Source organism: Quercus robur, chromosome 7 (assembly GCF_932294415.1).
Source record: "Quercus robur chromosome 7, dhQueRobu3.1, whole genome shotgun sequence".
NCBI classification, from domain to species: Eukaryota; Viridiplantae; Streptophyta; class Magnoliopsida; order Fagales; family Fagaceae; genus Quercus; species Quercus robur.
In genome coordinates, this window is record NC_065540.1 from 16,139,909 (window position 1) to 16,284,087 (window position 144,179).

Below are 144,179 nucleotides of genomic sequence, written 5' to 3' on the forward strand. Positions count from 1 at the left end.
GCTGAAAAGTTTTGCATTGTATTCATCAAGGAAGAAAAGGTGTGCATTGTATCTTTTTATCCTCTGCCAAAGTGCTGTCCAAAAGCAGCATGCTTTTTTTCTCAATATTGCTGTCTTTGCCGTAAACTGCACTTGTTTTCTGTTCAATTCACCATGTAGGCTTTTAATCTACAAATTGTGGCATGCACACCTATCCCAATTCCCAAGCAAACACTTTTCAATTGAAATATGGCAATGTATAAACCACCATTTATTTTTCTACCGTAAAGTTTTATTTTTTTTATTTTTTTACTTTTACACCTTTTATTTTCAAAACTTTCAACCAAAGACTAATCAATGTTCACAATAGATGAATAATGGGGTAAAATCTACTAGAAAGTATATATATTATGTAATGAATGTTACTTATATGTAACACTTTTTTTTACAGGTAAAGTAGTTTCTCAATGATTAAGAAATTATAAAAAAAAAAAAAAAAAAGTTTGAGTGTATGACAACTGTGGTCTTAGGATGCTCACCTTCAATTATTTCATTGGAAAAGTGTTATTTTCCTTTTTCGGGAAATAATATTCTCCGACACAGTTTGAAAAAGTGAGCAAATCATTAAAAGCACTTATACTTTGTGATTGTCATTAACCGACAATCTTAAATTGGATAACATGAAATAGTACTCCAAAAGATTGAAAATTCGCATTGTGATTATATCAAAGCAAGATTTGGATGCAAATTATGTCTATTTCTATGGACTTTGCCATTAAATTAATTAAAAAAAAAAAAGCAATTTACCACAGAAATGTCAGTCTTGTATTACACACGCTGTTAGCAATTAGGATTGGCAAGCATTCCTCTTTTGCTGGGGGACTGAAAGAACAAAGAAACAAGAAGAAGACAGAGACATGAAACAAGCCACATAAAAGAAAACATGTACTTCCGTTCCAGGAAAAAACCCAAAAGCTGTATAAGAAGTTTGGTAGTACTGACTTGGGTCCTAACGGAACAAGAAACTCAAGAAACAATTACTCTTTTTGGGGGACAAAATTTAGGTACAGTTTCTCAATTGCTGTGTTTTAGATTCTATGATTAAATTCAATTATGTGATTGTATTGGCGGACATAATTTTCGTTAAATTTCTTGGGTATTTTATCTTATATTCTCTAAATTTTTTCAAGAGATAAATTCTCTAATTAAAGATGTTTTCTTTGAGGAAACTTACTTCAACTATGTGGCTGATTGGTTTAAGTCACATAATTAAATTTAATTGAAAAGCCTAAATATAACTCCTAAAGAACTGTACATAAGTTTTGTTCTTTCATTAGAGGGTCGACTTATGGCAATCGGGGATTAGACTTCATATAATCATAGTTGGTATTACCCACAATTTGGCTTAACTCAAACGTGTACTGTTAATTTGTGTAAGTAAACCTCTTATATGCCTAGCACAGAAATCACATTGTCACCATAATACAATTGATACACAAAACAGCTTTGTGATTCAATCACCTTCAAGAATTATAAGCATTGGTCTGGATTAACAAACTATATGGGTTTAGATTCCGCCTTATATGCAGCCTGGATTACAATTCCAACTTACCTAGTCATATAAAAAATCTGCAGCAAACTGACTCCAACATATGATTGGACAATCAGAGAAGAGGGTATTTGGAATTTTGGATTCTTCAATGTGATGACAAATACTCCAGAAATACAACAACAGTCTCACCAGTACTTAGCAGAATCTCAAGCTAGGCATCTATAGAGAGGCAAAGTCTTTTTACAAATAAAATATTAGAGTTCAAACAATAAATACCCAAAACATAAAGCAAATAGACATCTATAGAGGTAAAGTCTTTATTGAAACGTTTTGATGAAAGATCAAAAAGCAAATAACTTGAAGTCTAGAGAGACAATCAACACATATCATATAGTTTATAAGAACCGAAAAGTTCCATTTATCTTAATTCAAAGAGGACATGGATGATAAGAACAGAAAGCAAAGACAGGCTATACATAAATATGAAAGGGAGGGAAGTGATTTTATTATATATTTAACGTGAAACTTGTTCTCAAATCACCTATGATCTTATACAAGATAGATCCCTCAGTAAAGGTGAACGGCAGCCTGATTAGTTTGAACCACATTTTTGTCTGCCTGCAGTTACCTCAATCAGTTGAACTCAAATCATTTGTGCCACCCACACAGGGAGAGAAATTATTGTGCAGATCTCGCAAAATAAGGCTGCCATATAGCTTGCTCTCTTGTTGTATTTTTTTATTCCCCCTAATTTTGTTAGAAGCCATGCCTTGAGGCTGATGCATGGGGTGTGACTTACCCCAGACTTGTTTGTACCGATGTTTAATCGGTGCTATTATGCTTACCATAAACCAAAAATAAAAGAATTGAACCACCAAAAAAGTAAAAGAAAAGAGAAATAACACATAAATGGGCGAGTTCATATTGGATTCATTATTCACCAAATTAAGGTTATTGTTCCAGCAACCTAAATTGATGAGTTTAAAATAGGTTCACCATTCACCAATTCAAGGCTACTGTTCTAGTAATCTAACTGGGAGAGTTTTTAACCACCCAAAATAGTCTCTGAAAAGCTAAGGTTAGATCCAGAGCTAAGAAACAGGGCTTCCCAGGCCATAGCCCCGGGAGCAACATTCTTTTCAATTATTTTCTGCATCAATTCCATTGCTTTACAAACCAATCCTTTTTGACACAACCCAAATATAACCTCATCAAATGTCTCATATAGAAGACAGAAAAACTTCTCCAACATTTCCTCAGACAAAGCACAATTTCCATAATTTCACCTTCACCAACAAACCTTTCAGCATAATCCTATATGTCCGAAAGTTGAATTCAACACCCTTGTCTATCATGTCCCTCACAAGCTCCCTCATCCTACTCAATCCTTACATTCATTTTCCATTCACTGTGTGGCTTATGTCCAAAATATCTTTAATATTGAATGGTTTCATAGCTAGCTTGCAATCTATGTAGAATTTCCTAAATGACACTTTTTTAACTAATAGGTAGATCGAGACTGTAACAAGAAGCTTATATATCTTATAATCTCATCAAACGTGCAAACACTATAGTCATTTAAATTTAGTAAAAACCCAATAACAAACTTAAGTATGGGTTGCAATAGTTCAAGAAACTTCTGAAGTTTCATTTACATTCAGCCACAAAGATGCCATGATTTTTCTTTTTCTCCTTCCTAATCCCCTCCACTTTTCCTTGAGAATATAATTCCAGAATCCTTAAATATATTTTAGACTTGTACCCATGTAACTTGCAGATTAGGTTGAAAAACATTGATAATACGTAGTTGCTAAAAGGATGGAAAGGTATCCATTGTATTCATCAAAGAAGAAAAGGTGTGAACTGTATCTTTTTATCCTCTGCCAAAGTGCTATCCAAAAGCAGCTGCCATTGTCCTTATGTTGTCTTGCCATTGTTTTCTGTGCAATTCACTATGTAGGCTTTCGATCTAGAAATTCCTTTTTCTTTTTTGCTTTAACAAGGGGAAAATTCCCAAATTAAAAACATGCTTTACTAAAAACTAGCATAATTGAAGGAAATGCCAAATGCGAATTAAATCTCCAAGCATTCTTCCTTGTACCATAGGAATAAAGTCGACATGGCAAAAACAGCAAATGAATTACGCAAACACGGACCTAATTACATATGCATATAGCCATACCACAAGATACCACAGCAAAGCATGTGGCATGTTGATCCAAGAGGAACGAACCAACATGCCACATCATTCGAAATATCCTTTGCCAAATGCAATTTGACAATTCTGAGAGCTCTTGTGAAACTTGCTCAATTCCTTGTGAAAATGAGGCCTATTCTTTAAGTTTGGAATTCTGTAAATGGTGATTTTCAATGTCTGTAGTACTCTTGCTGCCTTCAGGATTTGTCTAACAAGTTCCATCTCGTTCTCATACCCCCCAAATCCTTTATAAAGACAAGTAGTAAGGTGTGATGACATACAGTCAGGAACATCGAGTCGCTCCTCCAAGAAAGGGTTAGGTTTAGTAAGAGAGTGAAGCCTAAATGAATCTTCAATGATAAGTGTTTGTAGCTTTGGAGCCTGACAAAGCAAGAGTCATACTCCATGCCACGCATACCACTCAAACCAAATGCTACCACAAAACTTCAAGGAGGACAAATAATGAAATGTGGGAATATCTTCATGATTAGAACCATGGCAGAGGATCTGTGCAGTAATTGCGCTCAATTCCAGGGATATCACATTACAGAGTTTTCCCACAAAGTCCCATACTCTCTTTGCATAATCATTAATCCGATCACAATCCTCAATTTGAACAACAGATTCAACCATGTTTGGGAGGTTTTCCAACACATCATCCCCATTCAAATAACCACTGAAATGAAAGTACTGAAGAACTGGGGTGTTTATCTGGAATCTGTACTTCGATGAAGGCTGAACATTCCAACGTAAATGTAATCTTTTCAGCGTACCTACAAGTACAATGACATTGAACTCATTCAAAATTTTCAAGTATCTATCATCTACATGGAGGGTCAGATCTAGAAGAACCGGGCAGGCATTGAGGATGGTGGAGAGAGAGTCACGGTTTGCAAATGTAACACAATTTAGTAGTAGAATCCTGAGACAAGGGAGAACAAAAGCAGAAGGTGGATTGAGATGAATTGCAAACCCCAATTTCAGAACCACTAATGAGGTAGAAAAGTAGAGAGTACGGGGCAACTCCATAGGTTGATGAGGAGAAGTAAGTAGGTGGAGATCAAGCTCTTGCAAATCAGTGATATTGGTGGCACGGGGCCATGTGTCGACATAGAATGGATGACAACTGTAATACCAACAAATGCACAATTTGTGTAGAGGGGGGATGGGGTTGGAAATGGCGTTTCAAAGAGCCACGATTCTAGACACTATATCCACAAACTTAAATTTTTCATTCTTTTCCTCACTGCATCTTTCTACAAGTCCTACCTGATTCAAGTCAAGAACAGGGATGAGAGTCCAGAGAGGCCTCCACCTGCTCAACAAAATGCTGGTCGAGACAGAGTCTTGGATTGGGAGAAAGGAGAGGATGTGGGTGAGAAGAGAGTCCGGTAGACTACTAATTATGTCTTTGTAGTCATCAATGTTAGTTTGGGCATTTTGTCGAACAGGTGATAGGCAAGTCTCACTGCTTATATTTCTCCTTTTTGCTCTCTCTGCTCTTTCAATTCTCTGCCTCTCTCTCCACTCCCTCTCATCTGTTTCTATCCTCTGCCGCTTCATGCTGAGTGAGTGAAAAGGGTTTCAATTTTGGGATGAGATTAGAGAGTTGGTGGGTTTCTACTCACCGGGAATTAGGGCTGTCCACGGGTCGGTCCAGGTCGGATTTGTGCCCAACCCAGAACCGATCCATCGGAATCAGGTGGGAAAAAAATGCACCTGTCGCCGACTTGCAGGAGTAATCGGGTCGGGTGGTTCAGACCATCAATGGGTGGCGGGCGGGTTGGTTGGAGTCATAGATCTGAGAAGATGGTGAGAAAACGGTGAAAAAAACATAGATTCGGCGAAGAAACGCAGATTCCAGCGATAGTTTTCCAGATTTCGGCGATATTTCCCTTAGATCTGGTGAGATTTTCGCTGGAACGCCAGGTTCGGCGAAAATCTCACCAGATTTGATGAGATTTCGTCAGATCCAGTCAAAATCTCATCAGATCTAAGGGAAATATCGCCGGAATCTGGGTTTCTTCGCCGAATTCTGGAAATTATCGCCGAATTCTGGAATTTTGGTCGGGATTTGGAAATCTTTTGGTCGGTTCAGGTTTTTCTAGTGGGTCAGGTTATTAGATCAATCTGGACAGCCCTACTGGGAATGGGGGAGACATTGAGAGATATCATAGCATGTGATATGGGGGCAAAATCAAAGAATAGCAGATCTTCATTGTAAGCTACTAAACGTAGCGTTTCTTGAATGGGTGTCATTTATCTATACTATTATTTAAGGGTTTCTCCTGTTTGGACCAGATTTTTTTTAATTCCAAAATATCCCTATTTCCCTAAGTATATTACTATTTAAGGGACTTCTTCTGTTTGAATCGGCATTTTTTTTTTTTTTTTTTTTTTGTATTCCAAAATACCCCTATTTCCCTAGATTTAATGTCATTGAATCAATGAAGCTTTATAATGTTGATTCAAATATAATTTTGTTTTCTTCAAATTGATGAATACTCTAAGACATCAAATCCTTTCATTCCAAAGGCATTACTAGGATTCATAAGGCTATGAGGAGCATTGAATGAGGGAGAGAGTCAATTGGATAAGATAGAAGAAATTTCTTACCCATTGATAATTTTTGTTTGATTAACTATGTTTGTAATTTGTTACTCATCTATACTACTATGAGAAGTGCTACGACCACAACATTTTTACAACAAATCATGGGTAGTTAGTTATTAGAGAGATGCTACGTCTACAACATTTTTACAACAAATCACAACTGATTAGTTGTTGTTGGTTCAAATTTGAAACTAACACTACAATTACTTTTTTGCCCTAACAATAACAACCAGTAACAACGTGCCACTTAGAATTTGTTGTAAAAATGTTGTGAAAATATTGTGGACATATAATTTCTTTAGTTTTTATTGGTTTAAATTTGAATTTAGCATTGAGATTACTTTTTTAACCCAACAATAACAACTAGTAACAATTTGCCACTTAGAATTTATTGTAAAAATGTTGTGGACATATCATTCCTCATCTATACTACTATTTAAGGGATTTTTCTTATTTGGACCCAATTTTTTTATTATTCCAAAATACCCCTACAAAAAATACCCTTATTTCCCTACGTTTAAGTAGATACAAAACTAAAGGACAACAAAGTAAAAATACATCTTTAACTCTTACTAAAACATCATATACTATACAATAAAAGTTGGGCTTAGACGTCGTGGTTGCGCCAAGTGGCTTCACCAAATTGTAAAAATTTTATTAAATTTTTAGATTTTTAAAGAACTAAAAAAGAATAGTATACTACTAGGACTCTAATTCATTCTTATCATTAAATAAAATTATATTAACATTATTTTTTTTATTTGTTAAGATGTATTTCTTAAATTAAAGGATAATATTTAACATACAAAAATTTAATTTGGATAATATTTATCATCTAATTAACATTATTTTTTTATTTGTCAGGATATATTTTTTAAATTAGGGGATAATATTTAACATACAAAAATTTAATTTAGATAATATTTATCATCTAAATTTTCAAAATTTTAATATTATTAAATTAATATTATTTTATCATAATATCAAGCTACAAAACTTGATTATTAAGGGATAAGCATAATCCAAATTCTTCAAGAGATGATTAATATAAATCTATCCCAAGAAACAGTATATATCTCCAATAATTTGATAGTCTCTATCTATTCCAAAAAATAGTATATATCTCCATTAATTTGATAATTTATATGTTGATGAAATTAATATATATATATATATATATATCAAAATTCCTTATAGCTATCAACCACGTTTTCTTTCTCTCTCCTTTTTTTTTTTTTTTTTTTTATAATTTTTAATTTTTTATATATTACGTTATGTTGAATCAACTCTTTTTATTTTCATTCTATTCGTATGACTTTTTTTTTTTAATTCCAATTTTTATGGGATAAAAACAAACACATTGATTAGATATCTTTAATTTCAAATTTCAATAAGATTTAAATGAATTATATTTCAAATGGAACCCTACCAATATATATAACCTTATATATCCTTTTTGGAGTGAAGCTTATTTCAATATGTGAATGCCTAAATCCCAAGACAATGCAGGTATGCATTCTTTCTTCTTTTATTATTATTATTTTCATTTTTTTTTCTTTAGTGTTATTATTGGGTTTTTTGTCTTCATGTGATTTTAATTAATGAATTCAAAACATTCGAAAACATTGTCAAGTTTCTAAAGGCTCCTTCTTTGTTTTTGTATTTTGTTTTTATTAAATTGATTAGGTTTTGTGTATTAGTTGCCTTTTGTTTAAACTAATTTTCTTAGCTTTGATCTAATTTATATGCTTAGGGTTAGGGTCTTAAAATTAATGATTAAATATGGTTAGAATTAATAGATTAATTTTAACAATTTTCTTATTTGTTTTTTGTGTTACATCAAATTATCAAGATGTTCTATATGTGTATTCTTGAATTATCAACTTTAATTTTAATTTATAATTGTGGGGGCCAATTATCTAGAAAGTACTATTAAAACTGTATAAATTGGGCCTATGGCCCAATCCGAGGATATTAACCAATCCAAGGATGATTAAATAAGGTTATAATGGGAATGATATAAGAAGAAGAAATAAAGATTGTATGTGATAGTCCAAAATACGTCCGAGGAGAAAAGTCATCTCGGAAACGGAGATCCGAGGACAGTAAGAATGTCTTATCATCCTGGACATTCTTCAAGGTTGCATCACAACTAGGAGTCGGACATTGGATAAGGGATGAGCAAAGGGAGGCAACAAATATCTTCAAAAGCTGCTACCTCCACATTAAATGCCTCTCAACTAACTCTCTGGCCGCATTAATGTGGAGATGATATCTGAACAGTGGTTAAGCAGCCTTACAACTACTAGTTGATGGTTCTGGGAAGTGTTGGATGGGACAAGAAGGAGTTCCTAGAATCTAACCTACACGCGTATGGTAGAGATGATACCAAGATTGTAGTATATAGCATGGGAAGGTGGCCTAAAGGAGAGGGATTGAAAAAATCAAGAAATCTTTGTAATAATACTTTGAACTCTTGTAACTTTGTTCATCAATAAGATATTATAACATAGCTCCTCAGGCCGTGCTGAGGACAGATTCTCTTATCTTATTTGTGTTTAATGCTCTTAAATCAGCAACTATTAATGTCTTTCTTCTGGAATAGAACTAGTTCTTTCACCCACGCTCTACAAATTCATTGTTTGGGCTTGTTGGGCTAAAACTCAATCCTATACTGGGTCCAATCCAAATTCAGTCCTTACAATTGGCACCGTCTGTGGGAAAGACTTGATCTATTCTGAAAGAGATTCGGGTACAACGTTTAAGATGGAAGAAACAGGTCCACACCAAGCAGCGACAGGACCACACCAGGTGGATGCTAATCTACATTAAGCAGAATCAAGGGGTTCTCAAAATAGCAATCCACGTAGGAGCCTCGAACGGAGAGGAGATCATGAGGGAAGTGTGCGCACAGCTTATACTAGTAAAAGTCAGTCTCGAGGGAAGAGCCGTGTTTCCCATGCAAAGAATGATAGAGACATGCAACGTGAAATTGATGAATTGAAAAGGGAATTGCACCACGCACGGCGAAGAAATTCATCACCCAACTCCGAGCTGTCTTCTGAGGAGACAGATGGTGTTAGTTATAGACGAAGATCCAGAACTCCACCTAGCGAGACTTTCTCCTACGACGAGGAGTATCACCATAGACATAGATATAAGAGCCTGCATCGCAGAGGCTTAGGGAATGATGCCATGAACAAGGCGTTGAGTCAGGTTTCTAAGTCACCCTTCACGCGAAACATAGAAGGTGCGAGTCTTCCTCGGTGATTCCATCAACCCACGTTCACCATTTATAATGGTCGAATAGATCCAGTGGAACATGTCAATCATTTCAATCAAAGGATGGCCGTTTATTCTAAAGATGAGGCCTTGATGTGTAAGGTTTTTCCATCTAGCATGGGCCCAGTGACGATGAGGTGGTTTAAAGGTTTAAGAGCGAATTCTATTGACTCCTTTAAGAAACTCACTCGGGCCTTTAGTGCTCGCTTTATCACTTGTAGCAGAGTTCCTCGGCCTTTGGGATCCTTATTATTTATGTCCATGCGGGAGGAGGAAACTCTGAAGGCCTACTCAGATAGATATTGAGAGATGTTTAATGAAATAGACGGAGACTATGACGATGTGGCCATTAGTACTTTCAAGGCTGGCCTCCCATCCTTGTCTTGATACATCATCATCCTGTGATTGGCCATATGTACCTCTGCAGGTATGACTGCTTCGCTTCCATAGGCTAGCTTGAAAGGAGTCTCCCCCGTAGGGGTTCTCACTGTGGTCCTGTACGCCCATAGAACACCTGGTAACTCGTCTGACCATACTCCCTTTGCCCCCTCAAGCCGAGTCTTGATGATTTTCAACAAGGATCGGTTTGCAACTTCAGCTTGGTCGTTGGCTTGGGGGTGTGCAGGTGAGGAATAATGATTTTGAATTCCAAAGTATACACAGAAGTCCCTGAAGAGTGCATTGTCAAATTGTCGTCCGTTATCAGACACCAATACCTTGGGCACTCCAAATCTGCATACAATGTTCTTCCACACGAAATTTTTCACATTCTGTTGTGTGATATTTGCTAACGGTTCAGCTTCCACCTATTTGGTGAAATAATCGATGCCCACCACTAGAAACTTCATCTGCCTTGTGCCCAGAGGGAAGGGACCCAAAATGTCTAGTCCCCATTGTGCAAAGGGCCACAGTGCCATCATCGGGGTGAGGTACTCTGATGGTTGCCTGGGGACGTTACTAAACCGTTGGCATTAGTCGCAAACCTTGACGTATGCTTTAGCATCAGCTTGCATATTTGGCCAATAATACCTCGCACGGACGACCTTGTGGACAAGTGACTTGGCTCTTGAGTGATTGCCACATGCTCCTTCATGAACTTCTCTCAGTACGTAGTTAGCTTCGTCCGGAGCCAAGCATCTAAGATAAGGTTAAGAAAAACCTCTCTTGTATAGCACATCGTCCATAAGAACGTACCTAGCCGATCTCACCCTCAACTTCCTGGCTTCGTCCTTCTCTTCTGGTAGTCGTCCGTCTTTCAAGTATGATATAATCGGGGTCATCCAATTTCCTCTGGTCTCCACCTGTTGTACTTCTGGTATATCAATACTTGGCATATACTGAATTTCATCAAATTCTTCCATAGATTCATTTGCTGAGGCTTCTTTTGCTATGGTATCAGTTTCCACGTTCTTTTCCCTTGGGATTTGAAAAAAGTTAGCTTTTTCAAATCTTTTCATAAGGCGCATCACCCTACTAAGGTATTTCCTCATCCGTTCTTCCTTTGCTTCATACATCCCATTCACTTGCCCCTAAGACGAGTATAGACTTGGCTTCCACAGACTTAGCCAATTCTAACCCTTTGAGAAGGGCTTCATACTCGACTTTATTGTTAGTTGCTTGGTACTGCAGACGAACCTTATGTTTCAGTTTGTCTCCTTCTGGGGATTGTAGGACCACACCAATTCCACCTGCATGCCGTGTAGACGAACCATCCACATGGACGACCCATCTCTCACTGTCTTCTGCTTCATCATGACTTGGGGTAAATTCTGCAATGAAATCTGCTAAGGCTTGAGCTTTTATGGCATGCCTTGGCTGATATCTAATGTCAAACTCACTGAGTTTTACAGCCCACTAGATTAATCGTCCTGCAGCTTCCAGTCTATTCATTGCCTTCTTGAGCGGATGATCTGTCATGACATTAATGACATGTGCTTGGAAATAATGCCTCAGCTTCCTGGAAGCAGTTATCAATGCGAAGGCTAATTTCTCCATTTGTGGATACCGTCCTTCCACTCCCCTCAGTGCCTTACTTGTATAGTACATAGGTCTTTGCACTTTATCTTCTTCTCTTATCAATGCTGAACTCACAGCATGCAGGGTTACTGCTAAGTATAAATACAACTCCTCTCCCACCACGGATGGACTCAGTAAAGGAGCCATGGTAAGGTATGCCTTCAGGTCTTTGAAAGCTATCTGACACTCATCGGTCCATTCGAATACTTTTCTAAGAATCTTAAAAAATGGCAAACATTTGTCAGTGGCTTTAAAGACAAACCTATTAAGTGTAGCAACTCGTCCAGTGAGGGATTGGATTTTTTTGGTATTTTGCGGAGACTTCATGTCCAATATTGCTTGAATTTTATCAGGATTCGCTTCAATTCCCTTGTGGAAGACCATAAATCCAAGGAATTTCCATGATGATACTCCAAAAGCACATTTGCTAGGATTCAGCTTCATGTGATACTGTCTCAGTGTGTCAAATGTCTCCTGCAGGTCGACTAGATGCCTTCCCTCGTCCTGACTCTTCACCAGCATGTCATCTACGTAGACTTCCACATTCTGCCCAATCTGCGGACAAAACATGTGGTTGACCAATCTCTGATATGTTGCCCCTGCATTCTTTAAGTCAAAGGGCATCACCTTATAACAGAATAAGCCTTGACTGGTGACAAAGGATGTTTTCTCTTGGTCTGCCTTGTCCATCCTTATCTGATTGTATCCAGAGAAAGCATCCATGAAGCTAAGCAACTTGTGGCCCGCAGTGGAGTCTACCAACTGGTCAATGCGTAGCAGCTGGTAACTATCCTTGGGGTAAGCCTTGTTTAAGTCAGTGAAATCTACACACATTCTCCGTTTGCCGTTTGCCTTTTTGACCATTATTACATTGGCCAACCAATCCAGATAGTACACTTCTCGAATAAACTTCGCCACAATCAACTTTTGGACTTCGTCTTTGATAGCATCATCTCTCTCAAGGGCAAACACCCTCTTCTTTTGTCGCACTGGCTTGGAGGAAGGACATACATTCAGATGGTGGGTAATGACACTAGGGTCTATACCGGCATGTCCTCATAACTCCAAGCAAACACATCAATATTTTTCTTCAAAAACTGGACGAGATCCTTCTTAATCTTCTCTTCTAGATCTGCTCCAACCCTGATACACCTCTTAGGGTTATTTTCATCCAAGAAAATATCTTCCAATGCTTCGGTAGGCTTTGCTACAACTCTCTTTTCCTCAATATTCATGGATTGAACTTGTTCGTCCATGGCCAACATGGCCAGGTAACATTCTCTTGCTGCTAGTTGGTCTCCTTGTACCTGCCCTACTCCGTGTTCTGTTGGAAACTTGACTGATAGGTGATAAGTAGAGGTAACAGCCTTCCAACTATTTAAAGTTGGTCTTCCAATTATGGCGTTGTAGGAGGATGAACAATCTACCACAAGGAAGTTCACATTCTTAGTGATTTGTCGTAGGTATGCCCCCACTTCCACTGATAAGGAAATAGTACCCACGGGTTGTACCTTCATTCCACCAAAACCTACTAGGGGGAGTTTACTGGACGGAGCTGGTCTCGTCCTAACCTCATCTGCTGAAAAGCTAGATAATATAAAATGTCCGCCGAGCTTCCATTGTTTACTAGCACTCTTCTAGTTGTGTAGTCAGATTTAAGTAAGGTGATGACGATAGCATCATCATGTGGGTGATGAATTCTCTCAGCGTCTTCGTCCGTGAAAGTGATTGATTGTTCGTCCATGGACCTTGCTCTCGGTGACCATCCAGAAAGTTGGACGCTCTGCACTACCTTCAAGTATGCTTTTTTGGACTTGGACGACTGGCCTGTCGAACTTCCCCCTATAATGACTCTTATTTCTCTGAGCGGTGGTCGTGATGATTCTTCCATCTTCCCTTTCAGTTTCTCGTCCCTGTGGTCTCGTCCAAGGAAATTCCTCAACTTCCCTTGCCTTATGAGATTTTCAATTTGCTGCTTTAAATCGAAACACTCGTCTGTATCATGACCATGATCCCTATGGAAGCGACAATATTTGTTCCTATTGCGTTTATTGGGATCTCCCTTCATTTTCTCCGGCCACTTCAAGGAAGGATCATCCTTGATTTGCATAAGGACCTGCTCAAGTGGGATGTTCAAAGGGGTATATTGCTGGTTCCATGCTGAAGAGCCTGGCTTCTTATTATCTTGGTCTTTCCTTTCTTCCGTCCGTCCCTTCTTTGGACGAGAGCCTTGCTCGGGATGGTGACTGGGGTTTGCCTCTACTCTCTCAGATCTCTTCCTTTTCTTAGCAATGATCGCGTCTTCTGCATTCATAAAATTTTGGGCTGAATAGACGAGTTCAACCATGGACTAAGGCTCTTTTTCATAGAGTTTATGTGTAAACAAATCCGAATTCACCCCATTATGGAAGGCTGCCAATAGGAGCTTATCATCTACTTCGTCCACACTTAGGGCTTCTCTGTTAAAACGGGTGATGAACGATCGTAGGCTCTCGTTCTCTCCCTGCTCTATAGTTAACAAGCTGGACGAAGAACGCTTGTATCTTTATCCCCCTATGAAATTATTAATAAACAACTTGCTCAACTCTTTAAAAGAACTTACCGAATTCGGGGGTATTTTGCTGAACCAAACTCGTGCTGAGCCCTTGAGGGTAGTAGGAAAGGCTCTACACATTATTTCGTCAGGAACCCCTTGAAGATGCATGGTGGTCTTAAAGGTGGCAATGTGATCAAACGGGTCTCGTGTTCCATCATACGAATCTAGAGAAGGCAACTTGAACTTTGATGGTAGAGGGTAACTGTTGATGGAAGCCGTGAAGGGGGAATCAGTTCTGTGGACCAAATCTTCTATCGGATTCGCCCTTCTCATGTTCTCTTTCATTTCCTCCATGACTTTCTTCATTTGGTCCATCTCTTCTTTCAAGTGTGGTACCGTTCGTGAAGTGGTGCCTCTTAACTGACTTCCAATTTCAGTATTCTCTCTATCATCATGACTTTGTGTTTGTCCTCCTCCTTCACGTTCTTCACGTGTCTACCTTCTCAAATTAATCTCCATTCTTAACTCTTAGTTTTGGGGAGTCAACTAAGCCATTGCGATTGCCATAGATTGCACATGTTGGACAAATGATGTCTGCATGACCGGTGCAGATTGGCGATTGCGGTTAGGGTTGCTTGAAGCATCTCTGCTTCGCTGATGGCCTGGGCTAGTAGCCCTCGATCTAGTCCGAACCATCAACCTTTTGTCGCAAAAAGAAAACTGTGAAACAATTTCTCTTCCCATAGACGGCGCCAACTGATAATTCCTTGGAGATCAGTAGGTTGATAAGTCTCGGGCATTGATGATCTTAGGGCTGGATCCTGAAAACAAACACTAAATCAGAGGAAACCGGTGGGGACTGGCCAAAAGTCCTCCGATGATGAAGTTAGCGAATTTGGAATTCTTAGTAAGAAGGAAGTGACTTCTGAAAAATTAAAATGTCTGAATCCCTTACCTTCTCATCGAAGAATGCTTTTATAGCATGTGTGGAGCGGTTATCTGTTTAATAACCATTTCTAATGTCGAGGAGTCCAGAGAATTTGGAGTAACTTCCATAACCGCCATGGAAGTTACCTCAGTTGGATGGCTCGTTCCATAGTGGTTAATGGAGAATATGGGACTTAGTAGTTCAATCCAATGAACTAGTCCATCTTTCATTAAGGAAGGACGAGACTATCAAGGACGCTTGGGACGATCACCTCGTTTGCCTGGTTCGCCCTAGCTGGTCTTTCATTGGACGAGCCATATGGACGAGTTCAGGAGTTGTGTTTATTGTGACACCATCAAGTAGTACAGTGTTTGTGGTGATGGACTAGCACAAATACAATGAACTTTTTATTTTTTATTTTTTATAATAAGTAGTAAAATTTTCCATTCCATTTTTTTTATACACTCTTTTTAAGGAGTTTTCTCTCTCTCTCTCTCTCTCTCTCTCTCTCATGTCAAATAAAATTTTGTCTAATTATTTTAATATCTTTTTGCAACATCATCCGGGCTTATGTAAAGGAAGCAATTGTGGAGTTCAATGTCATTGAATCAATGAAACTTTATGATGTTGATTCAAATATAATTTTGTTTTCTTCAAATTGATGAATACTCCTAGACATCAAATCCTTTCATTCCAAAGGCATTACTAGGATTCACAAGGCTATGAGGAGCATTAAGAGAGAGAGTCAATTGGATAAGATAGAAGAAATTTCTTACCCATTGATAATTTTTGTTTGATTAACTATGTTTGCAATTTGTTACTCATCTCTTTTATGAGTCTTTTACATGTATAATTTCAATCATATACTAGCTTCTGAGCACGCGCTCATGCGTGTGTTCAATGGCTCTTTTATTTTTTTGGTAAGGATTAATTTAGAGCATTTATTATAATTTGGGATTACTACATTTTCCAATCACAAAAAAAAAAAAACCTAGGGGTGTGATGAGTATTATGTGTGGTGAAATAATTTTTCATCACACCCCTAGGTTTTTTTTGTAATTGGCAAATGTAGTAATCCCAAATTATAATAAATACTCTAAATTAATCCTTATTCAAAAAATAGAAGAGTCTCTAAACACGCGCGTGAGCACGTGCTCAGAGTCTAGTTTATTGGTTATTCCCCTTTCTTAGTGGGGTCGGTTAAGGTAATTAACTTTTTTTTTTTTTTTTTTTTGATAAAAGGTAGTTAAACATTTGATTTTTCTTTTTCTTTTTTTGAGGAAAAGTTAACATGTGAATAGGCATTAAACTTTTTTTCTAATAGTGAAATAGGTTCTAAAATTTGTTTTATTATTATTTTTTCATAAATTAAAAAAAAAAGAGAGTACATTTGCTTAGTATTTATCACCATGGGCTTTGATGATTAATTGCCCTCGAACAATGAGGTTAACCAATCTATTGGACAGTTAGATCTTTGCGAAATATATGTTGAACAATGACCCAAAAAAATGTTAGGCAACCATGGTGAAACAGACTATAGATGATGTTAACTCGCTCTCTCTTAGAGAGAATATAATCTGATTTCAAGGCTCTTTTATTTGGTTTTTTGATGTACATTGATAATAGATTAATTTTGCATATTTATATCATTGTTAGAAAGCATTATCATACTTATTTTGAGGTAATTCATGCATTTCATATTTGGTTTTGGAATAATGCTAAATAATCAATTTTGTGCTTAATTGGATTTTATTGCATGAATTTGTCTTTTGTAGGAGAATGGAATTAAACAAGTGGATTTGTGCAAAGAAGAAATCTAATGGACTTTAATTTTACAAGGGCCATGATGAAGTTAAAGAAGACCAACCCAATTAAATTTAAGTCCAATTGGAGCAAGAAATCAAAGGAAATTTGCACCAAATCCAAGTCCAATTTGGATTAGGATTCCAGACTGCACATCAGTTAGTATTTTTGGCATAACTTTCGGCTCAGAAGTCCAATTGAGGTAATTCAAGTTGGGCTGGAACTTTAACTTAAAGGGGTACAACTTTTTAGTTTGCCAAAAGTCCGAATTCAGAGATTAAATGGGCCAAAATCGTCGGTTAAGACCTAAAAATCTGAGATTTTCTCCAAACAGGAATTCAACTTATAATAGGATTCCTTGACCTATTTAAAAGCTCTTTAGGGCAAAATTCAAGGAGGCTAGTGCTAGGGCTGAGGGTTGAATGTATAGAGAGTGCGGCTACCTCTTTGGTTTTCTTCCATGACAATTAGTTTTATTTATTTGTCTAGTTTAATGTTTAGTATTTTATTTTTGTTTTTCTTTCAATTACTATGAGTAGCTAAATTTATAATTAGGGTTGAGGATGAAAACTTGTTAAGGATTATTAGTAATATTTATGTGATTTGATTTTTCCGACAATAATTGTTCTTTTAATGATTTAAATTGTTCTTGCTTCATATCAATTGACTAAGATGGGATTCTAGATATGAGTTCAATCATGTTTTTCTCATGATTTAGGATTTGTCTTAATTAATTGAATGCTTGGATTATTAATTCTTGATTATAAAATTGGATATCGTTTGTGATTTGTCTGTCAATGGATACAATTTATGATTTGATTTTTAGAATTGGATATATCTTGTGATTTGTTTGGCTATAGATACAATTGATGATTTGATTTTATACTTAAGAAGCGAAGAAGAACATGCTTTTGATTTTTAAAATAAGGATTTTAATGAGAATATTTTCCATGATAGCAAGATTGATTTCTAGATTATCATGTAGTGAGTTAGGAAAAATTAATGATCATAAATATATGCTGATATGAATTAACAAGGCGGATTCCAAAACCTTAATTCATTTCTCTAGATTGTTTACATCTCTTTACTATTTTATATTATATCTTTGCTTAGTTTAATTATTTGTTTAGTTTATTTAATTGCAAACAACCAATTTTTATTAAACTAGATTAGGATTAATTTGGTTAAGATTTGATTTAATTTTCCTATGTTCATTCAAGTCCCTGTGGGTTCGACCTCGTTCTTGTCAAACTATACTTCGGTACGGTTCGTACACTTGCAAATACTTTAAAATTTCACAACATTTTTAAAATCACCATTTTTGTAAATTGTAGTTAGAAAAGGTGTTCTTGAAACAGCCCAAGGTTTTCATATGGTGAGATTTTATATTATTCTTCAAATATAACTATATCCACATTACTTTCCCATATAAAGATTTTGGTAATATGCCTTGATCCATGGCATCTCTTTCACAAACATGTAAGGTTTAATTGTAATGTGCCTTACTGTATTCTAAAAGGTCATTGTTAAGGTCCAAAATATCACAATGATGTATCAAAGCCCAAAACAACACAAAGGACTGAAATCCAGAAAACATTTGGGCTTTCAATAAAAAAAAAAAGGAAGGCCCAAATCTATTAAGAATCCATAGGAAGGGACCCAAGCCCATGAATAGGCAAGCTTTGGACATCACGAAACAAAGGAAAAAAGAGGTCCAGCCCAGCTCTCAAAGGTAAGAAAATCGCTGAGGAGCCCAGGGAGAAAACTGAACCAGGATACCTGGGGATTCCCAGAGGCTTGGGATCCTCAGGATGTGCAACAAGGCCAGGTTAGGACTGAGACAGTTCAAGGGGGCATGCCCAGAAACATAAAGAACGAGGGTAGATATGTCCCATCAGCCACCCCATGATGCAGAAAAGGATTAGAAGACTTGGGAACCAACAACTCATAAATAGGGGTCTGGTACCTCGGGGAACCTAGGAAGATGGACCGTGAAAGAAGGAGGCTGAGGATCTTTCAACCTGATAGAAAGGAATTAGCCCATTTAGAAAAAATGACAAAAAGAAAAGCAACCAAAAGGTGGATTTGAAAAGGTGGAGTCTAGAACCCTTGGAAAAAGAAAAATCAAAGGTTAGCCCTCTAGAACCCCCCAGAACAGGAAAGTCAGCTAGGAGCTTTTGAAGAAGGAACCTCAAAAGAGGAAAATAGTGAAAGATGAGAAAGGGACCAGGCACCAATGTTGTTGACACAATATTGGTTCTGGTACCTAGAGCAACAAATGAAGGGAATCAATGGTACCCCAGAAACCTTAGGATGGCACTATAAAAGGAGGGTTAGCCAATAGTGAAGGGTATTCAACAATAGTGAATTAGAGAAAAAGATTTTTGAGAAAAGTCTGTTAGAATTCAAAAAGAGAAAAGAGAGGGAAAACAACGTCTGGGGTCCTGAAATAGCTACTAGAGAATACACTTGGATTTAAAGGGATTCAAACTTTGCAAGTGTTAGAGGCCTAAGGAGTCATCTAAGTCTATGATTTTTAAACTTATTAGGACCTTGTAACATATCCTAGTGAGCATAATGTATTAAAAACTTAAGAAAATAATGAAACATTTCATATTATCCTAAGGATCTCTAACGTTTATTCCATTTTTTCTCCTATATCACTTCTTTACTGTTTCCTTGCTGTACAATACATATATGTTTTTTATGTGTTAGTATGTATATGTTGTAGGATCCACGCTTTGTGAACAACTTGGTTTGAAATCAGCCTAACTTAATTGCAGTGAACCAAGTCCAATCCCTTAAACATTAGTATTGGGCCCAAGATCCTTACTTTCTACTTGGGCCTGTGTTGTTTTACCAAAAAAAAAAAAAAAGAACCCACACAGTCATTAATTATTATTCAAGATGGTGAAGCATTCAGTTAAGGCTCCTTTAAAAATAAAATAGTAATATGGTGAGGATGGACAAATGTAGGGCAATAATAATATAAGATAGCTTAGTTCCGTTGTGTATTTGAATGGAACATTTACTTGTTGGTAAAAGATTTACTTCCTACACAAAAAACGATTAAAAAAATTACTTGTAGATGGGAGGGAAAAAAAAGATAAAAACCTATTAAAATTGAAACTATCCATGAATTTCTTGCCCTGTAGAATTGTAGTTGCTAGCATGCATTGCTACGCAACTATGGTCTATAGTCTACAATTCACATGATTATGATATGGACACAAGCCACACCCTTATGATATTTATGTAATTTTGGTTTGAGTTGTTTGTGCTTCTTTTATTCTTTGTATTCTCTTTGTAATTTTTTTTAGACACGGCTTGTGTCTAGTGGAAATTTTCACTTTGTTTCACTTATTTCATAGATCAAATGCTCTTTGCATAATTATTTTACATAATTGGCTTTGAGGCACTTGTAAATCACTATTAAAAAGTGTCATAATATTGCTTGTATTTAATCATGTGATGTCTTCCTCCCATAAAAGTTAACTTTATCTAAATAACATGTGGACAATTTTTTTTTAAATAAAAAATAATTGAAGTATAAAATTTAGTCAAACGGATCTTAAAGGCAAATTCAATGGGGTCTACACCCTTTATTTATCAAATGATAGTGTCATGATATCACTATCAGGCTCCCAACTCAACTTGATTGTCCTAAATTCCAAGAAAAATGCAAATTGTGTGTAAGGTGTACCACAACAAAAGCAATTACAAGTAAACACAATTATCATTGGCATATTTTGTTTCGCTTATTTCATAGATCAAATGCTCTTTGCATAATTATTTTACATAATTGGCTTTGAGGCACGTGTAAATCACTATTAAAAAGTGTCATAATATTGCTTGTATTTAATCATGTGATGTCTTCCTCCAATAAAAGTTAACTTTATCTAAATAACATGTGGACAATTTTTTTTTAAATAAAAAATAATTGAAGTATAAAATTTAGTCAAACGGATCTTAAAGGCAAATTCAATGGGGTCTACACCCTTTATCTATCAAATGATAGTGTCATGATATCACTATCCGGCACCCAACTCAACTTGATTGTCCTAAATTCCCAGAAAAATGCAAATTGTGTGTAAGGTGTACCACAACAAAAGCAATTACAAGTAAACACAATTATCATTGGCATATTTTGTTTCGCTTATTTCATAGATCAAATGCTCTTTGCATAATTATTTTACATAATTGGCTTTGAGGCATTTGTAAATCACTATTAAAAAGTGTCATAATATTGCTTGTATTTAATCATGTGATGTCTTCCTCCCATAAAAGTTAACTTTATCTAAATAACATGTGGACGATTTTTTTTTTAAATAAAAAATAACTGAAGTATAAAACTTAGTCAAACGGATCTTAAAGGCAAATTCAATGGGGTCTACACCCTTTATCTATCAAATGATAGTGTCATGATATCACTATCAGGCACCCAAGTCAACTTGATTGTCCTAAATTCCAAGAAAAATGCAAATTGTGTGTAAGGTGTACCACAACAAAAGCAATTACAAGTAAACACAATTATCATTGGCACAAGAAAATATTTAAAAGTTAGTTAGACCAACATGGATAGATTACCTTCATTGTTGCAAAACTGATATCTGAAACATTTGCACAAATTTTACAATCTAGCATTCTAGAAACAAGGCACAACCTTAAAAGCTGAAACGTAACATTTATTTTTGCTACACTCTAAACCACATCAGCGTCACCATTGCGCATCTTTGGTATGGTAGTCACTCTACAAGTATAAATGTTTGTAGGGTGTGGGGGGCAAGGGCTGGGGTTCAAATCTCCAGGAGGGAGTTTCACACACATATACACTTTTTTTTTTTTAGAAATAATTACAACATGCTGCTAACCCCGCAGCTCGAACCCTTTCCCCCCTAGACCCCTAAACACTTTGTGCATGGGAAGACCTTTAGTCACACACATATACAGTTAGATTAGACTAGAGTGGAATTTTTTTCTTGTATAAAATAAATAAATAAATAAAATCAGCATATGTAGATATTTAATTCTTAGATTTTGCTAATAATTGTTGTAGGGATGAAAGGTCCAGATATAGGTATTGGGCCGTGGGCCGCGCCTGAGGATGTCAAGTAGCCTGAGGACAGATAGATACTAGCGAAGGCATACAGATTAATGGGCTGTGGAAGAAGTCTGGTCACAATGAGTAGGAGATGTTGTTCGAGGAGAAATACCTCCTCGGTTAAGCAAAGTAGAGGTCAAAGTTCTGACCATCCATCAAGAATAGGGCAACAGGCAATCTTGCTTGGAAGGATAAACATCAAAGAGGGATGAGACAAAAGAGAGTTGGGAAATATCTGAGAAAAAAGCTGCTACCACCGCATTGAATGCTCTGCATCTAACCCCCTGGCCGCATTAATATGGAAGTGATACCTGAACAGTAACTACAACTACCCCCAAAGACTTCATGAAGAAGCTAATGAGATAAGTATCAAGAAGATTAGCAATCTAATCTACACGTGAAAGGCTGAGATGAAAGAAAGGGAGGGAATATAAAAGAGAAGAACCCATTACAAAGAGAGGATGAGAAAATCTAGAGAGAAATTACTGTACACTCAAGAACTGTAATTTGGTATAAGTCTAAGAGAAATATATAAAAACAGACTTTCCTCGGACTTGGCCGAGGAGAACTTTTCTTGTTCAAAACTATTTGCTTTATTCTTTCCAGTAATAACTAACCTTCTGTGATCATTGTCCATTTAACTCATTGAAAGTTCAATTTCAAGCCCACTCTCTAACAAATTCATTGCTTTGGGCTCTTTGGGTCATGACCATAGTTTGGGCGATGGATTAAATCGTTCCCTTACAATTGTTTATTTGATAATATGATTTGGGTGGATGAAATTACAACAAATTGTTTTCCTAATTGATCCAATTAATCATTGTTAAATTTTATTAATTTTCTTAGTTACATTTTTCGGTGTTTTGGATTGTAGGCAGAAAAATAAAGTTTGATAAGTTATGTTTAAAACTAAAAGAATAATTTTCAAATTTTATATTCTTTTTAATGATTCAAAAAATGTTATAAATAACTTTTATTAAAAAACGAATATTTTTGTTAACTTGCCTTTTGAATTTCTAAGAAAAATTGTATTGTTTTCATTTTGGTTCAACAAAATTTATATTTATGATTTATGATTGTTCATATATTACATTTATGATTGTTCCTATAATAAATAAAAAAATGATTACGAAATACATTACTCTTTATTAAATTAGTTTAAATTGTAAAAAAAAAAAATAATAATAAAACCACCATTGCGTGGGTTCGCAACAAGTTATAGATTAATATTTGATTCCATAAGAAATTCCATAAGATGTAACATTTGGTTCCAATCAAACTTTAGAATAGTGCTGAAATTCCCACGAAGAGATAACACAATTATCAGGGTCAAATTTAAAGCGACTAAGATCAAGTGTATATGTTTGAAAACTTAAAACATGCAAGTCCAAGAGAAAGCACAAACAAATAACAACTACACACAAAAAAGATTTCAATTCACAACAACATGCAACCTTGATTTACACTTATTCCTTTACAAAGAAGTTGCTTTTGACTTACCCCTTTCTCCCTCGTCTCTTTCTTTCATGTTCCTACGCATCAAGCAATATTGTTATTCATCAATCAAGTACAAAAAATATAAACAGCTGAAACGCGAACAAATCATATTGCAATCAATTGACAGCATCGGTGTTGTTCGTTAGAGCCCCTGTAGAATTATAGTTGCTAGCATGCATTGCTATTGGAAGCATCTATGGTCCACAGTCCACACGATAATGATATTTATGTAATTTTGGTTTGGGATTCTGCTGTTGTCTGTTCTTCTGTTACTCTTAGCATTCTCTTCGTATTTTTTATTTTTTTACATATTTTGTTTCGCTTATTTCATAGTTCAATATGCTCTTTGCAAAATTATGTTACATTAATTTGGTTTTAAGATTTTTCATTTTTCCATAACATTGTTGTCGTGCTTCCTAATCTGAGTGATTTTAAAGTATCAAAGTTTTATAAGAGCTTATGTCTGCAAGGTAATAGGTGTTTTTGTGCCACTGGTCTATCATAATGGCTTGTTGTTTTGCAGGACCTGCTAGGTGCTATCTTCCTGATCAAAAACAAACCATTACCCCAAGGTTCTACTTATAGCAGCCGGGGCTAGATTGGACTTCATATAAATCATATTTGATATTACTCCATATCTGGCTCAACTCGAACTCACTGATAAAAGTACTATTAATTGGGGGAGGGAAATGGGGGAAATAAATACATTTCTGCAGGACATGTTAAAAGTTAGCAGGTGTCTCAAAGGATCATTTGTAATTGATGACCAGAAACAACTGATTCTGATTCTCCATATTACCAATAAAAATACAAATTTGTGTAAGTAAACCTCTCAAATACCTAGCACAACAATATATTGTCACCAAAATGAAATTGAGACACAAAAACAGCCTTGTGATTCAATCACCTTCAATAATAATAGTCATTGGTCTGGATTAACCTACTATATGGGTTTAGATTCCACTTTATACGCAGTCTGGATTACAATGCAACTTACCTAGTCGTACTAAAAAAAATCTGCAGCAAGTTTGATACTGCAACAAACTGACTACAATATATGATTGGACAATCAGAGAAAACTAAAGGGTATTTAGATTCCTCCAAGTGAAGATAAACACTCTGGAAACACATCAACCGTCACACCAGTGCTTAGAAGAATCTCAATCTAGACATCTATAGAGGAAAAGTCTAATCACAAGACAGAAAGCAAATAGTTTTCTACAGAGGTAAATTTTTTATTGAAAACCTTTCAATGACACAACTAAAAGCAAATAATTGCAAGTCTAGTGAGACAATCAACACATCATATGGTTTACAAGAACCAAAAAGTTCCATTTATTTTAATTCAAAGAGGACATCGATAATAAGAATAGACAATTGCGAAGACAGGCTATACATAAATGACAAAAGGAGGAAAGCTATTTTTCTTTATCTATTTAACATGAAAATTGTTCTCAAGTCACCTATGATCTAATTCAAGATACAGCCCTCAGTAGAGGTGAATGGCAGCCTGATCTAGAGTTAGTTTGAAGCATGTTTTCCTGCTGGCAGGTACCTTAGCCAGCTGGGACTCCCATCATTTGAGCCACTCACACAGAGGAGAAGGCACCGTGCAGAGCTTGCAAAATAAGGCTGCTCTCTAGCTTGCTCTTTTGTTGTATTTTCTGTTCCCCCTAATTTTGTTTGAAGCCACCTTGAGGCAGATGCACAGGGTGTATTACCACATACTCATTTGTACTGATGTATTGTTAATGCTATTATGGTTCCTTTACACCAAAAACAAACGAATTGAACCACCAAAAAAGTAAAAGAAAAGATAAAAAACACATAAACAGGTGAATTCATATTGGTTTCACCACTCACCAAATTAAGGTTACTGTTCCAGCAACCTAAATTGGTGAGTTTATAGTAGGTTCACCATTCACCAAATCAAGACTACCGTTCCAGCAACCTAACTGGGTGAGTTTACAGTGGATTTCGCCATTCACCAAACCAGTCAAAATAGTATCTGAAAAGCTAAGTTTAGATCCAAAGCCGAGGAACATGGCTTCCCAGACCATAGCACAAGAGTAACGTTCTTGCCAATTATTTTCTGCATCAATTCCATTGCATTACAAACCAACCCTTTTCGGCCCAGCCCAAACATTACCTAATCAAATGTCTCACATGACAGTAAAACTTGTCCAACATTTTCTCAGACAAGACACAAGCAACCATAGTTTCACCTTCACCAATTAAAACTTTCAGCATAATCCTATATGTCCGAAAGTTGAACTCAACACCCTTATTTCCCATGTCCCTAACAAGCTTCCTCGTCCTACCTAACTCCCCAGCCTTAGAAAATGCATCCAATAATGTATTGTAAGTAATCATATTGGGCTTGCACCCCAACTCCTCCATTGAACCAATCACCTTAATACCAGCTTCCATGCTATTTTGCTTACACAAGCCATAAATATACACATTATAAGTGAAAACATTAGGAACCAAACCCAACACAAGCAATTCATCAAACGTGTCATCTGCCTTCCCAAAATCCCCTTCCACAATAGCCCCTTTGAAAGCTGTAGTATAACAAACAATGTCAGGCTTAATCCCATCCACTTTCATCTGATTCAAAACCTACAAAGCATCAAAACCCTTCCTTTCTTTCACCAAAAACCTTATCACTTCAGAATAATCCATTATGCCAGGACAAAAACCAAACTTTTTCATTCTTTGCACAAACCCCATCACCTTAAAACCACACAAATCCTCTTGTTCACACTTTCACAATATCAAAGAACAAATCTTTGAACCAAAATTATACATTCATACCCATCATTTATCATACAGTTAAAAATCTCAATAGCATATCAAACCCTTCTAATTCTACATAGAGCTTTAGCCATTATCTTAAAAAAGTTAACTTTCAACCCTTGTTGTAAGGGCCCAAGGAAAAGCGCTAGCCACATTTGCGCTATACCTTAAAAGGACTTGTCACAATTGAGGTTTCTTGTAGTTGTTAATAAAACCTAGTTCAACCCAGTAATTACTCGATATGGGACTCAACACACACCCACACACATCACACAATCAATCAAATTGGAGCATCACACTTATATTCATTTTTTATTTACTGTATGGCTTATGTACAAAATATCTCTAATGGCTCCATAGCTAGCAAGCAAGCAATCAATATAGAATTACCTAAATGCCACTTTTTCAACTACTAATGTTGAGACTGTCACAAGAAGCTTATTTACCTTCTCATCAAATGTGTAAACATCAATTTGAATTTAGTAAAAAACCAATAACAAGCTTAAGTATGGGTTGCACTACTGCAAGAAACTTCTGAGGTTTCATTTACATTCAACCACATGAAGCCGAATTTATTTTTCTCCTTCCTATTCCCCTGCCCTTTCCTTGAAGATAATTCCAAAATGACTAAATATGTTTTAGACTTTTAGGGTGCATTTGTGTAGAGCGGCTGCATTTGCGTTTGCGTAGAGTGCATTTTTTTTTTGCTAGTCCATGGCACTGTTCATGAACCAGCCCAGTGATAAAAACACGTGAATAGTAATTTTAGCAATAAAAAATATTTTGTTATAGTATTTTCAATAATAAATTTTCAGTTTTAAGCAAAATAAGCGATATCTAAATACACACTTAGTCATGTAAGCAGACTAGGTTAAAAATTATTGACTATACATTGTTAAAAGGCTGAAAAGGTATGCATTGTATTCAGAAAAGGTGTGCATTGTATCTTTGTATCCTCTGCCAAAGTGCTGTCCAAAAGCAGCAGGCTGTTTCCTAATTTTGTTATCTTGCTTGTTTCTATGCAATTCACAATGTAGGGTTTTAATCTAGATTTTTTTTTTGGGGCGCTATATCAAGGGGGAAAATCCCAAATTAAAAACATGCTTACTAAAAAACTAGTATAATTGAAGGAGATGGCTAATACTAATGAAATCTTTAAGCATTTTTCCTGTACCAAAGGAATAAACTCGATATAGCAAAAACAGCAAATGAATTACACAAACATGGACCTAATTACATATGCATATAGCCATACTACAAAATATTGGAGCAAAGCAGTAGACAAGAAATATCCAAGAGAAACGAACCAACATGCCACATATTATGTGAAATGTCCTTTGTCAAATGCAATTTGACAGTTCCGAGAGCTCCTTTGAAACTTCCTCAATTTCTTGCGAACACTAGGCTTATTCCTTGGGTCTAGATCAATGTGACTAGTGATTTTCATTGTCTTTAGTACTCTAGCTGCCTTCAGGATTTGTCTAACAAGTTCCATCTCATTCTCAACCCCCTTAAATCCTTCATAAAGACAAGTTGTAACGTGTGATGACATACATTCAGGAACATCGAGTGGCCCCTCTAAGCAAGGGTTAGGATTATCAAGATTAGAGCCAAGAAAAATTGAACGTTCAAAGACAAGTGTTTGTAGCTCTGGAGCCCGACAAAGCAGGAGCCGTACTGCATGCCACGCATACCACTCATGCCAAATGTCACCACAAAACTTCAAGGAGGACAAATTACGAAATGTGGGACTATTTTCATGATTAGAACCATGACAGAGGATCTGTGCGGTAACTGTGCTCAATTCCATGGATATTACATTACAGAGTTTTCCCACGAAGTCCCACGCTCTCTTTGCATGGTCATTAATCCGATCACAATCCTTAATTTGAATAACAGATTCAACCACGTTTGGGAGGTTTTCCAACACATCATCGGCGTTCAAATAACCCCTGAAATGTAAGTACTCGAGAGCTGGGGTGTTTATCTGGAATCTGTACTTCGATGAAGGCTGAACACTCCAACATAAATGTAATCTTTTCAGCGTAGCTACAAGTACAATGACATTGAACTCATTCAAAATATTCAAGTATCTATCAACCACGCAGAGGGACAAATCTAGAAGGACCGGGCAGGCATTGAGGATGGTGGAGAGAGAGTCACGATTTGCAAATGTAACACAATTTAGTAGTAGAATCCTGAGACAAGGGAGAACAAAAGCAGAAGGTGGATTGAGATGAATTGCATACCCCAATTTCAGAACCACTAATGAGGTAGAAAAGTAGAGAGTACGGGGCAACTCCATAGGTTGATGAGGAGAAGTAAGTAGTTGGAGATCAAGATCTCGCAAATCACGGATATTGGTGGCACGGAGCCATGTATCGACATAGAATGGATGACAATTGTAATACCAACAAATGCACAATTTGTGTAGTGGGGGGATGGGGTTGGAAATGGCGTTTCGAAGAGCCACGATTCTAGACGCTATATCCACAAACTTAAATTTTTCATTCTTTTCCTCATTGCATCTTTCTACAAGTCCTGCCTGATTCAAGTCAAGAACAGGAACGAGAGTCCAGAGAGGCCTCCACCTGCTCGACAAAATGCTGGTTGAGACAGAGTCTCGGATTGGGAGAAAGAAGAGGATGTGGGTGAGAAGAGAGTCCGGTAGACTGCTAATTATGTCTTTGTAGTCATCAGTGTTAGTTTGGGCATTTTGCCGAACAGGTGATAGGCAAGTCTCACTGCTCACATTTCTCCTTTTTGCTATCTCTGCTCTTTCAATTCTCTGCCTCTCTCTACTCTCCCTCTCATCTGTTTCTATCCTCTGCCGCTTCATGCTGAGCGAGTGAAAAGGGTTTCAATTTTGTTTTTGGGATAAGATCAGAGAGTCGGTGGGTTTCTACTCACTGGGAATGTGGGAGACACTGAGAGATATCATACCGTGTGATATGGGGGCAAAATCAAAGAATAGCAGATCTCATTGTATTGCGCGTCCGCGTTTCAGGCATTTTTTTTTTTTTTTTTTACCTGCGTGTAATGCTCATTAGAGCATCCACAGCAGTGGAGCTAAAAATTTAGCTATTTAGCTTCACCAAAAGTTACTTTATCTATTTTACCTACATACATGCTACAGCAGTGGATCTATTTTAGCTTTCAACACAATAAAATAATATAAACATCACAATAAAATAATATAACTACTACAATAAAATAATCCATCCCACTACAATAAAATAATATATTCACTACCCACAATTATCAGAGCCACACACTCCATCAGCAACAACCTTCATGTGACAACCACAGCACATGGCAACAACCTTCATGTGACCACCACAGCCCACGGCCACAACCATAACCCAACATAGCCCACGGCAAGAAAAAAAAAAAAAAAAAAATCAAACCACCACCAACACAGCCACAACCACCAACATAGCCCACGGCAAACACAACCACAGCGACCAAACCACCACCAACACAGCCACCAAACCTCCATTTCAACCACAATCCACAATCACAACCAAACCCAACAAAAAATAAAAAAATCAAACACCCAAAAACCCACAAACCCAGCAATCCAAAACCCATGAACCCAGAATTCCTGTCGCCAATCATGGGTCCGTGGGTCCGTGGAGCGCTTGAGTTCGATGGGTCCGTGAACCCACAAACCCATGAACCCAAAAATATTGACCGAGCATAGAGCTTCGATGGGTCTGTGGCGCGCTTGAGTTCGATGATGGCGAGATGAGTCAGTGGCGTGGGACGGCAACAAGGCGACGACGATGAAGATCGGCGATGGCGAAGCAGAGAGTAGACGAGTCAGCGGCGTGGGACGGCAACTGGGCGACGACGATGAAGATCGATTATGAAGATCGGGGACGATGAAGATCAGCGATGGCGAAGCAGAGAGTAGACGAGGGAGAGAAAAAAAAAATGAGAAGGAAAGAGGAAGAAACAAGAGAAGCCGGAGAGAGAGAGAGAAAATAAAGAAAAAGGAAAAAATATTTTTTTAATAGAAGTGGAGAGAGAAATTAAATAAAATAATATTTTTTTATTTTAGATGATATGAACAGTGCACATCTATTTATAGATGTGCACTGTAGCAATGGAGCTAAATTTTTTAGATTTAGCTCCACTGCTGCAGCCAAGTTTTTGTGTTTGTGGAGCTAAATTTTAGCATTATAGCATTATAGCTCCACTGCTGCAAATGCTCTCATTAGCTATGAACAGTATTTTTAGGCAATAAAGTCATATTCAAACGCACGCTAAACTACTAAACGTAGCGTTTCTTATTCGGTTGTCATTTGTCTATACTATTTGACTTTTCTCTTTGAACCAAATTTTTTTTGTTCTAAAATATTCCTTCGTTCCTATATTTAAGTAAAGATAAAACTAAGTGATAATCTAGTAAAAATATAATCCTAACTCCTATATTACCTAAAAAATGAGGTTATTTTCCTGTTAATTTTCAAATTTCTTTTTCTACTTATAAATTATATTCTTAAAATAAAAATTATATATATAAAAAAACACAGATTTTTTTTTTGTGCTACGACCACTAAAATAACAAAGCCAGCCTCATCCCACAAGTAAATATTGCCTAAAAGATAGGATCACTCTCTCACTAACCCCTTTATTCAGAAGCAAACTTCACTTTTAAACTTTTCTCTTTCTTTATTTTTTTTAATTAGCCGAAGATATTTCTTTTTTTTTTTTAAAAACCCACGTTAAAAAATTTTAGAAACCCACATTGCCATCCACTTTTTTTTTTTTTTTTTTAAGAAATGCTATTTGTACAACATTTTCAAAATATTGCCTATAAAATAAGATAAATTAAAAAAAAAAATTTAGAAGAAAGTATTAAGTGATTCGAATTTCCTTCATAACTCCACATTTACACTTTTCTCTTCTTTTTTTTTTTTTTAATTGACCTTGATTTTTTTTTCGTTGTCTGTTTCAATTTTTTTTAAACCAACGTTTAACTTCCCCTAAGTTGGTTGTTTTCTTTTTTTTTCTTTTGTTTGAATTCACGTTTCTCTTACTCCTACTCCCTAATATGAGATCTCACATTTAATTTTTTTCAAATCAATTCTTCTTTATTTAATTTTTTTTATAACAATTCTTCTTCTTTTCTTTATAACAATTCTTCTTTATTTTGAAATTGAAGAGAGGAAAAAAAAAAAAAACACTCATACTATAAAATTATCACTATAACTTTTCATCCATATCCCTTAAATTTGGACACCACTACTCTCCTGTTGGTTTTCAAATTACTAACCGTATCATCACAATTTCGTTGGATCATTTTTCTAAATGAAAACTCCTACATCCATCACTCTCATATCTCTCTCCCTTTTTTGCTTATTCTAAACCCATTTGTTTTCGCACCCTCACATGCATTCTCCAACTTATATTTCAATCCATGTGAGTTTTTATTTTTATATTTTTCCACTATTAAACTTTCGTTGACAATGGGTTCTGTTTTTTTTTCCCCCCTTTTATGAATCTTTTTTTTTTTTTTTGAACACATGAATATTATTTTTGATAGTACGGTTGTAAATTTTGGGGGCAAAGTAGTATAGTGTTTGTCGTGAAGAACTAGCACAAATACAATGAACTTTTTTATTTTTTTATTTTATAATAAGTAGTAAAATTTTCTATTCCATTTTTTTTTTATACACTCTTTTTAAGGATTTTTTTTTTTTTTTTTTTTTTTTTCTCTCTCTCTCTCATGTCAAATAAAATTTTGTCTAATTATTTTAATATCTTTTTGCAGCATCATCCGGGCTTATGTAAAGGAAGCAATTGTGGAGTTCAATGTCATTGAATCAATGAAGCTTTATGATGTTGATTCAAATATAATTTTGTTTTCTTCAAATTGATGAATACTCCTGGACATCAAATCCTTTCATTCCAAAGGCATTAGTAGGATTCACAAGGTTATGAGGAGCATTGAGAGAGAGAGAGAGAGAGAGTCAATTGCATAAGATAGAAGAAATTTCTTACCCATTGATAATTTTTGTTTGATTAACTATGTTTGCAATTTGTTACTCATCTCTTTTATGATTCTTTTACATGTATAATTTCAATCATGTACTAGTCTTTGAGCACACGCTTACGTATGTGTTCAAAAGCTCTTCTATTTTTTGGGTAAGGATTAATTTAGAGCATTTATTATAATTTGAGATTATTGCATTTTCCAATCACAAAAAAAAAAAAAAAAAAAAAAAAAAAAACTAGGGGTGTGATAAGTATTATGTGTGGTGAAATAATTTTTCATCACACCTCTAGATTTTTTTTGTGATTGGCAAATGTAGTAATCCCAAATTATAATAAATACTCTAAATTAATCATTACCCAAAAAATATTCTAGTGTTTCTAAAAGCTGAATAATATTTATTATTGATATGCTCCAGTTAAACCACATTAGCGTTCACGACATTATCTTTTTATCTTTTTTTTTTTTTTTTTCAATTTTCCTATAATTGTTTTTAAAATTTATTTATTTTTTTTAATATTTACACTTCTCCAACCATTTTCGCTCACTTACCTTTTCATCTCCCCACTACTTCTCCAACCTTTCTCTCTTCCTTACCTTTTCATCTCCCCACTACCCTCTAAATTAGTATCATTCTTCCTCTTTCTCTTCATCTTCTTTTATTTTTGTTTTTTCTTATTCACATCCTCTTACTATAAATTTGTCACTATCTCTTCCATTCTATGCATAATTTTCCCTCACAACAAAACAGTTGTTTCTCTCTCTCTCTCTCTCTCTCTCTCTCTCTCTCTCAAATTTTTGGTGGATTTTTTTTAGTTTTCTTGCATATTTGCTTTAGATTGATAATTTTTTATATTCTTTAAAACTCTACTTTGGGTTAATGAGATTTAGTTTTATTTATTTATTTTTTTTTTTTGTTTTCTTTGATTGTTAAATGTTATCCTATTGCGGTATAAAGAATTAAATGTAGCATATAAAAATTGTGGGGCACAAGAATTCAAATAAAGTACCTATGCCACATGTCGTATCCATGGCCAAGGAGCCCATTATCGTGCCGAGGAGGCCATACGCTCGGACAGTAAGGCCATATCAGTGGCACGTTGCCAAAGGAAGTCCTTCTGTTAAGAAAAAGTTTCGGAGAAGGGGTTAGCCCTGACATTACTGGAGGGATGGTGGCTACCCCCACATTCAATGCATCCCACCGAACCTCCTTACTGCATTTATGTGGAGAAGACCCCTGAATAGTGCTGCCTTGCCCACTGCAACTCACAAGAGGTTTGGGGAGGTGTCTGATGGGAGAAGTACTCAAGTGGTGGACTGGACAATCAACAAATGGAGGGCCAAGATCGCATGAAATGAGATATATAATGTGAGAGGCCTCCAAGGAGAAGGGGAGAAAAATCTGAAGAGAAAACACCATAGCATTAAGAACAGCAATTGTAATCAAATCTAAGAAAAATATATTCAAGAACTACTCTCCTTGGACATAGCCGAGGAAGAATTTCTGTGCACCACATTTGTCTATTTACTGTTTTTCCTTGCTCTCTTATCCTCTTTAGCCCATTAAGGACGTTGTCCATTTTGTTGAAGCCTAACTTTTCAGCCCACTCTCTACAAATTTATTGTATTGGGCTCTTTGGGCCTTAATCCATTCATCCTTTGGACATAAGCCCCAAAGCCCGCCCCTACAATTGGCGTTGTCTGTGGAAAGAGCTTAAGCTTTAAAGAGTGCAATGTCCAACCATGGTAGGATTAGGGCAAGAACGAGAGGAGTCTGTTGGTTCCCAATGTTAGGATCAGTTCCTCAACTTTAAGCGGAGGAGTGACCATAAAGTTAGTGTGACACCACCCATACTAGTAGGAGCCAGTCTCAAGGCAGGAGTCACATCTCTCACGAGGAGAATACCAGAAGCTTGTAGTTGGAGATTGACCATCTTCGCCGAAGGCTATGCCACGAACGATGAAGAAGGACTCCCTCGGATTCTAACCCTTCTTCCGATGATGAGGGGGATGGCAGCTACAGGCCCAGGTCCAGGACTCCTCTCAATGAGTCTTTTTCGTAGGATGAAGACCGTCATTACAAACAGAGGAGTAACAGTCCACCCTGTAAAGGCTTGAGCAATGATGCTATGAGCAGAGCTCTTAACCAGATCTCTAAATCATCGTTTACGAGTAGAATTGAAGGAGGAAAGCTTCCTAGGTGTTTTACTCAGCTAACGTTCACCATGTATAATGGTAGAACGAACCATGTGGAGCACGTCAACCATTTCAACCAGAGAATGGCTGTTCATTCTAGAAATAAAGCCCTGATGTGCAAAGTGTTCCCATCTAGTTTGGGGCCCGTGACGATGAGATGGTTCTACGGTTTGAGGGAATGTTCTGCCAGCTCCTTTAAGGAACTCACCAGGGCCTTTGGGGCTCATTTTGTGACTTGTAGTAGAGTTTCTCGACCTTTAGACTCTTTGCTATCCATGGCAATGCAGGAGGGGGGAGACCTTGAAAACGTACTCCGACAGGTATTGGGAGATTTAATGAGATTGATGGAGATTTTGATGATGTGGCTATAAGGACTGTCAAGGTCAACTTACCCGCTAAGCATGATTTGAGGAAGTCTTTAACACGAAAACTGGTCAGGAGTGTGCATCGGCTCATGGACTGCATTGATAAGTATAAGTGGGTTAAGGAAGACCAGCAATAGGGGAAAGGGAAAGCTAAAGTGGTCCCTCAGGATAGAAGGGACTTCAGATCGGAGAGGTACAATAACAACCGACCTCGGAGAGACTTACGGGGCACTATGGACCCACTCCCATTCAGGTAGTCAGTATTGTGTTCCGAGAGCTAGCACACCAAATTCTAGAGAAAATTAAGAATGAGCCATACTTTTAATGGCCAAACAAGATGGGAGGAGATCCCACGAAGCGCAACCAAAGTCTTCATTGCCAATACCACCAGGAGCGGGGGCACACTACTGAAGATTGCAGGACTCTGTGGAACCACCTGGAGTAATTGGTCAAGGTGGGTAAGTTGAGGTAGTTCCTGTATCAACCCAACGGACAGAATGGACAAGTAGGGTCAGGGGCTCAGAGAGATGCTTCTACGAGACTGCCTTAAGGTACAATCAGCATCATCCTTGCTGCTCTAGGAAGGACTAGCTTTCAGCCACCTAGGGTGATGTCTGTAGCTCGGCCATCTGCAGATGACTTGTATCCTAATCTGAAGAGGAGTAGGACAAAAGTCTGACTGACTTTGAGCTTCTCGGATAAGGATAAGATCGGAACCTTACAACCACATGATGACGCTCTGGTAGTCACCCTTTTGATAGGTGGGTACGACGTGAAGAAAGTGTTGGTGGACTAGGACAATGGCATAGAGATCATGTACCCTAACCTATTTAAGGGACTGAAGCTGAGGTTTGAAGACCTAACCTGCTATGATTCCCCCTTAATAGTTCAACGAGAAGGCTATCTTTCCAAAAGGCCAAATCCGATTACTCGTTCATACAGGGACAGAGGTCGTAGAGGTGAACTTTATTGTGGTAGATGCCTACTCCCGCTACACTGCTATTGTGGCAAGGCCTTGACTTCACGTCATGAGAGCAGTACCATCCACCTTGCACCTAAAAGTGAAGTAGCCGTCTGGGAATCGGGTCGAGGAGCTGGTGGGGAGCCAGTTTATGGCCAAACAATGCATGGTGGTAGCCATTAGACATCAGACCGGGGGTGAATCCTTGGCCTCCATTGAGTAAGATTTATAGCAATCAAAGGTGCCAACGTTGTCTGCAGGGCAGTGGCAAAGGGGGCTAAATGCGAGCAATTGGAAAGAGTTGTCATTGGCGACGATTAGGAGAAATTCTTTCAAGCCGGGGTTCAACTGCCTCCTTGGGAGAAGGAAGAGCTGATAGATTTCCTTAGAAAAAATATCGATGTATTTGCGTGAAGTGCCTACGAGGCCCCCGAGGTGGATCCGGACTTCATCTATCACCATTTAAACATCAATCCATCCGCCATCCCCAGAAAGCAACCACCTTGGCGTTCCTCCAAGGAACATTTTGATGCTGTTAAGGATGAAGTACTTAAACTTAAGCGGGCTTGTGCCATAAATGAGGTGTTTTACCCCAAGTGGTTGGCCAACATGATGGTGGTAAAGAAGAAAAGCGGGAAATGGCAGGTGTGTGTAGACTTTACGGATTTAAATAGGGCTCCAAAGGATCCTTTCCCCCTGCCTTGGATAGATTAGTTAATGGATGCAACTGCGGGCCATCCTCGAATGAGCTTCTTGGATGCTTTCCAAGGATATCACCAGATACCACTGGCTCTGGGTGATCAAGAGAAGACTTCTTTTGTGCGCCCATCGGGAATTATCATTACAAAGTGATGCCCTTTGGGCTGAAGAATGTGGGGGTCTACTTATTAGAGAATGTTGACCAAGATGTTCGAACCACTGCTGGGCAAAAATATTGAGGTCTACATAGATGACATGGTAGTAAAGAGTAAGGTGGAATCTGAGCACGTAAATGATCTCGGAAATATCTTCGAGATACTAAAGAGACACAAACTACACCTCAACACTACTAAGTGTTCTTTTGGGGTAGGCTCGGGTAAGTTCTTGGGTTATATGGTTACCCACCGCGAAATTGAGGTTGACCCAGACCAGATTAGAGCAATCAACGACCTGCGGCCTCCTTAAAATCCCAAAGAAGTCCAGAAGTTGACAGGAATGACTGCCACTTTGAGTCGATTCATTTCTCGGTCAACAAACAGGTGTAGGCCCTTCTTCAAGTTGTTGCATAAATGGAAGGGATTTGAATGGACAGAAGGGTGTTCCTCGTCCTTCCAGCAATTGAAGGAATATCTTTCTCAGCCACCTATTATGTCTAAACCCGAGGAGGATTTATTCACTTACATTGCTGTAGCCTCACATGTGGTGAGTCTTATGCTGGTGCGGGATGAGAATGAAATGCAAAGGCCAATTTATTATGTGAGTAAATCGTTACAGGAGGTAGAGGTTCGCTATTTACCACTGGAGAGGGTCATCCTAGCAATAGTGTATGCTACATGGAAGCTCCCACATTACTTCTAGGCTCATGCTGTTATGGTTCTAACCCAACTCCCTTTCTGATCACTACTTCGGAAAGCTGACTACAAAGGGAGGGTTGCAAAATGAGCAACGATCCTAGAAGCCTTCAATATTAAATACATGCCTCACGCCTTTATAAAGGGTTAGGTCCTCGCCGATTTAACAACTGAGTTTGCTGAGCCTTCGTTTTCGAAGAAAACGGTAGGGGGCTAACTATGGATGGAAAATCAGTTGGAATAATCTCTTTACAGGAACCTCTACCTTGGAAGGTGTATGTTGATGGCGAGGCAAACTAGAAAGGATCAGGAGTGGGGCTAGTTATGGTATCTCCTGAAAGGACCATCATTGAGAAATCCTTAAAACTGGGCTTCTCAGCCACAAATAATGAGGCTGAGTACAAGGCTTTGTTGGTGGGAATGGCCATGGTTCAAAAAATGGGAGGAATAACAGTGAAGATGTTTTTAGATTTGAGGTTGGTCGTAGGCCAAGTGAAAGGAGAACTGGAAGCCAGGGGTGTGAGAATGTAGGAGTATCTAAACTAGGCTAGGCACTTGCTATTAGGATTTAACTCTTTTTCCTTACACCAAATCCCTAGAAGCAGAAACACACATGCCGATTCCCTTACCACTCTTGTGACCTCCTTAGAGTAAAGCCTACCTCAAGTTATCTTGGTTGAGGATTTATACAGCCCTGTCGAGACAAAGAGAGAGAAGGTCCAAATTCATCAACTAAGGGTGGGGCCTAGTTGGATGGATCCTATTGTCCTATTCCTTAACGATGACATTTTGCTCGAGGAGAAAGGGGAGGCTGACAAGGTACAGAGAAAGGCTCCTTGGTTTTGGTTGTTCGAGGACCAAAAACTATACAAGTGCTCTTTTTCAGGGCCATATTTGCTGTACATCCACCCCAAAGCAATGGAGTTGCTCTTGGAAGAGTTGCATGAAAGAATTTATAGGAGTCATATAGGAGGCAGATCCTTATCTCACTGAGCCCTTACTCAGAGATATTAGTGACCTAATATGCAAAGAGAGGCACAAAAGTACGTAAAGAAGTGTGACCAATGTCAGAAATTTGCTTCTAACATCTATAAGCTAGGGAGCGTTCTTAACCCTCTATCTAGCCCATGACCTTTTGCTCAGTGGGGCTTGGACATTGTAGGGCCCTTCCCCAAAGCAGCAAGAAATAGGAGATGACTTTTAGTCAGCACTGATTACTTTACCAAATGGGTTAAAGCTGAGCCACTGGCAAACATTAGGGACATGGATGCCAAAAGGTTTATGTGGAAAAATATTGTCATTCAGTTTGGGATCCCTCATACTCTCATCTCGGATAACGGACTTCAGTTTGATAGCAAGGCTTTCAAAAGGTACTGTTGTGATATGGGTATCACTAATAGGTATTCCACTCCAACTTACCCCTAGGGGAATGGGCAGGCTGAGGTTGTCAATAAGGTTAAAGTGAATGGACTTAAGAAGAAGTTGGACAACGCAAAGGGCAAATGGGTGGACAAGCTTCCACATGTCCTGTGGAACTACCCCTTATAGGTTGATGGCGGAGACGCCTTTTTCAATGATTTATGAGGTTGAAGCTTTGATTCCTTTGGAGATTGGATTCCCAACATTGAGGACTAGCTCATTCGCTCCAGACAGCAACAACCACCTATTGGAAATGAGGCTGGATCTAGTTGAAGAATAAAGAGAGAGTGTCATGGTTCAATTAGCATACTATCAATAGAAGCTCAAACAGGGGTATGATTCAAGTTTAAAGTTAAGACCATTGGCCCCTGGAGACTTGGTGTTGAGAAAGGTTGTGGGAACTGCAAAAGACCCAACATGGGGAAAGTTAGGGCCTAATTGGGAAGGGTCATACCGTATCACCTTGGTAGCGGGCATAGGTGCATACTTCCTAGAGGACCTAGACGCAAAAGTTGTGCCATGACCCTGGAATGTAAATAACTTGCGAAGGTACTATTATTAATGAAAGGCAGCTCTGCCAAGTTTTCAGTTATAACCTTATGTGTTGCATTAACTGTCTGTGTGAATATTAAACAGAATCTTGGCCATGCCTGACCCCTTGGACCACATGCTTTGGGTAAATTAATACTTCACATTACTTCTCTAAGTATTAAACAGAATTTTGGTTATGCCTGACTCCTCGGACCACATGCCTTGAGTAAATTAACACTCTTCATTATTTCTCTAAGTATTTAACAGAACATTGGCCATACCTGGCCCCTAGGACCACATACCTTAGGTAAATTAATACTTCATGTTATTTCTCTAAGTGTTAAACAGAATCTTGGTTATGTTTGACTCCTCGAACCACATGCCTTGGGTAAATTAACACTCTTCATTATTTCTCTAAGTATTAAACAAAACTTTGGCCATGCCTGGCCCCTCAGACCACATGCTTAGGTAAATTAATACTCTTCATTATTTCTCTAGGTATTAAACAGAACATTGGTCATGCCTGACTCTTTGGACCACATGCTTTGTGTAAATTAACACTCTTCATTATTTCTCTAAGTATTAAACAGAACATTGGTCATGTCTGGCCCCTCGGACCATATGCCTTAGGTAAATTAATACTTTAGATTATTTCTCTAAGTGAACAGAATCTTGGTTATGCTTGGTTTCTCGAACCATATGCCTTGGGTAAATTAACACTCTTCATTATTTCTCTAAGTATTAAATAGAATATTGGCCATGCTTGACCCTTCGAATCACATGCCTTGGGTAAATTAATACTTCACGTTATTTTTCTAAGTATTAAATAGAACCTTGGTTATGCTTGTTTTCTTGGACCACATGCTTTGGGTAAATTAATACTCTTCATTATTTCTCTAAGTATTAAACAAAACCTTAGCCATGCTTGGCTTTTCGGACCACATGCCTTGGGTAAATTAATACTCTTCATTATTTCTCTAGGTATTAAACAGAACCTTGGCCATGCCTGACTCTTTGGATTACATGCTTTGTGTAAATTAACACTCTTCATTATTTCTCTAAGTATTAAACAGAACATTGGTCATGTCTGGCCCTTCGGACCACATGCCTTGGGTAAATTAATACTTTACATTATTTCTCTAAGTGAACAGAATCTTGGTTATGCTTGGTTTCTCGGACCACATGCCTTGGATAAATTAACACTCTTCATTGTTTCTCTAAGTATTAAATAGAACATTGGCCATGCTTGGTCCTTCGGACTACATGCCTTCGGTAAATTAATATTTCACGTTATTTTTCTAAGTGTTAAATAGAACCTTGGTAATGCTTGTTTTCTTGGACCACATGCTTTGGGTAAATTAATACTCTTCATTATTTCTCTATGTATTAAACAGAATATTGGCCATGCTTGGCCCCTCGGACCACATGTCTTGGGTAAATTAATACTTCATGTTATTTCTCTAAGTGTTAAATAGAATTTTGGTTATGTCTAGCTCCTCGGACTACATGCCTTGGGTAAATTAACACTCTTCATTATTTCTCTAAGTATTAAACAGAACATTGGTCATACCTGACTCCTTAGACCACATGCCTTAGGTAAACTAATACTTCACATTATTTCTCTAAGTGTTAAATAGAACCTTGGTTATGCCTAACTCCTCGGACAACATGCCTTGGGTAAATTAACACTTCACGTTATTTCTCTAAGTATTAAACAGAACCTTGGGCATGCCTGGCTCCTCAGACCACATGCCATGGGTAAATTAATACTTCACATTATTTTTCTAAGTGTTAAACAGAATCTTGTTTATGTCTAGCTCCTCAGACTAAATGTCTTGGGTAAATTAACACTCTCCATTATTTCTATAAGTGTTTGTTTCTCTTTAAAGACCTAGACCCCCCTGTTGATTACACAGTTTTTAGTACCAACACATAGTCTTTTTCTTTTTTCTCTCACTGTTTATATGGGAGCAATTCATTTAAGTTAATAACCACTCATTGCCATTAAGCTTTTGTTAAGATATGGGTGTTCACCTTTAGAAACATCATCAATTTGAAATCTCAACAAAAGGTAAAATGATAACTACACCAACCGTAGATGAATATTGTAAGGAAAATAAAGATTCATAAAACAAAAAATGATATCTTTTCACTAAACAAAAAAAGGGGGGGGGGGGGGTGCATTATAAACAGTGGCAAACTGCCATAACAAAAAAAGAGAAAAGTACAAAAAAAAAAAAAAAAAGAAGAGAAAAGTAAAAGAAAAAGATCCTAAAACTATGCCTTGGCTCGGGGAGGGTAATCTTTGGGATTAACATCCTTGGCCTTGGAAGCAACATCCTTGATCTTAAGGGCAGCCTCTATACTCTTGGCTTCTGGCAGGGGCTTGACCTCCTTGCCTTTGCCCTTATCCTCTGATCGAGGACCAACATCCTTAGCCGCCTCAACACTCTAGCTTTGGTCCCTAGCCTTGCCAAGCCCTTTGGGGATTTCAGGAGGTGGAAGAGAGGCCTAGGTGGTGGAGGGCTACTCAAAGGAGCTTAGGGCGAGAGCAGCGGGAGGAGGGAGCGTAGTTGGAGCTTCAAGAATGTCCGCCAAGTAGAAGATGTTCTCAGCGTTCCTCCACTCGGAGGTAGTAGGAACTCCTACTCGATTTGGCACCTTCGCCCAAACTTCCTTGTAGTAGTCCTTGCAAACCTCTGCCACCTCCTTTGCCAGACGGATCTCCATCTCCTACACCCCAAGATCATAGGATGCTTGCTTTGCAGCCTTCGCAGCCTCCTTGGCCTTCTCTAAATCTGCCTTCAACTCCAGGACCTGCTATCTGGCTATGGCCAGCTCTATTTCGACATAGTGAAGCATTTTGCGCTGCTCCTTAGCTTGGTCCTGAGCAATCTTCAGGCCGGCCTTGGCGCTCTTCCGCTCCCTCTCCTCAACTATTAGCTTCACCGTAAGCTCTTTGTTCTTTTGCTCAGTGGCGCCCAAGGCCCTGCTGGTCTCGATGTGGTGGTTCACCTCAACCCTAGCCTCATTCCTGGCATCCTTGATCCACTTCTTAGCCACAAAAACCTCATGGATAGCCTGTACATAAACAACAGAGGAGTACGTTATTTAAATAAAATAAAATAAAAAACAATAACAACAACAAAAAAAAAAGAGGGGAAAGCGCCCTCAGTGAGGCATACTAAGGAACTTACAGGCCTAGATCCCTCTTCAGGGACAGGAAGAGGTCTGGCTGCCTCATATGCTTTAAGGCAGCCATGTCCTTGGGTAGAAGGAAAGGCTGCTCCAGGGCCTCGGCCAAGTAGCGGACGTGCCCTTTTTCGAACTCCTTGATGGTGAAGTTCCATGGAATGGCTGCCCCATCTAGCTAAGGGGCCCAGGTGGGATGTTGGTGGCGCACCTCGGCCACACTCTAGTCCTCCCTGCTCTCCACCAAGGAGGCCTGCCTCTTGTCTTTAGCCGTCTTTTGTTGCTTAGGCTCCTTTTGGGAGATCACCTTCCCTTCCTCAGCTACTTTCTTCTCATTCCTTTTCTTCTTCAAGTTGGGCATATTACATCGAAAACAAAAGAATTGAATAACCAAAAATGTAAAAGAAAAGAGAAAAAACACAAATGGGTTAGTTCATATTTGATTCACCATTCATCAATTCAAGGCTACTGTTCCAACAATTAACTGGGTGAGTTAAACTAGCCGAAATAGTCTCTGTAAAGTTCAGTATAGATCCAAAGCTAAGGAGCCAGGATTCCAGGTCATAGTCCTAGGAGCAACATTCTTGCCAATTATTTTTCTGCATCAATTCCATTGCATTACAAACCAATCCTTTTTGGCACAACCCAAATATTACCTCATAAAATATCTCACATCGAGGACAGTTCAAATTGTCCAACATTTTCTCAGACAAAACACAAGCTTCCATAATTTCACCTTCACCAATTAAACCTTTCAGCAGAATCCAAAACATCCAAAAGTTGAACTCAACACCCTTATTTCCCTGTCCCTAACAAGCTTCCTCATCCTAAATCCTAGTAAACTTCCCAGCCTTAGAAAATGTATCCAATATTATATTGTAAATAATCACATTGTATAACAGACAATGTCAAACCGAACAGAAGCAGTTTTCATATTGGGTTTGCACTTTGCACCCCAACTCCTCGATTGAACCAATTATCTTAATACCAGCTTCCACGCTATTTTGCTTACACAAGCCATAAACACACATTATAAGTACAAACATCAGGAACCAAACCCAACACAAGCAATTCATCAAACACCCCATCTGCTTTCCCAAAATCCCCATTCAAAACCATAGTATAACAAACAATGTCAGGCTTAATCCCATGTACTTTCATCTGATTCAAAACCACCAGAGCATCAAAACCCTTCCTTTCTTTTACCAAAAACCTTATAACATTAGAATAATCCATTATCCCAGAACAAAAACAAAACTTTTTCATTCTTTACACAAAAGTTTTCAAAAAAACACAAAACCTCTTGTTCAAGCAAAGTTCTCAATATCAAAGAACAAATCTTAGAATAAAAAAAACCCATCATTTATCATACAGTTCAAAATCTCAATTGCATATCCAACCCTCCTAATTATACATAGAATTTTAGTCATCATCTTAAAAGTTGACCCTTCAACCTTTATATTCATTATCCGTTCAGTGTATGGCTTATGTCCAGAATATCTATAACATTGAATGGTTGCATAGCTAGCATGCAATGAATATAGAATCACCCAAATGACACATTTTAACTAATAAGGTTGACACTGTCCCAAGAAGCTTATATGTTGTCTCATCAAACATGTAAACACAATAGTCCTTTGAAATTAGTAAAAACCCAATAACAAGCTTAAGTATCGGTTGCACTAGTGCAAGAAACTTCTGAAGTTTCATTTACATTCAGCCACAAAGAAGCCATGATTTTTCTTTTTCTCATTCCTAATCGCCTCCTCTTTCCTTGAGAATTTAATTCTAGAATGACTAAATATATTTGAGACTTATAGACATGTAACTTGCAGACTAGGTTGAAATAATTGATAATACGTTGTTGTTAAAAGGCTAAAAAGGTATGCATTGTGTTCATCAAAGAAGAAAAGGTGTGCATTTTATCTTTTTATCCTCTGCCAAAGTGCCATCCAAAAGCGGCAGGCTTTTTCCTTATGTTCTTGTCTTGCCATTGTTTTCTATGCAGTTCACCATGTAGGCTCTTAATCCAGAAATTGATTTTTTTTTTTTTTTGGGGGGATGGGGGGGGTGGGGGTGGTTGGTTTCTATATCAAGGGGAAAAATCCCAAATAAAAAACATGCTTACTAAAAACTAGAATAATTGAAGGAGAGAGCAAATACAAATTATATCTTCAAGCATTTTGCCCTGCAGCATAGGAATAACCTCACCATAGGAAAAACAGCAAATGAAGTACACAAACATGGACCTAATTACATATGCATATAGTCATACCAAAAAATATTAAAGCAAATCATGTGACATGCAATATCCAAGAGGAACGAACCAAAATGCCAGATCATGTGAAATGTCCATCGTCAAATGCAATTTGACAATTCAGAGAGCTCCTTTGAAACTTCCTCAATTCCTTGTGAATACAAAGCTTTCTCTTTGAGCCTAGATAACTGAGTAAGGTGATTTTCATTGTCTTTAATACTCTTGCTGCCTCCAGGATTTTTCTAATAAGTTCCATGTCTTTCGTAGTCCCTCTTAATCCTTTATAATGACACATTGTAAGGTGTGATGACATACATTCAGGAACATTAAGTGGCTCTTCCAAGCAAGGGTTAGGTTTATAAAGATTAAAGCCAAGCAAGATTGAATGTTCAAAGGTAAGTATTTGTAGCTTTGGAGCCCGACAAAGCAAGAGGTGTACCACATGCCACGCATAACAGTCAAACCAAATGTCACCACAAAACTTCAAGGAGGACAAATTATGAAATGTGGGACTATCTTCATGATTAGAACCATGGAAGAGGATCAGTGCGGTAATTATGCTCAATTCCATGGATATAACATTATAGAGTTTTCCCATGAAGTCCCATACTCTCTTTGCATAATCATCACTCTTCTCACAATCCTCAATTTGAATGACACATTCAAACACATTTGGGAGTTTTTCCAACACATCATCCTTGTTCAAATAACCTCTGAAATGAAAGTACTCGAGAGCTAGGATGTTTATCTGGAATAGGTACTTCAATGAAGGCTGAACATTCCAATGTAAATGTAATATTTTCAGTGTAGCTACAAGTACAATGACATTGAACTCGTCTAAATTATTCAAATATTTATCAACCACATGGAGGGACAAATCTAGAAGGACCGGGCAGGCATTGAGGATGGTGGAGAGAGAGTCGCGGTTTGCAAATGTAACACATTTTAGTAGTAGAATCCTGAGACAAGGGAACACACAAGCAGAAGGAGGATTGAGATGAATATCGGCCCCCAATTTCAGAACCACCAATAGGTTGATGAGAAAAAGCAGGTAAGAAGAGATCAAGCTCTCGCAAATCACACATATTGGTGGCATGGAGCCATGTGTCAACAGAAAATGGAGGAAAAAATTGCCAAACAGACTATTTCTAGGAAAAAATTAGGCACGTAGCACGTGTTTAAAGTTATTTAGTAAGTTAGACTATTTTTGAAAGTCGAGTTTGGCAAACTCGACTTTGGGCTGAAAAACGAACACTATAGTGGCGTTTTTTTAGTGGCTATAGCAGCGTTTATAGAAAACGCCACTATTGTGTCTGTATTCCAGCCCAAAGTCGAGTTTGCCAAACTCGACTTTCAAAAACAATCTAACTAACTAAATAAGTTTGAACGCGTGCTGTCGGGCTAAAATTTTTCAGAATTTTCACTGTTTGACAAATTTTGCCTAATGACAATTGTAACACCAACAAATGCACAATTTGTGTAGTGGGGGGATGGGGTTGGAAATGGCATTTTGAAGAGCCACGATTCTAGACACTACATCCATAAAATTAAATTTTGCATTCTTTTCCTCACGGCATCTTTCTACAATTTCTTCCTGGTTTAAGTAAAGAACAAGGACGAGAGTCCAGAGAGGCCTCCACCTACTCAACAAAATGCTTGTCGAGACAGAGTCTTAGATTGGGAGAAAGGAAAGGATGTGGGTGAGAAGAAAGTCCGGTAGACTGCTAATTATGTCTTTGTTGTCATCAGCGTTGGTTTGGGCATTTTGTTGAACAGGTGATAGGCAAGTCTCACTGCTTTGCTCTTTCAATTCTCTGTCTCTCTTTCCTCTCCCTCGCCTCTGTTTCTATCCTCTGCCGCTTCATGCTGAGTGAGTGAAAAAGGATTTCAATTTTGGGATGGTATCAGAAAGTCGGTGATAAGAGGTGGAGACGAGGGAAAAGTTGAAAAAATAAGTGGAGTCAGTAGGGATGAGGAAAATGATGAAACTGGTGAAGGAAGAAAAGGAGCTATTGGTAAATTTTTATTTTTATTTTTTTTTTTTTTTTTTTTTTTTTATGAATAAGAAATTTTATTCACAAGACAAACAGAACTACAAAGAGGAAACAAGAGCCTCTTCCTTAATGATAAGCTCAAAACAGGAAGGGCCAAAACCTACATCGAAAGAACCAAAAACATTATTCACAAATGACCACTTAGCTAGAGAATGAGCTACTTTATTTGCCCCCCCTAGGGATCTAAGTGACATGATAGCCAGGAATAAGTGACATCAAGTTGAGAATTTCATTGCATATACCTCTAATTCTCCAGGGAACCTGTTTACCAGAAGGAGCTAGAGCGTCTACATAGTCTTTGGAGTCATTCTCCACAATCATAGCAGCTACATCAATACTTTTAGCTAAACTTAAAGCCCATTTAATGGCTTCTGTTTTTGCCTGAAGAGGGAGGTTGGAATATACTCTCTTAGCACAAACAAAAACCACTTCACCTCTCCAATCTCTAGCGACCGCTGCAATGGAGGATTTATCATCTTTGAAAGCAGCATCAACATTTATCTTGATTGAATCTCTAGGTGGGTTCTTCCACCTTTGAACTGGTTTCAGCAATTAGAAGCCCAAATGGGTTGCTATGGACATTTTGTGCTCAACTATGGACTTATCAACTTTCTGGCATAGCTCAATTGGATTAGTTTCTTTGCCTTCAAAGATAGCTAGATTTCTAGCCCTCCAAATGGCTTCACAAATAACAGCCTCAAACAATAAGAATTCACCCCTTTTAACTCCCACAATATTAACTTCAGTGGGAGGGTTAAGGAAGACCCCAATAAGATGAGAAGGAGAGTTTAAGTTCAAATTTTCTAATCTTAGACCCCACTTGGAATTAAACCACATAGCTCTTGTAAAGGGGCAAGAGATAAAGAGATGGAGGCTAGATTCTTCAGCATCCTTGCAAAGAGGGCGAAGGACATCATCTAAATCACAGAATCTGGCTAAACAATCTTTAGTAGGTAAGCAATTTGCCGCAATACGCCACAGGTGCATTTTAAGCCTTTCATGGATTTTTGACTTCCAAATAAGGCCGTGAATCATGTCTTGGTTTATGGGAGGGCTAATGTTTCTACTTAACCAATAAGCAGACTTGACCGAAAACTCCCCTGAGTTATTGGAGATCCAAATCCAACAATCTTTTGGAGCAAGCCGTGAGAGGGGGATTTTTTGGATGAGCTGGGATATAGTCTCATCAAAAGTATTTCTTATTTTGGTAAGATCCCAACCTTCTTGGTTGACTAGTTGTGAAACAATAAGTGCCATTTCTGGACTAGACCCTCCCTTGGACTCGGAATGAAATTAGGAAGATCTGGAATCCAAGGGTCCTCCCATATTCTGATTGTGTTTCCATTTCCTATCAACATGCAAGCACTATGAGCAAGCAGAGATTTCGTGCCTTCTAAGCTTCTCCAAATCTTGGAGAGAGACCCCGCAGTCTTATGGTTTAGCCAGTTGCTCCTAATTTTGTATTTTGCTCTGAGCATTTTTACACACAGACAATCTTTCTCTGAAAGAATCCACCAGGTTAACTTGGAAAGTAGAGCTTGATTGAAGTCCCAGAATTTTCTAAAACCCAAACCTCCTTCCTTTAGAGGCCAACATAAAGACGACCAAGCAATGGGTGTCAAGAACGAGCCAAAATTAGATTTTGGGTTCCACTAGAATCGTCTAACAACAGCATCCAGGCGCTTGCAAAGCTCTCTAGGAAATTGAATGGCTATCATTGAATAGGCTGGAATGGCCTGTGCAACTGATTTGATGAGGGTTGCTTTACCTTGCCAGGATAAGTTTTTGCTCTTCCAACCCGAGAGTTTATTTTCTAACTTCTCTTTAATTGGGTTTAGATCCCTGGATCTACTTGCCGAGAAGAAAAGAGGCACACCCAAGTATTTTGAGTTTGGGGGAAGTTTGTTTATACCCCAGCAACTTTTAATTTGATTTAAAAATTGTTGGTTGACTCCCTTGGAAGGAAAAACCCTAGACTTTTCCACACTGATGACTTGTCCCGACCAGTAACAATATTTCTCCAAGCAATTTTTTAGAACATTAAGCTCAGACATTTTAGCTTTACAGAATAGCATTAAATCAACAGCATAAAAAAGTTTGGAAATAGAAGGGGCATTACTTGAGACTTTAACAGCAAACACCCACCCAAGAGAGATTTCTCTACTGATTAGCCTCATTAGCACTTCACTACCCAAGATGAAAAGATATGGGGATATGGGATCCCCCGTGATGGTATAAAGCTTGGGCATTGGCCACCATTGAGCAGAATTGAGAATTGGACAGTAGAGAGGCACCGATGGATCAAAATTGTGAATTTAGCACTAAACCCAAATGCTTTGAGCACAATGATTAAAAAGTTCAATTTCAAACAGTCATACGCTTTTTGAAAATCTAGCTTGACCCCCAAAAAACCTTTCTTTTTTTGTGTTTTTTTAAAACTATGCACAACTTCTTGAGCAAAAGCCATATTTTCTGTTATCCAACGATTTGGCACAAAAGCTACTTAAGCTGGATCCACCATTTTTGATAGGAGGGGTCTTAGCCTATTTACAATGATTTTGGAAATCACTTTATAGCACACATTGCACAGGCTAATAGGCCGAAATTGGTTAAAATTACATGCTCCCTTTTTCTTTTGAATTAGAGAGATGAAGGTCTAGTTAAACTCTTTAAGCAATCTTCCATCTCTAAAAAACCTTTGAGTGGCTGACACAATTTGATCCCCTACTGTCTCCCAATAGTGTTTGTAGAAAAGCGCTGGAAAACCATCTGGCCCTGAGGCTTTAAGAGATTTCATCTCAAATATAACTTTCCGTATTTCATCTCTCATTGGCACCTTGCATAGTTCTTCGTTTTCAAAATTTGAGATGCATGGCTCTATTAAGTTTTCCAAATTTTTCGGAATATTAGGAGAACCAGTTTGATAAAGAGCCTTGAAGTTCTTAATAAAATACTTTTGAATGTCTTCCCCATCATTTATCCAAGATCCATCCTCCAATTTGATTTCTTGAATACAATTTCTTCTTCTTCTGATCAAAGTTGAGAGATGGAAGAAACAAGTATTCTGATCACCCTCTCTTATCCAAATCTCTCTAGATTTTTGTTTCCATTTTAGATCCTCTCTTGCCAACCATTCATCCAATTCTAAACTCAACGAAGCTTCAAGCTCCAAATTTTCTTTTGTGGCCTCTAAACTCTGAATTTGTGCTATCTTCTGCTCCAGCTCTTTAATTCTCTCTCTTGAACTTCCAAAACAGCTCTTATTCCATCTTTTAAGATCTCTCCTAGTTGCATCCAGTTTTTTGGCCAGTTTAAGACTTTGTGGGTCGTCTACTCTCGTTTGCCAAGCACTTTCTATTACTTCTTTACTTGATTTATCCCTAGTCCACATAGCCTCAAAACGAAAAGGCTTTAGAAGATTTGTGTTCTCCATATGGGTATCTAAGAGGATTTGGTTGTGATCAAAATTCGCATTGACAAGATGCCGAATGCCTGCCTTAGGGAAGAGAGTCTACCATTCTTGATCACATAAACACTGATCTAACCTCTGCCTAATATTTGCGAGACCTTCACGTCTATTGGACCAGGTAAAGGACGGACCAATAAAATCTAGATCAATGGCACCCGTATTATTTACAAAATCCCCGAGACTGTTAACTGAGCTTTCCCCTACATGCCGTCCTCCTTTTTTCTCCTTTGAGCCCTTGATGCTATTGAAGTCACCCATTACTGCCTAAGGCCTTGAAAAAGATTTTGCCAAGTCTTCAACCTTTGCCCAAAATTTTTTCCTTTTGGCTCTCCTAGGAGGGCCATATACACAGAACAACATCCATGGAGATCTTTCTGGATCAAAATAGATTAGTGAAGCAATTACATTGCTGTCTGAATAGACTATCTCCAAATCAACACCCATTCTCCAAAACAAAGCTAAACCCCAGCCCATCCATTGGCTTCCACATAAAAACAGTCAAAGAAGTTTAAACAAGTTTTGATTCTATTAATTCTAGGTGACTGGATTTTTGTTTCAAATAAGAACACCAAATCGGGGTTTGAAGCTCTTATTAGCTCCTTAAGAGCTCTTACTTTTGAATCTTTACCTATACCTCTACAATTCCAGGCTAACAAACGCATGCTGAGATTGAAGGAAACCACAACTTGACAACTCAACCAGCCAAGAATAACCAAAGGACCATGACCCAGCACAATCATAGCAATAAGAAGGGGAAATATGAATCTTACCAATAAGGGCATCGATCCACTCACTAACCGATGAGATTGGGCGATTCCAACAACTAGGCCCCATGAACGGCAAAGGACCGTTGTACAGAGACTTCCAACCAAACCCACTGAGGTGCAAAGAAGGCCTCCTTCTTGATCAAACTCGTGAGATTTGGGAATAATAAGTGGGTATGAATTCTGAGATTTGGGGGAAGAAAGTTCGGAAGGATTAATGGGAAAGATTGATGGGTATGAATTCTGAGATTTGGGTATGAGATCTGAGTTTTGGGTATGAAAAAGACCCACACAATAGTAGGGAGAGGAAACCACACAGAGGTGGTGGAGAAAGAAAACATTGAGGTGGAGCAACCACACGGAGGTGGAAGGAAGGACCATACAGAGATGGTAGAGAGCACCACTCGGGGGTAAAAAAAGGGGGGGGGGGGAAGATAATTTAAAAAAAAAAAAAAAAAAAAACTGAATCTATCTATGAATTTCTTGTAGTAAATGCAGGTGTACTGGCTAACAAGCATTGCTACTGGAAGCATCTATGGTCTACACGATTATGATATTTATTTAAATTTAGTTTGGCTTGTTTGTGCTTCTTTTATTTCTTAGCATTATTTTGTATTTTTTTTTTTTTTTACAAATTCTATTTCTTTTATTTCATAATTCAAATACTCTTTGCATAATTATTTTGGGGAAAATGGGCATTTTCTCCTAATTTATAAACTATGCAGTAAAATGTCCATGTTTTTTAACAAAATTGAGTTATGTCTAAAACTCAATATCCTCAAAATTGAGTTATATGAATATTTTTAAGTGAAATTCGACATTAGTAATATCGAGTTTCACTTAAATTTTCAAAAAAATTTAAGTGGTAATATATACATAGAACTCAACATTGCTAATGTCGAGTTCTACCAGTTACAAAATTGAGTTTAAAAAACAGGAACATTTTGCTAAATAATTTCAAAATAATGGCATTTTACTGCATAATTTGGGCATTTTGCTGCATAATTTGTAAATTAAGGAAAATACTCATTTTCTACTAATTATTTTACATCACTAATTTTGAGGCACATGTAAATCACTATTAGAAAGTGTCATTATATGGAATGTATTTAATTACGTAATATCTTCCTCCAATAAAAGTTAACTTTTCACTAGATAATACGTGAACATATTTTTTTTTAACAAAAAAATATATAAAATTAAGTCAAGTGGATCTCAAAAGCAAATTCAATAGGTTCTACTACCCTGTATTGATCAAATGATAGTATCATGATATCACTACCAAGCACCCAACTCAACTTTATTGTTCCGACTCCTCCCAAAAAAAAATGCAAAATGTAAGGTGTACTACAACAAAAGCAATTACAAGTAAATTAGAGGGTATTTGGATTCCTCCATGTGAAGACATACACGGGAAACACATCAACCGTTACAACAATGCTTAAAAGAATCTCAAGCTAGACATCTATAGAGCTAAAGTCTTTTCACAATCAACACATATCACATAGTTTATAAGAACCAAAAACTTCCATTTATCTTAATTCAAAGAGAACATGGATGATAAGAACAGACGAAAGCGAAGATTGGCTATTCATATATATGAAATGGAGGAAAGTGATTTTATTATATATTTAACATGAAAACTGTTCTCAAATCACATATGATCTAATACAACATACATCCCTCAGTAAAGGTGATCTGAACTCCAATCATTTGTGCCACTCACACAGGAAGAGAAATTGTGGTGCAGATCTTGCAAAATAAGGCTGCCATCTAGCTTGCACTCCTGTTGTATTTTTTATTCCCCTTAATTTTGTTAGAAGCCACGCCTTGAGGCTGATGCATGGGGTGTTACTTACCCCAGACTTGTTTGTACTGATGTTTAATTGGTGCTATTATGCTTACCATAAACCAAAAACAAAAGAATTGAACCACCAAAAAAGTAAAAGAAAAGAGAAATAACACATAAATGGGCGAGTTCATATTGGATTCATTATTCACCAAATTAAGGTTACTGTTCCAGCAACCTAAATTGATGAGTTTGAAGTAGGCTCACCGTTCACCAATTCAACGCTACTGTTCCAGTAATATAACTGGGTGAGTTTATAACCAGCCAAAATAGTCACTGAAAAGCTAAGATTAGATCCAGAGCTAAGAAGCAAGGCTTGCCAGGCCATAGCCCCGGGAGCAAAATTCTTTTCAATTATTTTCTGCATCAATTCCATTGCTTTACAAACCAATCCTTTTTGACACAACCCAAATATTACCTCATCAAATGTCTCACATCGAGGACAAAAAAAACTTCTCCAACATTTCCTCAGACAAAACACAACTTCCATAATTTCACCTTCACCAACAAACCTTTCAGCATAATTCTATATGTCCGAAAGTTGAATTCAACACCCTTGTCTATCATGTTCCTCACAAGCTCCCTCATCCTACTCAACTCCCCAGCCTTACACAAGGCATCCAATATAATATTACAAGTAATCATATCGGGCTTGCACCCCAACTCCTCCATTGAAACAATCATCATAATCCCAGCTTCCACACTATTCTGCTCATACAAACCATAAACATACACATTATAAGTATAAACATTAGGAGCCAAACCCAACACAAGCAATTCATCAAACACCTCATCTGCTTTCCCAAAATCCCCTTCCACAATAACCCCTTTCAAAGCCACAGTATAACAAATAATGTCAGGCTTAATCCCATCTACTTTCATCTGATTCAAAACCTCCTACCCTTATCACATTAGAATACTCCATTATCCCAGGACAAAAACCAAAAACTTTCATTCTTTTCACAAACCCCATTACCTCAAAACCACACAAACACTCCTGTTCATACAAAGTTCTCAATATCAAAGAACAAATCTTGGAATCAAAATCATACCCATCATTTATCATACATTTCAAAATCTCAATAACATATCCTACCCTTCAATCCTTACATTCATTTTCCATTCACTGTGTGGCTTATGTCCAAAATATCTTTAACATTGAATGGTTTCAGCGCTAGCTTGCAATCTATGTAGAATTCCTACATGACACTTTTTTAACTTAGAAGTTTAAGACTGTAACAAGAAGCTTATATATCTTATCTTCTCATCAAACATGTAAACACAATAGTCATTTGAATTTAGTAAAAACCCAATAACAAGCTTAAGTATGGGTTGCACTAGTTCAAGAAACTTCTGAAGTGCTGTCCAAAAGCAGCAGCCTTTTTCCTTATATTGTCTTGCTGGTGTTTTATGTGCAATTTACCATGTAGGCTTTCAATCTAGAAAGTCCTCTTTTTTTGCAATATCAAGGGGAAAATTCCCAAATTAAAAACAAGCTTACTAAAAACTAGCATAATTGAAGTAGATGCCAAATGCAAATTAAATCTTCAAGCATTCTTCCAGGTACCATAGGAATAAACTCAACATGGCAAAAACAGCAAATAAATTACGCAAACTTGGACCTAATTACATATGCAAATAGGTATATAGCCATACCACAAGATATTACAGCAAAGCATGTGACATGCAATATCAAAGAGGAACGAACCGACATGCCACATCATGCAAAACATCCTTCATCAAATGCAATTTGACAATACTGAGAGCTCCTGCGAAACTTGCTCAATTCCTTGTGAAACCGAGGCCTATTCTTTAACTTTGGAATACTGCAAACGGTGATTTTCATTGTCTGTAGTACTCTTGCTTCCTTCAGGATTTGTCTAACAAGTTCCATCTCGATCTCATACCCCCCAAATCCTCTATAAAGACAAGTAGTAAGGTGTGATGACATACATTCAGGAACATCGAGTGGCTCCTCCAAGAAAGGGTTAGGTTTATTAAGATTAGAGCCAAGCAGAAATGAATGCTCAATGATAAGTGTCTGTAGCTTTGGAGCCTGACAAAGCAAGAGCTGTACTGCATGCCATGCATACCACTCAAACCAAATGCTACCACAAAACTTCAAGGAGGACAAATTATGAAATGTGAGCCTATCTTCATATTTAGAACCATGGCAGAGGATCTGTGCGGTTATTGTGCTCAATTCCATGGATATAACATTACAGAGTTTTCCCATGAAGTCCCATACTCTCTTTGCATAATCATTAATCAAATCACAATCCTCAATTTGAATGACACATTCAACCACGTTTGGGAGGTTTTCTAACACATCATCCCCGTTCAAATAACCGCTGAAGTGAAAGTACTCAAGAGCTGGGGTGTTTATCTTGAATATATACTTTGACGAAGGCTGAACATTCCAACGTAAATGTAATCTTTTCAGCGTAGCTACAAGTACAATGACATTGAACTCGTTCAAATTTTTCAAGTATTCTTCATCTACATGGAGGGTCAGATCTAGAAGAACTGGGCAGGCATTGAGGATGGTGGAGAGAGAATCGCAATTGGCAAATGTAACACAATTTAGTAGTAGAATCCTGAGACAAGGGAGAACAAAAGCAGAAGGTGGATTGAGATGAATTGCAAAACTCAATTTCAGAACCACTAATGAGGCAGAAAAGTAGAGAGTACGGGGCAACTCCATGGGTTGATGAGGAGAAGTAAGTAGGTGGAGATCAAGCTCTCGCAAATCACGGATATTGGTGGCACGGAGCCATGTGTCGACATAGAAGGGAAGACAATTGTTATACCAATGAATGCACAATTTGTGTAGTGGGGGGATTGGGTTGGAAATGGCATTTCGAAGAGTCCAGATTCTGGACACCACATCCGCAAACTTAAAATTATCATTCTTTTCATCAAAGTATCTTTTTACAAGTGCTACCTGGCTCAAGTTAAGAACAGGGACAAGAGCCCAGAGAGGCCTCCACCTGCTCGACAAAATGCTTGTCGAGACAGAGTCTCCGATTGGGAGAAAGGAGAGGATGTGGGTGAGCAGAGAGTCCGGTAGACTGCTAATTATGTCCTTGTTGTCATCAGCGTTGGTTTGGGCATTTTGTCGAACAGGTGATAGGCAAGTCTCACTGCTCACGTTTCTCCTTTCTGCTCTCTCCGCTCTTTCAATTCTCTGCCTTTCTCTCCTCTCCCTCGCCTCTGTTTCTATCCTCTGCCGCTTCATGCTTGAGTGAGTGAAAAAGGGTTTCAATTTTGGGATGGTATCAGAAAGTAGGTGGGTTTCTACTCACAGAGAAATATCAATATCATATCACATGGGGGCCAAAAACAAAAGCAAAGCACAAAATCTTCTTTAATCCAGTCCAGTCCAGTGTATTTTCTGAATCGTCAAATGCAGTACCAAAATTGTATTTCATAGAAGTAGCTCTCAATACTCAAGTAAGTAAGGTAGATCTCATAACTCTGTGACTAACAGAGCTACCAAACGCAGCAGCCTTCATTTTACTGGAGTCTAAGCTAAACTATTTGAATTTCTGGTTGCTTTTAATATTATTTTTACTAAATGATGATTATCATATACTTTATTTGATTTTAGGAGGAAATATTTGTCACTAGATTTAATTAATGAATGATATTTGACTTTGTTGTTTGAGGAAATAAAGAGATATAGAAAAGTGGAATAATAGATAATATTTTAATTTTCTCTTATAATATTTGTTTGGAAGAATGTAAATGTAGAGGGATATAATATATAATTTGTATAAATTTATTCTTATATCCCTCTTATATAATATAAGAAATAATGTTTTTTAATCATTAGATAATAAAAAAATTTTACTTTTTCATAATATTATATATATATATATCTATATATATATATATGTAATTTTTATTTTCAGAATTATATACTATATATTTGTATTAAAGGTGAAAACCACCATTTAGTTCCAAAAAAAAAACCCACCATTAATTAGAAAAGAAAAAAAAAGCCACAATTGATTTCTAAATAATAAAAAAATACCAAAACCAACCGATTTAGAAAGCACGTTGGGAGGAAAAGAACCCCCAAAAAAAAAAAAAAAAAAAAAAAAAAAAAAAAAAAAAGAAAAAGAAAAAGAAAAAGAAGAATGGTGAGGCGCCTACCGCATGCCTGTCAGACTACGGAGTGCAGACAAGTTGCATTATGTTTTGATTGTTTTCACATTTGTTTTCTCTACAAAAACGGAGAGATCTAATTTTGGTAGGCTAGGGAGAAAAAATAATTAAATCCCACCAAAAATCCTTCCAATTTTCTTTCCTTACCAAACAATCCAAAATTCTATTTTCTCTATTTTTCTCTTCTATTCTTCTTATTTCACCTCCAACCAAATGTAGTTTTAACTCGGATAAGTGGGTTAGATATATATGTGATTACTGATTATTGGTACATTGTGATTACTGATTTATTATAATTTTTATGATGGATTACTCCAAAAGTATTTAAGAAGTTGAACCTACTTTTAATAAGAAATTACAGACAGTAAATTTACTATATGACTTTTGAAATAAACCGATTGAATTTTAATACACTAACAACATTTAAATGAATATTAACTATCACCAATTTGGTATTGTAAATTTACTCATTTAAAAATAAATAAATAGGATTTAAAGAATGTGGACATAATGCCCTAGTGTGGTTTGATGGCAGTGTGGGACAGTTCATTTGGGGTGGCTTGAAGTTTGATTTATATATGGTGAAGGGATTACTATAGATTTAGAAATCTATTTTCTTCATAAATTTCTATTGAAGTTTCTCATGGTAGGTTCTGATTCTTATGAACTACGATAATTACACAAGAACCAATAAATTCTCATTTTTATCAAAGTTCATGGGCGTTTCATTTTGAAAATAATTATACAATTATAGAAAATATTTGATAATTTTTCCGAATATTAAAAATTACCCTACTATATATGATTGATCTTGGGGAAAATAAATTTCTTTCTATGTAAAATAAGTCAAACACCCATTAATGGGGTCTTCCATTGCTAATGGTAAACAAAAGCATTAAATAAAATAATACAGTAATAATACTACTTCCTAAACCCAAATTAGCACCATTGCATTTTTTTTTTTTTTTTTATATAAGATAGAATTTTTACTCTAGTCTAATCTAAGTGTATATGTGTGTGAAGCTCCCTCCTAGAGACTTGAACTCCGACCCTTACCCCCCACACCCCATAAGTCCTTATACTTGTGGAGTGACCATCGCACCAAAAGTGTGCGGTGGTTAGCACCATTACATGTTATTAGTGGGCGTTCGTGAAAAGAATATCAAGTCATTGATGTGTATTAAATTTGCTGAGAAATTTAATGTGGGTCTTGTGTCATTAGACTTACTTACTAGGCAAGCAAAGGCCAAGTTAGTGTTTTGTGGAGTTTAGCTTATCATATAAAATAGAGTGAACAATAAAATAGGAGGTCAAGACTCAAGAGTATAAATGTAGAAAAGAAGTTAAATTTAATATTTTAGATCCCACATCTATTTTTGGATTTTTTAAAAAATAATTCTGAAATCATTAAAAAAATATGTTCATTTAAAAAAAAAAAAATTCAAACCAAATGGTTTCTTATGATGAAGCTAGGAAATTTCCAATGGCCTAATTAGGCCAGTTGAATTCCCGTATGGCACATATATATATTCTTAAAAGTTAAAAATTGAAAGAGAGTAAGAAATTAACTGTTTAACTGGTAAAAGTCCGATGTAAACAAAAACGAGAGATAGTCCTCAATATTGTTGTAGGGTCCCGCTTATAATGTTGTAGAGCGAGAGTGAGACTGTGAGAGCCATAACTATCTTGTATTTACATTTTCTTAATTTTTAAAAAAAAAATTTGGTTCTATTATTTATAGAATTTATTTCCTCTTGTTATTTATTATAGGTAAAAATGCTGTTGCTTTTATTTTATTTTATTTTTTGCTAGGTAATTGCGGAATAGAACCCCGAGCTAACAGATACACAGTACTGGTATGGCACTAGATATCACTAGGCTACAAGTTTCGGTGGTAAATGCTGTTGCTTTTGAACCTTAAACTTGGTGCTCAAATATTTGGCCTGGTCATCCTTGTCCACAATTCACAGTCGTTCTCGCACTTCGCAAGCTTACAATTAGCAGCACTGTTACTATTTACCATATGAGCTTGTTTGGAGAAAATCACGTTCATATGTAAAGTTGAAACAAAGTTGAGTCCATTTTTTGTTGGTTTAGTTTGATTACTAAAATAAGCCGTCTGTGCTATGAGATTTGCAGTTTTCTGCTTGTTCTGTAGTACAACAGAACAGAGTACTTTCCAAATGCCAAATTTGGTTCAGTGGACATACAAAGTTCATAAAAGTGAGGAGTAAGTACTATCGAGTGTGAGTGTAGCTGTTAAAGCTCAGGCCAAGAAGCAGAATTGCAAGAAGAAGGAGCAGAGTTCACGCGACATCGTTTTGACTAAAGGAATAAAAGTTGAGTCAAAGGAAAACGGCACCATTCAGATTAATGAAGACGCGTACACCTTAATGAAGACATGGACTGTGCACATGCCAGACTTAAAATTTCCAAAGATATATATAAATAAATAAATAAATATATATATATATATATATTAGCTTCTCAAAAAATAAATAAGATATATATAAATAAATATATATATATATATATATTAGCTTCTCAAAAAATAAATAAATATATATATTTTAGCTTCTCAAAAAATATATATATATATATATATATATATTTGGACAAGTTCCAAAGGATATTCTGTTGTCTCACAGGTCCAAGATGCTTGGTCTTACATTAAAACTAGTCGAAGGCCCGTGCATTGCACGGTTTTTGTAGAATATATATAATTATTATAACCAAATAAGTAATTATTATAACGAAATGAATAAATTGCATTAGTATAACAACCATCAAATATAAAATGATAGCACCTTAATACAAAATTATCTTCTAACATACCAATTGTGCTATTATAATATCATTTGTAGTTATACGTATCAAACTATTCGCATATGAATATTATATCTAATGAATCTACAATATAAGTGATTTGCAGTATTGTTAACAATAATATTAATGATTAAAATCTTTAGACAAAGTAACATAAAATTGATCACTTTTTAAAGATAGAACTATTCAAGGACTGTGCACATGCCAAACTTAAAATAGTCAAAAGATAGAACTTGCATGTTAGAGAGAAGCATACCGGTAGGGCCGGCTGGAGAATATATAGATAATGATCTAATACCCCCAAATAAAGAATGTCCCATTTTTAACTAATTCTATACAATGACAGCTCTAGAAATTTTTTTTAGGGTGGTCATTAAGAGCATTCATATTATTCTGCATAAAATGGCATAAGGGCCAAATTTTGCACAACCAACCTCAAAAATCATCCACATCAACTTATGTATTATTGTGCAAAATGCATTTATAGTTACAATGACCGTGCAAATATATACGGTTACTGTTTATATGCAAATTTGTTTTCTAATACTTTCTTTACTCATATTCACAGAGAGAAATTATTTGGGAGAGTAGTAAAAAATTAATAAAAAAATGATACTTTAATAAAATGTAGTGTCAAATAGATAATTTGATGTAGATATTTTTTCTTTCTCAAAAGGGGTTATGTAAAATAGAAAATTTAGCTTTTTATGTTAAAATAGATAAGAATTTTTGAATAATTTTTGCACTAGGAATTTTTGTTGTTACTCAACTTTTTGATTTTTGTAACTGTGTTTACCATTATTGGTCTTTGTAACTGCATTTTAGGGTTTTCATTTTTTATTTATGGTAGACAATATATATATATTATATAATTTTTTCCCTAGTCAAAGTGTTCATTTAAACACCTTAACCATAACATGGAGCCGCCCTTAATTCTATAATATAATATATTTATGTGTACATTTTAAATTAAGGCTTCTTTAATCTTTAGGCCTATTTTCAGGAAAAATTAATAATAATAAGGCCCATTTTTTTAGCCAATAAAATGCATTGTGTATTAAAAAGACCCTTCTAATACTCACACAACACAGAAAATGAAGGTGAAGAGACAAAATTAAGTTTAAAAAGGCCACACTAACACATTTACACACCTAGTAAGAACCTTTTATTTTACTAATACTAGACTACTACCATGATGGCGTTATCACGTGTTTTGTTAACTTTTTATTATTATTTTAATTTCCAATAGTTTATTTAATTTGGATTGTTTAGGAATATTTTTATTAGTTATTCTTTTAGAATAATTTACTTTATATTGTACTAATTTATTAAGTTATGTGATAAATACATGTTTATTTGTGCAGATTTAGAGTACAAAGTGATCACATGATTTAGTAAAGTTGCAATCTCGTTTTTGATATATCAGGTTCCATTGTTCTATTCTTTAAATTTTATTTTAATTAAATTGTAATTTTTTATTATAAATAGTGTTTTATTTATTTAGAAGTATTTCTTAATTATAAATATCTATTAAAAAATGGATACAAAAACTTTAAAAATAAAGAGAAAACTTGAAAAATAAATTGAATCACAGAAATGATCTATGGATAAATTTGTTACTAGTATTAAACAAAACACAACAGAAAATTAGGATGAATATATAACAAATGAAAATAAAAATCATAAAAAATAATTAGAAGATAATGAAATTATACAACAAAAAGATAATAATGAAAATAAATTTTATCTAATTAATATTTACATATAAGAAAATGCCCCACTTAAAGTTTTCGCCTTAGGCTCCAAAAGTTGTTGAGCTGGCCCTGCATACCAGGGAAAGAGAGAGAGAGAGAGAGAGACAAACATGTGTTAGAGGAGAGAGAAAAAGAGAATAAAAAAATAAGAAAAAAATTTACCATTTTTGCCTTATAGTTCTACTAATAGAATGGTATTGTTCATCCATGCTAAAATTTTTAGCATTTTTTAAAATTTGATGTGTGAAGTTTTTGGTGTTTGGTGTGCAATGCTAACCTGATGCTAGTGTTCTTAGTTGGTCTACAATATAAAGTATAGGTATAATGGGTTTGTAGAAAGATATAAAGCTAGACTCTTGGATAAGGACTACACTCAACAAGATGGGCTTGACTACTTTCAGATCTTTTAACATAAGCCAACAAGGATTATTTTAGAAAATGATCAAAATTAATCATTTCTATTGCAATATTGATTTAATTGTGTATTTTTACTAGTAACTATATATTTATTTAATTTGGTGCTTGTTTTAGAAACTATTTATATAAAACGACAAACTTAGGTACAATTTTTTATTTGTTGTACTTTAGGTTTCTTAATTAAAATTTAAACAAATTATTGTATGGCCAATACAATAAAAATTATGTTACTTTCCCTAAAACGATTACATTTAATGTAATATATTTTTTGAATTTAAATGAGAAACATATTGTATAGAACCTAAGAAATTGTCTCAAATGTTTAACGCATAGGCAAGATAACATGCTTTCTACAAGGTTGGCATAAACCTCACCAATGGTATCTACCTAGATTTTGGTCTATCTTTATATAAAAACGTGTGTAATTATATATTTGTACATATATGTGTACATGTGTTAGAATTAGTGTCAAAATTTTTTTTTTGGATGATTCAATAATTACGAGCGGGGGGATTTCAACATCTGGAAGTAACAATTCAGCTAAAGACATTTGGCATGTGTTAAAGTATTTCAAAACATTTTATTGTGTAACAACAAAATCTATGTTGAAGTGAAAAGGTTGCACCAAATTACCAATTAGGGGTGTCCACGAGTCAGTTCGGGTCGGGTTTGTGCCCAACCCGAGACCCACCCGCCGGACTCGGGTGAAGAACGTTCTGACCCACCGCTGACCTGTGAGAGAGTCAGATCGGAAAGGTCAATTTTGCGCCGGAAACACGGTTGATTCAGTCGAAACCGTCCACGGTGGAAAATCCGGCCAAAATAGTTAATTTCAAGCCAAAATGCGCTAGATCCGGCGGAGATCTCACCGGATCTGGTGAGATCTCACTAGATCCGGTGAGATTTCCACCAGATCTGGCTGAGATCTCACTAGATTCGGTGACATCTCCCCAAATCCGACCTAAATCTCATAAAAATCTAAGGTATTTTGACCAAAAACTCGCTAGGAAATTCTTATTTCGTCGGATTTCGTTAAGGCTCCAGTCGGGTCAGTTGAGGTGGGTTTTAGAGGAGAGAACCCGCCATCCGACCCGCCGAACTCAGTTTTTGGGCTTTGCAACCCGCCGCCGACCACCGAAGCTCATGAATCGGTCGCAAGTGGGTCAGTTCCGGTCGGGTCTGGTCGGTTGGATCAGGTCCGGTTCTAGCTGGACACCCCTATTACCAATGACCTTTAGGTCGCTTGGCCTAGTAGTTTTGAGTGTTTCAAACGTCCAATGTTTAAATCTTCATCTCTTATTTGAAATATATACATAAATACTATGAAATTACCCGGAAATATTAAGTATACAATTTAAGCACAGCACATGACCATACCAATATATAGGCAGCTAAGTTATATGGACATAAAACATATAGTCCCTCAACAATGTGTTCTTAAAAGATTTTATTATCATTAAATACTAGTGTAGGTGTTACACACAACAAAATTTTGTTACAATAAAATTATTATGAAATTTTAGGGATCAATTCAATATAGCATTTAAGCATGGCGCAAGACCAATATATGGGGAGGTGAAGTTAGCTAGGGCCATAAAATTGTATCGTTGATGAATTAAATTTTCTAATTTTTTTTTTTTTTTTTTGAGGGGAAAATTTTCTAATTTTTTTTTTTTTTTTTGAGGGGAAAATTTTCTAATTGTTAATAAAGCGGTAGTGATCATCCTTTTGTTCCTACAATCAGACGAAGAGAAAATGATAAAAGTTAATGTTTTAGTCTAATATTAATTGAGTTGTATACTAATAATATATATATATATATTTATATATATAATCTTTATTATGAATTCTTATAATTTGTTTAACATAAATCTCTTAAAAACAAATTAAGAATAATTTTGAGAATTAAACCGATTATAATTATTTGCGTTTTTTCTTTTGTTGTTGAGGGAGATAAACTAGAAGCTAAGCTAAATGGTTCAGAATTATTGCTATAAATTACCAAGTTAATTAAATGACAAAGTCCCACATAGGATAGAAATAGTAAGGATGAATGGTTAATATATGGTTGATAATTTCCGAACACGAACGGCCGCAAATCTGGCCACGTTGACTGTAATTAAGTTGATACATGATCCAATCTAGTCCTACATCAAAAAAAGGAATTAATCCACTCCAAAGAAGCACCTACAAAGGTAAAAAAAATGCAATGCAGAAGCACACAATCCACATCAAAGAAGCACCTCCAAAGAAGCACCTACAAAGGTCAAAAAAATGCAATGCAGAAGCACACAATCCACATCCAAAAAAATGCAATGCAAAAGCACATCAATCCACATCAAAGTAGAGAGACAAAAAAATGCAACGCAATCCACATCAAAGTAGCTCCACAATGTAGTATTAATATTCAAATCCGTATTCAAATCAGAACTCCACCTACAAACTCAAAATGCAGATGCAGCTTCCTTTACTGGGTGAGAATGAATATATATTTTTAACAATTTAATTTTTACTTCTGTTGATTTCAGTATTTCATACAATTAATTTTCTCTTGGTTACTACAGCGAACGAGCTTAATCCAGAGGTTTTACTTGCTGCTCAAATAGTTCTTGGCCTATTCGTTCTCATAATCACACTATTTCTCGCGCTTCTCAGGTTTTTAACTAACAACACTTCTATGTTAGTATCTACTATGTGGTTTTTACTTTTACATAACTTGGAGCTTCCAATATAAATAAGTTGAAACAGAGTGTGCACTGCTTCATGCTCTGTTTTTGTAAATAACTCTTTTTAGAACACATCAAGAATAATTTTGAAAAAAATGGATTAGAAAATCTCAATTGCACATGAATCATGATGGGTGAGAGAGTTTCAACTTCTTCCTCCCCACAACCCATTATTGACACTGTAAATTTTTTCTAACAATCTGTTTTTGTTTCAGATTTCAGCAAGTTGAGTCGGTCCTAGAACTCATTTCTGAAGTACTTGGGACTCTTGACCGCATTGTTGTTCGACTCCTACGGTTAATAAGAGATCTTCACCAAATAATCTCAATGGCAGATGTAGGGTGAGAAAGTATTTCAACTTCTTTCTCCCCAGAACCCATTATTAACGCTCTGTCAATTTTACTGTTATTCTGACAAATCCATTTTGTTTCAGATTCCAGCAAGTTGTGTCAGTCCTAGAACTCATTCATAAAGTTGTTGGGTCTCTTGCCAACTTTGTTGTTCTACTCCTACTACTGATACGCATATGCAGAAGGATTTGATCCATTTGGACTGCAAGACAAGACTGTCGCACACTTGCACTAGTCTCTTCTCTCTCCAAATTATTACTGAAAAAAACATGTGTAAAACAAACTTCTTATGCTCTATCGGTCTGTCTATAAAATGGAACCAGCAAGTTTAGAAAACGCAGAGATTCGCTTCCTGAGTTCTTGGTTGTATTTCTATTTTGCTGCCTGTTTGGGAATCAGGTTGATACACATATACTTATGATTTATGCAGATCTTATTGTTATTTTGGAACTTGGCTGATTTTGATAAATATGGTGTAGTTTTCTTGGGTGTATACATCTTTAATTTCTGCCCTACAGATTTTTGGGTTTATTTGTCATCAGAAATTTATGTGGTCTTAATCTTGGTATTCTGTGTTATATGTGAAATTTATTTCATTTCTGTGAGAAAAAAAATGCTTTCTTTTTCTCAACTCTAAGTTGTACTATATGATTTTCAGCTCATTTTGGTCTCACCGGGCGTTTTTAGAATATTTTGGGTTTGATCTGGTATTTTTTAGGAGAAAGTCTCTATGGGTTTGTTATAATATTTTAATAGAATGAATTGTAGAATAGAGAGTGAGATGTAGATTAGATTGTAAAAGTGGATCTATAAATTTGAAAAGGGAAAAAAAAAAAAAAAAAAAAAACTTTTTAAGAGCTAAATTAGAGAAATTATAAAAGATAGGTGTGCATGCTCTTCTACATATTCATTCTCTTATATTAACTCAAAGTAGAGTTTTAAAGAATACAAAAATTTATCAATCTAAAGTAGAGATACAAGAAAAATAAAAAAATCCACCCAAAAATTGAGAGAGAGAGAGAGAGAGATAGAGAGAGAACTATGCATAGAATGGAAGGGATAGTTACAAATTTATAGTAAAATTGTGTGAATAAGAAGAGAAAAAATAAAGGAAGGTGAAGAGAAAGAGAAAGAATGATATTAAAGTAGATGGTAGTGGGGAGATGAAAAGGTAAGGGATGGAGAAGGTTAGGAAAAGTGTAAATATTAAAAAAAGTAAATGTTAAAAATAATTATAAGAAAATTAGAAAGAAAAATGATAATGAGGTGGACACTGATGTGGCTTAACTGGAATATAGCAACAATAAATACTACGTTTTGGCTTTTAGATATATATATATATATAGATATAGATAGTGATGTCATTCTGTTAACGTTCACTTAAAACTAAAATAGTTTTGGTGTGAGAATATTATGACAAGGAAGGACAAATGTAGGGAAACAATCATATGAGATAGCTTAGTTCCATTGTGTATCTAAATGGAACATTTAGATGTTGGTAAAAATTTTAATTGATGTAAAGGGAAAAAAAAAAAAAAAAAAAAAAAAGATAAAAATCTTTTGACATTGAAACGATCCATGAATTTCTTAGAGCAATGCAGGACCATGTAGAATTGTATTTGCTAGCATGCATTGCTAATGGAAGCATCTATGGTCTACCGTCCACACGATTATGATATTTATGTAAATTTAGTTTGGCTTATTTGTGCTTCTTTTATTCTTAGCATCCTCTTTGTAAATTTTTTTACATATCTTATTTTGCTTATTTCATAGTTCAAATGCTCTTTGTATAATTATTTTATATTACCAGTTTTGAGGCACGTGTAAATCACTATTAGATAGTATCATTGTATTACATGTATTTAATCGTGTGATATCTTACTTCAATAAAAGTTAACTATCTAAATAATATGTGAACAGCTCTTTTTTAAAACAAAAAAAATAGAAGAAGTATAAAAAAAATTAGTCAAGTGGATCACAAAAGCAAATTCAGTGGGTTCTACTACCCTGTATTTATCAAATAATAGTGTCATGATATCACTACCGGGCATCCAACTCAATTTGATTGTCCTGAGTCTTCCCAAAAAAAAAAAAGCAAAATGTATGTAAGGTGTACTACAACAAAAGCAATTACAAGTAAATTTGAGGGTATGTGGATAAGGAAACACATCAACCGTTATAGCGGTTCTTAAAAGAATCTCAAGCTAGACATCTATAGAGGTAAAATCTTTTCAAAATCAACACATTCCATATAGTTTATAAGAACCGAACGGTTCCATTTATCTTAATTCAAAGAGGACATGAAAGATAAGAACAGACAAAAGCGAAGACAGGCTATACATAAATATGAAATGGATGAAAGTGATTTTATGATATATTTAACATGAAAATTGTTCTCAAATCACATATGATCTAATACAAGACACATCCCTCAGTAAAGGTGAGCGACAGCCTGATTAGTTTGAACCACATTTTTGTCTGCATGCAGTTAACCTTATTCAGCTCTGAACTCCAATTATTTGTGTCACTCCTCCATTGAACCAATCATCTTAATCCTAGCTTCCACACTATTCTGCTCATACAAACCATAAATATACACATTATAAGTATAAACATCAGGAACCAAACCCAAACCAAGCGATTCATCAAACACCTCATCTGCTTTCCCAAAATCACCTTCCACAATAACCCCTTTCAAAGCAATAGTATAACAAACAATGTCAGGCTTAATCCCATCTACTTTCATCTGATTCAAAACCTCCTACCCTTCTTTCACCAAAACCCTTATCACATTAGAATGATCCATTATCCCAGGACAAAAACCAAAAATTTTCATTCTTTTCACAAACCCCATTACCTCAAAACCACACAAACACTCCTGTTCACACAAAATTCTCAATATCAAAGAACAAATCTTTAAATCAAAATCATACCCATCAAAATCAAAATCATACAATTCAAAATCTCAATAACATATCCTACCCTTCAATCCTTACATTCATTTTCCATTCACTGTGTGGCTTATGTCCAAAATACCTTTAACATTGAATGGTTTCATAGCTAGCTTGCAATTTATGTAGAATTTACTAAATGACACTTACTAAACTAATAAGGTTGAGACTGAAACAAGAAGCTTGTATATCTTATCTTCTCATCAAACATGTAAACACAATAGTCATTTGAATTTAGTAAAGACCCAATAACAAGCTTTAAGTATGGGTTGCACTAGTTCAAGAAAATTCTGAAGTTTCATTAACATTCAGCCACAAAGATGCCATGAATTTTCTTTTTCTCCCTCCTAATCCCCTCCACTTTTCCTTGAGAATTTAGTCATGTAACTTGCAGACTAGGTTGAAAAACATTGATAACATAGTTGTTAAAAGGCTGAAAAGGTATCCATTGTATTCATCAAAGAAGAGAAGGTGTGCATTGTATCTTTTTATCCTCTGCCAAAGTGCTGTCCAAAAGCAGCAGCCTTTTTCCTTATATTGTCTTGCAGTTGTTTTCTGTGCAATTTACCACGTAGGCCTTCAATCTAGAAATCCCTTCTTCTTTTTTTTCTTTTTTCTTTTTTTTGCTGTATCAAGGGAAAAATTATCAAACTAAAAACATGCTTACTAAAAACTAGCATAATTGAAGGAGATACCAAATGCAAATTAAATCTTCAAGCATTCTTCCTGGTACCATAGGAATAAACTCAACATGGCAAAAACAGCAAATGAATTAAGCAAACATGGACCTAATTACATATGCATATAGCCATACCACAAGATATTATAGCAAATCAGGTGACATGCAATATCCAAGAGGGACGAACCAACATGCCATATCATATGAAATGTCCTTCGTCAAATACAAATTGACAATTCTGAGAGCCCCTGTAAAACTTGCTCAATTCCTTGCGAAAATGAGGCTTATTCTCTAAGATTGGATAACTGGAAACAGTAATTTTCATTATCTTTAGTACTTTTGCTGCCTTCAGGATTTGTCTAACAAGTTCCATCTCGTTCTCATACCCCCCAAATCCTTTATAAACACAAGTTGTAAGGTGCGATAACATACATTCAGGAACATCGAGTGGCTCCTCCAAGAAAGGGTTACGTTTATTAAGATAGCCAAGCCAAGATGAATGTTCAATGACAAGTGTTTGTAGCCCTGGAGCCCAACAAAGCAAGAGCCATACTACATGCCACGCATACCACTCATACCAAAGGTCACCACAAAACTTCAAGGAGGACAAATTATGAAATGTGGGACTATTTTCATGATTAAAACCATGGCAGAGGATCTGTCCAGTAATTGTGGTCAATTCCATGGATATAACATTGCAGATTTTTCCCATGAAATCCCATACTCCCTTTGCATAATCATTAACTGAATCACAATCCACAATTTGAATGACAGATTCAACCACGTTTGGGAGGTTTTCCAACACATCATCCCCGCTCAAATAACCGTCGAAATGAACGTACTCGAGAGCTGGGGTGTTTATCTGGAATCTGTACTTCGACAAAGGCAGAACATTCCAACTTAAATGTAATCTTTTTAGCGTAGCTACAAGAACAATGACATTGAAATCGTTCAAATTTCTCAAGTATTTATCATCTACATGGAGGGCCAAATCTAGAAGAACCGGGCAGGCATTGAGGATGGTGGAGAGAGAGTCGCGGTTTGCAAATGTAACACAATTTAGTTGTAGAACCCTGAGACAAGGGAGAACAAAAGCAGAAGGAGGATTAAGATGAATTGCAAACTCCAATTTCAGAACCACTAATGTAGAAGAAAAGTAGAGACTACGGGGCAACTCCATAGGTTGACGCGGAGAAGTACGTAGGTGGAGATCAAGCTCTCGCAAATCACACATATTGGTGGCACGGACCCATTTGTCGACATAGAAGGGAAGACACCTATAATACCAATGAATGCACAATTTGTGTAGTGGGGGGATGGGGTTGGAAATGGTGTTTCGATTCTTTCGAAGAGTCATGATTCTAGGCACTATATCCACAAACTTAAATTTCCCATTGCTTTCATCAAACAATTCTTCTCCAAGTTCTCTCTGGTCCAAGTAAAGAACAGGGACAAGAGTCCAGAGTGGCCTCCACCTGCTCGACAAAATGCTTGTCGAGACAGAGTCTCGGATTGGGAGAAAGGAGAGGATGTGGCAGAGTAGGGAGTCCGGTAGATTGCTAATTATGTCTTTGTAGTCATTAGTATTAGTTTGGGCATTTTGTCGAACAGCTGATAGGCAAGTCTCACTTCTCACATTTCTCCTTTGTGCTCTCTCTGCTCTTTCAATTCTCTGCCTCTCTCTCCTCTCCCTCTCCTCTGTTTCTATCCTCTGCCGCTTCATGCTGTCCAATTTGAGTGACACTGAGTCAAGTGGGTGGGTTTCTACTCACAGAGAGATATCGTATTTCACAGAAGTAGCTCTAAAGGCTCAAGCAACAAAGGCAGATCTCATTGCTAATCTGTAACAGAGCTACCAAATGCAGCGCATTTTACCAGAGACAGCTATCACAAAACGCCACAGCGTTTTGTTTAAGTGGTGTCATTCGTTGATTGGTGATTCCCTTTTCTTAGTGGATTCGGTTAGGCCGTTAAGGTAGTTAGCATTTGAATAGGGTTTTTAAACTTTGTTTTAATTATTATTTGTTCATTAAAAAAAAAAGTACATTGTGCTTAATGTTCATCACTATGGCCTTTGATGAATTGCCCCGAACAATTTAAACAATCCATCGAGTAGCTTGTATCAAATCTTATCTCTCTCTCTCCCTTTCTCTTAGAGAAAGTATAATCTGATTCCAAAATCACCATTTTTGTAAATTGCTGTTGAAGAAGGTGTTCTTGAAGCAGCCCAAGGTTTTCCTATGGTAAGATTTGACATTATTCTTCCAATAGAGCTATTTTTATACTCCTTTCTCAAGTAAAGATTTTGGTAACATGCCTTAATCCATAGCCAGGTGTTAATCTTTTATCAGAATACTAGTTTCATCTATTTCTGAATTTTAAAATAGAGGGAAAAGAAAGTCATGGCATCTCTTTAGCAAACATGTTAACATTTATGGCCTGTTTGGAAGTTTAGAGAGTGATGAGAGTAGTGGGGAGGAGAGTAAAGGGAAATAATTCACCTCCACTTTGTTTGGATATTTTTAAAATTAGTAAGAAGGAAGAGAGTAATTAGTCATTCCCCTTATTTGGATGTTTTAAAATTTTGGATGGAGATGAGAGAAAATAATTAAAATAGACAAATTTACCCCTATTTGAAAATGGACTTGCAACATTGGTCTATTATTAATTTAGAAAGGGTAAATTGGAAAATTTATCTAGTCAATAATTTATCTACTCTATTCTCCCTCCAAATATCTCCAATTTTGGGGAATTAAAAATGAGGGGTTAGAGGTGGTTGAAACCCCTCCAAACTCCTCCCCCTCATTCCTTAAAAAACTTTCAAATAAGGTAATTGAATTACTTTCCCTCCCTCTACTCTACTCCCCCTCCTTTTTTAAACTTCCAAACAGGCCATTAATTACAACATGCCTTAGTGTATATTGAAAGATCTTCAAGTGATGCCTTTCACTTAAGGTTCATTTAAAACTAAAATAATTTTGGTGTGAGAATAATATGGTGAGTGTAAGGACGCAATTTGGGTCCCTAACCCGAAGGATAAATGAACTCAGGCCCAAAAAGCCCAATAAAATGAATTTGTAGAGAGTGGGTTGGAAAACCAGGCTTTAGTGAGTTAGACAACAAGTAAAGTAGATCTAAGTGACAAGAAAATGTAAGTAAACTGGTTTAATCTAAAGAAAATTGTCATCGGCACAGTCCGAGGAGATTAGTTCTTATATATTGATTCTCAAGTTTGGTTACAAGTTCAGTTCTTGATTGCTACAGTGTTTTGTTCTTAATTTCTCGATCCCCTTCTCTCTGGATCTTCCTTCCATTTTATACTATTTTCCCCTTTCATCTCCACCTTCTACGTGCAGATTAGATTGTGGGTGTTGATCCTTGTTCTATTAGCACATTTTTGAAATCTTTGGGTAGTAGCTATAAGACTGAAAGTTACGTTCAGATATCACTTCCTCATTAATGCAGCCAGAAAGTTAGCTGTAGAACCTTTAATGCGGTGGTAGCAGCTTTTCCTTCAGATATTTCATAACTTCCCTATATCTTGTTCCTTCTTGATACTTATCCTTATCAGTGGAATTGTCTGAAACGTTGCCTTTGATGTTGGACCATACCTTCCGACCTCAGCTTTACTTAGCTGAGGAAGCATTCATCCTCAAACCACTTCCCTAAAACATAACGCCTAAATTCATTCCTTTATTTATCAGTGCTGACCTCGATCTCATGTTTTTCCATCCTTGGGCTTATGAGATGTCCTCGGACTGGGCCACCGACCCAATACATTCTACTGGACCTAATATCCCTACAGTGAGGATAGACAAATGTAGGGCAGCAACTGTATAAAATAGCCTAGTTCCATTGTGTATCTAAATGGAACATTTAGATTCTGGTAAAAATTTTACTTGATGTAAAGGGGGTTAAAATCTTTTCAAACTGAAACTATCCATGAATTTCTTATAGCAATGCAGGACCTTGTAGAATTGTAGTTGCTAGCATGCATTGCTACTGGAAGCATCTATGGTTTACAATCTACACAATTATGATATCTATGTAATTTTGGTTTGACTTGTTTGTGCTTCTTTTATTCTTACTATTCACTTTGTAAATTTTTTTTTTTACATATTATGTTTCGCTTATTTCATAGTTCAAATGCTCTTTGCATAATTAGTTGACATTACTAGTTTTGAGGCACGTGTAAATTACCATTAGATGGTGTTATTGTATCATATGTATTTAATTGCGTGATATGTTCCTCCAATAAAAATGAACTTTATCTAAATAATATGTGAACAACCCTTTTTTTTAAACAAAAAATAACTTAAGTATAAAATCTAGTCAAGTGGATCTCAAAAGCAAATTCAATGGGTTCTACTACCTGTATTTACCAAATGATAGCGTCATGATATCACTACTAGGCACCCAACTCAACTTGATTGTCCTGACTCTTCCAAAAAAAAAAAAATGTGTGTAATGTGTACTACTACGACAAAAGCAACACCAATGCTTAAAAGAATCTCAAGCTAGACAACTATAGAGGTAAAGTCTTTTCACAATCAACACATCATGTAGATTCTAAGAACTGAGAAGTTCCATTTATCTTAGTTCAAAGAGGGCATGGATGTCTATCAAAAAGGAGAAAAAGAGGACATGGATGATAAGAACAGAAGAAAGCCAAGACATGCTATACATAAATATGAAATGGAGGAAAGTGATTTTATTATATATTTAACATGAAAATTGTTCACAAATCACATATGATCTAATACAATATACATCCCCCAGTAGAGGTGAACGACAGCCTGATTAGTTTGAACCACATTTTTGACTGCTTACAGTTACGTTAATCAGCTCTGGACTCCAATCATTTGTGCCACTCACATAGGGAAAGAAATTATTGTGCAGATCTTACAAAATAAGGCTGCCATCAAGCTCACTCTTTTGTTGTATATTCTGATCCCCCTAATTTTGTTAGAAGCCACCTTGAGGCTGATGCACGGCCAGCATGGGGTGCGAGTGTGTGACTTAACCCAGACTTGTTTGCACCGATGTTTAATTGTGCTATTATGGTTCCTTTACATGAAAAACAAAGAATTGAATAACCAAAAAAGTAAAAGAAAAGAGAAAAAAATACATAAATGGGTTAGTTCATATTTGATTCAGCATTCACCCATGCAAGGCTACTGTTCTAGCAATTAACGGGGTGAGTTAAACCAGCCTAAATAATCTTTGTAAAGTTCAGTACAAATCCATAGCTAAGAGCATTCTCATCAGGTGTGCCAAATGTGCCAAATGCCAAATATTCGGCACATTTGACACACCAAACACAAAAACAAGTCCTCATTAGCCGTTCCAAATCTCAAAAAATTTGGAACATATCTACAGTACCATCTCAAATATGAGACGATACGGACAACAATGCCAAACACTGTTTGGCTTATTTAATTCGTTTTTTCTCTCTCCTCCATCATTTGGCTCTTTCCGTCTGCAACCCATCTCTCTCTCTCTCTCTCTCTCTCTCTCTGTGTGTCTGGCTCTCTCCATCTGCAACCCACTCTCTCTCTCTCTCTCTCTCTCTCTCTCTCTCTCTCTGGCATTCTCATAGCCGTCTCGCCACGCCAAGAGACAGAGACCGCCCAAGCTCGCCACTGATCACTGACCCACTTTGCGACGAAGAGGAACTCCAGTGTGAAGGACATGGTGACCGGAAGTGAAAACTTCCATCAGCAACGGCAACGGAGGCAGTTTGGGATGTGGGTTTGTTTGATTTGGTGGATGGGATGCGGTTTGTTGAATTTTATAATTGATTCGGTGGATTTGGGATGTGGGTTTGTTTGATTTGGTGAATGCGGGTTTGTGCCGATGATAGATGTGGGTTTGTTTGGTTTGGTCTCTTTGGTTGTGTTTTTTTTTTTTTAGTTGAGGTGGCGTTGGTGGCCGTCAATGTTGTTGCTAGTGGTGGCCGTCGGTGTTTGTGCCGGTGGTGACCGTTGGTGATGATGATGAAGATAGTGATAGGAATAGAGAGAAGGTAATATATTATTTTAATGTGTAGTAAATATTATTTTAATGTTTAGAATTGAAGTATAGAACATCTTATAAAGGTATGTTGTAAAATGATGTGTTAAAATGATAAAGTTGGTTTTTGGTGTGTCAAAATGGAATTTTTTTTGAGAGAGCTGATGAGAATGCTCCAAGGAGCAAGGATTCCAGGTCATAGTCCTAGGAGCAATATTCTTGCCAATTATTTTTCTGCATCAATTCCATTGCATTACAAACCAATCCTTTTTGACACAACCCAAATATTACCTCATAAAATATCTCACATCGAGGACAGTTCAAATTGTCCAACGTTTTCTCAGACAAAACACAAGCTTCCATAATTTCACCTTCACCAATTAAACCTTTCAGCAGAATTCAAAACATCTGAAAGTTGAACTCAACACCCTTATTTCCCTGTCCCTAACAAGCTCCCTCATCCTAGATCCTAGTAAATTTCCTAGCCTTGGAAAATGCATCCAATATTACATTATAAATAACCACATTGTATAACAGACAATGTCAAACCCAACACAAGCAGTTTTCATATTGGGTTTGCACTTTGCACCCCAACTCCTCGATTGAACCAATCATCTTAATACCAGTTTCCACGCTATTTTGCTTACACAAGCCATAAACACACACATTATAAGTACAAACATCAGGAACCAAACCGAACACAAGCAATTCATCAAGCAACCCATCTGCTTTCCCAAAATCCCCTTCCAAAGCATAGGATAACAAACAATGTCAGGCTTAATCCCATATACTTTCATATGATTCAAAACCACCAGAGCATCAAAATCCTTCCTTTCTTTTACCAAAAACCTTAATTACATTAGAATAATCGATTATCCCAAAAAATTAAAAAAAAAAATTAAAAAACTTTTTCATTCTTTCCACAAAAGTTTTAAAAAAAACACAAACCCTCTTGTTCATGCAAAGTTCTCAATATCAAAGAACAAATCTTTGAATAAAAAAAAAAACCCATCATTTATCATACAGCTCAAAATCTCAATTGCATATCCAACCCTCCTAATTATACATGGAGCTTTAGTCATTATCTTAAAAGTTGACCCTTCAACCTTTATATTCATTAACCATTCAGTGTATGGCTTATGTCCAGAATATCTGTAACATTGAATGGTTCCATAGCTAGCATGCAATCAATATAGAATTACCTAAATGACACATTTTAACTAATAAGGTTGATACCGTCCCAAGAAGCTTATATGTTGTCTCATCAAACATGTAAACACAATAGTCCTTTAAATTTAGTAAAAACCCAATAACAAGCTTAAGTATGGGTTGCACTAGTGCAAGAAACTTCTGAAGTTTCATTTACATTCAGCCACAAAGAAGCCATGATTTTTATTTTTCTCCTTCCTGATCGCCTCTCCTTTTCCTTGAGAATTTACTTCCAGAATGACTAAATATATTTGAGACTTATAGACATGTAACTTGCAGACTAGGTTGAAATAATTGATAATACGTTGTTATTAAAAGGCTAAAAAGGTATGCATTGTGTTCATCAAAGAAGAAAAGGTGTGCATTGTATCTTTTTATCCTCTGCCAAAGTGCTATCCACAAGAAGCAGGCCTTTTCCTAATGTTGTTGTCCGGCCATTGTTTTCTATGCAGTTTACCATGTAGGCTTTTAGTCCAGAAATTGATTTTTTTTTTTTGGTTGGTTTCTATATCAAGGGGAAAAATCCCAAATAAAAAACATGCTTACTAAAAACTATAATAATTGAAGGAGAGAGCAAATACAAATTATATCTTCAAGCATTTTTCCCTGCAGCATAGGAATAACCTCAACATAGGAAAAACAGCAAATGAAGTACACAAACATGGACCTAATTACATATGCATATAGCCATACCAAAAGATATTAAAGCAAATCACGTGACATGCAATATCCAAGAGGAACGAACCAAAATGCCAGATCATGTGAAATGCCCATCGTCAAATGCAATTTGGCAATTCTGAGAGCTCCTTTGAAACTTCCTCAATTCATTGCGAATACAAAGCTTTCTCCTTGAGCCTAGATAACTGAGTAAGGTGATTTTCATTGTCTTTAATACTCTTGCTGCCTCCAGGATTTTTCTAATAAGTTCCATGTCTTTCGTAGTCCCTCTTAATCCTTTATAATGACACGTTGTAAGGTGTGATGACATACATTCAGGAATATTAAGTGGCTCTTCCAAGCAAGGGTTAGGTTTATAAAAATTAAGGCCAAGCAAGATTGAATGTTCAAAGGTAAGTGTTTGTAGCTTTGGAGCCTGACAAAGCAAGAGGTGTAACACATGCCACGCATTCCAGTCAAACCAAATGTCACCACAAAACTTCAAGCAGGACAAATTATGAAAGGTGGGAATATCTTCATGATTAGAACCTTGGAAGAGGATCAGTGCGGTAATTATGCTCAATTCCATGGATATAACATTATAGAGTTTTCCCATGAAGTCCCATACTCTCTTTGCATAATCATCACTCTTCTCACAATCCTCAATTTGAATGACACATTCAACCACATCTGGGAGTTTTTCCAACACATCATCCCTGTTCAAATAACCTCTGAAATGAATGTACTCGAGAGCTGGGGTGTTTATCTGGAATATGTACTTCGACGAAGGATGAACATTCCAATGTAAATGTAATCTTTTCAGTGTAGCTACAAGTACAATGACATTGAACTCGTCTAAATTATTCAAATATTTATCAACCACATGGAGGGACAAATCTAGAAGGACCGGGCAGGCATTGAGGATGGTGGGGAGAGAGTCGCGGTTTGCAAATGTAACACATTTTAGTAGTAGAATCCTGAGACAAGGGAACACACAAGCAGAAGGAGGATTGAGACGAATATCAGCCCCCAATTTCAGAACCACCAATGTTGTAGAAAAGTAGAGACTACGGGGCAACTCCAAAGGTTGATGAGGATGATAATTACATAAATGGAGATCAAGCTCTTGCAAATCACGCAGATTGGCGGCACGGACCAATGTGTCAACATAGAAGGGAAGGCAATAGTGATACCAATGAATGAACAGTTTGTGTAGTGGGGGGGTGGGATTGGAAATGGCGTTTCGAAGAGTCCAGATTCTTAGCACTATATCCACAAACTTAAATTTTTTATTCCTTTCATCAGGGTATGGCTCTATAAGTTGTTTCTGGTCCAAGTGAAGAATAGGGACGAGGGTCCAGAGAGGCCTCCACCTGCTTGACAAAATGCTTGTCGCGACAGAGTCTCGGATTGGGAGAAAGGAGAGGATGTGGCAGAGGAGGGAGTCTGGTAGACTGCTAATTATGTCTTCGCCATCATCAGTGTTAGTGTGGGCATTTTGTCGAACAGATGATAGGCGGCGGCGACTCGTACTTGTCACATCTATCAGCCATCCCTGATCTCTCATTTTTGCTCTCTCTGCTCTTTCAATCCTCTGCCTCTCTCTCCTCTCCCTCTCCTCTGTTTCTATCATCTGCCACTTCATGCTGTCCAATTTGAGTGAGTGAAATGGGTTTCAATTTTTGGGATGAGATCAGAGAGTCGGTGGGTTTCTACTCACTCTAGTTCAAACATAAATATTACCGTTGGTAAGGTACACCCTTTTCCTAAAAAGTAAAAACCCAACTTTAGCCACTCTATTCTAAAGACGAAAACGCACAAAATGAAAAAAACTCAATAGCTGAACACATATTACCGTTGCTGGTGACCAAACTCCTTTCCGGAGTCACCACGGCAACCACGCCTCACGCTTCGACGGAATCATCTAGATGTCGCCGCCTCGTGCCTTGCTGCCTGAAACGTCGTTATTGCCGCCAATACCTCGCCGGAAGTGCCGGTGGCACTGGCATCTCTAGAGAAACAAGAGAGATAAAGAGAACTCTCTTGCATGTCCTCGGTCCTCACCCCAGGAGAAGGCTGGTAAGAGAAGATAAAAAGTTTTTTTTGAGAATCGAGAAGATAAAAAGTTGGTTGAAGTGAAATGTGTGGATAACAATAAGAGAAGTTAATAATAATAATAATAATAATAACAAAAGAAGAATAAGAAGAAGAAGAATTGGTTTTTTTCAAAAAAAAAAAAAAAAAAAAAAAAAAAAAAAAAAAGAATTGGGTGATAAAAATAAAAACAAGATTAAAATTGTATATCAATCAAATTCAAAAACAAAAAACTATTAGATAAATTTCCTATAACTTTTCCTTAGAGTTAGGGGTGACAAAATTAAACACGACCCGTGAACTCGACACGATACAATATGAAATTAGTAGGTTATGAGTTGAGGTTTAATGAGTTCATGTCATATTCGAGTTAACACGACTAACTCATTTAATAAATAGGTTGAGTTAGTGCTCAACCTATGAAATTTGTTTGACCCGTCTGACCCATTTAATTAAATAATATTTTACCAATATTTCCTTCAAACCCTAAGTATATAAGCTTATTATTTGTTATGATATATTTTTTTTTGACATATTATGATTGATTATTTGTGATATTGAGATATGTTTTAGTTTTGAATGATTATTTATGATGTAATTACTCGTTAGTTTTAAATTTTATATTAAAAATATTTATTTGTTTGTTTTTTCATAATTTTTTTTTCTCATTTTGATAAAAATCTGATAAACATGTCGACACGACTAACCTGTTTAATAAATGAATCATGTTAGGGTTGAGAAGTCTTGATCCGTTTAATAAACATGTTGAGTTAGTGTTGACTCATATATTCGAATACTCACAAGTTGACACGACACGAACCCGACACGCAAACACGAATTGCCACCCCTACCTAGAGTCTTATACGGATACAAATTCCTCATTAAGTATAAACTAAACTACAAACAAAAACTCTTCTCAATTCTTCCCAATAGATGAAAGTGGTGTACAAGGAAACTTCCCATTACAAACAAATAATCTTATTTTTTGATGTAAGTGGGGATTGAACCTAAATCTCTTATTCAATTATCAAAGACACTTATGACATCTACTTCTGATGGTTGTACTTTTTATCATCAGACCAAGACATCAATCAGTTTTTTGTATAGGCGGGAATTGAATCATAGATCTCTTATTTAACCATCAGAAACTTTATCGGTTGAGTTAACTAGAACCAACGAAGGCAATTTTACTTGGCTATGATAAGGACAAAAGGAATTTATATATAATCATAATGTATGAACAAAATGATAAGAATGTTGACTATTATATTAAGAGCCATAAAGGTTTTTTTTAATATTCAGATAATTTTACACGTTAACAAAGTTAATTATGAAGTGATAAAAGGAAAGCTATAATAATTTATTATTTCACTGCACTTGATGGTATGAAATTACTTCAAATATATAGCATGCAAGAAATATAATCAATATAACGAAGACTCCGAAATAATAAGCTAGCTTTCAATAATTTCACTTTAACTTGCTTTGTTTAGTTCTTATCAACAAATTTAGGTGTCAAAAAAGTGATCCGCTATTTTAATTTGATATGTGATTTTTATATGGCACCTGGTGCTAGATTAGACATGATATATTCATATTTGATGTTACCCTCTATCTTGCTCAACAAGAACGCACTGATATAAGTACTATAAATTGGAGGTAGGCATTAGGGAGAGATAGACATTTCGGCAGAACAAATTAAAAATTAGCAGGTGTCTCAAAGGATCATTTATAATAAACTAGCCTCTGATTAAATGAACTGAATCATCTGATTCTGATCCTCCATATTACTGATGAAAATCCAATTTATGTTCGGTAAAGCTCTTATATGCCTAAAGAAATCACATTGTCACCAAAATAAAATCGATACACAAAACAGCCTTGTGATTCAATCACCTTCAAGAATAATAGGCATTGGTCTGGATTAGCATGCATATGGGTTTAGATTCCACCTATCATGCAGACTGGATTACAATGCAGCTTACCTAATCATATAAAAAATCTGCAGCAAGTTTGTATTTGCAACAAACCGACTCCAACATATGATTGGACAATCAGAGAAAATTTGAGGGTATTTGGATTCCTCCATGCGAAGACAAATGCACTTGAAACACATCGACCATCACACCAGTGCTTAGAGTTAGAGGAATCTCAAGCTATACTTTTCACAAGTAAAATATTAGACTTCAAAAAGTAAATACCCAAAACAGAAAGCAATCAGACACCTATAGAAGTAAAGTCTTTATCAAATACCTTTTCATGATAGAAATAAAAGCAAATAATTAAGTCTAGAGAGACAATCAATGTGTATCATATAGTTTATAAGAACCAAACAGTTCCATTAATTCAATGAGGACGTGGATGATAAGAACAGATGAATGTGAAGACATGCTATACATAAATATGAAAAGAAGGAAAGTTATTCTATTATCTACTTAACAAGAAAATTGTTCTCAAATCACCTATGATCTAATACAAGACACAGCCCTCAGTAGAGGGGAACAGCAGCCTGATCTAGAGTTAGTTTGACCCAATTTTTTTCTGCTTGCAGGTACCTTAGTAAGCTGGATTCCCATCATTTGTGCCACTCACCCAAGGAGAGATTATTGTGCATATCATCTTGCAAAAAAAGGCTGCCTTCTAGCTCGCTCTTTTGTTGCATTTTCTGTCCCCCTAATTTTGTTAGAAGCCACCTTGAGGCTGATGCGTGGGGTGTGACTTACCCCAGACTCCTTTGTACTGAATTTTTACTAATGCTATTATGGTACCTTTACAACCAAAAACAATAGAATTGAACCACCAAAAAAGTGAAGGAAACGAGAAAAAACACATAAAGGGGTCACTTCATATTGGGTTTGCCATTCACCAAATTAAGGTTACTGTTCCTGCAACCTAAATTGGTTAGTTTATAGTAGGTTCACCATTCACCAATTCAAGGTTGCCATTCCAGCAACTTAACTGGGTGAGTTTACAGTGGGTTCACCATTCACCAAACCAGCCAAAATAGTCTCAGAAAAACAAAGTTTAGATCCAGAGCTAAGGAGCAGGGCTTCCCAGGCCATAGCCCCAGGAGCAATATTCTTGCCAATTATTTTCTGCATTAATTCCATTGCTTTACAAACCAATCCTTTTTGGCACAATCCAAATATTACCTCATCAAATGTCTCACATTGAGGACAGAAAAATTTGTCCAAAATTTTCTCAGACAAAACACAAGCTTCCATAATTTCACCTTCACCAATTAAACCTTTCAGCATAATCCTATAAGTCCGAATATTGAACTCAACACCCTTGTCTCCCATGTCCCTCACAAGCTCCCTCATCCTACTCAACTCCCCAGCCCTACATAATGCATCCAATATTGTATTATAAGTAATCACATTGGGCTTGCACCCCAATTCCTCCATTGAACCAATCATCTTAATCCCAGCTTCCACACTATTCTGCTTACACAAACCATATATATGCACATTGTAAGTATAAACATCAGGAACCAAACCCAACACAAGCAATTCATCAAACAACTCATCTGCTTTACCAAAATCCCCTTCCACAATAACCCCCTTCAAAACCATAGTGTAACAAACAATGTCAGGCTTAATCCCATTTATTCTCATCTGATTCAAAACCTCCATAGCATCAAAACCCTTCCTTTCCTTCACCAAAAGCTTTATTACATTAGAATAATCCATTATCCCAGGACAAAAACCCAACTTTTTCATTCTTTCGACAAACCCCATTACCTCAAAACCACTCAAACCCTCTTGTTCACACAAAGTTCTCAATATCAAAGAACAAATCTTTGAATCAAAATCATACCCATCATTTATCATACAGTCCAAAACCTCAATAGCATATTCAACCCTCCTAGTTCTACATAGAGCTTTAGTCAAAATCTTAAAAGTTGACCCTTCAATCCTTATATTCATTTTCTGATGACTATTTAACAAAACCTGAGGAACCCATTTAAGCCCATCACTTTTTTTACAAAGCACTGAGAGCAAAGTATTGAGTGAGTACACTGTAGGTACACAACTAAACTTGGGTATTTCATAAAACAAAGAAACAGCCTCTTCAAGTTTATTGGCATTGCCGTAAATTTTGATGAGGTTAATGAAAACATATTCTGGCGTTTGGAATTTTGGGACACGTTTGAGGTGGTGGAGCACGTGTGGAATGTGGTGGAGTTGAGAGGTTTCGGCAAAGGTTTTGATGAGGTAGTTAAAGGCAGTTGGGGTTGGGTCACAGTTGTAGGTGTTGAAGGTGTGTATGAGAGTTGAGAGGAGGTGGGGTCGTTTGTTTGAGATTTGCTCTTGTTGTGGGGGTTCTTTTTTTATTGTTGTTGCTGCGGTTTGTTTTAGTGTTCGCATGGCTTGGTTTTGATTGAAGATTTGGTGCCATTTGGTTTTGTAAGGTGAGTGTGGCCACTTTCTGTGTTTTCTGAGGAAGTTGTTGGTGGAGGATTTGAGAGAGGAGAGTCTGACCATTTTGAGAGTAGGGATTAAAATGGACGTAGAAATTGAGAGATAGAAATATGAGTTTGGGGAATGGGATTACGAGGTCATAGCTCTCTGACTTGGAGAGGGATGAAAGAGTGATGAAAAAAAGTAACAATTGGCAACAACTGAAGCGTGGCAATTGAGTCTAAGACAGGGGTGCAACGACACCGTTTAGCATAAGAAGTTAAAAAGCAATGAAAAGAAGCAGCTATTATCACCCTTGTTTTAAAGGAAATTTATTAAGTAGTCTAGAGTATTACTCCCTCCTCTTTATATTTATATACATATATATATATATATATATTTTAATACAAAAAAGAATTTCTACTCTAACCTAATTTAAGTGTATATGTATATGAAGATTCTTTTTGAAAACTTGAACCACGATCCTTACCCTCCACACCGCACAAGCATTTATACTTGTAAAGTGACCACCACACCCCCTTGGTACGGTGTTCTTAACTTCTTATTTATATTTTCATTTGAGCACTATCCTTGTTAGATCCGAGCCTTTCAAGCAACGTTTTAAGTTATCAACCATATCACTCAAAAGATTTGATCTTTATTTACTTGAAACCAAAGACGTCTACACTCAAGGGTAGATTAAAGCCTTTACCACACACCTCGACGTGCCAAATCAGCTTCTTACACACCTACATTGTCCTTATATTGTTGGCAAACATATGTCACTCCCATAAGTTGCCATGCCAACCCTTTGTCCACATCATCTCGTACTCTACCATTGCCACAACAGCATGCCATGTCATCAAAATATGCCACTCATCATCACTTTTATCAGCAATAACATCTGACTAGGTTTGACCATTGATTTTTTACTCTTTATTTTTTTTTTTTTTACTAAGGGTCCGTTTGGATACAGTTTATTTTGCTGAAAACTGAAAACACTAACAAAATAATTTTTAAATGTGTGAATAGTGTCGTGGAACTCATTTTTAATGAAAAAGTTGCTGAAAAGTGAGGTTTGTAGATCCCGTGAACAATGCACGGGACCCACTGATAGTGCCATTTCAAACCAATGTGTAGACGTTCAAAGTGTTAATGGGTCTCATGCACAGTACACGGGACGCACTGGCAGGTTTGTGTCCCACATGAAACCAACTTCTGGTTAAAAAAAAAAAAGGCCAAAAATGTGAACGCAAAACGCAGATGTGCAAACCAAGCACACGTTAAGTGTCCCCTACTCAATTTTTAAGCTTATCTCATATTTTTGGTCTGTTTATGCATTTGACAATTCTAAATAGCCAAAACTGAGATTTCTCATTGTATTTAAGTTACTCTAGATGGATCAAATTACATGTGCCAACTCCATTTTGTGCCAGTTTTCTCAAGGGGTGTGTTGAGGGGGAAATTGATGCCTCTGAATAAAATATGGAGTAGCCAAGTCGAAACTCAACGATGGGCTCTTAAAATGATGCCCCAAAGGCTTTCAGTGTGGTGATAAGCATATCCAAGCAAGAAATAAAGGCTGCACTTTGACAAAATAGCAACAAAAGCCCAATAAAAATACTTCACAATAGTTAATTAGTACATTAGTAGTCCTGTTTTGATAATACAAGAAAAACAAATTCTCCAGCGGTAGGGTGAAATTACACTTAAAGTCCAACAGTTCAATTATTAAATAAATTTAAGAAAGTATACACTTCTGAAAGTCCTTGTGTGTCTTGGTCAGGGGGATTTACTGTACTTTCAACCATCATTACATCAATATGAGGGAATAATTCCATTGTTACAAATACATTATATCCTTCAATTGTAAAACAAAAAGTAAAAATTAGAGGTTCCATGGAAAGAAGAAAGGGGTTAATTGGCATGGTGTGAAGGGAAAGAGAGATTCCAACTCAGTGCAGCAAATGTTGAACTAAGATTTTGGGGAATATATATATACATAGGGCATGAATGGGATAGTGTAGGCTATTTTGAGTGAGTGGGTATTTAAGCTTGTGGTGGTGTGATGGAGTTAATGTTGAGGTTAAGGATTTAATAGGTAAAGGGTTGTTTGTGACTGATTAAGAATCATTTATGAGCTGTGAATATGTAGAAAAGGAAAGGGAATGTCTAAGGCTAAGTGAGTGTGGGCTAAGGGGAATGATTTATGAGCTTGGGGACAGCTAAACCACCAACAAAATGGCAAGAAAACCAGAAATTTCAGAAGGGTTGGTCTGTGTTTTGTGGGCTGGTGTGCTTACCCTTTTATAGTGATGTTTAGGGAGGTATTAATTAACAAAAGTTCAAAAACGTAGGACTGATCAGGGGTAGGACAACAAACTTAATTATCCTAGGATTTGGCCATAAATGGGAGATTTGCTTTTGGAATTGCTTTGCTTCTTTGGGTAATATGACACATGGTGAGTATTTGGGGTAATCTTGCATTAAATGTCAAGATTTCTGAAGCTGAGTTTAATCAATAGGATTAAGGCAAGTATCAAGGAGGAATCTTAGTGTTGCAACTGAGATTTGGATCCTAGGAAGTAGGATTCAACACCCCAAGCCAAGTGTCAAAGTTTAAGCCAACTTCAAAGGGTTCTGTTGGAGATCCCTTTATGCCCTCCAAACCACATATTCCCAAATTTTCCCCTTTAGGATTCATGGGCTTGGCACATGAATCATGTCTTGAATGTTTTTGACATTTATGGCATTGATTTGTTAAGATTTGGATAACTTGGTTTCAGCTCCCTTCCACTAGAGATGTAGTCTTAAGGAACATGATGAACCTCCATCACCCATTAGACTTCAGCTGATATCACAACCTCTGGGCACTATTCACGTCAGGTAGAGGGTGACAGAAAGTTAATGGGACAACCTATAGTTCATTCTTAAAGACTTGGTTCTCTTGTAGAGGCCTCCAGCTGTACCTTGGTCAAGGATGAATAAGAGGGAAGTTGGTTGTGTATTTCAGTTCTCTACCCTTGTTGGAGTTCTTTGGATCGAGCTTACTCATGTGGACTGGACCCTCGGGGCTGGGTTGTGTTCATCCCATATTTGAACCTACAAAATGGACATCAATAACACACATTGCGATGGGTTTTCATCCCTCATGGACTCTTATTATTTGTGAACATTTTTGGGTTTTGATGGATATTTGTAATGGGTCTTTGGGCAATGAGTTGTAATATTTAAAATAATAGTATAAGCTTAATTACTTCAAAATGCTTTTGTAAATACTATTTTTTTGAAATGATGAACTCCATAAATCACATCATAATTTAGATGGTGAGCTTGTAGGATGAATGGTTACTGTGAGCTTTGAAGATAAATATTATGGATGTTATGATGTAAATAATGACCATAAGTTTTATGGGTTTATAGTATGTTATGAGATAAATATCATAACCTTCAAGATAACTTTCCATGAGCTTTTATAAAATGATGCCATGGTTTTTTGAGATGATTGTCATAGTAATGTTTAAGAAATTAAAACATTGTTCATCATTGGGATTTTAAGTGAAATAATTATAACATAATATTTTTTGCCAAGCATTAATAATCTTGGGCTTTTGATAAAATAGTGCCAATGTAAATTGGACGAGAACTGGGCTTTTTGATATTGCCAGCGAGAATTGGGCTTTTGATGTTGCCAATGAGAATTGGGTTTTTGATGTTGCTAATGAAAATTAGGCTTTTTGATATTACCAGTGAAAACTGGGTTTTTTTATGTTACTAGTGAGAACTGTGCTTTTTGATAAATAATTTGCCTTGGGTTTGAACCATGGGCTTTGGTTATGGTATTTGAATTCCATTGATGAAATAATTTGCCATGGGTTTGAATCATGGGCTTTGATTATGGGGTTGAATCACATTGATAAAATATCATTGCCATGAATTTGAATCATGGGCTTTAATTATGAACTTGAATTCCATAATAAAATTGTTTTGCCATGTATTTGAATCATGGGCTTTTTCAAATATTGCTAAGCATAAAAATTCCTGGGCTTTAGAAAGAATGAGATTTTAACTTGCTCAATAAATAATCTAGGCTTTACAAAAATATTGGGTCTTATAGTGTTTTACATTTGTAGCCCAATTTTGTGATGGAAAGAAGAATGGTTGTAGGCTAGCATAGTAATAGTAAAAAATATTTAGGTATGGCCAATAATTTGTTGGTGACGTTTGAAAAATAAATAGGTGTTATTTAAATAATATTAGGTGTAAAAAAATGTACCCTAACAGGGTGTAACTTTTGGTTGTATGTCACTAGCAATCTCAAAAGGCCCAGCTAAGTCAAATTAAGCCTTCTAGTCACACCTCATTGATTAGGATAACAATCACCCATAAAATCATTACTTGATTGGCGCAACATTTGTATTCCTTTTATCTTAACATTGTTGAGTAATGTTATAAACATAAATTATTTTATAACATTTTTACAAATTGTTGATATGGCTTTAGTATTTTTCAAATAATTATTGTAAGTAAAAATGAAATGTTAGTGATGGGTCTATGTTAAAATTAATAAGAATTTGTCACATCAGCAGTTTGTAAAATTGTTGTAAAATAGTTTGTAAAAATATTATAAAAAAGTGACGTAGGATTTATCATAAAAATATTATAAAAACATTGTAAAAATAGCATTATTCATGTAATAATAGATAAACTATTAAGATTAAATAGGTATGTATATAATAAATGAATAGAAAGTGCACCGTACGTAAAGAAATTCCTAGTTCTGATATTATTAGAATAATGATACATTTACAAACTATTTTACAACATTTTTACAAAATGTTGATGTGGCCAATCTTTTATTGGTTTTTATCTAAGTCCACCATTAATAATCACTTTTTTCATTTACTAATAGTCACTCACCACATCAGCAGTTTGTAAAAAAATTTGTAAAATTGTTTGTATCTCTAGCATATTCTTTAAAAATAGTAAATTATTCTTTTAACTATATTGTGTTTTTAAATTTAAAATTGTTGAACTAAAAGATAAGTGATATAAGATTTATTATGAAAATATTATAAAAACATTATAAATATAGCATTGTTCGTATAATAATAGATAAACTATTAAGATTAAATAGGTATGTATATTTTTCTCAAAAAAATAGGTATGTATATAATAAATGAATAGAAAGTGCACCGTACGTAAAGAAATTCCTAGTTCTAATATTATCATGTTGCCTACGCGTTTGGAATACTGGGCAAAGAAAATTAATTGATAGGTCAAAGGAGGCTTAAAAAAAATGTTGGAACCGTAATGTTAAAGACTATGGACTTGTTCAACATTCATAACGGATAAGCCACGAATAATACATATGTAATTCATAATTGTCAATTAATTGAGAAAGTCTCTAAAACACCAAATGATTCACCGATTTTTTTTTTTCACATCTTCCTTTATGTTTTTGTGTTGTGATAAGTCTAGTTGAGTGTGTTTTCTACGAGTGATATTATTTCACACACACTGTTGCACATAAAATACTCATATAATTTTGCACTGAACTCATGACTTCATGTGTGCACTGGTTGTTAGTTATTACCCTTTTAAAATGAATATGAGTGAGATGCAAAAAAGTCTATAAAAAATTGGGTATCCCTAATTACAGAACTACAATTTATTTTAGCCAATCTGTTGTCAAGATCAAGCTGTGGTTTCGGGGTATAGTTTTCGACCACGCCAAAATAAAGACCCTCTTTCAATCCATTTACAGGTTGAAACTTGAAAGCGAGAGAATGACTAATATAAGGTGACTCAAGCCTGCCAGATTAGACCTTGTTTTGACTATGCAATTGGGAATTTAATTTCATACCCATTTATTTTCCACGATTATAGTCAAGTCAAAACGTGTTGGCTCTTATCTTGGTTCATATTAGGACATATAAATGCAAACATTTGTCTTCTATTCTTATTTGTAAAATGTAACCATACAATTGACCAATTATCATCAGTAATTCCCATTTTTTCCTCATTTCTTTCTTGTTAAAGTCCTAAATTAACGGGAGTAACATCGCTTTCATGTGAATTATGAAATGAGTGTTGCAACACTTATAAACCTTATAAACTAATAAATTAATGAGTTAACAATCACAAAAGCAAAATTCAAACACTATTTATTCTATTATTTAAGTAACATCAATTACATTATTGTCACTTTTTAAAAAAAAAAGCATTATTATAACGCTTGATCATAAATTTTTAGTATGATAATAATTTTAGCATTTTCTTTAAAACACATTTATTGAAAATTTTGTGTGACAAAACTTATTGAATTATTTAATTTATTTATTCTTATGCAACTAGAAAACTAATTAATTGTAGGTTCCAGTTATTTCAATTGGTAAAATCTCTGATAGTTAAATAAGAGACTTGGAGTTCAATCCCAGCTTATACCAAAAAGACAAAAACCGATTGATACTTTAATTTGATGATAAAAAAAATAAAAAAAGCCTAAGTTGAAAAGGCCCTCAGGCAATGCTGCTGCACAAAGGCCACAGCGTAGCTCAAGTCAGAGCTTTTGAGTTTTCATTCTTCCAACTAAGTTGAAAAGTTCTAGTCTGCCAAGGATTGTGAGTTTGAAATTTGAACCCGTAGCCCATGTGGGGATGGAAAAAAAAAATCATACTTGTCAATTGAAAATTTCTGGGGCATACTGCAATGTGAACATTTTCTTAGTCTTGAATTTCATACACAAAGGGATAGGCCCCCACTGCATATAAATAAGAAACTTCAAAATTTCTTAGGACAAACTTACCAACAAGATAGAAGTATAGAACATAGAACAGCTTGAATCCCATCATTATGGCAGAACCGAGTGCACCACAAGCTAATCCCCTTTGGGTGATTAGCCCTCACTATTGTGCCCCTTACCCTGTGGATCTTGGAATTGTCAGGAAAGTTTTGACCATAAGTGATGGCAACTTTGTTGTCACCGATACTAATGGCAACATTATTTTCAAAGTAAAAGGAGTCCTCTTAACCCTCGTTCATCAACGTCGGATCATAGTTGATGCTGCTGGAAATCCTATTGTTACTATTCGAGATAAGGTAATTACCAACCTCTAATTAGTGATTTGTTCTTAGATCAAGAAAAAATAAATTTATTGATTTGTTAGCAGTGAGAAGAAAGCTAGCTAAATAAGTGCCCGTTTCCCTGCCTTAACACGTATATTTCATGGTTTAAATTTTATCTTTTTTATGTAAAGAGTCTAGGAACAACAATTTTTACAAATTTTTTCATCGTTGTTGACATGGTATGTTATGTAGTAAAAGTAGTGTCGCTGCAGAACCCAGTCGACATTAATGTTGTGTTCTGGGCAAAGCTTTTATTTTTATTTTATTGATATCTAATCTGGTGCATGCATATGTTGTCATGTTATTTAAAATTTTAATTTACATGACACTAAATACATCTTTATATTTATACTACTTGATCTGAAACATTAAATAAGCTTCTTTTTTTTTTTTCCTTAATGCAGGTAATGAGTGCACATAGCAGGTGGCAAGCTTTTAGGGGAGAAAGCACAGATTCTAAAGATTTGCTCTTCAGCGCTAAGACACATTCTGTGCTCTATCTCAAGACTAAATTAGATGTGTACTTAGCACATAACACAACAGAGAAGGTTTGTGATTTCAAGGTTGAAGGGAGTTGGCTCGAACGGTCTTGTGTCATTTATGCTGGGGACTCTTCCACAGTCATTGCCAAAGTAAGATATTCACTGCACAATTAAACATGCACAAAATCTCTCTTAGTTGGTAAAAACCACCTCATAATATATGATTAATATAATCAATTACCCTTATAGCTTTGGATAGATGTATTCAAAGATAAATTTGGATTTCAATTTTCATTAATTCTAGAGTCATTATATTAGACATAAATTTTTACATTACCTATTGTAATTAGTGAAAAAAAATGAATATTATTGATAAGTGTAAGTGAAAGTAATGTTGTTCCAATCATAAAAATAGTGTTAGTGAAAAAAGTTGCATCCTTCTCATTAGTCTTCAAATTTTTATTTTTGAAGCCCATTCCTCTTCAATTTATATTTTAAATCATTTGAATAAATAAATTGACAAAACATTTTTTTTCTATCAATGGAATTTATAGATGAATTTGAGTTTTATTACTTTGTGAATTTTGGATTGATGCACTTAAAATGTGGTTTTTGAGCTCTTTCTCACAGTAAGGTATTTCTAATATGTTGAGGCATATGCATTTTCCCCCTTTTAAAGAAATGAATTTGTGCACCCTAAATTGAATTTTTAATAATATTGTCAATGCGCAATTTCAATACACAAATATTGGGAAAAAGCTTAAACTAATTCAATTGGTACTTTGGGAATTGCAGATGCATAAGAAGCGCACGGCTCAAAGCATTTTGATTGGAAAGGATAACTTCATGGTGACAGTTTATCCTAACATAGATTATGCATTCATAGTTGCCCTTATTGTGATTCTAGATGAAATTAACCGTCCGAGTAAAGCAGTAGTAGTTGTGTAATTTAACTGGTATGTAATTTTAACAAAGATATTTAGAATTCAAATATGTCATTTCCCATTATAAAACTATCAAATTTACCCCACCCCTAAAAAAACTGATGTTGTACAATGAAATTGAGAAGGTTGGTTGGAAACAATAAGTTTGTATGATGTATAGTAATAAATGAAGTTTGGCTTGATATTTTCATCGTCGGCTTCTCCTTCTTCTTTTAAGTATATTGTGCATCTTCTTCCTTTTTTTTTTAAGTATACTTGTTATTAGTTTCTCTCAATATTTCAATAATTTTTGCCTAGAGCCTTGTAACTCAATTAGTTAGTACCTCCTAGCATTTCCAACATAAAAATCTAGGATTCAAATCCCCCCACTTCCAACTATGCTCATAGTGAACCTATTAACTAAAACGTTCTCAATTTTAATGATATCCCAATTTTAATGATATCCCTTACTTTGATGGGGTATTATACAAAGAAGATAGCATATATTGGATATTGAAGATTTTTTTTCTTTTGCAAAGAATCCTAAAGATTTCAAGGTGCAAGTTGTATCAAGCACATTTAACGGTTTGGTCAAGTTTTAAAACATTGCATCTTTTGCCTCATACCAACCACATTTAACGGTCCCTCACACGGTCACACCGATAGAAAGGAAGCCTTACATAGATTCCAGCATATATATAAAGGCAAAATATCATGTGCACAGAGGCAAATAGATATTCTAGCATCAACGATATAAAAGAAGCCCCCCTTAGATTAGGTACTTTCAAATCCAAACATGTATTTCCCCATCATGTAAGTACACAAAAATAGATCTAAGTAGAAAAAAAATGAATCGAAGTGATCCAAATGGACTGAATTGGACAAAATGGAACAAAGTGGACAAAATGGACAAAATCGGACAGAATAGGAATAAGGTGGACTGAATAAGACCGAATAAGAATGAATAGACCAAATTGGACCGAAATGCACAGAATAGACCAAATAGGAACAAACTGGACCGAATAGGACAGAAATGGACAGGCTAGACTAAAGTGGACCAAATAAGACCAATGTGGACTAAATAGGACCGACGTGGACAGAATGAACCAAATAGAACCAAATTGGACAAAATAGACCAAATAGGACCAAAGTGGACCGAATGGCCCAAATAGGATTGAAGTGGATTAAGGTGGACAAAATGAACTGAATAGGACCAATCTGAACAAAATAGACCGAATAGGACCAACATGGATCAAAGTGGACAATATGGACTAAATAGGACCAAATAGAACCAAATTAGACAGAATAGACCGAATAGGACCAAAGTGGACAAAATGGACTGAATAGAACCAATGTGGATAAAATGGACTGAATAGGACCAAAGTAGACCGAATGGCCTGAATAGGACTGAAGTGGATCAAAGTGGACTGAATAGGACCAAATTGAACCAAAGTAGACAGAATGAACCAAATAGGACTAAAGTGGACCAAATAGAGCTTTAGTGGACAGAATGGACTAAATAGGACCGAATATGACTAGATTGGACTGAAGAGGATAGAATGGACCGAATAGAACCAATGTGGACCAAATAAGACTTTTGAATATGTAAAGTTGTGATTTACAACTATTTTTTATGTTAGCTTTGTTCCATGACAAAAAGTGTTGTAATTGCAATAAATTATTTCCTTGTATTTTGTGGGATTTTATTGTATTGGGTTTAGTATTAAGTTGGTGAAGAATTAAGCTTGCAATGAAGATCAGTGCAATTTCGCAACTATCTCGCAAGAAGCTCACAAGTAAAGGTTCTCGTGAAAAGATCACGTGAAAAGCACATGCTAGAAGCTAAAGAGTCAAGTGTCAAGCTGTATTTTGCAAGTACTTCGCAAGAAAGGCCATCTCATGAGATACCCACGAAACTCTCTATATAGAGAATTTTAAGTGTAACTTTCTTACCCTTCACCTATACTATATATACCCTCATTACCCACAAAAGTAGAGGAGGCTATTCAAAGAGAAAACCCTAGAGACGTTTCTACAACACAACCCACCCTTGTTTAGAGAGAGCTACTCATCCTTTAGTGAGAAATCATTGTAGTCTTTTCTCCTTCCCTCTCCCATTGTTATACCTTGAGAGGAGATTTGTACTCAAACACAACCCACACCTATTTAGAGTGTAGAAAGTGTTTTGAAACTTAGGCAACATTTGGGATTTGCCAATGAGGCTTGGAGGGTGCAATCAGGCGGTATTGTGGGATCCAGATAACTAGGGAAGACAAGACTTTGAGAAGTCCATTGGTAGCAAGAGTTTGGAAAGCTCAAGTACATTAGGTAGATTATGCTTGAAGGGTCTTTTTGATATTTGTGTACACCAACTTATTCTCTAGTGGATTGATTTCGACTTGGAGGGTCACGGAAAGGTTTTTCACCGAGTTCTTTGGTTTCCTCTTCGATAACACATCATCTTGTTATCTTGTGGTTGCATCTCTCTTCTCTTACTTTTTGTGCCTTACATTTATTGTTTATTGCTTATGTTCATGCACTAGAGTAGTTTTGGTTTATTCCGCTTCATTTACTCTTGTTCCGCACTTAGATAAGTTAAAGTAAAAGCAATTTAGCCATAATTTAAAATTGGGCGTCTAAACAAGCTATAGTGTTTCACACTAATTTGAGCTTTCAGAATATTTATCATTTTTATGGCATTTTTAGGGCTCATATTTCTAATTTTTAACGTCTATTTTAGTATTTTCTTTGTATTTTTTAACTCAAAACTAAAGCGTTTAGCCCAAATATAATAAAATTTCATAATTTTTAACCCAAAAATTAAAACAAAAAGGAATTTTTGAGCTAAGATTGAAAAGAAAACCTACAAAAAGAAATCAATTTAGGCCCAATTAGCCTAAAATGGACTGAAGGGAGACCGAAATTGATCGAGTGAGCCGAATTGGACCAAATAGAAATTGTTTAATTTTTAAGAAGAACAAATTATCTTCAATAAAATTTAGATAAAAATTTATACATTATATTACAATACAAAATAATTATTTATTCTCACTCATCACATGAGTTTGCTACTAGTTATATAGAAAAGCTAATTAAAATATGTCAAGAATCCTTTTTTTTTTCTTTTTTCTTTTTTTCTGAGAAAAATATTTCAAGAATCTCGTTAGACTGAGAGGACCATTTTAAGCTCTGAGTACAATGTGGCCTGTATATTTTTGCTCTGGATAAGAAGAGTCAAAATCCGATTCGGTCAGGCTTTAAAACATTGCATCTTTTGCCTCATCCCAACCACATTTAACTGTCCCTCAAAGGCTCAAACCGATATAAAGGAAGCCTTACACAGATTCCAGCATATATATAAAGGCAAAATATTATGTGCACAGAGGCAAATGATACTTTCCATTTCCTTATTTAATTAAATACTATAAATCTAAAGATTTACTAAGTGCCCTATAAAAGAAGTCTCGCATAGATATTCTAGCATCAACAATATAAAGGAAGCCGCCTTAGATTCCAGCATAAAGTTGCAAAATATGTTCTTCCTAATCCATTTCAATAATGTGGCCGGAATCCACACACAATAAGGAAGATGATGCATATATCCGACACATAAAATACTCACTTCTATTCAAAGTTCCTTCCTAGCAATATCTATAAAAGAGGCCTCACTCAAAAATCTTTTAGCAAAAGACCCAAAAGCAAGACTAGTGTTATTTACAAACACCTATAGTACTCTTGCCTCAATATCATGGCTAAACCAGTCGTGGCCAAACCATTCATGGTTCAACCCCTTCCAGTTATAGCTCCAGCTGGTACACTTTTTGTCACTCCTGTTCCAATTATCGGCCCTCAGTACTGTGAACTTTACCCAGTTGATCTTGCACTTATTAGAAAGGTCATGATCATTTCCGATGGCAACTTTGTTGTCACGGACACCAATGGGAATGTCATTTTGAAAGTGAAGGGAGCCATACTAAGCCTTCGTGACCGTCGTGTCCTGATTGATGGTACTGGAAATCCTATTGTCACTCTTCGACAGAAGGTTTGAAGATTTTGAATTTGTTATTTGGTTTAATTATACTTAAATTCTTTTGAGTTCGAGATTGGGAGAGAGGTTATAAGTCTATTCTTCTTCCTTTTTTTAATGAAAACGATTTGCATGCATCACTAAAGATTTTTATTTATATAATAAATCTAATTTATGTAGATTCTAGTTAGTTCAACTAGTAAAGTCTTTAATAATTGAATAAGAAATTTGAGATTCAATCTCCGTATACACCAAAAACTGATTGGTGTCTTGGTCTGATAATAAAAAGTTATCATCAGAAGTGTACGTCATAAGTTATAACTCTCTCAAAAAAAAAAAATCTAACTTACATTAATCATTTGTTTGTCATTTAAAATTGAGTCAAAATAGCCAAGAGCCCCTAACTATTGACTTATCATAGCCTTTATGACTGTCATGTCGTAATTGATGTTGCTTGTGTTTCCAACGAAGAAATTCATGGTTCAAATTTACCCGCTCCAAACTATCAAATTACCTAAAAATATTGTGAGTTAAAATACATATTTTTGAGATTAAATACTAATCCAAAATAACTTTAAAATAATGTTTACTAGCTAGCTTAATTACATGATAAACAAAAATAAAAAACCACAAGAGAAATGTCATTTTCTAAGTAAATATGAGAAGGTCACATTTCCAACCTCAAAAAAAAGCTAGAATAATTTATCCTTTTTATTTTATCCTTTTCATGTTTTTATGTAGATGATGACTGCTCATGACAGATGGCAAGTCTTTAGGGGTGATAGTGAAGACCCCTTTGATCTAATTTTTAGCGTAAAGCGATCTTCTCTGCTTCAACTGAAGACCAAGTTACTTGTGTACTTGGCAAATAACAGAAACGAGGATGTTTGTGATTATAAGGTCGAAGGGAGCTGGTTTGAAAAATCTTGTATCATTTGTGCTGGAGAATCTTCCACTGTGGTTGCCCAGGTAAGGTCCCCCACTTTGAAAAGTGGAAGTAGAAGAATTTGGATTATAAACGAGCGGAAACAAACTGACTATTAAATGTTAAAGATTAATATATATATATATATATATAAATATTTATATATATATAACTAAAATTATCACATAAATTTTGACTTAATATTAAAGTTACCGTAATTTTCATCAAATATATATATGTAGGGGCTACGGCCCAAAATAATGAGTTGGGCCTTGGGCCCGTCCGAGGAGGCAACGTGGCTCAGCGATCCACGTTTTAAGCCTTATCACGAGAGGCAAAAAAAAAGGTTCGAGGAGGAATTCCTCCTCGGACACTGAAAATCCAGAGCAGAGGTACGTCAAAGTCACTGAACCCCATCCCCTAAATACGGGAAAATGATAGAAACACAAAATATCTCAGCAAAAACTGCCGCCACCACATTGAATGCACTACAACTACCTTCCTAGCCGCATTAATGTGGAGAAGACCCCTGAACAGTGTTGCCTTGGCCACCGTAACTCACAAAGGATTGAAAGAGGTGTCTGATGGGATGGGTGCTCAAGTGGAGGCTTGGATGATCAACAAGTGTAAAGCCCCAGATGGTAAAGAAGGGTCTATATAATGTATAGAAACCCCCATAAGAAAGGGGGATAGAAAAAAGAGGGGAGAATACTGTGGCATGCAAAGAAACCCTAATATGTCGGTCTGTATACATAAATTAGACTTTGAATCTCCTCAGACTGTGAGATTTTTCAATGTAATAGTTTTTGTTCTTGTCCATGTGTACCTTTATCCCATGCAAATCTCTGTCTAACTTATCTAACCTTAGTTCTTAAACCCATACTCTACTAAATTCATTGTGTTGGGCTTTTTGGATCGAGACTTCACACGATTGGGGTTTGGGCTCCTAAAATTGTCCCCCTACAATATATATATATATATTAACTTTCTCTAATATTATCACATAAATTTTGGAGAATTCACAATTATATACATCATTATTTTTTAGTATATATTTTTTAATTATTTAAATTCTATTCAATATTTAAAATTTTAAACTCTTCATTAGAATATTACCAAATCATAATTAGAATTATCATAATTATCAAATTTCATATTTAGATTAAAAATAAAAATAAAAGATAGAAAAAAAATCATAATTTTTAAAACTTTTTATTCAGACCACAAGGCGAATTCAAGTTTATTATTACTAAGCTAACATGTTCGAGTTTTTTTTTTTTTTTTTTGGTCAAATAACTTGAATTTGTTCACAAGCTTCTTATATCCCCATATATAGTAAACAACACGACTAAATTTTTTTCCCTTCCTATAATCAATAACTAAATTATGGTTTCAAATTTATATCATTTGAGATAGTTAGAATGATTTTTTTATGAAATTATAAAAACTAGATTCAACAACCTTGCATTGTTAAAAATTATATTATAAATTTTACTATAAAATAGAATACTATTTAAACTATCAATAATTTACAAATACTTATTTGGTATCTTATATATGAATGTATTCACAAACTTACGCAATCTAATATATCAGGCTATGTGAGTATGTTTTTATACATATATACATACAAACATAATATCATATATATATATATATATATATATGCTTAAATCAAGTTTCATATTCACAAACTTGTTAATGAACATATTTTTTTTAATTTTACCTTAGCTTATTTAATAGTCAAACTTAAACTTGATTTTGAACTCGACTTATTTGCAAAAATAAACGAATAAAATTAATTTTTTTTCTTGAGACGCAATGAAATTATTTATAAACATTTTTATTCATTTATATCCCTAATTGGAAGATGTTATAACACGTGAATAATAATTGATGATATAGAAGTACTGGACTTCTTAGCCAAAATAAGGTACGTCATGTTTTGTACGTCATGTTTTAATTTGTTCCAATCGAAAGACAGTCCTCTCTTTGGTGTATCATCTGAAGACTTATATAGTCATCCTTATATTAAATGTAAAGACTAAGTCCTCTTCTTGGTTTATCATTTGAAGGCTTCAACCTTACATTAAGGTATATCATTTGAAGGCTTCAACCTTACATTAAATTCAGTTTGTTAATGTTGAAAATGCAGATGCATGAGAAGATGACAGTTAAAAGTATTCTGATCGGGAAAGACAACTTCATGGTGACAGTTTATCCTAATATTGATTATGCATTCATAGTTACGCTTATCGTCATTCTAGACGCTATTAACCAGACCTTCTAGGGTCTAGATGATTTGTAACAGAAACTACAGTTTCGCTTTATCTATATGAATAAGCCATCCTTCCATTCTACTTTGGAAGTTAAGAAATTGAGCAGTGTGTTCACTTCACAATATGAACGTCCTTGTATGTGTATTTCAAACATTATATGAATAATAATATTGTTGTTGTTGCAAAATATTGTATGAAAATTGTAATACCCCAATTTTTGTTTTTATGATTATCACTGTACCTTTTCAATTTTATTATAGAGTTGAGGTAGTATATGTGTGTGCACAGCAAGATGGGAATAGACAATTTTTGTGGTGCTACAAATAGGCAAGAAAAATCAAAGTTTTAGAACATACAATTTAGTGCGACAATTAAATAAATAAATAAATAAAAAGAAAAGACGAAGATGTTTTATGGGCCTCTTGGAAACTAAAGAGATAAGCTTAAGTGGGTTTTAAACTCCAGCCCACTACCCCACCAAGCCCATATCTTTGAAATGTTAAAATATAAGGAGGAAAAGATAAATTAGGGTTTTCATAAGTAGGGTTTCATCACTTAGGGGGCTAAGCGGTGTTTTTTCCTTGGAGTTTAGAGCACATACAATTGAAGAGGCAAAATTGTTTAGGGGCACAAGTTTTGGGCTACGAAATCAAGGTGAGAACCTCATCTCAATATTTCTTTACTGTTTATAAATTTTGAGATATATTTACGATTTTGGCAGCATGATAAGATTCAGTTATGTCTACTATTTGAGTAATCGATTACAATGGAAAGATGGTTATATATCTAAGCGTTATTTATGTAAAGACCCAATTGTAATACTCATAAGTTAATGGTACTTTTGTATTTTGTATTTGTTACTCGTTGAAATTGAGGACCTTGGGTCTAACGAAGGATTATATATATTAGATTAATTCCTAAAAGTGAGTACACGATTTCATTGAATTGCCCACCGATTTCATTTGAATATAGATTCCATGATTATAACCTTAAATCCTAAAGGTGGCCTTGTATCCTTACGTTTTCAATGGGAATATTAATCCAAGGTCTATGGTATTTCGGCTGCTGCTTCTCTAATGGTAATATGAGATTTGACCTAATGCAAGGAAGCATTATTGGCCTAGAATATCAATTGTGGTTATAGAAATTTGTTTGAACTCTTTTAGTACATACCAGTTTTGGGGAAATATTGTTGCGGTGGGACTTTGATAAGGAATAATAAATTGGTTAATTCAATGGTACATACGAAAGTAGTTTTCATACCTGATTTTGTAGGATAGTAGGAAAGAAAAGGTTTGTAAGGGTTAGATTTCATGCTTACTGATTAAAGCATTCTTTTGTTTAGAGCTTACGGAAGATTAAAGTGTTCAGCTGTGTTCAGAAGTATTAGCAAGAGAGGTAAGTAATTATGCATAATATGCACAAGTTTTATTCTTTAGGTTCTTAGAAGTCAAAAGTTTTCAAAAGTTATGTTTTTAAAGCTTACGTTTTCTAAAGTTTATTGAAAGCATTATTTTTACATTATTGAAAGAGAAACTTCGACTTTTAGACAATGTTTTAAAGAGAGACTTCGAATTTGAAATAATGTTTTGAATTTCCAAATCTCATTCAAATTATGGTTTCTAAACTAAACTATTTTCCGAAAATAATCGAGTTTCAAAGTAAGTTTTAGTCATATTCCTATTCTCAAATGGTATTTAAAATGTTTCTTTTAGCAAATTTAATTTTCATATTTACTCAAGAATTGTAATATATTTACATAAACTCCTCAGTCGCTATTCGTTTACCAAGAGAGTCAAGCATCCTTTGATTTATATTCTATTCAATATTGTGATCTTTGATGTGCCTCTGTATTTGAAAGGAAATTGTTAATATCAAGTAAATTATTTTATTTTGTATAAACTTTACTTTGTGATATGTGACTCAAATAAGTGTTTTTAGAATTGATCAGATATATCAGATTTGTGTGGAAATCCGCTCACAGGATTGTATGTGAGAATATGTGTTGATCCCTCACCAACAGGGGTTAGATGTTGGTATCCGCTCACAGGATTGTATGTGAGAATATGTGATGTGTATATGTGATACTGTGCTCTGATCAATCATCTGTATGTGTTTTCGAATAACTTTAAGATTTGATTATATATATGTGTTTAGTGGTTCTTTATATGTTTGGAAAACTATATCGAATATTTTGAGTGAAATTGTGAAATCAAACTCGTGCTTTGCTTGACCCTATTCTGTTGTATATTGTGTATAATTGCTTACTGGATGTGTGGCTCACCCCATCAATTACAATTTTTTTTCAGATTAAAGTTTAGTTGGGTAACAGAACCTTTGGATTGCTTCGTAAGGTGCAAGGTAGAGCGTGGGAGTTTTAGGCGAAGTCAATAATACTTGAAGCCTTAAAAGATTATTAATTATTTCTTTTTATTCCGCTTTAGATTGCACTGTATTTTGGAGATTATTCTAAATTTGAGGAGTTTGGATTTTTGTAAGAGATTTATCAATAGCATTGTTTATTTGGAGTTTTGAATTATGTTTAAATTAATCATGTTTATTGAGTGATATTAGTTCAACAAGTTAGTCATGCATCAAAATTCATGTTCCATGGATTTGGGTCGTGACAAAAATACTATATCTCATTAAGTTCAATACTAGTTGTTGAAGTGCGGCAATGGGCATGAATTCCTATAACCTAGCAGTATAGCCACATAAAAGAATAGAGAAAAAAGAGGAGGTCAGCTTCTAGTTTTATGTCTTTTGTGTGAGAGAGCACAAGGATGTAATTAGAATTTGAGTTTCTTGATAGTATTTTTGTGCACTATTGTATCTTCCGATTTTAATAGTGAAATTTTTCCATCATCATCGTACGGTAGGCAATTTGTCAAATCATGTAAATTCTTGTATTCTCTATGTGTACTTGTTATTTAATTTTCACTTATTTACTATTATTGATTTAAGTCTTAGTGTGCTATTTGTACAACACTTGATATATAATATTTATACTTAATTAACTCCACTATATAAAGGAGCATTGTCCTTGTTGCTCTTGAGATGTACACACATACAATATGGTAAAAATGGAAGGGGAATACATGGATAAAGTGATAATTTTGTGGGTTAAAATGTGTTAATTGGAGCTCACCTTTTTTTTCATAATTAGATTACTAGTTTAAAGATCCTCTAAAAAAATCCAGACATTTGAACAAACGGCTAAACTAGACTATCTGAAAGACATTATAGTCTTCTAGGAAGCATGGGTGTGGCAATTTGGTAGCCGCACCCATGTTGGACTCTTCTAGGATGCGTGCGGCTTAGACGCGGTTGTACGCAGGTCCCAAACTTTTTTTTTTTTTTTTTTTTTAAAAAACCTGATGAAGAAGAGGCAGGCCATGTAAGAGAGGAAAAGAAGAAGCAGGAGAGGAGATAGAAGAGTGCACCGGTGAGAAAGAAAGAATAATAATAATGAGAGGTAGGTGAGTGAGACGACAAAAGTAAAAAAATTTATTAGGATGTAGTGCAAATCACGTGAGTGGACACGGGAAATGGGAAAAAATGTATTTCCAAGAAGGTTTCTTGTATAGAAGGACCCCTAATGTTAAGTTTTATTACCAAAAAAAAAAAAAAACTATTAATAAATTTAGTTAATAACAATATACTCATTTTATATAATTTTTTTTAAGGGAAATGCTAACGAGTATCCTTAGACTATTGATTAACAATTCATTTTAGGTTTCATATTGACATCATTTTTATGGAAAATGAAAAAAATTGTTAAAACATTAATTTTTTTTTCTTTTCCCTTAAAAATTTTCATTAATTGAATTGTTAACCAATGCCTTAAGGGTACTCGTTAGCATGACCTTTTTTTAATTATATTAAATTAAGAAATATGATGATGGTTTTATGTGGAGTCATACTTCTACTATTCACAACTCACCATATAAACAAGTTGTGATACAAATAGTGTCATTTTATGTAGCACCAACATTACTCCTGGTCCAATGACCTCTTGCTTCAACTTTTTCTCTAAGGCTGAATGGCCTTACTTTGCTTAAGCTCCTTTTCAGTTTCAGGTGTAAGACACACCGAAGGCCACATCTCATTAAGAGTGTGTTCGTTTGAATGTGAAATAGGGTGGATGAAAAATTTTAAAGAGAAAACAGGAAGGAAAACTTTTTTGAAGTGTGTTTGGTTGGGTAGGGACGAAGAAAAATAAATAATGGGGCTCAAGTATTTTTTTCCCCACGCTCACCAAAATGTTTTCTCTCCAAAATGGGAAAAAAACTGAGTGGGGATGAATTTTTTCTTGATTGACAAAAATGCCCCATATGCATATGGGCTTCATCAAGTTGCTTTTTTTCTTTTTTTCCTGCAGTAACGTTCCCCCCCCCCCCCCTCCCCCCTTTTTCTTTTTCTTTTTCTTTTTCTTTTTCTAGGCAATTGCCTCTCTCTTTTTTTTTTTTTGTCTTTTTAGCATTAACGTTGCTCTTTTTTTTTTTCTTTTGATTTTCTAAGGCTTGGGCGTAGTAGTTTTTTTTTTTTTTTTAACTGGACGTGATTTTTTTTTGGGACGTGATTTCTATTTTTATAATAAATTTGGGTGATTGCTCTTTTTTGTGTGATTATTTTTCACTTTTTTATTTTAATTAGGCATCATTATTTAACAAGAGTATATGAGTAAATTTATTCAAACTCATTTTTCCACTTCCAACTAAACAAAAAGTAGAGAAAATAAAAAACTTTTCTATCCTCCCACAATTTTCTATCCTTCCACTTTTTCAGCCCTCCAAACAAACGGACTCTAAGAGATGGCTGACTCGTGAGACTTTGGGATACAAGCTCATTAATGAGCAAGTCTATCAAGTGTGGGAGAAATTATAAAGTCTTCATAGTGGACAAGTGACGTGATCCACCATTCCACTAAAAGACTCTCACTTGTTTAAAATTAGTGAGTTAGAAATTTTTTTTAAACAGAAACTGATTATTGACTCAGTAATTTTAAACAAGTGAGACTCTTTTAATGAAATGGTGGACAAGTGACGTAGTCCAATAGAGGACTGTATAATTTCTCCAAGTGTGGGCTCGAACCCACCAATGGTGCCATGCACCCAACAGACGCCTTGGGTTGATTGTTATATAAGCCTAATTAAAAATTAGGTTTTCATTAAACTATTTAAACTTATTTTTTTATAAATAATTACAATTTACACAATTTTGTTTAATATTCCAATTTTATCTAATCTAAGTCACAAAATATTGAAATAAATCGAACAGACAAATTTAAACAAATTTTTTAAATCCAAAATAAATTAAATTAATAAACTCAAAAAATATATATTTATATTTTAATCTATTAGATTGGGTTGGGTTGGATTAGTCATATTTCTAGTCCAAACCCAATCTAACCCAAACAAACAAAAAAACAAAAACAAAACCAACCCATTAACCTAAAAAAGGAACTTTAAGCATAGGATTGGGTTAGATGGATAAGGATTTATGGTGCTGATGAGTTAAGTCCATGCCCTATATGCAAAGATATCTCTTATATTTACCACCAAAAAAATTCTCTTAATTTACTAAAAATAAAAATAATGACGAGTGCACAGTGCACATATGACATACTAGTATGACATACTCACATACCCAAAATATCAACAAGTTAAAGTAATGATTCTGAATTTGACACAAGGAGAGGTACCACCAATGCAATATAAAATGATTCCTTTCTCTTTTTCATTTTTTGGTTTTTGGCAACTATTCACCAACAATAATTTATGGCTTGTTTGGAAGTTTAAAAAAGGAGAGGGAGTAGAGTAAAGGGAGGTAGAGTCATTCAATTATCTTGTTTGGAAGTTTTTTAAGTAAGGAGGTGGAGGAGTTTGGAGGGGTTTCAACCACCTCTGACCCCTCATTTTTAATTCCTCCAAATTGGAGAGATTTGAAGGGAGAGTAGAGTAGATAAATTATTGACTAGATAAATTTCCCAATTTACCATTTCTAAATTAATAATAGACCAATGTTACAAGTCCATTTTCAAATAGGGGTAAATTTTTCTATTTTAATCATTTCATCTCCTCTCCATCCTAATTTTTAAAACATCCAAATAAGGGAAAGGGCTAATTACTCCCTTTCCCCTTACTAATTTTAAAAACATCCAAACAATGTGGAGGGGAACTATTCCCCTCTACTCTCCTCCCTCTCTAAACTTCCAAACAGACCATTAGTTTGACACAGCTTTTCGCTTGTCGAGTTCCCTCGTAATCTTCTTGAAACGAGCATAGGAGTGAAACATGTATGTAAGGTTGAATTTTATCAACCATCTTGTTGGCTTTATTCCGTGCCAGATTTGCTTGTATTTTAGTAATTAGTAACCCTATATTTAAGTGGGAATCATATAAGGGTAGTGTGTAAGAGAGTGTGAATGCTCAAGATTTTGCAAAGAAGCAGGGACTTGCGACTGGATCTTGCGAGTGGCTCACGGCTTGCAAGCCGCCAAAAGTTGCACATGTGCCAAGCATGCCAGAAGCTGAAGAGTCACGCCAGTTGTTGCACTACAAGACAAAAGTCCTAGGCTGGCCAGGCCTTTAGCTCGCGGCTTGAACTCGCAACTCAACCCAGTCGCGAGGCCAAGTCGCCAGAACACCCTGTTTGGGAAAAACTGACTTTTCACATTCCTTCTCACCCTACTATATATATACCCTTATACCCACGATATTAAGAGAGCTTTTAGAGAGAATTTTGAGAGAGAAACCCTAGAGAAAAACAAGATTGATTCATCCACAATCTTTACATAGAGACTCTTCAAATTCCTCTACTCTCTTCCTCTCCATTGTCAAATCCTTGAGAGGGACATTACCAAAACCTTTTCTCACCATACCCATATCTGTGAGAAGGCCATTTGGTGTTTGGGAAGTAGTTAAGAAGGGACCAATTTCATATTAGTTGATGCTATGGTCAAGTAGCGGAATCCGGTAAGCTAAAGAAAAAATAGGTTCGACATAACCTCGTTGGAGTAGGAGCTTGGAGGGCTTAGGTACATTGGGTAGATTAGACTTGGAGGGTCTTCTGCTATTCATGTATTCCAACTACATTCTTTAGTGGATTGTTTACCGCTTGGAGGGCAGCGGAGAGGTTTTACACCGAGAGCTTCGATTTCCTCTTTGATAACACATCGTTGTGTTGTCCTTGTATTTGCATCTCTCTTCCCTTAATCTTTGCCATTTAATTTCTGCGGTGGATGTGATTTTATTTGGTTTAGATTGTTTATCAATTCTGTGTTAAGCTTGTGTTCATATTCCACATATTAATTGTTTGACATTAAGCTTGAATTGGTAATTTGTAAATTGGGGGTCTAATCGTTCAAGGTGTTTTATACACTTATTGAACTTTCAATGTACATCTTTCTTGTGCCTTATCAATACGATCCACATTTAATGGCCCTCACACTTAATTATAAAACAAGCCTCACACCAAAATTAAGACCTAAAAGCAAGAATAGTTTTGAGTCTTCACTTTTTAACTTATTCCTCTTCAATTCAATCCCAGTTCTCTCTTTGATCCCAGAGATTTTTATTTATATAATAAATCTAACTAACATTATTTATTTTTTTGCCATTTAAAATTGAGTCAAAATAGCCAAGAGCTCCTAAGTATCGACTTATCAATAGCCTTACTAAGCCTTTATGACCGTCATGTCCTAATTGATGTTGCTGGTGTTTCCAACAAAGAAATTCATGGTTCAAATTCACCCGCTCCAAACTATCGATAAATATTGTGAGTTAAAATACTTATTTTTGAGAATAAATACTAATCCAAAATAACTTTAAAATAATGTTTACTAGCTAGCTTAATTACATGATAAACAAAAATAAAAACCAAAAGAGAAATGTCATTTTCTAAAATGAGAAGGTCACATTTCCAACCTCAAAAAAAAGCTAGAATAGTTTATCCTTTTGAAGTCTATTCAAATAATGCTTAGACCCCAAAAAAAAATTCTTTTGTTTTTATGTAGATCATGCATAAAATATAAGCTTATAGATCACGCATTAATACGATTGATAGTCATTTTTATATTTTGTTAACTCTTCAAAAAAATTTGTAAGGATATTATTAGAGATAAAATGTAAATTGTCTATGTTTTTTTAAAAAAATTATTGTGAAACACTTTTTTTTTTTACAATTCTTTTATTCTAAATTCTTTGGGTTTTGTACTTAATAACTCACTTGGATGAATATTTATGATGTGGTCCCACATTTGATTCTAAAATTAAGAAATAAAACTTTTAAGAATAAATAATTAGGACACATGGCGAAAAATTGAAACTCTAATTTGGAATTCTAATTTAAGTTTCTCTCAACTTCACCTATTATTATTATTATTATTATTATTATTATTATTATATATTGTAGGGGTGATAGGCCCAATAAAATGTATCTATGTATATATTGAGCCAGGAGCCCAATCCGATGACATTAAGTAGTCCTAGGATGGGTAAAACACTGTTATGGGAGTCCGTGTTAGTGAATGAAGATGTGAGGTTTGGTCATAAGAGTCCAAGAAGGTGGTTTTAGGATGAATGCCTCGTCGACTGAGTAAAGCCGAGGTCCGACGGTGTGGTCTGCCATCCAAGGCAACATTCCAAGAGGTTCTATTGATAAGGACAAGCATCCTAAAAGCACAGGACAGAGGGAAGCCATATAATACCTAAGAGAAAACTGCTACCACCGCATTAAATGCTCTATAGCTAACTCTCTGACCGCATTAATGAGAAAGTGATACCTGAACTGTAACTTTCAACCTTACAGCTACTCCCCAAAGACTTCAAGAAGGTGCTGATGGGACAAGGATCAACACCAACAATCTAATCTACACATGGATGGTAGAGATGAAAGAAGGAAGATAGTATAAAATAGAAAGAGAACTCTAAGGGAAAGAGATCGGGAAATTAAGAGAAAGACACTGTAGCAACAAGAACTATGCTTGTAACCAAATTTATGAAATATATACAAGAATTGATCTCCTCGGATTGTGCCGAGGATGATTTTCTATAGATAAAATCATTCTATCTTTGCTTTATTGTGATCTGGATTCATTATAATTGTTACCCAACTCATTAGAGCCTAGTTTTCGAGCTCACTCTCTACAAATTCATTGTATTGGGCTCTTTGGACCTAGATCTTTTCCACCTTTTGGGCTTAGGACCCAAATTGCGTCCTTACATATATATATATATATATATATATATATAGGAGGTGTTGAATTACAAAACTTTTGATGTGTATCTTTTATTAGTTACAACATAGCTAATAAATGAATTATTTCAGTCAACGTGGGCAAAAATATATATATATATATATATATATATTTTTTTTTTTTTTCCTTACTATAACCGAGAAAAAAAAAATGATTTTGAAAAGTTGTTTGCAAACCAATAATAGACGATGTCACGATGCTACTAAGATACAAAGCAGCCAATTTTAGTTGAAACAATACTTTAAAGCCAATGCTAAAGATATTTATTTATTTTGCATGAAAAAGGAGAAATATTATTAGTTAAAACTTAAAAAGTAACAACCGTAAAAAGAGAAGTTTTTTATTTTACAAGTTACACGCATGGTCTTGTCAAAAAAAAAAAAGTTACACGCATGATAGAAAAGCCTAGTATATCAAAAAAGTTAGTTACTGTTATTTTTCTTTTTCAATATAAAGTTTATAAAAATAATTGCTAAATCAATGTTTTTATAGAATCCGTTAACATTTCCTTAGTTCTATTTACGAACAAAGAAATTTCCCATTTCGTTGTTATACCCCTCTGCAAGCCAAAAGGTCTGCGCACTTAATTGTTTGCTTCACTTCACGGAAAATGTATCTAACTCTACTTTCCATGTAGGCAACAAAAGGAACCTGCAATTCCAAAATCAAGAGAGACAAATAATGGGAAAAGGGGTGTGAGAGAATTTCCAACTACTTAATTAATGGCTAACAAAGAGTCATTTTCCAAATAAATGTTGCGATAAACCAATCGCCATAAAAGCTGAGGTGGTTTCCTATTATGATTCAGACAAAGGGAGGAGATAAGCATGCATTAGATAAGGAGTGAGCTGATAGGGAGTTGATGGTTATCTGATTGTTATTTCAAGTTGTTGATTAGGATAAGTTGTTGGTTAGTATTGTTATTTGTTGATTAGGATGAGTTGTTGGTTAGGATTAGTTGTAAAAATTTATTGCAGAACTATCAAGATGTAATTTGAATTTCCTAGTTGAGCACTCTACTTGAGACTATTTAAGAGTTGAAGCAATTAATAAATAGGCAAGCAAAGTTTAATCCAAAATTCTCTTCTCTCACCCCTATTCAGTAGATTGGTCATCTCGAACACGACTAACATATCATTTTATTTCCAGTTCATAACATTTGGTATTAGAGCTTGATGATGAACAACCCACCACCCACACGTTCAACATCCAATGACAATTGCTTGTTGGCTTTGGAAGTTAGCAACCATTCTTTACAGAGGTAGTTCAACACCTATGAAGACAAAATTGCTAAGGAGTTTACTAACATAAAGGAAAGCATGGAGGCCCTTTCTAATGCTATAGCTCAGATGGGACGCAAACTTGACAGCCAAGATAGCGACAACCAAAATGGTGGCTCCACTAGCAGAAATCATGAACCAGAAATAGGCTTAGCCAGCCGCAATAACAGAACAGAGGTATCCAATGGAGGAACTACAGGAGTAATACAAACTCGATTTTCTCAAGTAGACTTTCCGCAATTCAATGGGGAGGATCCAACAGGTTGGATTTATAAGGCAGAGAAATTTTTTCGATATTAGAGTACTGGGGATAATGAAAAGGTGTTGCTTGCTTCTTTCAATTTGCAAGATAATGCTCTTCGATGGTACCAGTGGTTTGAGAAACAACAAACCGATGTTTCATAGGAAGCTTTTATGCAGGCCCTGTGTGTTCGATTTGGACCCTCTGATTATGAGAATTTTGATGAGGCCTTAGCAAAACTAAGTCAGATGAGATCGATTAGAGAATATCAAACCCAATTTGAGCGACTAGCATCAAGGGTGCAGGAATGGCCAAATCGTGCCTTAGTAGGAAGCTACATAGGGGGATTGAAGGATGAGATTCGATTTTAGGTGAAACTTTTTCATCCCACTACCCTAGTACATGCTACCAGCCTTGCCCATTTACAAGAAGATAAGATGCAGTGATAAAGGCATGGCCTTACATGGCCAAGACTTCTTCCAACACCACTAAAGCCCCCTAACCACCACTTCGAAATTGCCCCTAGGAACAGGATTCAAAAAATTGCCTTGGACTGAGATGCAAGCACGACGAGACAAAGGTTTATGCTACAACTATGATGAGAGATTTGTACCAGGTCATAAGTCTAAGACACAACAGGTTTTTATTTTGGAAACCATGATCAAACCAGAGATTGATGAGGACACTATAGAAGCCTTGAAGGAAGCCAAACCACTTCTTGTACCAGAGATATCCTTACACGCCCTCTCAGGGGTAACCACCCTATAGGCAATGCGTGTGAACGGGGTAATTTGTGGCAGGCTAGTACACATCCTTATCGATAGTGGGAGTACCCACAACTTTGTGAACTCCAAGTTTGCAAGGAAGCTAGATTGCTGTAAGGTTCCTTCACCAACATTTCGAGTTATGGTGGCCAACGAAGAGTGCTTACAATGTGATGAGATTTACTTAGTTGTTCCCATGGAGATACAAGGATACCATTTCCAAACCAATGTGTATCCCTTGGATTTACAAGGCTCAGGCATCGTTTTGGGAATGCAATAGTTACGAAAAGGTGTTGCATGACTGGGAAAAGTTGACAATGGAGTTTCATGTCAGCGAAGAGAAGCACTTCATCCGCGGTGATACAACCAGAGAAGTAGCTGCAAAATCCCTACAGACGATACAAAGATTAATGGGCAAAGAGGTTGATGCTTATTTTATGCAAATAGTAACCACAGGGGACTCTACATCTACTACCCAAGAAACGGCCAGAGATAATAAAGAGTTGGGCCAACTCTTGGCTCGATATGAGGCAATTTTTCAAACACCCACAACTCTGCCACCCCTAAGGAAGCACAACCATCACATTAGACTTGGGCCTGGATCCAACCCAATCAATGTTAGGCCCTATCGCTACCCTCATATCCAAAAAAATGAAATTGAGCATGCTGTGAAGGAGATGCTCGCAATCGGGATTATCAGGCCAAGTTCAAGCTCATTCTCATCCCTGGTATTGTTAGTGAAGAAGAAAGGCGGCTCATGGAATTTTTGTGTGGATTATCACACCTTGAACAAGGTGACGGATCCGAGTTCAGCCTATAGATGTTCACAAAATAGACTTTCATACTCACGATGGACATTATGGATTCTTTGTGATGCCTTTTGGCCTCACTAATGCACCGGCCACATTCCAATATCTGATGAATGATATTTTTCGTACAACACTGAGGATGTATGTCTTAGTCTTTTTTGATGACATATTAATATATAGCAAAACATGGGAGGAGCATTTAGTTCTTTAACAATGGTTTTTGATACTCTATTGCAAAACCAATTATATGTCAATCGTTCCAAGTGTTTGTTTGGCTAGCAAAAGGTTGATTATTTGGGACATATTATAAGTTCCAATGAAGTTTCAATTGACCCTGAAAAAATTCAAAGCATGGAATCTTGGCATACACCCACCACCATCACTGCCTTGCGTGGTTTTCTTGGCCTGACCGGGCATTATCTGAAATTCATCCAAGGCTATGGAGTCATTGCTGCCCCACTCACAAGTCTCTTGAAGAAGGATGGGTTCAAATGGACTTAAGAAGCTACGGAAGCATTTCAGCAACTTAAACGGGCCATGGTGCAAGCCCCGGTACTCGCACTTCCGAACTTCACAAAGAAATTCATTATTGAAGCTGATGCATCAAGTCGTGGTCTGGGGGCAGTCCTCACACAAGACGGTCGTCCTATCGCCTTTTACAACAAAGCCTTATCCATCCATGCCTTGGGCAAATCCACATATGAGAAGGAGCTAATGGCAATTGTCAAGGCAATCCACAAATGGAGGATTTATTTGCTTGGCCACAAATTCCTGATTTGCACAGACCATCGTAGCTTGAAGTATCTACTTGAACAGTGGATTACTACTCCAGATCAGCACAAGTGGATTGTTAAACTAATGGGCTTTGACTATGATATTGAGTACAAACAGGGGCATGAAAACAAGGCAGCTGATGCTCTATCTTGATTACCTGGAGATTTACTTGTTGTGTCATGCCCAAAACCTGCTTGGGTAGATGTTATTCGAGATGAAGCTCGTAATCATCCAGACTTGGTGGCGACAAGAGAAGCAGTTGCACGTGGTGACCCTTCTATTGCAAGCTTTATAGTAAAAGATGGTCTACCATGGCATAAGGGAAGGCCGGTACTACCACCAACATCCCAATATAAGCAGCAAATTATTCATGAATTTCATAATACTCTAATGGGTGGACATTCTAGGATTTTGTGAACATATAAGAGGTTATTGGCGAATTTCTTTTGGGTTCGAATGAAGTCAGACATCAAGGCATTTATTCAACAATGTGATACTTGCCAGTGCAATAAGTATGACACACAAACTCCAGCGGGGCTACTGCAACCATTACCAATTCCCAATAGAGTTTGGGAAGACATTTCAATGGACTTCATCGATGGTCTTCCTCACTCCACAGGATTATCAGTCATTATGGTTGTGGTTGGTCGGCTATCTAAGTATGGACATTTTGTTGCACTTAAGCATCCTTACTCAGCCAAGACAGTTGCAGAGGTATTAATTAAGGAAATAACACACCTTAATGGGATGCCTAGATCCATAGTGTCCGATAGAGATCCGATATTCACAAGCCAATTTTGGGAGGAGTATTTCCGACTACAAGGTTCGAAGTTGAGGTTGAGTTCGGCTTATCATCCATAAACTGACAGCCAAATTGAAGTCCTTAATCGGTGTTTGGAGACTTACCTCCGTTGCTTTGCAAGTTCAAAAGTAGAGTCGTTGGCTACCGTGGGCTGAATATTGGTACAACACTTTGTACTAAACAGCTGCATATGACGCCCTTCAAAATTTTCTACAGTCGTTCCCCACCCACCATACATTGCTACGAATGCGGGTCCACTCCGGTGGCACAGGTTAAAGATAATTTACGTGAGCGGGATGCTTTACTGAAACTATTAAGGGAGAACCTTACAGCAGCCCAAGCTCGAATGAAGCTAAATGCTGACCGCTATTGTCAAGAACAAGAATTTGCACCAGGGGACTTCGTGTATCTCAAGCTCCAGCCATTCCAACAATTATCAATTCGCGTTCGAGGAAATATGAAGTTATCACCAAGGTTCTATGGCCTTTTTCAAGTCCTTGAACGAATCGATACTATGGCCTGTCGTTTGGAGTTACCACCCCATTCTCGATTGCATCCTATTTTCCATGTTTCACAACTCAAGAAGTAGCTTGGGCAATCAGACCAAACTGTTACTAATTTACTGAAGGTCACAGATGAAGTTCAGTCATTTTACAACCTAACTGGATATTAGATTTCTATTGGGTGAAGCATGGGCGCAAGGTGGTTCAGAAGGCTTTGGTTCATTGGACAAGCACGAGTGCAGATGATGCTACATGGGAGGCATATGATGAGTTGCAGCATCGCTTTCCTCAAATGAATCTTGAGGACAAGATTCATCTTCAAGGGGACGAGAATGTTATGATTCAGACAGAGGGAGGAGATAAGCATGCATTAGATAAGGAGTGAGCTGATAGGGAGTTGATGGCTATCTGATTGGTATTTCAAATGTTATTTCAAGTTGTTGATTAGGATGAGTTGTTGATTAGGATAAGATGTTGGTTAGGATTGTTATTTGTTGATTAGGATGAGTTGTTGGTTAGGATTAGTCGTGATTTGAATTTACTACAAAACTATCAAGATGTAATTTGAATTTCCTAGTTGAGCACTCTGCTTGAGACTATTTAAGAGCAGAAGCAATTAATAAATAGGCAAGCAAAGTTTAATCCAAAATTCTCTTCTCTCACCCCTATTCAGGAGATTGGTCATCTCGAACACGACTAACTTATCATTTTATTTCCAATTCATAACATTTCCATTGTATGAAACACTCTCTAGTCAGCCTTGGAGGTTTGGGGGGATCAAATTAAAGGAGGAAAATCAATGGCATGATCAATCAGTTGTGAGCGTACGTAGTTTCAGTAGCATAAATTGTTCATTACCAAAAAAAAAAATAATAATAATATTAATGTGTTTCTGGAAAGCCAAAGAGAACATATTGCAAAGAGAAAGAATATTGTCCATGGGACATTGGTGTGCTGTATGCAATTTGGTCATTGCATTTGTTTTACATAACTCTTGAATAGTACTAACAAAAAAACACGAGTTTAGTGCATTTCGATAAAAGTTTCCCACATAGTCTTGGCCTAAATTTGATTATACACACATTTCAAAACCAAAGAAAATTAGAATACATAAATTCTTAGAATATACAAATTCTCTAAACTGTGATAAAACAAGATTAATTAAAAAGAAGAAGAATTGACAACTACCATAAAGTAGTCAAATAAAATAGAAATGCAAAAGGCAAAACAATGAAGCACAGTTTCTAAACTTTGCATTCTAAGGGGTGAATGAAGGTTGTGCTGGCCAGTAATATCACCATCTTCATTCCGTTTCTCATTATATATTATTCAACAAAACACTAGTTATAGAGACAGTATCTAAAAATCAAATTGCTTGGAATAAGTTTGCTTCTCCTGACATGAATATTGAGTCTATCACAAAGGCTCAATACTCATTTGAAACATAAAACTGGGAACAAATACTGACAAATATGTATTTAGGTGACCATATCATTAATAATTCATATTGAAGAAACCAGTAATAATCAAGGCAAAGAAATGTCCACATTACAAAATTGTGCCAATAATAAAAATCGAACACTACTACTTCATCAAATGGTATCATGCCACTGCTAGATGCATACAAACTTTAGTCCAAACCTTGACACCTCTTCCTAACAAAGCATTTTAATGAACTCGAGCCACTTTCTAGCAACTCAAAACACATACATCCGTTGGGTTAGATTGGGTTTACGATATTGTTCAACCCAACCCATAAAAATCGGATGAGGTTGGGTTGTCAGGTTAGGGGCCTTGGGGATAAATCCTGAGTCCACTCAATGTCTATGTGGAAATAAAGTAAAATAAATGACTATCAAGCAAATAGCAATATAATGGAAACAATAAATTTCAGCAAGCATCAATAGACAACACATCAATAAAAGAATACCAAATTTTACATGGAAACCCCTCCCGTACAGAGGGAAAAACAATAGGACAACTCCGAAAAGTATCCACTATGAAATAGATTACAACTATCAAATTTATGCCGAACTTGAGTCCACAATTAGGGATGGCAATTTTTGCCTAACCCGCGGGTACCCGGTCCTGCCCAACCCTAATAAGCCGGGTTTTACCCGGTCCGATTAGGAATAGGGTCGGGTATGGGTTTTTTAAAATAAAAAAACTCGAAGTGGGTCCAGGCTTTATCAAAAAAACCCGAGACCCGACCCGAAACCCAGCCCAGATAAAAACCCGGTACCCTGAAATTACAAAAATACCCTCTCTCTATATATATACCTATAATCTAACCCTAATCCCTCATTTCTCTTCAGCAGCAACTGAACTCAACAGCCTCTCTGCCTCAGTCCGACACTCCCTCTCCCTCAGCTCAGTCACTCCGACACACCCTTAGTCCGACAAAGGTACCAACTTGTTCAAAACGTCGACCCACCATCTGAGACAACTTCGTCTCTTTCTCTCGCTCAATAGCTAGCCCCAAGTTGAGCCTCCATGGCTGAACCTAAACACTCTTCCCTCTATCTCTAGATCTAAAACCCAAGGCCAAAGACCTCAAGCTCTCTCTCTCTCTGATCTCCAACTCAGGGCCAAGACTCTCTTCTCTCTCCATTTCTATTTTTATCTTCTTCTTTATATTTATTTTTTGTTTGATCCGAAATCTTCTTCGTTGGTTTGGTTATTTTTGGGTTTGAGGATTGAAAATGGGATTTTTATTATTATTATTTTTTTTAATATTTGGGTGTTGCTGTTGAGATTTGAAAAGAAGGGATTTTGGGGATTGGTTGTTTGGCTGTGGGTTTGATGTTGAGTTTAGGGCTTGTTTCAAAAAAAGCTTCCTTTCTGGTTGGGCTTAGCGGGGCCCGCGGAGCCTGGCGAGGGCGGGTCTAGGCCCCAGAAAAAAAATCCGTTTAGTAAAAGGACCGGTCCGGGCCGCGGGTGAGGTCCGGGTATGCAAAAACCCGGCTTGAACCCGACCCATTGCCATTCCTATCCACAATAAATTAGATATACTATAAATAAATATCATGGAGCAAATACAATCTCACCACAAAATCAATAGAAAAGATTTTTCTTTTAAACACTTTAACTCACTTTGACTCTCTATAGTTGAAGCACTCAAAAATTCTCAAGAGAAATCCACCTAATAAGGGTAATTTTAAAAAAGGTATTAAACTCGTCCACATGAGATAAAGCCATCGGTCTCAAAGAACCCGTCAGCCATACTCTGCATTCAAAGAAGAAAACAACGACATTGTGAGGCCGACGAGTCCTTCTCAAAACCGACGACTCCACCTCAAAGCCAACGGCTTTTGGGTGGGATGACCAGAACACCTAGACGTGATAGGAAACTGACGGAAGGAAGCTGACGGGAATAAAGAAGCTTTTGACAGATCCAGCATGGCTTTGCTTGGACTCCACGAATGAGTATATAAGGAAACATCTTATGCCCCACAGTTAACCCTAATTAAGAGGGTCCCTATAAGGAAAGTATCTCGCAAGATACACGCATTAACAAGGATCGTCTCCACAAGGAAAGACCCTCTCCTCCAAGAAATGAATGTCAACTCTATACTACTATAAAAACCCCAAAACCCTCACAAACCAAGATACGCATAATTTACCTCAGCTCTGTCACTCTAGAGTTGTGAAAGTTCTCTAACTTGACATTTAGAGAGTATTTGGTCGATACCACACTAATAATCTTAACAAGGTCTTTTTTGTTTCTGTTTTGCAAGTGTTGTCTAGAGCATGTAAGGACTGTGCGACTTACTGACAATTTTTGGCATCATCACCACCAAATTTATCTTCTTTGTGTGAAAAGTTATGCAAAATGTTCTGGCATCAAATGTCCTTACTTTGCCTCAACTCCTTTTTTTTTAGCGTGTAACACACTAACACGCTTAAGGCAACAGCTCATTACGAGATGCAACTTGTGAGACATGGATCTGGATCCTTTCCATTTCCTTTGAAATGGAGAGGCCTCCAGTACACGGTCAGGATTTTTCTGAAAATGATCCATGCTCAAAAACTGGACACGTCATAAACTTAACCCAAACCACATGAACTTAACCCACATAAACGTAACCCAAACCACGTGAACTTAACCCAAGGTTAGATCAGCCTATTCTTTTCTCTCACCAACCCATCTGAAATTTCAAAGTTCAAACTCTCATCTCCGAGGATTTTCTCTCATCTCCAACTCTCAAAGTTGTTTCTCTTCTTTTCCCTCCTAGGCCTTGCGCAATCTTTTTGAGAGTTGAGACACAGAGTAACACAGAGATGTTGGAAAGAGAAAAGAGAAGAAAAAAATGAATACCCCTCACGGCACCGATCCAAGCTGAAATATGAAAAATCATCAGGTTTGCTTCTGTAAATGGTGAATACAGCTGTGTCAACTTGGGAGAAGAAAATTGGGATATTCCGACAGATATTCTCCCAATTAATTTTCCCCAACCGACGTGGCTTGCAATCCAAGTTGACTTTATAGTAGCCATCAATGTGATTTCTTTATTTTCTTGTCTCTTTTGCATTTATCAAAAGAAAGCATGTCATTTTGCTGTATGGGGAACTCAAACACTCAGAGATAAAGAGAGATGAACGTGGTACTACACAACACGGACGCGAACAGGCACCATGGTTCCTTCCTGCTCATAACCAAGCCCCAAGGTTTGCAATATCAAGTGAAATTGATAAGTAATAAATGATATATGATCCAATACATGATCCTAGACTTTTTATAGTGATATTTCACTGGCCTAAAGGAAATCTACGGTAGAATTTGTTGGGGGATTTTGAGAAGTTGGGGATGAAGATGCATAGAAGCCTATGTCCATTGTGTTGCCAGAGTTGGGGGATTTTTGGATTTATGTCTCTATTCCTCATATCCCAAGCTTCAACTTTACATAATGTAGACTATAAATATGAAAAATGCCAACAGGAAAAGTCTTCTGGAGTTCTCGATAATTCTCCCATCAAGAAAATTAAGGATAACAGTAAACCAGAGATTTCTGGGTTTACAATTAGTCCAGACATCTCCCTTACCGCTGACGCACCCCAGGTGGGGGGAAATGTAATCCTTACATTATGATTTCTCTTTTCTTCTCTTTTCTCTTTCCAAAATCTCTGTGTTACTCTGTGTCTCAACTCTCAAAAAGATTGCGCGAGGCCTAGGAGGGAAAAGAAGAGAAACAACTTTGAGAGTTGGAGATGAGAGAAAATCCTCGGAGATGAGAGTTTGAACTTTGAAATTTCAGATGGGTTGGTGAGAGAAAAGAATAGGCTGATCTAACCTTGGGTTAAGTTCACGTGGTTTGGGTTAAGTTTATGTGGGTTAAGTTCATGTGGTTTGGGTTAAGTTTATGACGTGTCCAGTTTTTGAGCGTGGATCATTTTCAAAAAAATCCTAACCGTGTAAACAACTTTCAATAAATAATTACAATTTACACAATTTTGTTTAATATTCCAATTTTATCTAATCTAAGTCACAAAATATTGAAATAAATCGAACAGAAAATTTTAAAAAAAAAAATTTAAAATACAAAATAAATCAAATTAACAAATTCAAAATACATATATTTTTTTAATCTATTAGATTGGGTTGGGTTAGTCATATTCTAGCCCAAACCCAATCTAACCCCAAAAAATAGAAACAAAACAAAACCAACCCATTAACCTAAAAAAGGAACTTTATGCATAGGATTGGGTTGGATGGATAAGAATTTATGGTGCCGACGTGTTGAGTGCATGCCCTATATGCAAAGATATCTCTTATTGATTTACCAAAAAAAAATCTTTTAATTTGCCAAAAATAAAAATAATGACGCGTGCGCAGTGCACATGTGACATACTAGTATTACTATGACATACTCACATACCCAAAATATCAACAAGTTCTCCTTACAAAAAAAAATATCAACGAGTAATGATTCTGAATTTGACACAAGAAGAGGCACCACATGTTCAATATAAAATGATTCCTTTCTCTTTTTCATTTTTTGGTTTTTGGCAATTATTCACCAACAATCCTTTAGTTAGACACGGGTTTTCACTTGTCGAGTTCCCTTGTAATCTTCTTCAAACGAGCATAGTGTGAAACATCTTCTCGTGCCTTATCAGTACGATCCACATTTAACGGTCCCTCACACCAAAATTGAGACCCAAAAGCAAGAATAGTGCGAGTCTTTACTTTTTAACTTATTCCTCTTCAATTCAATCCCAGTTCTCTCTTTGATCATGGCTCATCAGCCTATTCCAGCTCCAACTCCAGCTGGTACACAATTCACTAGCCCTGTTCCGATCGTCGGCCCTCAGTACTGTGCATCTTACCCTGTTGATCTTGCTATTGTCAAAAAGGTCTTGACCATTACCGATGGCAACTTTGTTGTCACAGACATCAATGGTAACGTCATTTTTAAAGTCAAAGGTGCCTTACTAACCCTTCATGACCGTCGTACTCTTCTTGATGCTGCTGGAAATCCCATTGTCACTCTTCGAGAAAAGGTTTGATTTTTGCTTTTTGTTTTTCTCCTATTAAGTCTAGCAATACAACTGTTGACTTGTTCTGTGTTGATCGGCGCATAATAAAAATGGTGTTAACGATGAATTCAATTAAAAGTAACGTTTTTCTCCGATCATAACGGGATACGTGAAGAAAAGTTGTGAAAAGTATGGTGTCCAGACAGTATAAAGTGATTCTTAAATTCATGGTTCTATGTTTTGATTTTGTTATATTTTTGTTTTTTTGGCTATTTGCAAATGATCCTGTTATTTGAGTTTTACAGCCTATGCAATTGCAAATGCTTAATTATACCAAAATATTTTGTTTCTGTTTATGCAGATAATGAGTGCACATGATAGATGGAAAATTTTTAGGGGTGAAAGTGTGGAAGCAAAAGACCTAATTTTTAGCGTTAAGAGATCTTCAATGATCCAATTTAAGACCAAGTTACATGTGTTCTTGGCAAATAACACAAAAGAGGATGTTTGTGACTATAGGATCGAAGGGAGCTGGAGTGAACGATCTTGCGTCATTTATGCCGGAGAATCTAACACGGTGATTGCCCAGGTGAGATTCATTTCAATGAGTTCTGTACATAACATTTTTAATAAGTAATGGTATAATCTGTTGTGAATGGTGCGTAATAAAAGTGGTTTAGTGATGACATGAAAGTGATTTTACTCTAATCATAATCATTATGAAAAAAAAAATATATATATATATATATATATATATTTTTCCTAAAATTACTCTCTTTTATTTTATTTTATTTTTTGTTCTTTCTTCTTTTTGTAATTTTTTTTTTTTGATACAATTGGATTTAAAGAAATATTACATGTTCTATGATAACTATTATTTACCATCAGTCAAGATGCTGAATGTAGGCAAGATTAGACCCCCTTTGTTTTTTTTTTTTTTTTTTTTTTCATGACCGCAATAAATTTTGCAATTAACCTAATCGAAACTCACATTTGCAATTATTATGAATGTGATATGGCATGTGAATAGTGATAACATATTGTAGAAGTAATTGACTTTTTAGCCTAAATAAATTAGTGTTTGAGTACTTCCAAAATATCGAGACGTTTGCACCTTTTTGGTTCTAGTGAAATTAATGATTTACATGCTTCACTTAGCAGGCTTAAATGTTAGACTAATTCAACTGGTTAATGTGTAAAATGCAGATGCATAAGAAGCAAAACGTACAAAGTGTTTTGCTCGGAAAAGACAACTTCTCGGTAACAGTTTACCCTAACATCGATTATGCCTTCATTGTTGCGCTTATTGTGATTCTTGATGACATTAACGATGAGGCCAAAGTCGACGATTGAGATGGTTTGTAACAGCACAATTAGAAGGAAATTAATGTGTGCCACTTTGTTATTTTCACCACGACTGCACTTTCCTCTATTTACTTAAATAATGGGCTTTGTAGTTTGTAGCTATAGTTGAACATGTTATCCTTGTATTGCATTGTATGATGGTCTGGGCCACTAGGTCTCTTGTAAATTGTAATCTCATGTTATCCTTGTATTGTATGATTGAAGGAAATGAGTTGGGTGTGTTTGCTTATGGTAGTTTGTGTGAACATTGAATAATAAAGCCACCACAGAGTTGAGTCTAATCAGTAAAGCCACTTTCAGCAAATTCTGAAGTAACATCGTGAGAGATGGCTTTTGAATCGTTCAACCCAAACATTTTGTCCAGATTGTATTACTGTTACCACTTTGTTGTTCTGTTACTTCACCTTCTTTTCTTTTACTTTTTCTTTTACATTAAATTTAAGAACAAACCTAATTTCACAATCAATTTTACATGTTAAAGGTGTTAAGTTATAATTAATCCTATATGATAAAAGTACAAAACTTAGATATAGTATTTAGGTGTTATATCTTATATTCCCCCTCTTAAGATTCATCTATATGACTTTTTTCTCATTGGGTGAAAGTATATTTTTAGTTAAGTAAAGCCGCATGATTGAATCTTAAGAGAGGAACCTAAGGAACAACACATAAGTACTGTACCTAAGTTTTTCCCTATAATAAAAGTAATATCAGTGATAAACCTAGGTAAAAGTGATATAGTATGTTACTTTAATTACAATTTGACATCTTAACATATTTTTCACAATATGTTAAGATAAGTGTATCTGTAGAGTTATTTCTCTTAAGGTGATACCTCACCATTTTGTTGATAAACATTTTTGTATTATTTAAAACTCTGAAAAGAATCATACTTCACAAAAAATTTGGAAATTTAAATATATTTTAAATAGAGTGCGTTGATCGCCTGTACATTTAGTTTTAAAATAGAAAAAAAAAAATTGCTACACTATTTTTTTTTAACTTTATTATTACTTAGAGTTATGGGATTACTTTTTTTTTCTTTGTGATCTTTTCTTAGGCAAGGGTTAGGTACGTTTGGATAAGTTTTTCTCTTATTGGCTCATGTACGTTTTTTAAAACCTCACTTGTTAGTGGTAAAATTGTATTTTTGCAAGTTTTCAACTAATAAACAAATCAATTTTAACAACAACAACAACAACAAAAAACTAATTCAAACGCACACTGAACAGATTGATAATAGTTTTTTCTCAAAAGCATGAATTAGTTCTTCTCAGCAAGTTTCTTGTACATAACAGCTGTACGGCCAATTTCCTTTTTCTAAAAATATTGTGTCTTTGCAGTATGACCACAAATAATTACCTAATCTCAAACAAATATTTCTAAAGTGCTCTTTTATTAAACCATTCTCTTCAAAAGAATGATAGTAATTTGAAAGAGGGAAGAGGGTTTGGATTTTGGAACAAGAGGGCTACATATCATAGATTAAGGCTTAATTTTGTGCTCCCCTCATCATGGCTCAACCCAATGGTGCACAATTTGATAACCCTCTCTCAATCATGGCTCAACCAAATGGTGCACAATATCCCGCAATCATGGCTCAACCAAATGGTGCACAATATGCTAACCCCTCAATCATGGCTCAACCAAATGATGCACAATTTGTAAACCCCGCAGTCATGACTCAAACTCAACCTAATGCTACACAATTTTCTTACCCCCCAATGCCTCAACCTCAACCAAGTGGTACACAATTTGTTCAACCCCAAGCAGTCATTGGTCCTCAGTATTGTGCACCTTACCCTGTAGATCTTTCAGTTGTTAGAAAGGTCCTGACCATAAGCGATGGCAACTTTGCTGTTACAGACACCGATGGCAACGTCATATTCAAAGTTAAAGGAGTATTGTTTAGCATCAAAACACGTCGTCTCATACTTGATGCTGCTGGAACCCCCATTATGACTCTTAAACCTAAGGTTTAATATTTTTTAACGCACGCGCGCATACACACATATATGTGCTAGCTTAATTAAATTGTATATGCTAAAACTAATTTGTTTTGAATTTTGTGTAGCTACTTACCGCACATGATAGATGGCTTGCATTTAGGGGTGATAGCCTGAACGCCAGCAATCTAATCTTTACCGCTAAGCGATCTTCATTCCTCCAATTCAAGGTCAAATTACATGTGTTCTTGGCAAATAATACACAAGAGGATGTTTGTGACTACAAAGTTGAAGGCAGTTGGAATGAAAAATCTTGTACCGTTTATCATGGACAATCTTCCAATATTGTTGCCCAAGTAAGAACCTATTTCTCATTAATTGTTCCTAATGTAACATGCAATCAATATAAATCACTTCTTTTATGAAATTAGGCAGCAATTCTAGTGATACAAAAAAATTTCTAGGTGGCAAATTTTTATTGAAAGTATAATATTTTCATATTAGTCCATCACTAACATCATTTTCATTATGTACTAATAAAAAAAAAAAACAAAGCATTTTAGTAGTAATAAAAAAAAAATGTGTAACTTGATCTGTTGATGAATTTAATTAAAATTAAAGGTATCATAGGAAAAGTGATGTTTCTTTAGGAGGCTACAATTGAGAGCATCATAGACTAATTCAATTGATGATTTTGGCAAATGCAGATGCACAAGAAGCAAACCGTTCAGAGCATTGTGATGGGAAAGGACAACTTTTCAGTGACAATTTATCCTAACATCGATTACGCATTCATAGTCGCACTTATTGTCATTCTAGACGAGATTAACCAGGAGAGCAAAGAAGAATGAGATGATGAAATTCCAGTTATATGCCTAAATAAAGAGTTTAAACTCTCCAAGCTTGCTGTACGGTACGGAGTGGGGGAAAATAGTAATGTACAAGAAAAACATAACCACTGAATATTTTTTTAGAGCCATAAATATGTTGGTGTTCTTAGCTTGTTGCCTTCGTATTTCTAATATATATATGTGTATATATATATATATATATATTTTTTTTTTTTTTTTATTAACTTGTTAAAGGAACTGCGATCATGTTAGAACGCATATTGGATATGTACCTTTTTTTTTTTTTTGGTCCTTCTGGTTTTATTAATTTCTCATAAGAACATTGGAGGAACATTACAATATCTGGAAAATAATTTTAGTATTGAACATTACCCTACACCTTGAATTGGCTCAAAATTGTAATCTCTTAAGACCTTCATGGCTTTCATATTTGGTTTAATAACTGAAAACCAAAAAGTTTCAATTCTTCCAACTGAATTTTGGGCTTCGCATTTTAAATACATGTTGATTTTTCAACTTCATGTGGCTTATCCTTGTTATAATGGACCATTATATGATGCATCTCAACATGTTTGAGCACTTTTTCATTGACAGACAGCACATTGGGGATCTTGAATTTAGTGATTTAGACTCTAAAGATTTGATTTCAGTGCCAAAATGTCATCATCAACCAATTCAATACCTAATTAGGTGTATTACTTCTAGACATGATTTTAAGATCACAAGTTGGTTTGAAACATCATGCAAAGCATTGATAAAAAGAGAAAGGATAAAAGCTAATTTATTTTCACAATATGAAGTTTTCCTGTGAATTTTTTCTGAAATTTCAATTTAAAAATATAAACCAAGCAGTCTTGCATTTTGTAATAAATCAAAGTTCTACAAAGTACAAACAACTAAAATGCATACAAAGACCCTTTTTGAGAGATGCTCTCGCCTCTTTAAGCTAGCTCCATCCATAGAGAACTCTCAAGGAATATGACAAACTATACTTAGTTGTCCCAAAAGCTTAAACATTTTTAATATATATATTACCATTATTCTAATAATCTTATGTCTTTCTCTCTCTCAAAATAAACCAAAATGAAAATGGTATTGGTATGGTAGTGTTGTGTCCTGAAAAGCAAATACAGTGAGTTCTGTAGATTGTGGTGTATTCTAGAAGCCCATGATGATTTTGGGCTGGGACAAGGCCTTAGCATCAAAAAATAAGAGTCAATTCTAATCATAAATGGCTGCTGCTTTTGCAGTAATGGGGAGTGATTGTGTTTCCATGGAACATATTCTATCACAGTAAATGTTCGATCATGATTGATAGAACTGTTGACTAGTATATGCTTTCATGACTTTTTGAATGTTCCTAAGGATCATTAAAAGTGTCAAACCTTGTAAAGATGCTATAGCAAAGTGATGATGACATCCATCAAATGAGGGTTTTCTTCCCCTTCAGATCAAAAGAATTGTATGGAAATTTTTTCTAAAAACTGAAATTGATGCCAAAGAAACAAATTTTTTTTTTTTTTTTTTAAATTCTGTTCTTGTTTTGGAAACATTATAAGAGGAAAAAGTAATATAATATTTGCTCAAACTTGAAATTGAAATTTCAACTTGGCCATTATTTTCCATCACTTTGGACTGGTTTGTATTCTGTGGTGAGATTTGGCATGATGGGGGTATCCCTCTTGCAACCATACTATGCCTTTTTCTTTTTCTTTTTTCTGGTTCAGATTGACAATTTTTTGTGGTTCACAACTTAGCATTACCATCCATCACCAACACCAACTTGTAAGCAGCGGTTAAATCAAATGGCAATATCCTCATGACTCATGAAGTTTACACATTCATATTTTAGTGTTATATCACTATAACACTCTCCCACTACCGCATTGAAACTTTTTTTTTTTCTCTGATAGAGAGTTTAAATCTATGGTAATCACTTCGAATGGTAACTCTTTATCATTAAACAAAAACACCACTCAATTTTTGGTATAAGTAGAAATTGAATCTCAAATCTCTTATTCAACAATCAAATACTTTACTAATTAAACTAACTGAAACTCATATACCACATTGAAACTTAAAAGCCCATGCAAGGCCCAACAATTTAGTGTGACTCACATGTCCAAATTGAGCAGAGAGCATAATGCACAATATCTTCAAAGGTCAAAGAAAAAAAAAACTTAGTGGGTATAAATTATTCATCAAGAAAATAATTTTAAAATAATTAAAAATAATAAAGCTGACAGGTAAACCATATTTATTAATCATTTCAAATTGTATTGTTTTAGTCAAAGGTTTACAGTTCCAACCAATAATGCCGGTTCCATCTCTTTCTGTCTAATTTTCAATGGTGGAAAGTTTATAGAAAAAACATAATGTCTATCCTACCCTTTTAACAATAATTATCATTATAATTAAGAGGTCATGCTAACAAGTGCCTTTAGGATATTGATTAAAAATTCATTTTAAAAAAATTTTGATACTATTTTTATGAGAAATTAAAAAAGTTATCAAAATATTAATTTTTTTTTTCTTTTCCTATAAAAGCTTTCTTTAAATAAATTATTAGTCAATGTCTTAAGTGCATTCATTAGCATTTTTCATAATTAAATAGTATTATTTTCAGTATTGGATAAGAAACAAAGATTTGATAAACTTGCCCGAGGATTCATGACACCATAAGACCTACAAAGCGTGCTTTTTTTCCCCAAATTTTTTTTTAAATTTCCCCAATTTTAAGGAAAAAGAAAAACATATTGTACATTAAACTAGCTAATAAAAAAAAAATGAAGTGCATGAGAATCAAGTAGAAGATAAACAATTCCCATTTAATATGTGTTTTTAATTTTAAAAAATAAACGAACGGCGTTAAACTATATTATATAGATACTTACCCTCCTGAAAAAACAAAGAATATTTTAGATGAACCTTAACAAGGAAAGGTCAAACCAAAAACAGTAACAAAAATTCAGACTCTTCCATGCCTTGCTTTGGGTTTTGCTCTAAATTCTATACAAAATTGGCATTATCCAAACATTAATCTCAAAATCTTTTGGACCAAACCAGTACAAAAATAACACATAAAAAACGAGAGAGACACAGCCGGCCCCGATAGAGACTTGCAATAATCTCTCTGTCCACCCTAGTGCATTATTTCCCACTATGACTTTTATGATTTTATCACCACCCCATAAAGGCTAAAAGACCCCCCTAATCCCTATTATTCTAATCTAATCTAATCCCTCTCACAAAAATTATAATTTATTATTACTAGCCTCATATATGTGTCATCACGCATACTTGCTCTTTAAAAAAATATAACTATTCTTTAGCAGAAGATAATAATAATAATAATAATAATAATAACTATTCTAAAACAAAACATAACAATTTGAACTTAAAAGAATTTTGAAAACTTTGGTACTTTAAATTTTAGATGTTGTTAAAATTTTATAAAATTAACTAGCAAAAAAGAAGAAGAAAAAGATACAATTATGGATAAAGTGAGTTCTAGAGTTAGATATATTTAAGAGATTTTTAATAATTAGGTAAATTGTTCTTCAATGTGGCCAGTCGAGTATTTTGAAGTTTTTCACACTATAACAAAGTAATTTATGTCAATAAATTCAAAACTAATGGTGTTGTTGTTGGTGTGGATATTGGATTGATTCCATGTTGGGGAGTTTTCTATCAATCAGTGTGCTCGATTCGGTTAGTTTGGACTTTGAAATAAACACAATTTAATCAGAGATAAATGCAACCTCAAATATGCCTAACAATCTATCATCCAATGATCTGATCTGCCTCCTTGTAATTTTCGTTTTTTGTAAATAAAAAAAAAAAAGGAATAATTGTGATGAAACAAAAGAAATTTATAATCACTAATAAGAATAATTAGCATAGATATTTTTGTTTCAAAACATACTAATCAATAACATTAGAGAAAAATAGTTTAACTTTGAGAAAGTGAAAAGCTATCGCTCTTAGTGGCAAAGTTAATCCACAAAAAGAGAGAAACTTTTAAGTGATTGAAAACCTTATAAATGCTTGTGAGGTGTGAGGGGCAAGAGCCGATATTCCAGTCTTCAAGAGAGAGCTTTACACACGTATATACTTAGATTATGTTAGAGTAGAAATTCTATCTTGTAAAAAAAAAAAAAAAATCTTATAAACGTTGCAATAATAACTGCGAAGAATAAAAGAATTGAAAGAGTTATCGTGGTAGAGAGATAGAATGTTTGGAGAGTGGAAAAAAAGAATGAAGAAATCTTTTATTTATTAATTGGGTCATGTTATTGGTTAACATTCCCCTCATTAATTTTATCCTCACAAAACGAAGTCATTCTAAATTCAAATGAAATGCTTTCTCCCCATAATGTTGTGAAAATGTTGTTGTAAAATTGTGATTTACAACTATATTTTATATTGACTTTATTCCATGATAAAAAGTGTTGTATTTGCATTATTTTGTTCTTTGTATTTTGTGGGATTTTATTGTATTGGGTTTAATATTAAGTTGGTGAAGAATCAAGCATGTATTGGATGAACAAGTGGATTTCACGAGTGTCTCGTAAGAAGCCTACTCGTGAAAGAGCCACGTGAGAAGCACATGCTGGAAGCTGAAGAGTGATGCCAAGCTGTCGATTTCGCAAGTATCTTGCGAGCAAGACCTTCCTGCGAAATACTCGCGAAACGTTTTGCCTGGAGGATTTTTAAGTGTGACTTTTTTACCCTTCACCCATACTATATATACCCTCATTACCCACAAAAGTATGAAAGGTCATTCAAAGAGAAAAAAAACCCTAGATAAGTTTTCTACAACACAACACACCCATCTTTTAGAAAGAGAACTACTCATCCTTAGTGAGAAATCATTGTAACATCTTCTCCTTCCCTCTCCCATTGTCATACCTTGAGAGGAGATTTGTACTCAAACACAACCTACACATTTTCAGAGTGTAGAGAGTGTTTTGGAACTTGAGAAACTTTGGGGATTTGCCAAAAGAAGCCGGTGAGACTGAGCGAATGCAATCGGGAGTATTGCGGGATTCGGAGAGTTAGAAAAAACAAGTCTTTGAGAAGTCAGTTGGTAGCAGGAGTTTAGAGGGCTCAAGTACATGAAGTAAACTAGGCATGGAGGGTTTTTTATTATTTGTGTACTCCAACTTTATTCTCTAGTGGATTAATTTCAACTTTGAGAGTTGCGGAAAGGTTTTTCGTCGAGTTCTTCGATTTCCTCTTCGATAACACGTCTTGGTGTTATTTTGTGTTTGCATCTCTCTTCCCTTACTCTTATGCTTTACTTTTACTGTTTATTTTTCATGTGTATACACTAGAGTACATCTGGTGATTGCACTTTATTTACTTTTATTCCGCACTTAGATAAGTTAGAGTAAAAGCAATTAAGTTGGAGTAAAAGCAATTAAGTTGTAATTTATTATTGGAGGTCTAAACAAGCTCTTGTATTTTCACACAAATCCGAGCATTCAATTGTAAATATAATATTTCTCTATATAAATATGTTGGCAAATCTAGTTTTAGTCTATATTTAAAAGAGGGGTTTAGCTTGCCTCTAGTAGTTTTTCAATGAAACATTTAGTTAGTTTCTTATTGAGATAGAATGATGTGGTAGTGAGTTTTAATCTCCACTAAAAGTTTAGTTAGTGGATAATGTGATATTTTCTCATTAAAACAAAATTAGATGTTCAGTTAAAAAACTACTAGAAATAAGCTAGACCCTTAAAAGATGAGCATTACATCCACAACATTTTTACAGCAAATCTTAGATTTCAGTCTAATATTGGTTTTCATTTGAATCCATCACTAACATTATCTTTTACCTATCACTAATAATTTGTCACATAAATTTTGTCGTTAAATTATTGTAAAAATATTGTATCCCTATCATTTCTCTATTTAAAATCTTAAATTTACGGTTGGTTTTTCTACATTTTCCTTTGACCAATGAATGAATGAAGCCTACTTTGTTGTCCAAAATCTTTAGTGATAAATTTAGGTCAGTTTAATTAGTTTAAGATGATAGTACCTTAAATTTCTGGATAAGATTTAATCATGTGATTTTTATTGAAGTGTTTATTTTTGAACAATTTATCCAACTTTTTACTAGATAAAAGCTAAATAAAATAAATTGGTTGATTTTTGATGTAATAAAAGAGTAGAGTGGGCCCACAATAAGCAAAAAGAATTTAACATTTTAAGCAAAATCATAGATTGGGACCCATAAACAGTTAATCGGACTTGATTTTTTGACCCAAAAAAAAAAAAAAAAAAATGTGACCTGCAACAAGCTTAGGCTTATGCAGCAGCAGGCTACCAAAAGCAAAGAAAAAAAAAGCTTCTTTTTATGGGACTCACATTAGACCTATAAATAATAGAAGAAAAAAAATAGTTTATAATCAAGATCTAAACGCAGGTCGACAAATGCAATACAAAAATTGTTATATTTCATTGACAATAATTAATTGTACATATGTTGCAATCATGTGATTTTTATACAAAATAGCAATTAGATTCAAACATATTATTTATTTATCAATATATTCAAAACAACACTAACTAACAGACTTTATATAAAAATTTTCTTTTTTTAAAATATAAAAAGTGATTTCTCAGTTTTTTATTATTAGACTATTATGCTCTTTCATTGTTTTTTTTTTTTAATTATAAAAGATTATAAATTTTTTCCATTTCATTGATTAATTATACTTATTAGACAATAAAATATCAAAATAGTTTTTTTTTTTAATTTTATAAAAGCCAAATATACTTTTCCCCAATTCTCACCACTCTCCCCAAACTTAAATATAAATAATAAATAAATAAAACCAACAACATTATACTCTCTCTTTTTTTTTATCAACATTATACTCACTTTTGAAACCAACTACTCCCTACTCTTTCATCCCAAAAAAAAAAATAAAACTACTCCCTACTCTTTACGCACAAGAAAGGAACATAAAGGCATAAATAAAACTCTACTTTTTTTCCTTAAGCCACGTAGCATCAAAATTGATGACCAGCTAGTGGGTTATGTTACCTATGTTTTTCAAAGCAACTACGTAGACTCACGGTGCACCACGTTCCTCCTTCACTATTATTCTATTAAAAAACTTTCACCTAAACGATTTTATTGATTTAACAAAGTTTCATTTTATCATAATTCGACTTAATCATTTTAAATAAGCGTAAATCTTATAATAAAACTAAAAAAAAAAAAAAATGTGACGAAACCAAGGTCATAAGCATCCAAGGTGTGACCACACATCCCTAAAAAAAAAAAAAACTAAAACTGAGGGTCTATTTGGTGAGCGAGTTCAAACTCACATTTTCACATTTTAAACAATATTATATATATTTTTATACACTTTTTTCCCACACATATTTTTAAAAACTTCAAACAACTATTCTCAAATTACTCTAATTACTTTGCTCTTTCAAAAAACTCTAATTATTTTGTAACAAATACCCCCCTAAAAAACTGTGACACACTGACACAGAATAAAATTTTGCTCTTTCTCGAAGCTTTAGAATATAGAACAATAAAAAGTCTCTCTTTTTTTAATTATTAAAAAAAAAGAAAAAAAAAAAAAAAACAGAATTCGCGGGATAGAAAGACAAAAAAAAGGTTTCACCGAAAAAAATATATAAATATTAAATCAAAAATTTAGCGATGAGAGCAAAGAACAGAAAGGAGGAACAAAATTCCCAAAATTATGAAGCTCCAGGAAGATAATAGTGAAACCTAGAAAAGGCTTTTGAATTTTCAATTTTCAATTTTCTCGAGAAACAAACAAGGAAGAAAGGAAGAAAAGAAGCTTAAAGCTTAAAGCTTTTTTCTGTGTGTGCGCGTGTTTTAGAGAGAGAGAGAGAGAGAGAGAGATGGCGTCGTCTTCGTCATCGGCAACAGTGGCAGTGGAAAAAGCGACGAGCGATCTTCTGATGAGTCCTGATTGGACTATGAACATCGATATATGCGATTCCGTCAACTCACATCAATGGTAATTTTCTCTCTCTGTGTCTCTTTGGTGTTTGGGAGGGTTGACTTTGACGGTTGATGGAGTCTAGGGTTTCTGTTTCATCGAAAGTTTGGTTCTTTGGATGTATCTTTGTGTTTGTACATGCAATTTTCTCATATTCCTTTTTTTTAATGTTTTTATTTTTATTTTTTATTTTTTGAAAGATTTTTTACTTAATTACTTTTTGTTAATATGATATTGATATAGTCTCTTGTTTAGAATTTAATTGGGATTACTTGCTACAATTTATGATTTTGAAAAAGTATATTTTTTTTTTGGGTTAAATTTATGTGTGTGATAGAAATTGCAGAGCCAAGAAAAGTGAAAGGTATTAATTTTATGATTGGTTTTTGGGTTTTCAATTAGTCACTTGTATTAATCAGAGAAAGAGATTATGGTAGGTGGGAATTTTTTGTGGTATAAATAGGTTTTTTTTTTTTTTTTTTTTTTTTTTTTTTTTTTTTTAAGCTATAGTTAGTTGAAGGGTCATGATAAAGTTGCAAACTTCACTGAGAAATTTCTGCACAAAATTAATTGGGTATATGAAGGAAAAAAAAAGTTTTCTGTTTTGGAAAAATTGTGTTCATAATTAAATTTCTTTGAAATAAGCGGATCGTGTAAAGTTTGTGGGGTTTAATTTCATGGTTTTTTAATTTGGAAAAGTGAAGTAAAAGTTATGCTGGTATATTGAAATGATGGGTATTTGTTTAATTTCTCAGGCAAGCAAAAGATGTTGTGAAAGCTGTGAAGAAAAGATTGCAGAATAGGAACTCCCAAGTTCAACTACTCTCTTTGACGGTATTTTGTTTTTGGAACCTTTATCTTTTACTTTTGATTCATCTGAAAGTGTTATCTGAGTCAAAACTGTAAATTTCTACTACTATTTTTTCCTGGGAGGGTGGGGGTAGGCGGAGAATCTGTTAATGGGATTAATTGTGTAAATCTACAACTTTTGTAGCTCTTGGAGACGATGGTGAAGAACTGTGGTGATTATGTCCATTTTCAAATTGCTGAGAAGAAAATACTGGAGGAGATGATCAAAATTGTCAGGAAGAAGGTGAGTCTAATACATGTTAACAGAATGGATGGCCTGTGGATTTCATGCAATCAGTTACTTGCTGCAACTGGTTTGAAGAGGTCATTTTGTGCTAGGAAGAAAACATTTGAAAGGAACCTAGATATGGTGTTATGGATATTTGCGTATGTGCATGTTAGAGCACTTATAGTGGGAAACTGATGGGATCAGATAAGTAATAGCCACCCATGATAGGTAAGTAACTTGTGTTGCATGTGTAAGGGTTTAACTATGGACTCTGGTGGATAGGATATTCTTAAGTTATATGACTTGTTGAAATTTATTTTTATTTTTGGAAAATTGTCATCTGCGGTTTTTCCTGAGTGCAAAATATATTTTAAATAGGTTTGTTGGGTTATTAGTTGGTCCTTTTTGCTTAACAATTCGAGCCAAATTATAAGTAATCAAAGTGAGTAGTTCAATGCACTTGATTTGGAACTCCTATTCTGTGTCTGTGGGGGTTAATTTGAAGCGATCGTTGTTATCTAGAACATTTGGACATTATACTTACATACTTACAGTATGTTAATATGAGGTTGGTAACTCTAAAGTCTGGGCCACCTGAACTAGGAGGCTGAGGTCATTTGATTAGTGCAATCACTGTCTAATGATCATGTGGCTTGATGGGAAAGAACTTTTCATTTGGTGAATGTTTTTGATTGCCCATAAAGCATTAATGTTTATTGAAACCTGAGGTAAACTCAATTGTGTTTGGTGAGATGCATTTGTCATGGCATAGTATAATCTGATTATATGCTTCTACCTGTGCTTTAAAAGAAGATTTTTCTTTTTTATCATTGTAATGTTTATGTAGGATATGTTGAAGTCCCTTTATTTTTTATTCAGAAATTTTAGTCATTAAAATTTTTCTCTTGGTAATGCAATAATTTGTGGCAGACACTGACTAGTCTGTTGAGGATTTGTAGCCAACCTCTAAATTTCAGGATTAAGGCTTGGCTGTTATGGGTTTTTTTGCTCCTTTTGATAGTTCTTTCTGTTATACTGATTCTTTCTCAGTGTAGAAGACACATCGATGGATCCTTGTTGTTGCTGGTGTTGATACTATTGTCATCATCATTATCGGGTTTTTTTTTTTTTTTTTTTGGGTGATAAGTACTTATGTGGATGGATTTTGCAGGCAGATATGCAGGTGAGGGACAAAATTTTGGGATTGCTGGACTCTTGGCAAGAAGCCTTTGGGGGGCCGGGAGGAAAATATCCTCAGTACTACCACGCATATGAGGAACTAAGGGTAAGCCCATAGCTACCTAGACTCAACTATTTTGCTTAATGATCCTTTCCTGCATTTCTGGATTTATCTTTAGATTTGACTTATTTTCAAGCTATTACAGCAATTGATCATAGGCTAATAGCTCTTATCACATCTCATAGTGCCTTCTAGTAGATAGCAATTTCAGGGGATGTCACATTAGGTCAACCACATCTCTTAGATTTTTATGTGAAAAACTACTTCAATTTATGATTTATATCAGGTTGGGATTAAGTCTTGAGTTGAATTTATGAGCGTTGTCATCAGTAATATATACCTTACGAATCTAGAAATGCATATAAGATTGATCTCTATCGCTGCACCTATTCTGTTAAGACACTGACCTCAAAAGTGTCCTGGCTCCTTGATGAGCCTACTTACTACTATTCCCTTTATTCCTTTTAGGTTAAACGATTGTTTACATGCTTGTTAATGAAAAATAAAGTTCTGTGCATGCAGTAAACCAAAAGGAAATATTAAATAAAGTTTTGGGTTTTATGAATGGCAGCGATCCGGAGTAGAATTTCCCAAGCGTTCTTTAGATGCAGCTCCTATATTTACACCACCTGTAACACATCCAACCCTGAGAAACACTCAAGCAGGATATGGAATGCCTAGCAATTCTTCAAGAAGGCTTGATGAAACAATGGCAACAGAAATAGAAAGTTTGAGGTGAGGGTTTAACTTTTGTGTGCACACCCTGTCCCTTATTGCTGCTGCTTTCTGCTTCCTTCTTTTCTGGGTTTTGGTCAAAGATTGTTATGTGCCACTTTTGATTTTTCATAATTATATTAGTTTGTCAAGTATGGATTCTATGTGGAATGTTATGGAGCTTTTAAGTGACATGCTGCAAGCTGTGAACCCCAGTGACCGTGAGGTATGTTAATTGGTGGTTTAATTATTTCCTTAGTGCAAATTATTAAGTAAATAAGTAGGATTATTACCTGATTTTCTGTTTGTGTATATAGGCCGTAAAAGATGAAATTATAGTTGATCTTGTCAACCGTTGTCGTTCCAACCAGAAAAAATTGATGCAGATGCTTACCACGACTGGGTTAGTTCCCCCCAGACTTCCCTTATAAAGGCATAACTTGGTTTTTGCAAAGGCATGAACCACTGTAGTTTGTTTTATCATGTGTGCAGTCCCTGTATGCCTGTGCATTTCGCTCTGAGCATTTTCGGGCTTGTTTAGAATTGCTCACATTGACATTTGTTTACGTGGCAGGGACGAGGAACTTCTTGGCCGGGGTCTTGAATTAAATGACATTTTACAAGGTTTGCTTGCAAAACATGATGCTATAGCTTCTGGATCCCCCCTGCCAGCTTTACTTACAAATCCCAGTCCCCAACCAACTGAAGTAAGTGCCTCCAGTCCTAAACCAAGTGAAGTAGTAAGCTCTAGTCCAAGAGACTCTAGCCCAACATCTACTACTACACAACCAGTTCTCGCTGTTACAAAGGCCCAGAAGATTTACGAAGAGGAGGAAGAGGAAGATGAATTTGCACAGCTAGCTCGAAGGTTGCTCTTAACTCTTTTTTCTTTTTTCTTTTTTCTAATTTTTACCTCCCAGGGATCATAAGAGTGTCACTTTTTAAGCTGGTGTTTAGCATGCATGCATATTGTATTTGTTTCTGTAGGTCAGAAATCTAATTTGGTATAGTTTGGTTCATAATTGGTTGACTTGTTCTTTCAATGCAGGCATTCAAAAACACAGCCAAAGCCTTTTCAAAGCAATGGAACCTCTTCCCCTGAAGGTCCATCATCAACGTCATCAATCTCTTCAGCCTCAACCTCTGTCCCGAGTAATGCATTGGCCTTGCCTGATCCACCTGCACCAGTTAGGACCACAAAAGAGCAGGACATGATTGACCTTCTGAGTATCACCTTGTCAACAACATATGCCTCCCCCCATACTCCCCACACTCCACCTGCCTCTAACCCAAACATGCATCAGGTGCCTGTTTCCCCCAGTGCCCAAGGGTATTCCTATGCTACCCAGACTGATCCCAGAAATCAAGGGCAGGTAACCAACAATAGTTATGTTGTTCCTTGGGCCCAGCCACAACCACAACCACAACCACAGTCTCAGTTTCAACCTCAAAGCTTTCAACAAGTTCAACATCAACAACCACGTCAGTTACAACCTCAAATCTTTCAACAAGCTCAACATCAACCGCAACCTCAGTTACAACCTCAAAGCTTTCAACAAGTTCAATCTCGACCTCAGTTACAATCTCAGAGCTTTCAACAAGTTCAACCTCGACCTCAGTTACAATCTCAAAACTTTCAACAAGTTCAACCTCAACCTCAACCTCAGTTACAACCTCAAAGCTTTCAACAAGTTCAACCTCAACCCCAGCCACAAATGCAACCCCAATATCCTCAATATTCGTCTGGCTATCCTCCTCCACCCTGGGCTCCAAACCCTGGCTATTCTAACCAGAATCATTTATCTACCACTAATATGCTTTCGAATCCACGGGCCAATACAGCTGCAGCGTACACACCCACGCAAGGAATGAGACCAAGCTTGCAGCACTATAACTCTTTCCCCGTAAGAGGAAGCAATGGGTCAGCTATGAATGGAGATCCACGGGTGAGTCCAGGACCCAGGAACCCTGCCCCAGCAGCTGCACCAAAGCCCTTTATTCCCTCGTACAGATTGTTCGAAGATCTTAATGTTTTTGGCAATGTCACAAGTGGCAGCACATCATCAAGCCTGTCAGGAGCTTCTGGCCAAAGTATGGTTGGCGGGAGGAAGTGAAATGTTTATGGTACAGCTTTCAAAACAGGGATCCATCCATGTGAATATGGTGTATATCGGTATCAGTACCTTCGAGCTCACATTGTATTTAAAGTTCTTTAGACACAATCCTAAGTTTTACGATTGTCATTGATAATCAATATTGGTGTGTAGGTTGCAACTCTGATTGCCAACAAAAAAAAAATGTAACATTCTTTTCCAGCCCATGCGTTGTATTTTGTTTGCTGTGGCTTTTCCTGGCCCTCTTAATCAAGGTTTCAAATAGAAGCTTATATGGATCATTGAATTAGGATGGTGGATCCAAATTACCTTTATATTGCAAAATACTATTTTGCGTACTTGTATCTGCCTAGTGTATATAAATTGGAGGCAACTGTCACTACCCATATCCTCCCCCTTTTCCTCTCATAAATAAATTGGTGCAGTAGCATTGGGTCCTGGACATATGGCCCTTAATTATGTGGGGGTGTTTTAACCTCCCCTGATGGTCTTTGTACTGTTACTTGGCTAATAAAACTTTCTGATTTTTCTTAATCCATAGCCATCACCAAGAAGCATGTGGTTTAGCTTGAGGTATATATTTTCCAGTCTTTTAGCAACAGCTTTTCAAGTTTCAAAATTTTAATAACTAACTGTTAAGTCTCATAATTAAAGATCAGATGCCTGCCTGAATTTGAAAAGGAAAATTCTTAAAATTTGGTAATTTAAAAGATGATGCATTTAAATGAAATTGAGGATATTTTCTCGGCTAAAATCACTCTCATCAAGTTACAAAAGACACAAATATGTAGTGGACATTCTTGTGTACTATTGAGGTCTCTCTCTCTCTCTCTCTGTATAATAAAAGTAGAATCTCAAACATGGATGCATTTAACGATGACAAACGAACAATTCGTTTCTTAAAGTGCACTACAATGACGTGACAATTTCCTACAATTAATTGGTATTATATGAACAAACAGTATCTGTCAATATATTTGCCATGTGTCATTAATAAATAGAAGGAAAAATAAAAGTCCTTAAATGGGACAGATTTATTAAATCAGGAGTTTTTTTTTTTTTTTTCTTTTGAAATTGGTTTTCACTAAGATTCAACTCTAATGCTCCATTGGCTTTTAAGAACTAGAAACTGAAAACAACATTTTACTGGTTTTCAATTTCCTCCACATTTTGATTTTAGATAACACTTTTAGTTTTATTCATTTTGGGTTGCCAAACAAATTTTCTTGTTTCAAAAATAGAAAACTATTTTTGAAAACAGAAAATAGGGAAAAAAAAAACCAATTACTAAATATACCCTAAAATTTATAAAAACAATTACTAAATATACCCTAAAATTTCTAAAAACATGGCTTATAGGCGGGTGGAAATGGGAAAACTGAAAACATGGAACTAGTTGGACTTATGGAAGAGACATAATTCAAATAAATGATGCATATTGGCCCATATTTACTAAAAGATAATACAAGTCTAACAAAATTTATTTTGTAAAACTATTACAATTTTATATCTATACATATATATATATATATATATATCAAGTTAATATATTGGGATTATACAAACGTGTGGATTGCAATTTTTTTATTTTTTTATTTTCAATGCTAATCCGAAACAATACACCAATATCAAAATATTTCGTTTCTTTGGCCACATTGAAACAACCTACAGTTCAATATTGACATCCTTTCCGATTCAATATTGACTCCCTTGATATACACGCAAAATTTGAAGGGAAGAAATGGACACAAGCTCAAATAACTCAATAAATTAATTACAAGTTAAATGATCGTTAATAAAATAAGCAAGTGATCATCATACAAATTTAAGGACAAATGTGTGAGTTGAAGCCCCCGCATTTTCAGGAGTCAACTACCCACAGCATTATCTAGCTGCAACACTTGAATTATGATAAAGAAAAGAGTGTGCTGCATTTACAAATTGAAGAGGACAGAAGAAAAAAAGAACACACCAAAAAGAGGAAATATATATTATATATATGTAAGGAAAAGAAAATATTTACACGCATTTACCTATTTAACAAATTATTTGCCAAAGCCCCCAATAAATTTGCAGCATTTTCTTCCCAACAGTTGTGACCCTCTACACCGGGGGCTAATGAATGTCTAGCGTACACCATCAGTCGAAAGCGCCCTACCAGTATTTCAAGATACATCGACACTGAAGATGAATTAGGGCAGCAGAATGTGTTGCATGTCATGATCCAAATGCATCAGTGACTCCAATGGAAGTCTCATGTACTTGTATGTCTCTGATCAGAACACTATCTCAAAAAGAAATCAGGAAATAGTGTGCATTCATCTTGCCTGACCGTTCTCATCAGCGTAGATAGAGACATATGCATCTGCAGCACCAGCAGCAAGAAATATTTGGTAGGGATGGAAGGTGAGGCAGCTTACAGAACCAATCTTCTGAGCCATGAACGAAGGGTAGTATCGAATGGTGCCTAGTTGTTCTCCCTCCAGACTAAAGACTTTGATAAGCTGTTTGGCTGAACCACTGGCAATAACTGGGGCATGTCTATGAACTGCTAAAGCTGTGAGGGAGCCCCTGTGAGCATTAATTGTGAGGTAGGCATCCCTGTGACTTCTGGTATCAAGAAACTGAATGTCGCCTGACTGAGCTGCACTGATCATCTGAAAGAAAATATGTAAAGTAGGTACACTTCACCTTCCCATAAATAAATACCGAATTAAAATAGCCAAAAGGAACAAGGATTTCTATATTCAATGCACTCAATGTGTTCTCTAAATGGGCACGTAACACAAAAGGAGTTATGTATACCTTTGCTGGATCTAGTCCAGGTTGAAATCCAATCCCCACAACTTTGTATGTATGTGGCCGTGTTGTACAGACAAGCCTAAGAATTACAACACATGACATGTTAAGGCAATGAAGGCAAAATCAAACACATACAAGGGACAGAAGCAAAGTTACAGTGACAACTAATTGTCAAATTTAACATCCAGAAGCAAAGTTACTGTGACATTCAACTATAATCGACCCCAGACCAACAATTCATATATTGTATCTTTCAATCTCCATACAGCATCATGATCTTTCAGATGGGCCTAATAAATGAAATGTGCATGCATATAAGCTTAACTCTAATTCAATAGCCCACACTTCAAAAATCTGCATCAGATGGTAACATTTTGAATTACAGGTACTAAGATACATACACATAGCCATCAGATATGCAGATAGAAAAAGAAAGTCTCAACAAAAATTTATATATATATATATATATATATTGATAATGTAGACAACCTTTCTAAAGAAGAGTCATTTAGATGGTAAAACCTATGGCCAACCCCACCCGCTAGAACTAGTTGCCGGATAATGCGCATTCCCCCTAACGGGCTAAGTAGATTATGCTCATGCCCAGGACAACCATGTATATATATATATATATATAGGCATCATGTATGCGAAAAAAAAAATGAAGACAACAATAAATTGGCTTTTAACAATATCTAGAACGGAACTAATGAACTAAACATCTTGGTCCATCTAATTTCACAGTGTAAATCACAACAATGTTCTAGAACAATAGAGTTGGGATACAAGATGGTCTAAAATGGCTATATGGTGCATTTATCAGGTCCTTTATTGTCCTACACCTCTGTCTAACAAAAAGTTGAAATAATCTGAAACTCAAGGCCATAGTAATGTCCAAATAGCTACTGTGCATTGATCAGGTCCTTTATTGTCCTACATCATGTCTAACAAAATGCTGAAATAATCTGAAACTCAAGACCACAGCAATGTCAAAATAACACATAATTGACAAGTCAAAGGGATGATTTTAATAGTAGACTGAACTGAGCAAAAATTGATATGTTTGGATGTAAATATGCTAATTTTTCTGTACGTGTGCCACCTCTTCTTCACACAATTTGCAATATCTTCTGAAATTGCAGGAAAGAAAACCCTAGTAAAGAGTTCTATTTTAAAATGCTGGGAAATTACCATGTCGCATATGAATTTTACATTATAACTATGGAAAGACTGCACTATTGCACAATGTCACAGCTCATAAACAACTAAACATTTTTATCATGCCATAAAAATATTCCACGTGAAAGCTTACATATCGGGCGTCCGAACATCATAGAGTCTTACAGAACCATCCACAAAACCAGCTGCAAATTGATCGCGGTGAACATGAGAAGCAGCCTAAACATTACATGCATAGAAAAAAAGCCATAAAAGTAAGTGTGAATCTTCACATTGGCCATAGCAGATAAACTAACAGAACAAGAAAAAAATTACAACAGATCTTGATGAAAAAAAAAGAGAGAGAAGTGTGTGATTCACTACATTCATTCTGAAATCCAATATTTCTTTAGTGAATCTAGGGCATGTTACATATAAACAGACATGTTTGCAGCAAGTTGACTTTATAAAATAAGGCAACAAATATTTTTGACCCAGCTACAGCATAGTATAACTAAATAGTATGAGGAACACATAAAACTCACCAAAGCTGAGATGCTGCAATCCGATGATGAAGGAATGGAATTAACAAGCTGCTCTTTTTCCAGATCCCAAAGCATAATGGAGGATATCTCACCAGAAGCATACTAATGAACAACATTGAAATATTTAAAAACAATTAGCCTTAAAATATAAGCTCAAAATACAAAGAGTGGGTCCTAAAGTACTGGATTTACATTTTTTTTTTTTTTTTTAACAAATCAAGTACCAGATATCCAGACAGCTGTTGCCAATCCACAACAGCATTCAAACTTCGCACACCAGGTTTATGACCTTGAATTGAAGAGAATGCAGTTACAAGCTTTTGTTTATTCCTCACATTATAATCTTTCCAAATTCGAATATTTCCATCACCTACATGCACATAAGTAGTTCGATTGACCCAAAATTTCAGACATTCCAACACATAAGCTTCTGTAACCAACAATAAACTAATTAAAGCAGCTGTAAAGATCATTACATGAAGCAGCAAGAAGCAAGCTGTCATCAAGCTCATTTACAAGGCAGAGCTTAGCAATTCCTTTTTCAGGAAAATCATGATTATCAAAACTGTTGAGCAGGGTAGTTGTGGTTTCCTCATAGTTCCATATCCTGCAAATAAACAAACACAAATGGTTAATAATTATAAAGATGTGGATAAGCCAAGGCAATAAACAAAGGAATCACAAGACTTCATTCAATAAAGCAACAGCATCTAAAATAATTGGAAACCAAGTAAACATATTGTATATAAGCTATGATATAAAAACATATAGGGCACCCCCAAAAAAAAAAAAAAAAATCATTTCAAGTTTAATTGATTAAACCAAATAATCAAAGCTTATAATAGCCATCAGCCATATTGAATGGAATTTATGAAAGATACAAAATAACCAACTTCCATAATTTTCCTCGTTTTTCAAGTATTTTTTTCCCTTTTTCCCATTTTCAAGTTTTTGCAATATTTTTTTTTGATAAGTAAGAAAATTATATTAAAAAACCTCAAGAAAACAAAAGGAAGAACAGAGAGTACAGAGAAGGAAACATAAAAAGGGAGAAGAAAAGGAGAAAACAAGAAAACAAGCGAAGCCAACAAAGAACTAATTACAAAGAAGAGAACTAAGGAACATAGGGATAGAATCACTAGAGGTGAGTCCCCAAGCCCTAGACCAATCAAAAAGAGAGCCACTAAAGTAAGCGAGCAGTTGGTCATCAGTTTTGTCCCTGTCCTCAAAAGTACGCCAGTTTCACTCCCTCCAAATGCACCACATTAGGCACAACGGAGCTAGATTCCAAACTCTAGAAGAGTGCTTTCCGAGCCAGTTCCACCAACCGAAAAGCGTATCTGCAATCGATTTTGGCAAGACTCAAGAAATCCCAAAAGATCTAAACACCAGGCTCCACAACTGAAAAGCTTTTCCACAATGAAGAAGCAAGTGATTCGCCGTCTCCCCATTACTGCGGCACAAAATGCACCAATCAACAAAATCGAAGCCTCTACACCGCAAAATGTCCCCTGTAAGAATCTTTTCCCAAGCTGCAGACCAAACAAAGAAGGAGACGTGCGTAGGAGCCTTAACCTTCCAAACACCTTTCCAAGGAAAGATAATAGGCAAGGGACATCGAAGCTTATCATAGAACGATCGAACATCAAAATCCCCCTTCTTTGACAATTTCCAAATCATACGGTCTCTTTGCTCAGAAAGAGGTAAATTAGAACCCAGGGAATGAAGGAAATCATCCACAACACCCGACTCCCAATCCAAAGTTATAATATAACTGGATACATAAAGTAGCAATATAAAAGCCATTACCAAAGCCAAAGAAGAGAGAGAATGCCAGGTTCCCATTTATATCAATTCATACTCAAATATGAACCTCTATAAATTCAACATCAACCCAACATGCAATTTATTGTAATCAGGACATACTAAGCATGTTCACAGCATTGATCGAATAGAAACTATAATAAATGCAAAGCTGCATACCTGATCCGTTCATTGTCATCTGCAGCAATAACAATAGGAGAGAAAGGTTGCAGCAGTATTGATTTGGTACCAGTCTCAAACTTCGTATCCAAGCTAGCAATTGGACTACTAAACTTGCTAACAGCTGACCAAGAAACAAAAATCATATTGGCTCCATAATCAAAAACTATAATGAACTTTTTCTAAGCTTATCAGAAGTACATAATAAAAGGAAAAGAAGATAAATAAACAAAAAAAAACCCACATGAACGCTGGCATTTTCCTATGTGGTCCAACGTAAGCTTTTCCCTCTCTTCTCTTCGAGCTTGTATTTCGTCACTATCGTCTGATGCAGTAAGAAGTGGCTTGGAGAAGTGGCCACAACTCCAATTGTAGATTGTTGATTGTGGAAGCAAACTGCGTTCTGAAGCCCCAGAGGGGCCCCCAGAACCTAAAAGAGGGTCAGCTAATCCTGAGTCTGGGGAATTTATCAAATGAGGCCTGAACTCTAAGGAACAAACTCTTCGCATTCCAGTTAAGTAACTAGGTCGCGGAGGGCTGACTGGAGGAGT

At 35.6% G+C, this 144,179-nt stretch overlaps 13 protein-coding genes, 1 long non-coding RNA gene and 1 pseudogene across 15 annotated transcripts in view; 6 read left to right on the forward strand and 9 right to left on the reverse strand.

Moving 5' to 3' along the window:
* Positions 1-2,576: 2,576 nt before the first annotated feature.
* LOC126691084 (pentatricopeptide repeat-containing protein At2g38420, mitochondrial-like) lies at positions 2,577-26,458 on the reverse strand (annotated as a pseudogene).
* A 969-nt stretch (positions 26,459-27,427) lies between these two features.
* LOC126692499 (F-box/LRR-repeat protein At4g14103-like) lies at positions 27,428-29,478 on the reverse strand. Its single transcript, XM_050388126.1, has one exon. The coding sequence runs from the start codon at positions 29,140-29,142 to the stop codon at positions 27,625-27,627; it is 1,518 nt and encodes a 505-aa protein (XP_050244083.1). The 5' UTR covers positions 29,143-29,478; the 3' UTR covers positions 27,428-27,624.
* A 15,183-nt stretch (positions 29,479-44,661) lies between these two features.
* On the reverse strand, positions 44,662-78,802 carry LOC126692500 (putative FBD-associated F-box protein At3g50710). 2 transcript variants are annotated; one of them, XR_007645033.1, is made up of 3 exons: positions 78,518-78,796; positions 76,630-78,428; positions 44,662-44,724 (listed from the first exon to the last, which is right to left on the reverse strand). XR_007645033.1 is itself a non-coding variant. In XM_050388127.1 (3 exons), the coding sequence occupies exons 2-3, from the start codon at positions 78,305-78,307 to the stop codon at positions 68,984-68,986; spliced, it is 1,542 nt and encodes a 513-aa protein (XP_050244084.1). In that variant the 5' UTR covers positions 78,308-78,428; positions 78,518-78,802; the 3' UTR covers positions 67,642-68,983. The 2 variants fall into 2 exon arrangements, 1 of the variants encoding a protein (XP_050244084.1); XM_050388127.1 differs by lacking the exon at positions 44,662-44,724 and adding an exon at positions 67,642-69,404 and having other exon boundaries at positions 77,187-78,428; positions 78,518-78,802.
* LOC126691085 (putative FBD-associated F-box protein At3g50710) lies at positions 44,858-45,871 on the reverse strand. The gene has a single exon (XM_050386164.1). It carries the CDS (start codon positions 45,869-45,871, stop codon positions 44,858-44,860), a length of 1,014 nt encoding a protein of 337 aa, XP_050242121.1.
* On the reverse strand, positions 46,868-48,086 carry LOC126691086 (uncharacterized). Its single transcript, XM_050386165.1, has 3 exons — positions 47,474-48,086; positions 47,072-47,368; positions 46,868-46,929 (listed from the first exon to the last, which is right to left on the reverse strand). The coding sequence occupies exons 1-3, from the start codon at positions 48,084-48,086 to the stop codon at positions 46,868-46,870; spliced, it is 972 nt and encodes a 323-aa protein (XP_050242122.1).
* Positions 49,486-50,262, reverse strand: LOC126691087 (uncharacterized). Its single transcript, XM_050386167.1, has one exon. The coding sequence runs from the start codon at positions 50,260-50,262 to the stop codon at positions 49,486-49,488; it is 777 nt and encodes a 258-aa protein (XP_050242124.1).
* LOC126691088 (FBD-associated F-box protein At3g52670-like) lies at positions 53,020-56,472 on the reverse strand. Its single transcript, XM_050386168.1, has 3 exons — positions 54,635-56,472; positions 53,888-53,908; positions 53,020-53,808 (listed from the first exon to the last, which is right to left on the reverse strand). The coding sequence occupies exons 1-3, from the start codon at positions 56,147-56,149 to the stop codon at positions 53,380-53,382; spliced, it is 1,965 nt and encodes a 654-aa protein (XP_050242125.1). The 5' UTR covers positions 56,150-56,472; the 3' UTR covers positions 53,020-53,379.
* Positions 78,803-81,125: 2,323 nt separating the features above from the next.
* LOC126692501 (pentatricopeptide repeat-containing protein At2g38420, mitochondrial) lies at positions 81,126-83,350 on the reverse strand. Its single transcript, XM_050388128.1, has one exon. It carries the CDS (start codon positions 83,241-83,243, stop codon positions 81,711-81,713), a length of 1,533 nt encoding a protein of 510 aa, XP_050244085.1. The 5' UTR covers positions 83,244-83,350; the 3' UTR covers positions 81,126-81,710.
* A 6,571-nt stretch (positions 83,351-89,921) lies between these two features.
* Positions 89,922-91,903, forward strand: LOC126692503 (protein LURP-one-related 15-like). Its single transcript, XM_050388129.1, has 3 exons — positions 89,922-90,260; positions 90,692-90,919; positions 91,565-91,903. Exons 1-3 carry the CDS (start codon positions 90,015-90,017, stop codon positions 91,715-91,717), a joined length of 627 nt encoding a protein of 208 aa, XP_050244086.1. The 5' UTR covers positions 89,922-90,014; the 3' UTR covers positions 91,718-91,903.
* A 3,488-nt stretch (positions 91,904-95,391) lies between these two features.
* Positions 95,392-98,934, forward strand: LOC126691089 (protein LURP-one-related 15-like). Its single transcript, XM_050386169.1, has 3 exons — positions 95,392-95,734; positions 96,461-96,688; positions 98,800-98,934. The coding sequence occupies exons 1-3, from the start codon at positions 95,441-95,443 to the stop codon at positions 98,932-98,934; spliced, it is 657 nt and encodes a 218-aa protein (XP_050242126.1). The 5' UTR covers positions 95,392-95,440.
* Positions 98,935-100,175: 1,241 nt separating this feature from the next.
* Positions 100,176-101,491, forward strand: LOC126690851 (uncharacterized). The gene is made up of 2 exons (XR_007644749.1): positions 100,176-100,321; positions 101,233-101,491. It is a non-coding gene; the product is annotated as an uncharacterized LOC126690851 (long non-coding RNA).
* Positions 101,492-119,290: 17,799 nt separating this feature from the next.
* Positions 119,291-121,426, forward strand: LOC126692504 (protein LURP-one-related 15-like). Its single transcript, XM_050388130.1, has 3 exons — positions 119,291-119,856; positions 120,194-120,421; positions 121,039-121,426. Exons 1-3 carry the CDS (start codon positions 119,590-119,592, stop codon positions 121,183-121,185), a joined length of 642 nt encoding a protein of 213 aa, XP_050244087.1. The 5' UTR covers positions 119,291-119,589; the 3' UTR covers positions 121,186-121,426.
* Positions 121,427-122,483: 1,057 nt separating this feature from the next.
* On the forward strand, positions 122,484-124,118 carry LOC126690852 (protein LURP-one-related 10-like). The gene is made up of 3 exons (XM_050385976.1): positions 122,484-123,173; positions 123,272-123,499; positions 123,851-124,118. Exons 1-3 carry the CDS (start codon positions 122,712-122,714, stop codon positions 123,992-123,994), a joined length of 834 nt encoding a protein of 277 aa, XP_050241933.1. The 5' UTR covers positions 122,484-122,711; the 3' UTR covers positions 123,995-124,118.
* Positions 124,119-131,661: 7,543 nt separating this feature from the next.
* LOC126692505 (TOM1-like protein 6) lies at positions 131,662-137,429 on the forward strand. Its single transcript, XM_050388131.1, has 9 exons — positions 131,662-132,012; positions 132,750-132,828; positions 132,989-133,087; positions 134,244-134,357; positions 134,884-135,047; positions 135,171-135,252; positions 135,344-135,429; positions 135,601-135,894; positions 136,075-137,429. The coding sequence occupies exons 1-9, from the start codon at positions 131,894-131,896 to the stop codon at positions 137,138-137,140; spliced, it is 2,103 nt and encodes a 700-aa protein (XP_050244088.1). The 5' UTR covers positions 131,662-131,893; the 3' UTR covers positions 137,141-137,429.
* A 1,459-nt stretch (positions 137,430-138,888) lies between these two features.
* LOC126692506 (regulatory-associated protein of TOR 1) overlaps positions 138,889-144,179 on the reverse strand; it is an 18,008-nt gene continuing 12,717 nt past the window's right edge. The window contains exons 16-23 of the mRNA XM_050388132.1: positions 143,873-144,179; positions 143,629-143,752; positions 142,122-142,252; positions 141,870-142,015; positions 141,646-141,747; positions 141,255-141,340; positions 139,946-140,021; positions 138,889-139,797 (exon numbers count right to left, since the gene is read on the reverse strand). The exon at positions 143,873-144,179 is cut by the window's right edge and continues 26 nt beyond it. Of these exons, the coding sequence (XP_050244089.1) occupies positions 139,459-139,797; positions 139,946-140,021; positions 141,255-141,340; positions 141,646-141,747; positions 141,870-142,015; positions 142,122-142,252; positions 143,629-143,752; positions 143,873-144,179 (1,311 nt within the window). The 3' untranslated portion in view covers positions 138,889-139,458. The remainder of the gene's footprint in view (positions 139,798-139,945; positions 140,022-141,254; positions 141,341-141,645; positions 141,748-141,869; positions 142,016-142,121; positions 142,253-143,628; positions 143,753-143,872) is intronic.

Coding starts and splice junctions, on each gene's coding strand:
- LOC126691089 (XM_050386169.1), top strand. CDS start 95,441: ATGGCTAAACCAGTCGTGGCCAAACCATTCATGGTTCAACCCCTTCCA. Junction 95,735..96,460: donor TTGTCACTCTTCGACAGAAG/GTTTGAAGATTT, acceptor GTTTTTATGTAG/ATGATGACTGCTCATGACAG. Junction 96,689..98,799: donor CTTCCACTGTGGTTGCCCAG/GTAAGGTCCCCC, acceptor TTGAAAATGCAG/ATGCATGAGAAGATGACAGT.
- LOC126692503 (XM_050388129.1), top strand. CDS start 90,015: ATGGCAGAACCGAGTGCACCACAAGCTAATCCCCTTTGGGTGATTAGC. Junction 90,261..90,691: donor TTGTTACTATTCGAGATAAG/GTAATTACCAAC, acceptor TCCTTAATGCAG/GTAATGAGTGCACATAGCAG. Junction 90,920..91,564: donor CTTCCACAGTCATTGCCAAA/GTAAGATATTCA, acceptor TGGGAATTGCAG/ATGCATAAGAAGCGCACGGC.
- LOC126692504 (XM_050388130.1), top strand. CDS start 119,590: ATGGCTCATCAGCCTATTCCAGCTCCAACTCCAGCTGGTACACAATTC. Junction 119,857..120,193: donor TTGTCACTCTTCGAGAAAAG/GTTTGATTTTTG, acceptor CTGTTTATGCAG/ATAATGAGTGCACATGATAG. Junction 120,422..121,038: donor CTAACACGGTGATTGCCCAG/GTGAGATTCATT, acceptor TGTAAAATGCAG/ATGCATAAGAAGCAAAACGT.
- LOC126691085 (XM_050386164.1), bottom strand. CDS start 45,871: ATGCCACCAATATGTGTGATTTGCGAGAGCTTGATCTCTTCTTACCTG.
- LOC126691087 (XM_050386167.1), bottom strand. CDS start 50,262: ATGGAGAACACAAATCTTCTAAAGCCTTTTCGTTTTGAGGCTATGTGG.
- LOC126691086 (XM_050386165.1), bottom strand. CDS start 48,086: ATGGCACTTATTGTTTCACAACTAGTCAACCAAGAAGGTTGGGATCTT. Junction 47,369..47,473: donor AAATCTAGCTATCTTTGAAG/GCAAAGAAACTA, acceptor TGCTGAAACCAG/TTCAAAGGTGGAAGAACCCA. Junction 46,930..47,071: donor GGTTCCCTGGAGAATTAGAG/GTATATGCAATG, acceptor CTTTCGATGTAG/GTTTTGGCCCTTCCTGTTTT.
- LOC126692500 (XM_050388127.1), bottom strand. CDS start 78,307: ATGAAGTGGCAGATGATAGAAACAGAGGAGAGGGAGAGGAGAGAGAGG. Junction 69,405..77,186: donor AATCATGAAGATATTCCCAC/CTTTCATAATTT, acceptor AAATAGTCCCAC/ATTTCATAATTTGTCCTCCT.
- LOC126690852 (XM_050385976.1), top strand. CDS start 122,712: ATGGCTCAACCCAATGGTGCACAATTTGATAACCCTCTCTCAATCATG. Junction 123,174..123,271: donor TTATGACTCTTAAACCTAAG/GTTTAATATTTT, acceptor AATTTTGTGTAG/CTACTTACCGCACATGATAG. Junction 123,500..123,850: donor CTTCCAATATTGTTGCCCAA/GTAAGAACCTAT, acceptor TGGCAAATGCAG/ATGCACAAGAAGCAAACCGT.
- LOC126692499 (XM_050388126.1), bottom strand. CDS start 29,142: ATGAAGCGGCAGAGGATAGAAACAGATGAGAGGGAGAGTAGAGAGAGG.
- LOC126692501 (XM_050388128.1), bottom strand. CDS start 83,243: ATGGTCAGACTCTCCTCTCTCAAATCCTCCACCAACAACTTCCTCAGA.
- LOC126691088 (XM_050386168.1), bottom strand. CDS start 56,149: ATGAAGCGGCAGAGGATAGAAACAGAGGCGAGGGAGAGGAGAGAAAGG. Junction 53,909..54,634: donor TTGATGAAGGATGTTTTGCA/TGATGTGGCATG, acceptor TTGTATGAACAG/GAGTGTTTGTGTGGTTTTGA. Junction 53,809..53,887: donor AGTGTTTGTGTGGTTTTGAG/GTAATGGGGTTT, acceptor TGATAAGGGTAG/GAGGTTTTGAATCAGATGAA.
- LOC126692505 (XM_050388131.1), top strand. CDS start 131,894: ATGGCGTCGTCTTCGTCATCGGCAACAGTGGCAGTGGAAAAAGCGACG. Junction 132,829..132,988: donor TTCAACTACTCTCTTTGACG/GTATTTTGTTTT, acceptor CAACTTTTGTAG/CTCTTGGAGACGATGGTGAA. Junction 133,088..134,243: donor TCAAAATTGTCAGGAAGAAG/GTGAGTCTAATA, acceptor TGGATTTTGCAG/GCAGATATGCAGGTGAGGGA.